Raw genomic sequence first — 144179 nt, forward strand, 5'->3', positions numbered from 1 at the left:
ATACGTGAATCAGAGGCAAAAAGGCCACTTTCCTTGACGACGGTCAAATATGCTTAGCAGCGGACAATTATACAAAAATAATTGACCGCCGAATGTTGGGAAGGCCCATTCAAGTGAATGGAGCATTCTACAGCATTAAGAAGAGCCGTGTAATAAATTAAAATGATACATTTTTTACTTTTGTTACGCCCCTGATTTAGGGGAATCAGAGACATAGCATGATGTGCTGCTCCCCATTCTTCCCACTCCCAAGAAGGCCAGTGTCACAGGAACTTTTAAATTAAAGGTAGCGTTTTATTTTTGCTTCAGAGGGAGTGAAGGCCAAAACAACAAACAAAATCATCCGTCTCCCTACCTTCCCTATACAAAACAAAAGTATTAACCAAAAGACAATCTCTTACGTAACTCCTAAATTAGGGAAAACAGGAGAAAAAAGGGTTAAAAAAAAAGGCTTCTCCCTCCTACTGGCTACCACACACAATTCTCTCTTTTCACAAGTTTACCAAAATACTCAGATCAAAAATTACACTAGGTTTCACAAGATGCAAACACAGAATCCTAATCAAACTAAACACTGGTCCCACTTGGATGTAGGAGAATGGTTGGAGAGGGAGACTGCAGTCAGCCGGTGGTTCAAAAAGGGCTCCTCTCCTGCCTCTGGCCAATCCTGGAGCAGCAATCAAGCGTCTCCAGCCAATCAGCAGGTCCAACCTGCTATCAATCATTCACACACACTCAGAGCAGACTTCTCACCCACTTGAAGGAGGAGGGACAGAGCAGCATCATATATATACACATACACACACACACACAAAATAATAATGTCCCAGGGTCATAACACTTTGAACACAGACTCTCTCCTGAAATATGTTTTCTTTTTCAATAAGGAAATGTTTGTGTTATTCTGGTCAGCTAGTATGGTTTTTATTTTTAATTGATAAAGCAGATGAATGATTTATGCATGTACGGTATAACATTGCTGATAGGCTACCTTTAAAGGAGACATATTATGCAAAACTCACTTTTTCGTTGCTTTAGTGTGTGTATTTGCATATCTGGAGTGCCTCCCCACCCCTTAAGAATGATTTTTGACCACTAAGTCAATGTTTTGTAAACGGACGCAGTCAGAAAATGTGTCTCTAAAGGAGCCAGTTGGATTTCACCCGCGCTGTTACGTAACAGAGCGGGTGATTTGAATACTCCCACCCTCGTGCTGGATATCTCCTCCCACATTACGCCGGCTACCTGAACGATGATCCGCCATTTTCTCGCCTCACTCGTACACGACAGCCTGACCGCTACCATGTACAACCCGAAAGCCAAGCACTCCTGCTATGTCATGAGATGCATGGATACTCATGTTTCCCTTCATCGCTTCCCTACCAAAGAGGATATCAGAGCGAAGTGGCTAAATTTTATTTTTCAGGGAAACGTCCCAGCTTCAGTGAGCAAAAGTGTTTTTGACTGTGCCAGTCACTTCACGCCGGACTGTTTCAGCAACCAGGGTCAGTATAAGGCTGGACTGGCAACGAGATTGTTCCTAGAAGATGGATCCATACCCACTGTCCGTGTAAGTATTTAAAAAAAACAGTTTCGTTTGTGTTACTTTGCCGTTTAGCACATGAGCTAACGCTAACCGTCGATGTAGATATGAGGCTGAACTAACGTTAAGTTGCAACGTTGGGCTTACTGGTCATATGATTCACTGTAATGTTAATCAGCAGTCTTTTAAAACATGGCACTGAATTGAGAAAATGAATTAGGATATTCATATATGATCGCTTCTAATCGGCCGGTGAACAACTGCTCGGCCGTGAACATGCTAGCTAGCTAGCTAGCTGGCTAGCATGTTCTAGGCCGAGCAGCTAGCTAGCTAGCTCACCGTCCGCGAACAACTTCTCCGACGTGAATACGCATGGGAGACCGTCTCCTCCACATGCTCACGGCCGAGCAGACGGTATGAAATGGTCTCAGTTGTTCACGGACGGTGGGCTGCGTTAATTTATTATCATGTTGTGCTAAAGGAGGCTAAAGACTTCCTTTGTGTTAGTATTCATGTAACTACGTGTGTAGTGTTAGCTGCTTGCATGAGAGACCCGATCTGAGAGTACCAAAACGTTACCTGCAGTAAAGCAATCACTACTTAGTTTTGAAGCCGGAGACAGGGGTTACCTGCCTGCTGTGCTACGATTAACGTTAGTTATATGCAGACACGGACACAGAAAAGTTGCTTCGCAAATGTGTACGTTTTTGCTCACGTACTAAAATCTAATGTGAAATGAGGGATTTGCATGGGTTTGTGATTTGCCAGATTCTTCCTCATCAAATTGATTTTTTAATCATCAGCAGAGGACATGAGTCCTACATTTTTCTAAATACAGCTATTTATTTGAAAATAAATCACCATTTTCTGAATATTTTTTGCAATGTGTACAATGTGCTCGCATTCTTATTTAGCATTGTATTATTTTTCCTCCCAAGACTATACCTGGCAGCCCTGCACTACAATGAAAATACAGACCGTCCACAGGCAACAACCTCAGCTGGTGAGCCACTGTTCAGGTTTCATTTCCAAAGTGGAAGAAAGGAGGAGAATACACAGCAAAGCCAGTGAAGGAGCAACCAACCTTTCGTAAGTTTTAAACCTTTTTATTGAAATCACACAGAAAAATGAAACAGACATTAAAAAATACTTGTAAAATAAATAAAATATAAATTAACCAGTGTCTATGGCTTTTTCTAGTTTTGTTTTTAATAAATATACGATAAAACACGATAAAGTACGCACAATATTTCACTTTTTCTAATTGCAGATTAGGTGGATGACATCTTGGACCTGATGTTTGAGAAGGTTTTTCAGGACCCTGGTTCATACGCAGATGACGTTTTGAAGATCTCCATTCCTGAGGCACTCTCTGCGCAGTTAGAAACGCTGGACAAGAAGGAGGTGATGGACCACTATGTGACAAGGTTCAGTCAAGGGCCGGTCTGAACCCCACGTAGATGCCTCGAGTGCCGGGGAACTCCATCCGTATACGCAGCACCACACAGCTGGGCAGTGCCACACAAACTCTTCAGCCCAGAAAGCCCCAACACCAGCTCTCAAAGCTCGTATATGCCAAGTATCTGTAACGGCTGAACAGAGTGGATATATTTAGTTATACATTTATATTTAGACATAGTTTTTGATTTACCTTATATTTTTTTGTAAATATTTACATTACCTACTGTTTAACAACAGGCAATAAAAACTACTTGTACATTCAGTAACTTTTTGAATAGTTGTGTGTTGTTTGCTGTACTTGTATTTATAAAATTATATAAGCTGTTTTCTGTACTTTCAGTGTTTGACATGTAGACATAAGAATTATGATCATCAAGAGACAGGTTCGTAGGAGTGGGATGAGTATCCAAAAGCACAAAACATAAATTCCTGCACAATATCTAATTTGTATTTCCACCATTTATGAGCAGCAAGATTGTCATAGACCTAGGTGTAGATGTTGCTAATAAACTGTGTTCTTGCAAATTGATTTTTTTGCAGAAATGTATCTTTTCTAGTGTTTGATATGTAACATTTTAACAATTGTCAAACTGCCTTTCAAAAAGAAAAATAAGCAATGTAACAAAGTGGAAAATTGAATTTATTTCATTACTCATATTTATATTACAATAACAGAATTTATACCGTATATTACCAAATAATAGCCGGGTCTCAATTAAACGCCTGTCCAAAACAAAGGCCTGGTCTGTTAAGTGGTTGGAACAAACAAATAAACGCCCGGCTATTATTTGATATTTTACGGTATGCAAAAAAAAAACACTTACTGTTCTATTCCCCTCAGACGTAAAGGCTCTGTAGATATTTAGTGCATTCTGAAGTGAGAATGCACACTGGTACGAGGCCAGGGTGGTCTGCCATGCAGGAAGGTGAGTTTTGAAGCTGATTTAGTCTTCTTATAACCTGTAAATGTGAAAGGTTAAGTGACGTTTGATGACTGATAATATGACTGAATAGTTACATTTTCATTCAACAAGCAGACATTCTCAGGCGCTGTAGGCATTGTTATGCATCTAAACATAAGTACACACCTAAACCAGAGGGGAAAAAGGGAACATATCAGTTTAACGGTTTTTTTATTTGAATATGTTGTTAGCAATAACGACTGGTCAGCATGTGCAACGATGTAACGTTATTAATTGGAATTAGTGCATTATGTTGAAACGCAGTACAAACGGATAAACAGACATAACTATGGGGGATACGGAGCTGGCAGACAGTCGCCCCAGCCCGCACTACATCCCTCGTTTCACAACTTGGTTTAAAAATTAGCACACACGTGAAAAGTGTATGGCTGTGAGTTAGATGTCGGACAAAATAATGACGTAACAGTTAACATTATTATGGCGTAGCTGAGAATAAAAGTGCTACATTCCCACTCGTAGCTGCCGAAAAAACATTGCGGACTTGTGAAATTTACTCGTGTAACGGGAATAGCATGCTACTTATGTTTACTCAACACATATCTAGATTTTTATAAGCAGTGAGTTACACATAGAGCGGTCAGCGGTCGACCGTATTTAGTCAGCGACCGTATTTACCGACGTACAAACATACACATTTTTAAGAAAAAAGTAAAATAAAGATCATAACTCACCATTCAGAAACGTCTTGTTGCAGTCTACATTGAGCAACTTATTCGCTAGCTCCTTCTTGTTCAGGGTCTGACTCTGGTTCAAACATGTAAGGTTGGACAGCAAAGTTTCCTCCTGCAGCCATGTTTCTCCCAGGGTTCACGCTCAGTTGTTGTCATGGTAGCATGAGCGTGCCGGCGTCGTCACACCTCCCGGAAGAAGTGGGTGGATTACCTGTGTCTCATTTGCATTTAAAGAGACAGGCACTCAAAACCGACTGTTCTGAACAGGGCTGTTTTGGCAGGGTTATTGAACAGTTATGAACTGCTATTGTGCTTCATCCTTATGGTATTTTGACCAAAGCATGTCACAGACATTTCATTAGGACACCAGGGAACTAGATTAACTTGTAGAAATAGGGTATAATATGACTCCTTTAATGTTCTGTGTCGGCTTTATACGATCAGGATTTCTGGGGCCGCTCACCAATTAGAGAGAGCATAGTGACAGGGCTCAGAACATAAACACCACAAAGACATAAAACACATGTAAAGCAATGAGGTGTGTTTGTTTTGCTTTGTTTGTTAAAAGCAAAACAAACACGTCTTATTGGTTTAAATATGTTCTTTGAATAACGCTAGACAGGGAACAGAGTGATTAGTCAGCTGGCCCATAAGGGCTTGTGGTTCCTCTGGTTTCTGCACATGATTGTCAGTCTGTCACATGCATTTTGCCCCACCACCAAATTTCCCAACCTCCCTTCATGTCTACCACGATGAATTTGGGAAATTTGGTGGTAGGGCAAATTTTGTAAACAGCGCTATAAAAATAAATAAATAAATCTGATTGGTTGATGCTATATTATTGTGCACCACTTTCTCGCGCTTTGGAAAGTCATGTGTGCCTGCCTAGGTTCCCTGTTTCTCCCTGCCAGATGCCAGCAGCCTCAGATTAGCCGCTGTCGGAGGCTCTGGCCCCAGGAAGTAACGTTAAACAGTGGCCGGCGGTGCTAACCTGAATTTACAGGTTATGGAGTCCCCTCTCACTAATGTGTGTTGTTTAATCCTGTCGGCAGGGGTGGATGAGGCTCGTGGGCCAACAGGACTAACAGCGGGACTGGCAAGGGTTGAAAGTTGAAACCCGCTTCACAACCGGTCAGTGCCAGCCCTGAGTAATTTGGTGCCCTTGGCAAAATCTTAGGCGGCGCCCCCTTGTATCGCTCAGTCAATTTCACAATCAATTTTCATACACTCACACAGAAACTGCATGTATATATTCAAGATTGTATTTCTTTTAAGTCAAAAATATCCCACCAAATAAAAACTGAGGAAAGACACAAGTGATAAAGTGCCATCTCTCTCTTATCTATTGTCAGCCGCTTTGCAAAACGACCTCCAATTCCTTCCATGTTGCCATGTGGGTATTGTGCTCCTGGCTATCCTCATGAACCTTCAGCAAGTGGCTTTCATTGTTCCAGTCTTTTAGTCCTTCCTTATTAAGTCTGTATTCTTTTGGAGAAAACATTTAGCAGCAGAAGCAATGCTAGCTATCATTTATGTTTGAGTACATCAGCCAGCTTCTTTTGATTTTTTCAGCAAGACTGTTACAAAAGTCATGTTGACACTCTCCCATCTTTGTTTTTGGGAAATGTGTCACTGCTTTTTTACTTGAACTGGTCCTCTGTGAACTAACTCTCATCTCACTTTGTCAGTTAGAAGAGGTGTCCAGTCAGCAGGTCTGTTGGTGCAGCCTTTAGTCCTGATGCTGTGTCACTCTGCTGTGCTGAGGTAGCGGGACAGGAGCACCTGATACTGTGTCACTGGGCTGCTGGAAATATGTTAAAACTGCATCTGAAGAGAGAAGAGAAGTATATGTGACCACTGCATGTTACATTTTAATAAAAAAAACAAAACAAAACAGATTGGTGTGTGCTATACATAAGACTAATATAGACTAATAAAGAAAATGTGATGAGATTCATTCAACTTTATTATCATTGAAAAGCAATATAGTCTAACCAGAGTACAAGTGCAGTGTTTATATTTCGCCTATGAATGATATGGCAAAGCTAAGGTGTGGAGTATTAACAGTAATACACTTTAACTGCAATTTAACACTGATGTAAACTTCAACAAACATAAACTGTGACACAATAAACCAAAGGCTTACAACGACCCTGTTACAAAGGGGGAAAACTAATGGAAAACTAATAGCATTTTAACTGCCATACTAGCAGGAAAGACACCTGTAAAATAACACCTGAACAGGCCTAAAGTTAACTTTCCAAATGTCCCTGATGAATTTAAGTAGAGTAACATTAACACACGTCGACTTAGCTATTTATTGATTATTAAACAATGCTGCTATCGTCCGAAGTAAGCTAGCAAGCTAACACTCTGCTCCAACAACGATCATTAAACTACTAATTTCATTCACTTCATCACATTGACGTTACTGTACCTCTATCTTCTTCACGTTTTTCTTCCTCTTCTTTCCTTCATTTCTTTCACTGGGTGCCCGATACTTTAATTCTTTTGGACCTTCTGGTTCCGCTACAGTATCAGTAACTCTCTCTCTTGGTCTTGGGGTCTCGGTCTGGTCAGATTCAGGCAGCTGGCCTCTCGCCCCGCCCCCCTCACAGAGGACAGGTACAGTGCACCGAGCCAGGAACCCAGAAAAAAGGCCTCTCCTCTCATTTAATAGTCCTTGCCATGACGTTATATTGCTGTGGGCTTATATAATATTTCGAAATAATAGTAGTAATGGCACTGATAAAAAAAATATATTTTTAAAATTTTGATTACATTTTTTTCCTCCCCCCGTTTTCAGCGCCCCCACGGATGAGGCGCCCCTAGCATTTGCCTATACTGCCTATGCCCAGGGCTGGCTCTGCAACCGGTACGTAGCCTGCCTGTGTGACGCTTCCCAGTGGGACAGATAGAAACCCGGCAGCAGCCGCTGATGGGACTAGGCTACTACTAGCAGTTGCTAGCTGACATGCTAACAACTGACAAGCCTGGAGTGCCCGTAGTATCTAATGTGATGCTAACTGAGAGAAGCTGCTACTGACTGTATACACGGTACAAGAGAGAGAGAGACACCGGCTCTGTTGGCAGAAGAGCCGTGGACTGTGATTACTCTGAGCAGCATTTATGGGAATACGTTATAATATCATATATTTGAATATACTTTTTTTTTTTTTTTTCGGAATGAAGTGGGGTCGGTTTGGTGGGGCAGCCGAAGCATTTGGGGGGTCATTGCCCCCCCGTGCCCATGCCTAGAACCGGGCCCGCTGGCTACACTGTGTTGATGCTATGACCTGTACCCTCTTCTTGTGCACTTCCGTTTGACAGTGTGCCTGCAGTGCATGGCTGCCCTTGTTTGCATAATTAATAGCCGTTTTTATACTGGGCAGCAAGCCGCCAATTTGGCCATCCTTTTTGCGGCCAGGTCCGCGGATTTAGGCAGAGGGCGGTAAATTGGGGGTCTGTTCTGGTCTGCCAATTTGCCACCTCGGAGGGTACACTTTTTTCCAACTCCATTGCGATCTAAATCCGAGATGTTGATATGCCAGAAATTGCATCAGATGGGCAGAGGTGTCGATGACCTGCACTGTTGTGTGACCCACAGCCAGGGAGTTTTAAAACCAGTAAACAGCTGATCACAGCAGTCAGTCCATCACTTCATCTGCGGATGTCAAGATGAGCAACTGGACAGCCACTGAGATCCAAGATGCTAGCGTCTCCTCGGTCTCTGGAGCTGTCTTCGTTGTCCGCTTGTAGTTGTAGCGGCAAGCTATTAACCGTCGTTACTTTCAAATTAAAAGCCCCCCACTAAGAACCCAGTTATAAACTCCAATTGGGTGCAATGTAAAGCTCTTATTTTGAAGACAAATTTGTTGTCTTTCTGACATACTTTACCTTCAGCCTCCAGTCAGTCCCCTCACCTCAGCATCATCCACACGTCTTGAAAATGAGTTGTAGAGATTTTAGAAAAGTTTGTTTTTACAGAATTCAAGGCTCCCTTCAGGCGCGCACATGTTCGCTGTTCACTGATAATCTCTAGTACACGTCCATGTCTCGTCCATACCCCCCCCCCAAAAAAAAACTCTCCCGTTCTACGTGATTCACATGAATGACCCAATTGTCCAAGAAAACGGCGATTGTCGCAGAAAACCTACAAGTTTGCAGGTATGATGCTGCTGCATGCGACTTGCCTGAAGACCCCCGCTGTGTAAAGCCACTTTTGACGGTTGGAGATACGAATGTAACGAGTAATGTAACTAGTAATGTAAGTAATTACTTTCTTCAGGGAGTAATCATGTAATGTAAGGCTTTACTATTTTTGAGAGTAATGTGTAACGTGTACTACATTACTTTTTTGAGTAACGAGCCCCAACACTGGTGGGCACTCATCTCTGTGCTTGTAAAGCTGCTGTTTCTTCCCACTCCGTGGCCATGGTGAAACCTGACACTACACTGTCAGGCTGTGTCTTGGCTCATTTGCATACTGCAACAGTGATTGGATGTTTGCTGAGGGGAGGTGTGTGTGTGTGTGTGTCTGCTGCGCAGCCTGTGAATACACGCACAGCGGAGGGACAGAGAGATGAGAGGGAAGCTGATGCTGTATCGTGTGTGTCCCTTCTTCAGCGGATTTTTCTGCTACTGCAGATAATTTTGCCAACTAATATATTCATTGTGTGACTATATTAAAATGTGCTTTCTCAACTTCTAAAACTTTGATTTGAGGGGGCAAGGCATTTATTTGGAGGGGCGCTGCCCCCTCTTGCCCCTGCGTAGAGACGGCCGGCTGTTATCCTCATGTTCTATTACTTGTGAACTCTGCAGGTAGAAATGTGCATTTGTTGTATTTAAAAAAAAGACAGTGAAAGACACCGGTGTTTGGCAGGATGTGGAGTATGTTCAAGACAAGGGTTGTAAGCCTGCTTAAGAGCTGCATCAATAGTCATGTAATCATAGTGTGTAGCAGAGGTTTTTATGGCCCTGAAGCAAGCGAAGAGTTGAAAGTGCTGCAATGTCACATAGTTCAGGGCCCTTTGAAAGATGCAGTGTCACTCATCTATCCATTGTTATCTGACAGAACAAAACACCACACCACCACACTCATTCAGTGGCCCTGTCATGGGTCTATTTGAGCTACAGGCGTACCTTTGGGTATGGACAGTAGATACATGACCTACCAGTGTCAAGGTTCTGCTGAATTATCCATATCAATATATTGTCATTTAACATTGACATTGTGTTACCAGTAAGGTCCAAACTAAGCTTCCATGTTTGTGTGTTTTTTGCAAAAATGTATATTTTGCTAACACTAAAACACCACCTGAGGATCTGGCAAGGCACTGTTCTCCTCATTGTGGATTAGCTGCGGCACTATCAGCAGTGGTAGTGTCCGTACAGTAATACAGTGGCTTGCAAAAGTATTCACCCCCCCTTGAACTTTTCCACATTTTGTCACGTTACAGCCACAAATGTAAATGTATTTTATTGGGATTTTATGTGATAGACCAACACAAAGTGGTGCTTGATTGTGAAGTGGAAGGAAAATGATACATGATTTTCAAACATTTTTAAAAATAAAAAACTGAGAAGTGTGGTGTGCAAAAGTATTCACCCCCCTTTAATCTGATACGCTTAATAATAAAATAAAATCCAGTGCAACCAGTTGCCTTCAGAAGTCACCTAATTAGTAAATGGAGTCTGACTGTGTGTAATCTAATCTCAGTATAAATACAGCTGTTCTGTGAAAGCCTCAGAGGTTTGCTAGAGAACATTAGTGAACAAACAGCATCATGAAGCCCAAGGAACACACCAGACAGGTCAGGGATAAAGTTGTGAGAACTTTAAAGCATGATTAGGATATGAAAAAATGTCCCAAGCTTTGAACATCTCACAGAGCACTGTTCAATCCATCACCTGAAAATGGAAAGAGTATGGCACAACTGCAAACCTACCAAGACATAGCTGTCCACCTAAACTGACAGGCCGGGTAAGCAGAGCATTGATTAGAGAAGCAGCCAAGAGGCCCATGATAACTCTGGAGGAGCTGCAGAGATCCACAGCTCAGGTGGGAGAATCTGTTCACAGAACAACTATTAGTCATGCACTCCACAAATTGGGCCTTTATGGAAGAGTGGCAAGAAAAAAAAGGGGGGCTGATCAGCTAGCTGATGTTATAACTGACATTTTAACATCTCCCTCTCACAGGAGACTGTTCCCTCCTGCCTCAATATAGCCACCATAATCCCTGCAAGCCAGGAACATTACCAGTATGCTTACAGAATCAACAGATCCACAGAGGATGCCTTATCCACTGTCCTGCACTCAGTCTTGACACACCCGGAGAGCAAGAAAAGGTACATTGTGATGCTGTCGGTTGACTTCAGCTCAGCATTCAACACAATCTCACCCATGGAAGTGATTGGAAAAAACTTACAAACAGACCCCAGAGAGTTCTGATTGGCAGTCACACCTCCTCTATGTTTAGTGAGGAGAGGCCAAGGGCTGTGTGCTCAGTCCCCTCTTGCTCACACTGTACACCCATGAATACGATGTGGAGCTGAGGTGGAGCAGGTGAACAGTTACAGGTTCTCGGGAATCAACATGATAGAGAACCTATCATGGAAAAAAAAGACAGAGAGAAAGAAAGAAAGAAATAAAAAAAGCACAGACTGGGCTCTACTTCTTACAGAATCTTAGAAAGGCTAAATTCTGGAGCCACTTCTCATCAAATTTTAATCATACTGACTGGAAACATCACAAAGTGGAATGGTTCATTACGGCCCAACACAGAAAGGCTCCACAGTGGGTGATTAAAACCACCAGAACATCACTGGTACCATCTATATCTTCACATCAGTGAAGAGAGATGTCTGCAGAAATCATAGTTAACAGTGAATAATGCGTTAACAATCACCCTGGGGACATAAACATGACTCCAAAAGAACACGAATATTGCTCTGTGTGTGCTGGATGTGTAAGTAGGTACAGGTTGTTATGCAGCTATAACAGCTTTGTTGTAGTTATGTTGTAGTTTCAGCATCTTCAGGTTAGCTAGAAGCTGTATTTCTAAGGTCCAGAGTGTTTAGGTTAATTTATTATTTGTTGTTAATGCCTGAAAAAAGTGTATGTGTTTTTTTTCCCTCATCTGCTAATCAACATTCCCAAGCATGACATTATTCTGATGCCCCTTCACTGTTCCCACAGTAAATTAATGACAAGGAGAAATCAATTATTTTTTGTTACAGTTAAACATCCTGTTGTCACCAACGCAGATGAATCTATTCACTGACTACCCCAGCCCACAGATTTCAGAGGGAACAAGTAAACGGATACATGAGACAATAAAGTGTCTTAACATGTTGCCACACCTGGAACAAGCCCCACTAGCCTGAAGGGGAAGGTATCCCCTTCACAATGAAACAAAGTCTGCCTTCTGTTGAAATGGGAGTTCCATCACTGACTAATGCCTCTGTTGTTAGGAAGTTCCTGTTTGCAGTGAGCCTGTCTGGCAATCCTGGACCATTCTGTCAGAGACACAGACTTGTAAACAATCTTCTTTCAACTATTTATTTAAAACAGTGATGAAACAGTACAAAAAAGAATATCAACTGTTGTGGTACAAAAATAAATTACGTACTATTCGATCAGAAAAATCCCCATGAAACTTTCCCCACATATTGTACATTGTTTTCATACTGTAGCCTATCTAAGCACCACTCAATTATATAAAACTAATTTCACATTTGAAACTTTATGAATCATGGTAACATTTCTTTTACATGTTCTATATCCAAAGTCTGTTAAGGCTTTAAATTATCTAATGGATTATTTTATTTTTACATAAAGTCACCTAGGAGACAATGAAACATCATTTCTTACTTATTACAAATAATCCAGCCCTATCTCCTAGAAATCATGTTAATATATGACTATGTTGTATTTGAAATGATTAGGTTTTCTTTTAACATATGCCGTTCTACAACACAGGGTTGTAAAATGGAATGTAAGTTGTAATTCCTTGATGCTGCACAAGAAAAAACAAGCATTGTTTCATGTTGGAGTCTTCAGGAAGAGTTCAGGAGTCTCGCAACCTGCAGAAAGAAGCTGCTCTGTTGTCTGGTGGCACAGCTGTGCATACTACTCAATATTTTGCTAGACGCAGGTGGAACAGGCTGTGAGGAAATGTTGTTAATTAACATATCTGGCAAGGTTAAAAAAAGTTTAAAAACGGATCATATTAATTGTCAATGCATTTAATTTGTATTTTTTTTGCCTTAAAACATCTGCTTGTAGTGACTACAGCATTATCAAAGTCCCATGCTTTGTATGCCTGCCACCTGCCCCAACCACCTCCCTGCAACCCTGCTGTGGTACATAAATGTATGTATAAATGTTTACTATGAAATATATTGGGTGTTAATAAACATCCAGCCACAGATTTCGTTTGTTTTGCTACAAAAACGTACTTGGAAAAATAATTTAGTAATATGCTGTAAATTTATTATTTCTACATGACAGCGCTGAAATGACTCTGGAAGCTCAGTCGGGCCCAAATCCTCCTCCATTCTTGTCTACAGTAAAATTATAATTATACATTCTGCCAATGCCAGAATCCCATTAGTATTTTGAGTATTTTGAATGTGGGTCAGTTTTCTTTAACTTTTATTGCAAAAACCTGGCTGAAAATGTGGAAGTGTGTGCTGCTTTAGATTGTAAAGCTGCCAAGGAGAGAACATCTTTTGAAAATGAGGGTTGCATATGGATTTTTTTCTACCAATACCAATAATTACCTGCCTCTACTGGCCAATACTGATAAAATAACAATAATTACATATTTTCATGTATGAAAAATACATTTCTAACCTGGTGTTTATGCACACCTGTGTGTAAAGGCTCAGATGAAGTGAGCAAAGATGGTAGATTTAATATTCCACAGCTGTGCTAAGATGTGTTGAATAAAGCCTTTTCCCTCCCCTCTGAATGCTTACAGCGATGTCTTCTTCCTGTAAAAAATAACCAAAGAAAATCAACGTCCACACCAGCAATGACATATGTGTCTCGTCTACAATGCGTGGCTCTACACAGGAGCAGCAGTTCGATGTCATGAGCACAACAACAGAGTTTATGTTGTCCTTCTCGGTGTTTATTGCCTGCTCACAAAACAACTTTAAAGGTGCATACCGCCACCTACTGTGTGTAGGTGCTGCACCTGTTAAGTGAACAAAAGGAATTTGTATTTTGTATTTTTATATCTGCTGATTACTGATAACGTACCTTTTCTATTATTGGGCTGATAATTTATCTGTCCCATATATATCGTGCATCCCTAGAAATAAAGGCTTGGTTCTGAAGAAAGTCAGACTTGCACAGTTGATATAAAGTGCCATAACTCATCTGACAATTTTGTTTTCTGATACTGTATTGTCAGGATTGTTTTATACAACTGTTTGCTTTTAAACATGTCGTCAAGTGTCCGCCACTGTCAGATTTGTACACATGCAAGTTAACTGACAGCTAATAGATGCTACTGTTGAAAACTGACTTATTGCATGTAACAATAACAGCTCTTGTACAGTATTTGGATATCGGATTAACACATCCAGGTCCTTCATCTTTACTGAAGGAGTTTCTGTTCTGACTCTGGCCCATAATATAGAATGTTCTTTTAAATTAACATTGCTTTATCAATGGACCATGCTGGCTAGTTAACAGCTGGTTCATGTCAAAGGAATAGTTCAACATTTTAAGTCAGGATGTGGTTAACCTTAGGGAATAAAGAATTAGCCTGGCTCAGTACAAAGTAGCAACAGTTGCAGAACTCACTGATGAAACATGTATGCTGTTTGTTTAATCTGTACACCAACAGAAATTACATTGTGTGGGAGTTGCTGAAACAATCTCTTGACAATAGCAGTACAGTACTGTGTATCACAATAAAGTTGCCTGATTTGGTGTCATCGTGCCTGTACAGAATCAGAAACAAAACCTGTAACCACTGACTGGTTCTGGCAACCTGCACTGTCACAAGTAAGATGCCTCAGAAGTTATGGATGGATAGAAAATGTGTGTTTACCAAGGAATAGCTCCAGCACGTCACTCCCTCTAAAACCAAATTGTTGTTTTTCTGTTCATTTCTATTGGTGCACGGTTATCAAACAGGCCAGGACATGTTAATCATAGAGCTCTAGAGGTTTTGGTATGTCTATGTTTAACTTTAGACAAAACTAGGCTAGCTGTTTCCCCCTGCTTCCAGTCTTTATGCTAAGCTAGGCTAACTGTCCTAAAAATAGGACTGATATCCATTTAAATATCTAACTCTATGAAAGATAGCAAATATGTATATTTCCTAAAACATTGAAATCCTCCACTAACTAAACTGTGCTTTGGTCAAGAGACTAATCTTACAACTGTTTTAAAATCTGGAGACAAATCTATACTACTAACTTTTACTTCTATTTGGCCTGTTTCTTGAATATTTGGATTATATTTGCATATTTATACCATCCATGAATTTCATGATGAAGGCAGGCGTTTCCTCTGTAACTGCAAGATTACAGGGGTTTTAGTTGTCAGACTGCCTCCCGGCTCTCTTCTCAGGGAGTCCTCCCTTCCTCTGATTTTTCCTCTGTTTACCACTGTGGACAGATGTGTCCTTGTGTCCTGAGTCATTCTGGTCTCTGGTGTAGCGCTTGCATTTACAGGATGTCACCACAGTTATCTTGTAGGTCCTGGAACTGCCATCCTGGCACTGCAGTCGGATCCGTTGGGTCCTGGTCCTGTCAATGACACAGCGCCACTCTTGAGCATCGCGGCGGCTCCAGTACCTACCAGTGTAACTCCCACCCCCGATCCAGTTGGGCAGCAGGTGGGCAGGCAGACACTCCCCAGCACACACCAGCTCCTTAATGGGGTTGATGCTGGTACACTGGCCATCAGAGATGTACTTTGTGGACCTCAGCTCCCTGCAGCCCACTTGACTCTGGTCTGGACCTAAGACATGGAAAATGAACTAAATATTTATATGTATGCTCCAGTTCATTCTGATGTGGCACAATCTGTTTATACGACTGTTCATATACTTATGAGAAAATGTAGCAGAGGTAAAGTTTTCCCCTTTTGTAGGTCACAAAACTATTGATATTGAACTTATCAGTGAAGTGTACATTAACAATGTATTTCATTCGTTTCCTGCCAAAATATGGACTTGTGGTGACCACAGCACTGTTAAACTTAAGTCCTGCACTGTGTATGCCCACCATCTGCCCTGACTGCCTCCCTGTAACTCTGGTGTGGCATATAAAAGTAGCTCTTCGTTCACTCAAGTATATTCTTCATTATTATCATGATGATTATGATATATATGCTATCAAGCTGCATCATGGCAAGTGTGGGATCCAACATTGATAAGGGGTCAGTCATACCAGGCACTGAAAGGCAGGATATCTCTGCCTCTGCAGCTTCAGTTCTGAATTTTTTTTTTTATTATCTCTCACAAGCCGCCCAACTCTCTGGGAGGGTAATAGTAAATAACTATAGGGACAACTCTTTACACAAATAATGTGTCTTTCTTCAATCACCTAAAAAATACAGAAAAAAGAGAGAGGATCTCAGCAGGATATTGAAAAGCAGCCCAATGTATTCATCTGGAGCAGGTCGTCCTAATCTCTGGCAACTACAACTACTGTAATTCAGAAAGAAGCTGCCAGAGTTTGGAGAGACACAGAACAATATTAGCATGTAACAGCCATACTCAAGTCTCTCTGTCTGAGACCTAATTATATTCTGATCCTGTTCCATTAAATACAAGCCTACTAGGAATGAGCTCCTAAATGATCTTGTTTCCACTTTGGGTTTTACTGTTCACCATTTCATATAAACGTTGATACTTTCGATAAAAATATTTTGTCTCCTCTGATTCTTCAGTGCATCTTTTCAAGCACTTGGAATTGCTCCTGGGCACACAAAACGGAATAAATACATTTTCTGTGAAGGGCTTGTAGCAGAACTTGTTTATCTGGAGTAAATTGTAAAAATATTTCATTTATTCTAGATGCTTTTTAAAAAATTATATTTAGATTTGACATTTTCAGTCTTTAGGCTTTAAGTTTGGGCAAATCCATCACTCAGTCGTTATATCCACATTACTGATGATTGTGTTAATATTAATAATAATTAATATTAATATTATTTAAATACCAAAAGGCATCCCCATTATTGTAACAATATCGATATCGACGTATTTTAGTCAAAAACATCATGAACTTGATTTTGTTGCACAGTCCCAACAATTATGAAGTGTTTTTGAGGATATATCTATTGTGTATGGCAATGCAGCCTAAAAATATTGTGATATTATTTTACTGCCGAGCCCATCATTATTGAACGGTTTTCTTTTTGGGTGTATGTTTTGTCCCCTATGCTCTGTCTTGTCTGCTCTCTTCAACCAAACGCTTTGTCTGAAAAGTTTGTTTCTCAAAACAACGACATCACATGTCAAGGCAAACGTTGTGAACGCAGCTGCAACACAGGCCACAGTCATCAATTTGAAATTGCACATTTTGTAAGATAAAAAAGTTGCTTGGCACAAAGTGATGTAACTGTACAGTATCTGCGTCATGCGAGACTTTGGACTCACCATTACGTGCAGCGCCAGTCTGCCGTCTCCCGCCGTTGTTCGCCTGGTTCGTGTCTTCATCAGCCGGCTCGTCCTGTGTGTCGGGGGCCAGCTGAGTATGACCGGACTCTGTGGCGTCGTTGTGAACAGCTGAGGTGCTCCTTCTCAGCAACAGTAGGAGCGCGAGCAGTAGAAGGCCACGGGCAGGACGGAGCATGACTGCACCTGACAGAGCTGCTGCTGGTAAGGACACGCTGACACCCGATGAATGACGAAGTTGCTGCAGCTGTGGTTTTTATATCCTCCACTGTGACGCCCCGTGGATGCACATCGCCTGGTCAGGTAAACAAGAAACGTTAATGAGATGAGAATGAGAGAAAATCTTCATTGGCTGATTTTTTGTTCTACCTAAACAAGGTGCATTAACAAACTATCTTTGTTTTCATGACTGAATAAACTGAATAGATAAACTGACCTAAAAGGACAACACAATTTATACTGTTTTACCTTGTTTATATATGGTTCCTAATTCCTAACTGTGTTTTGGGACCTAATTTTTTCCTCCAAGAACAGCTTGTTTATTCATTTATGAAAAACAGTTTGTACTATAACCACACTAATATTGTAAATATTTCTGAGTTTGAATTTCTTCTACAAAACGACACAGTGCTTCTTTATCCATGTGTCAGGAGCTACACAATCAGCCAGTCTTCAATCCCAATGATACAGCTCTCATGTTTCTGTGATGGAATGAGAGGAAAACATACTACTTTGTCACAAAATCATTGCAATTAAGTTTGGATCAGTAATACATTTTTTATAGGTCTTCTGACAATGTGACCAAATCTGCTGCATCAAAAATAGTAATTTTAATATTTGGTTAAATGTATCTTGGCCATTTTCACCTCAGTTAGCTGCTTTTCATAGTCATCCACAAGCTTCTGGTAATCCCGTGGCTGAATTTTTAACCCGTCCTCTGGACACAATCGGTGTAGTTCAACTAAATTTGTTGGCTTCCTGGCTCGGGCTTGTTTCAACAGCACAGTTCACCTATTCTCGATGGGAAGACCTCAATTCTAGCCTCATTCCTTTGTTCCTTTACCACCTCTCTTCCAGCAGTTTCTAATTCATTGCAGACTTGCTTTTTGGTGTTTTTTAGTTGACTCTTGACCATCCTGACCAGTTTTCTCAGAGCAACAGGTGATATTTGTGTTTTCTTCCTGATTGTGGCAATGTACTTGCATTTTATACTTACAAACAGTTGTTTGCTAAGTTGATCTTAGGACCTGTAACTACTTTGAAATGGCTCCAAGTGACTTTCCTGACTTGTTCAAATCAATAATGTAATTCTTCAGATCAATGCTGAGCCTCCTCAGACTTTCCCATTGTAGTGTTTGTGGCTGAGTCTAATGGCTGTATCAAACAACCTCAATTAAAATGGGCCCAGATGATTCATCAGCTGTTATAAATCAGAATCACTCAGAAGAGGTTCAGAGGCCATGCTACAAAGAACATTTGATTCACACATCTTTCTATAATCAACAAAACTGTTCATCCAAGTCACTGTAAGTATAATTTTGATCCAGCAGATCTGGTCACATTGTTAGAAGACCTATAATAAATTAATTACTGAACCAAACCTCATGAATGTACAAAGTCCCAGAGGAAAATTGTACTGCTCAAAGCTTGCTCCTTTACGGCTATTGAGCCATAAAGGAGCTCAATGAGAGTTCTCATTTCATTCTCGTTGCAGTCTTTTTTGGTCTCAAACATATCTCATTTGTTTCTCCTAAAATTCCTTAAGAGCAATAGGTGAGACCTGACAGCTAGCCATAGGAGCCTTACTTGAGACATGGAAGAGCTTTATTTGAGCATTTCGTTGGAGACAAAAATGAGCAATAATGGAGCCATAATTTTACCAGGCCTGGGGAGTCAAAACTGAGATTTCTCATTTGTTTTTCCTAAAATTCCTTAGGAGCAATAGGTGAGACCTGACAGCTAGCAACAGGAGCCTTACTTGAGACATGGCAGAGCTTTATTTGAGCTTTTGTTGGAGACAAAAATGAGCAATACTGGAGCCATAATTTTACCAGCACTGGGGAGACAAAACTGAGATTTCTCATTTGTTTCTCCTAAAATTCCTTAGGAGCAACAGGTGGGTGAGATTTCATAGCTAGCAACAGGAGCCTTACTTGAGACATGACAGAGCTTTATTTGAGCCCTCCTTTGATGACAAAAATTAGCAATACTTGAGCCATAAATTTACTGCTCAAAGCTTGCTCCTTTCCAGCACTGGGGAGACAAAACTGAGATTTCTCGTTTGTTTCTCCTAAAATTCCTTAGGAGCAATAGGTGAGATTTGACAGCTAGCAACAGGAGCCTTGCTTGAGACATGACGGAGCTTTATTTGAGCCTTCCTTTGGAGACAAAAATGAGCAATACACTGAAAAAATTTAAACATTGGCTCAAATTAAAAAAATTGAGGTAATCGATCACACCTAATATTGTAGTTTCATACAATATAAATAATTCATTTGATTTGACCTGAAATATTTAACTTCATGTAAACCCATTTCTGAAGGTTGAACCAAAGCAATTATTTCAGATTTTACTAAATTAAAATAAATACATTGGTTTTATTACTGAATGTAAATAATATACTTGGTTCAACCTGAATATTTTAAATTCATTTAAACAACTTTTGAATATGGGAGCAAACTATTTTTTTAAGTTATCTCAAATAAAATTTTTAAGTCATCATAATTTAATATTTATAGACCTGAATTTAAAAAAACAATATTTTTAATACATTTTTGATTTACACTCAGAAGCCATTCCTTTTCAACACAAAATTTTATTGTTGAATTAAGATTTTTTTTTCAACATCTCAACCATAATGGTTACAAACAGCATTTGAACATTTTTTTCTCACTGAACAGTGACCATTCCATCAAGGAACAATTCCTTGAAATACAAAGTGTAATAAACAAATCAGTGCTCTCCAGGTTTTCATCACAATGCCCACTAGTGCCTGTGAAAACTTAGGCAGATTATTTTGTCAATACTGCAGCAGAAATGCAGTTATGCTAGTGTAAATTTCAAACAACAACCTCAGATAAAAGGGTACATTTTCAGCACAATGCCCTCTAGTGCCTGTGAAAACTTAGGCAGATTCTTTTTACAATAATGCAGCAGAAATGCAGTTATGCTAGTGTAAGTTTCAAACAACAACCTCAGATAAAAAAGGTACAAAGTCTTGGTTGTAGAAATGCCATTAAATCAGGCCAGACAGTGGAACTCAACTGTGCCTACTCTTGGCTGTAAAGCTGGGTATTCAGCCTATGAATTTTTGGGGACATCTTTTTCCCACCAAGCTCCATCAGGACTTTTTGCACAAACTCAAGGGTGTACTGCAGATTTTTTGGATATTTTATGTTGAGAGTGTAGGTGAGTCCGAAGAACATAGCAACAGCCGTTGCTATTGTGGGCACCTCTCTGAGGACCTCTGTTCCGTCAATGACGATTTTAATGTCCTCGTTTCCACTGACGATTGCCATGGCTGCTTCATTTTCCTGCATATCCTGCACACACAAAAAAAAATCAACAAATGAGGACAATTAGAAAGAGCATTTCCTGAAGACAATGCATGTCAATGCTGAACACCATTGTTAAAGCAATGCTGAATCCACTGAAGAAACTGCTGAAGCAATGCTGACAAGGCTGACGCAACAGCTGAAAAGTAGAACTTGTAAGCTACAGTAAAGGATGAATGGTGATGAATAGGGAGTTGAAATGTTAAAAATGCATGTTTAAGTGTAATAGTCGAGTAGTTTGAATAATTGTTTCCAGTGTATAACAGTTGATTTAGATTCTTCAATCATATTTGCTGGAACTGTCACTATATTTTGATTAATTAAATGGGTAATTTAGGACAAAATCTGACTCCTCTGGCTCCACCTACATCCAATCACAATTCTCCACCTTCACCCTCTTCCTTCAATCAGTCTTAAGATGTCATATGTTGTGATGTTCTCTCTCTCTACCCTCATCCAGTACACAACATTTCTCGACCCACCTCCATCCCTTCACCCCCCCAATCAAGATATAGACCATCTCTATCTTCAACCAGAGGTTTCCATGTCAGGAGGCATCATCCCTACCACCACCAGTGTCTAGGCCCGGCGGATATTTTCTCAGAAAGAAGCTTTCTGAGAAAACACACTGCAATGTACCCTTCAAAGTTTTTCCCAGCTTTTCCACAAAAACCCCATGTTGTTCCAATGTTATGAGATCAGCAATCAAAGGCTCCAACACTTTTTTGTAACCATAGACCTTAACATCACTGCTATTGATCAATGCAGCCAAATGGATAGAGGACAATGAGGAGTGACAACCAGGTGGCAGATTGCCTAAAATCCAATACAAGGCACAGATTTTGTGTTTTTTACGGGATGTCCCGAGGGGATTGCAGATTTCAAAGTCGTCAACATACAAAATCACAGAAATTGCACATTCTTTTGATAGAATAGCATTACTTTTCCAGAGGCGTCCATCCCAAAATGATCTGTATACTTGTTTATCACTCTGCACTGGATGTTTTTCCTTCAAATGTATAGCCTTATTTAGTGTTGTTTCACAGTTTAAAAGTTGCTGCAAGGATTTGAGTAGTGGCACATACTGAAAAGTCTTATTATTCTTACGATCTAAAAAATATTCAATGGGCTCCACAACATTAAAGTTTTTTCTATAATATGCCTTCCTTTTCCATGCAGTCGAGAGAGGACCGCCCTTCCCTACTGCAGCTTTAATGGGATTTGTAGTGCAAAGTACAGTCGCCAACTCTTTTACAAGAGATTCATCAACTATGCAATTGTTACTTTTTAAGGAGTCCAGTAGAGTCTTCTGGGCGACAGGGACAGAAGCAGTACCAATTAAATATTGTAACTCATCAAGCAGTTCGGTTACAGCTGCACTTGGCACCAGAAAAGAATTTTCTAACTTAAGCAGGACCGAGGCTAACTTCACTTCAATAGATTGTGTCAAATTTGTTGGTTCTTCATTAGTAAGTTCTTCAGATGTTATATCATCATCAGATTGTACAGTAGCACCGCTTTCAAAAGATTCTTCAACAGCAGAACTACCAACAGGTCCATCAACTATTCCTGGCTTAAAATCATGAATTGTGTGGGGGTTATGTCTTCGCCACTTGTGAGTATTAAAAGCTCCGTAAATATTTGTTTTATATGAACAATCATTAAAAACGCATTCAACAGATTCACGATTTCTTAAATGTGTCCCAATGTGTTTAAAATAATCAGTCTCTGTAGAAAGTTGATTGTTGTTGCAGATGTGGCACTTGAATGCTGAAAAGCTATCTTCCTGTGGGGATTTTTGAGTAGGATGGCATTTGCTTAGATGAGTCAGCAGAGCTTTCCATGTTTTGCAAGTGCATGGGCAATTCTCATAAGTACAGGGGTAAGCACGGCCCCGCCCATAATGATGATGATCAAGTTTATAATGTTTCAGAAGTTCTGATCTTCTTGAATATGAATTCTCAAAGTCTTTACATTTCCACATACATGGACAACTGAGGAAAAATAAAAAGGCAGAAGAGAGGACGGTTTTAGGAGAGTGATCTAATTATCACAAATGCCCTCATGATATTGAACTTACCACTACAATAAGACGAGGGACTTCCAAATTGGTGGTTGCACAGCAGAACACAGTGGATCTTGTGGCTGCTCTCCTTAAATTAAAAGAGAAAAAACCTTTTAATGTTGGATATTCTCAATGTCCCATGAACATGAATCTAATACAGTTTAAAATTGACAAAACATTATTATGCCTTCTGTTCTTTTTAAATCGGATTTACAATGCCTATGAAATAAAATACCTGACAAAACGTAACTTATGTTGCTTCATTATTACTTAGTTCAGTTTAGCTTTACCAAAAAGAGAAAATACAGCACAGTAAGCAACACACAAACACAACACAATAGCACAGTAAGCACCACAGTACCAGTAATATTTATTCCACTAGCTATAAGTCAAACACAAGAACATTTGCTCAAAAATAAAATAGCTTATCTGCCTCTCTTAATCACCATCCTCTCTCCCCCTATCCCACTTTCACCTGCTTATCTGCTCCCACTCACTCACCTCCTGCCCCGGCTGTATCCGCCCTCACACAGCACAACGATAGCAGCCCCCCCCCCCCCCCCCCCCCCCCCCCCGCCCGCCCGCCGTTTTTGAATTATTATTATATTCAACATTTAATTTTAGTCCCTGTTTAATTAATATTCACCGCAAAATATACACCGCAGGTCCGCAGTTCTTGCTGAGCTCATGAGACCGAGCTCAAGCTTCGCTGCTCCCACACACACGCACCATGGCGGCCAGCTTCCTCTCCGGAGCTCCGGTGACCTCCGCTCGGCCTCGCCAACGACAACGGCGAACCCCCTCCCCCCAGCGCAAATCCTAGCAGAACGATTAATTGCCCACAAAAGCACAAACGTAAGACAGACTCTTTGTCTGGGGCTAAAGTTTACGCCCAGTCATCTTTAAAAATCGTAATGATTTACCTTAACGTCGCCACAATGCCGTGGGCCTGATATTTTTCTCTTCGCACGACGTCTTCTGCGATGGAGGACTGAGGCGGAAGTACAATTGCCGCCAGAACTTTTAAAGAATGCGCATGCGCGAATCGCTCAGTCTAATAAAAATGCTTTGATTAAAATAAAAAAAATCAGTTTGGTACATCGCTGTCAGTTTACATTAAAGTAAAGTAAAAAAAATAGATACAACCATAAACATAAATAAGAAAGTTTAGTTTACTTGAGCAAAGTAATTTTTTTTATTCATTGGAATGAAAACAAACACATTAAATGAAAAACAGCTTTGTTTCACTTTTTTCAGTGTACTGGAGCTATTTAAACAACAATAACAAACCCACCCAGAGGAAAATTTTACTGCTCAAAGCTTGCTCCTTTCCAGCATGGGGGAGAAAGAACTAAGATTTATCGTTTATTTCTCCTAAAATTCAGTAGGTGCAATAGGTGAGACATGACAGCTAGCAACAGGAGCCTTACTTGAGACATGGCAGAGCTTTACTTGAGACCTCCTTTGAAAACAAAAATGAGCAATACTGGAGCTATTCTGGAGCATATTTATTGACACTTTTCAAAACATTGAAAAAAGGCCTTTATTCAAATTACCATCTTTAGTATACAACACAGCAGCACCTTATAAAGCACAGTTTGCACAGAATCATGATAACATTTAACATTTCTGACAATAGTCATCTTTTCAGAAAAAAAAATGCAGATTGCCTTAACCAACCTGTAACAACTGACTATTTCAGCTGGTAGTGTAAAGACAGTTTATTAATGTGTCTCTTCTCAGTGAAACTTCTTAAAAGAAGTGTCTAACAGTGTTCCACACAGCTGCACAACAATGCTGAGCATTTCATTACTTTAGTCTTTCAGCAGTATTTGTGTATTAGGACTTATTTGACCATGATCACCTCACCAAATGCCTTCTCAACCGATGCCCATCCATCCCATGTGCCATAGTGCATGATGTACCTGCAAGAATGACAGAAAGTCCAGATTACAAATAAATTCCCTTAACATACCATAATAGCAAACTATCAAATATAAACTTTGCATTGCACTTATTTAACCTTCATGTGGTATTTTATAAGGTTTATATTCATACATTCTTTAAGGTACATTGTTTTCTTTTTATGTAAGTGCGTTGGATTCAGAAATGAATAACAAAATAACATTTCTTTTTGTAATTTTCAAATTTTGGACTCATTACTGAATATGTAAAAGAATGAATGAAACACAGATTGATAGGAGCATGGCAGATCTGCCACCTGCTGACCCAGATCTGAATAGTTGTGTGTATGGGTGAATAGTTAATGATACAGCATTTTAAAACAAAACATGATAAAGTCCTGTGGGGTGAATACACACATGAAAAATAAACATACAACAAAATAAGCAATGTACTTACTTAGACCCAGATTAGACCAAGATATGTCTGTTGGCCAAGTTGTAATCATTAGGGTCCGGGCAGCTAAGCTGCCAGGACACTATTGTATTCCTAGGAATTCTTTCTTTCTTTCTTTCTTTCTTTGTTTCTTCCGAGGAAGTCATACTTCCCAAGGGAGAAAACTCACCAAACTTTACAGAAATGTCCGGCCCCATGCCAGATTTACTTAATTCCAAGGACATGTCAATATTCCTCCTGGGGGGCACAATAAGCGTTTAAATTTTAAAACTTTAAAAATACTTACAAAATCAACAATACATGCCACAGTTTTGAAACTTTCACCAAACTGTAGCTGCAATACTGCTGAAACTTTAGTCCACTTAAACTCATTACAAATTATGAAGTCCATCACTCAGTTTTTTCCAAAACCTGTAAAACTTATAAAACCTATCTCCTCCCACAATTTTTGCTCAATTGTCACCAAACTTGCTAGAGAGCATCTTCAGATCATCCTCCACAAAACTTGTTTCTCAGATTTTTGATTTTTCAAAAATTAAGCCTACAGTGCATCAAAATGTTTGACTGTAAACAGTACCGTAAACATATACTATCAAATTCTTGCTAAATACATTTTTAATCTTCCTGAAAAAAATTGAGAATATTTTCGAGTCATGGTTGATGAAGTTTGGCAAATATCAGAATTTTATCTCAAAAACTGAATTTTTGAGAAAATTTTGAATTCTGCTCTCATGGGAACAACTGGAGTCAATGTAAGAGTGGCATTTTTAAACATCAGATTTTCTCTTATGAAGCAAAACACTTAGAGTTAAAAACAAATCACCAACATTTCCATGCTGTCAAGATGCAATTTATGTATTATCAGATTTTTGTTAAGGTAACCGAATTTCTGACATTTTGACCATTTTTGAAATCTGCCTTGACAACAGGTGCCCGGACAGTGACTCCCTGAGTCGACAAATGAAGCTACACAGCAGGTCTCACTTCCAGCCAATTAGCTCAGTGAGCTAAGAGCTGGTTCTTATCTGGTGTCAGGGGTTGTGGGTTCAAGACCCAGCAAGGGTGATGATGATGATGATGACGACAGATCAAAATGTCAGCTGTCCTCAACATGAAACACAAGACAATTGTCCTGATGGTGGCATCACAGCAAGCCACTAAATTAAATAAAAACAAATAGCTTGGACCGGACCATGGGTGAAAGCTAACCAAATTTTGCACAAACGTCCAGTCTCATGCCAGATTACCTCAGCTGTAAACCCAAGCCAATAGTCCTGATGGTGGCGCTACAGCAAGCATCTAAAGTTCAAAACATTGAAAATTCATAACAAATCAACCTGCTAGAACTTCACACTTTCATCAAACTGTAGCCCCAATATTGAAGAAACTTTTGTACAATTAAACCTATTAAAAATATGAAGTACATCACTCAGTTTTTTTTTCAAAAACTGTAAAACTTCTTAAACCTATTTCCTCTCTCCTCCTTTGAGCCTAAAAAACTGAATTTTTCACAGTATTTTAATTTTTGAGCCTAAAAACTGAATTTTTCACAGTATTTTAATTTTTTTCTTTCATGTGAACAATTGGAGTCAATGCAATAATGACATAGCTAAACATCAGTTATTCACTTATGGAGCAAATCAATCATTTTTAAAGACAAATTACCAACATCTCGATGCTGCAATATGTGTATTTTCAGATTTTTGTCTTGATAACTGAATTTACAGTGGTTTCAAATCTGCCTGCACAACAGTGAATGGCTTAGTCAATTTGTGAAGTTACTGTTGTATTGCCACTTGCCAATTAGCTCAGAGCGATAGATGACAGTCTTTGGTTCCAGAAGTTGTGAGTTCAAGCCTAAAGTGGTCCAAAATGAACATTGTTGTCAACTGTCTTGTCTTCCTATTCTCCTGTTTGTTGCTCAGAATTGCCTAAATTTGCCAAAAATAGCCCGGACCCGACCCATCGCTGCGCAGGAGTTGCATTTGTGTTTGTATTGAGTAGAGTTACATGTTGCTCAGGTGAATTACATGAGGAAAGAAGTATGTGGTGAAGGGATGATGAAATCCATGAAAGTTGGGCCAAAATATCTATTTTTTTAAACCTACCCAATAGGCCTGGGCGATAAACCGAAAATTTACCTATACCGAAATTTACGACGATAACCGACGTCATTTTGGCCATGTCGGTATATTCGGTGTCATAGGCATAACATCCACTAGGGACAGGGGACATGTTAGGTCCACTTGATTAATCTACCCCGGCGTATACCGATGTGCTTATTTTACATTAATTTGATGGCAAACTCCGCCCGCCGATGCGACCCCAGCTATGCCAGGTTAGTAATCAAGTGAACCCACTCTCGCTGTGAGTCGCGGACAGTTTGTGTAATGATGCTGCGTTCAAAGGCTGCAACAGGCCACTGTCTTCGGCCGGGCCGTCCATTGATCAAACATTTGTGTTTTGTTTTTTATTAACTCAAAATAATGACTGTATTTACAGCTAGAAAGCGCGCATCTCTCTCCTCCCTCCATTGTTGTTTGCATTTGTGTCTCTGCGTGGTCTGACACGTGAGTGTCCTCATGCTGGAAAACGTGACTTCTCGTGTACGTGACGTCACTCCCCGAGACGCAAGAAGAAAGCAAAAATATATATTTTTTACTAAGGAAAATTACAAAACTAGTAACACGTTACCTGCATCACTGATTGTGTAGCTTAAGTGCAACATGGAGCATGAAGATGTAAAGAAAAAAATAAAAACAGTAGAATGAAGTTTGAGCAGGTTTGGAGGAAAGTCGGAGGTGTGGACCCATTTTAAACAAGTCGTGGGCCGTGATAATAACATTTGTCGGCTTTGTCGAGTGCATTAAGTGCGGCACTTGTTGCATTATTCATTAAGATTTCTGTAGTTTAAACAACTCGCAATTGTAGTCGAGAACGTCAGTTATAACAGCCCACGTATTAAACTGTTGTCGGGTTTAAATCGGTCTCGGGCTCATAATTACATTCAGTGTGTCGGGCCGGGCTCGGACACAACGTGCACGGGCTCGGGTCGGGCTTGATTCTAAGCTCTACTGGGGTCCAACCGCGACTTTACTGAGGTTCACCCAGTGTGAGCAGCAGGAGGACGGTCAGCTCACCTCCCAGAACATGGCACTGAATCGCTGGAAACTGATTTAGGGACTGTCATCAAATTACTTAGCATAAATATATTAATACAAAATAATTGCAGTTCTTTCAATATCTTCCATGTCATGGGGCCCAGTGACTCCAGCAGCAGATTGTATTAGTAAACTGGACGAATGAGACAGTTATGTTTATTGTACTCTAGTGCTTCCTCTATTTTATATGAATATTAATATGCAGAAATCTTGTTTTTTTCTCTCAATAGCTTCCATGTCATGTGACCCACTGACTTCTGAAACAGATTCTGTGTCTATCAAAAATATATAATAATAAAGAAAATAATGGTAAAAAAAAGTTCTCTAATGCTCAAGAGGTCAACATATTATTAAGCAGCAAAGTCAACTTCTCTACTATTTTGTCTCATGTCTTAGATTATGATTCTGAAGCCCTCAAAATGTTTATTTATTTACATCCACCCTCTTCCACCACCTGCAGTACAACCACATGATTCAATTCGAAGAAATAAAAAAAAGCGAGAAGCTTAGAATTTGTTTATAAGGGACTGTATATTTTATACTTTTAAACCTGTTCAGTTGCTGTTCAATCGTGTGCTTATCAATTGTTCTTAACTACTAAATAAATAATATAAATCTTAACTACAATGTAGTTTTACAGTCCTTTAAAGTGGCATTTCTGTAAATACACAGGATTTTTTTCCCCTTTTTTTGGGTGCGGGGGGGGGGGGGGGGGGGGGGGGGGGGGGGGGGGTTACTTATCGTTCATTTATCGTTATCGAGGTGAGTTGCTCAATATATCGTGATATTGATTTGAGGCCATATCGCCCAGCCCTACTACCCAACCTGAATCTCTCCACAGTGGCAAGCTAGAAAGCTAGCTGCTGATGGCTCTAAGTCAGAGCAGTGGCAGCCAACACTGGTTTTAAAAATGTAAAACTGTGCTTTACCATTTTGGTCATACTTGGGTGAGCCAGGGTCTGGCTGATATCATCTTCAGTGGGTAGCGCAATCTTTTGGCCATGTCTTTTTTTTTGTTCCTGCTGAACATTTCTTTCTGTGAAATACATCAAAGTACAAAACATTTTCTTTTTTTTTTAAATGTGGCTCTTAGTAAACTTCAATTTTACATTATATTTATTAAGTTCTTGCAGCAAATCCTACATTGATACATACTGAGACTACAGTCACTTCACCAAGAATACAATCCCAAATGCCCTACAGGTCTTTATTTCAAGGTTGTTAATGGGCTTACTGTAATTATTTCGTACTATAAACGACTAGTACTGAGAGCTCAGATCTCCATAGATCAATAATATGATTTTCTTTGAATCAACAATAGTCACAGCTTTCTGTTCATACCTATTTTATGTAACACCAAACTATTTAAGGTTCACAGTATGCCAAGATAATCAAATGACTTATTTAAGAAATGGTGAAAAGAGCGATTGGACTGTGTTACCTCATCTATTCAGCTCAACCTCTGCAGACTGAAGAGACCACTCGACGACTTTTCCTTGGGTTCACAGCACAGCAGATTATTTAGCAGCGCAGCACACCTGTTGAATAATTTGAAAAACACAACGTTACTGGTGGTGATCTGCTGTACAGCTCATTGCCCTACACATTAAAAATTAATAAAAATGAACAACTGTAACAGACGCCATATTACATGATTTACATTTTACAACTCAAACAGTACTGCTCGAGGCTCAACGGTTGTCATGACTAATGGACTCAGCAAGCTAGCACAGTTTCACTTAAAGAAAGAAAAGTCAGAAATAATAAACAATAAAACGGTGACACAGTGATAGTAAAAAAAATGTGACAGGACAACTCAAATAACATAACATGAACTTAAACTTATATAAAGGCAGTTTCATAAATTAATATCTGATTAAATCACGGAGCTGTCACAGTACATACCAACGCTGCGGTCATCAATGGCAACAGGGAGAAATTGATGATGTTGCCATAATTAATTACAACAAATGAAAGGGGCCTTGCATGGATAAACACAAAAAATATGAACTTGTTTCACAAGAAAATAATGAGAATGGAAAACAACAAAATACCTTGCTTGCAAAATAAAATAAATACTGAAGGAATATAAAAATACATTTTGAGGAACTTGATTAATCTATAACAACCCTATTACAACTGCATGCAAAAGACATGATGTCTACCCCAAATTGCATGCATTTAACATAAAGTGGGCATATCTGCAAAGGGGAGACCTGCGGTACCTGAAGCATCCATTTTCATACAGTTATACTGAGGGACTCCTTTGAAAATGGCCATGTCAGTTTTTCCCCACAGCAAAATTTTACCTAATTTTAGAGCATTATTTTACCCCCTTGCCCATACCCTAGGATGGCCTGCTTGGTACCAAAGTCACCTTAGGTCGTGCAGTTTCAAATAAAAACAGAGTTTTAACTACAGCTTCAAACCGTGTTAGCTGTAGGCAGAGTTAGCTGGTGTCCTCTGCTCATTTTAAGAGGATAATGTGTAGCTATAACATTAGCTTTAAAACTGAGCCCTCTACACACCGTCTAAACTAATCTATGTTACATATTTCGGCTGAGGTCGCTGAATTTCCAGCGGGTTTAATTCCCCCCTATAACCGGAATACTATAGCTAATGTTGCTAATGCTAACAAGTTCATAGTCATAAGGTGGTTTGATGCTAACGTTAGCTAATGCGCTAACGTTACAATATTCAGACACGTTTTTGCCGAGGGAATCATAACCAGCATGAACACTTGCCCTCTAAATGTTCAATTCACTCAAATAGGGGTGGTGAAAAAAATCAATTATTGATTAATCGTGATTATAATATTGACGATTATGATTATTAAATTTCCAAAAATCGATTAAAAAAAAATATATATATATATATGTGTGTGTGTGTGTGTATATATTTATATATATATATATATATATTATTTATTTATTTTTTATTTTTTTTGAAATAGTAATACAAACTGGAGTCCTCCTCTTACTGGCTTCTGCTACATGGTCCACAGTCTGGAGCCAAGATATGTTATTCCATCCCCGAGCTTTTTCACACTTAAATCGATTCCAAATCTTTACAAGGAGACAAACCTTTCCGTGCAAGTGTCCCTCAACTCTGCTCACAGGGTAGCAATAACCTGCGATGCCTGGACATCCAGAGTTACAGTCTCATATGTAACCATTACAGCTCATTATGTCAGCAGTTAATGGAAGCTAATGTCCTATGTACTTCAGACGAAAGCTATGGATGATAGCCACACAAGCGCAAATATGTGTGAGTTTCTCAAAGCAATGGCAGACGAGTGGGGAATAGAGAAACACGCCCTGGTTCTCGTCACCAACAATGCTTCTAACATGAGTCCGGCTGCTGAGCTTGGCAACTTTCTTTTAACAGTGAAACACTACATTTAAAACAAATTAAAAAATAATAATTTTGATATTACAGTTACACTTAACAATATTGAAGGTGCTGTGAGGTGTTACTCAAAAGATAAGTAAAATAATTCAACAGCTGACTGATGTTAAATGGAAGATCAATAATCGTTAATAATTGAAAATCGAATCGATAATCGCTAATAATCGAAAATCGATTTGTAATCAAATCGAGACTTCAATAATCGGAATCGAATCGAATCGGGAAATTGGGCCGATTAACCACCCCTACACTCAAATTACATTAATGCTGTAGCTTACCTTCTTTTTCCAGGTCCATATGTGTGTTTTGTTTTCACTCCCAGCTGTCTTTCTGTACAGCGAGTCTTGAAAATCAACCAACCAATTACAATGCAGAGTGTGTGATGGACAACGCTGCTGTCCAATGAGATAGTGTGCACATCATCCAGGGTTCACAGGTCACATCTTGTTGCCATGTCTGTTAGTGATGGGAACAGCAGTTCTTTTTACTGTACTGAATCTCTAGAATCCGTTCATTAAAATGAATCGTTCAAAAGATTCGTTCACCGAATCGTTAAGTGCTCTCCAACTCCCTGAACTGATAAACAGCCAAACGATCTGTCATTCAGTTCATGATTCAGCCCTGAGGTTCACGTTCACTTACTGAGGGACGGTGCGTTCACGGACTATAGTCATACCTGTCAACATTGGGATTTGAAAATAAGGGAAATCCTCTGCGAATCATCTGTGGGTGGTAGGACTGCCCGCGTCCGAGACGCTAAATGAAGCCGTTTACACAGATACACTGCAGACAAAGTCCAGACTATAGTTGTTATTTCACACATGTAGCACACAACAGGAGACTCTCCGTGTCAGACGAGTTCTCACATGACGACTAAACTCAAAAACTAATTGATAACGTAGATTCGATTCATTCAATTGCCATTCTAAAAATAGACCTCCAGTCACTTCGCAACCGTGTTTACTTTCGGTTTTAATGAAAAGAAACTTAAGGAATTAACGACTCGAATCCCGCTTGAATCCCGAATCTCACGAATCTTCATGCGTACTTGGGGCGCTACAACTACTGTACTGCCACCTGTTGGGCCGGAGGGGAAACACGGGAGATTTAAGGGAAAATATGTAAACGGGAAGACAGCAGGACAGATGATTAAAATAACGGAAATTCCCGGGGAAAACGGGAGGGTTGACAGGTATGACTATAGTACACAATCATTCGTGGGAGACGCAGCTCTGCTTTGAGTAGTATACATGCACTAAAATTATTACACAGTAAAAGTGTCCTCTGTGCACAGTAAAATCACTTAACATGATGCTACACGGATGTTAGCAACACAGCGCTAATTTTAGCAGTACGGTTACTGAACGTGAATCATCTCCTCTGCCCTGAGTGAGTGAGTGAGTGAGTGACACAGCGCCACTTTCAGCACAGTACGTGAACGAGAATCACGTCCTCAGCGACAGTTCTCTGTGTGCAGTAGGTTCGCGAATCATGAACGAATCACAGCGCGAACGTGAATCTCGTCCTCACAGTTCTCTGTGTGCCGGCGAGTCGCGGCAGTTCCACTCCCGCCCGGCGTGCTCACGGCTGAGCTCAACTGAACTGAGAAAGGAACAAATCAGTTCATGAAGTGATTCCGTTCAGTTCGTTCACTCAAAAGATTTGTTCATTTGAACGATACGTTCGCGACTGACACAACACTAATGTCTGTTGTGATGAGCAACTATATACATTGAGGCATAGTGTTTACAGCTGCCAATGTATGTACCGCTGTTACTGTGATGATAGACGACAGTTAAATATTTAATCTGTGTCTATAATAACCACATCCTGACATGTAAATGTGACATCTCTCTACCATACTGTCAACTTGGTTAACTTTAAATTTCACTGCTTAAAGAAAAGAAAGCAGGCTCACTGCCAGTTGCAGTTTCTTATCTTGATTTGCAGACTTTGTTTATTTTTTGTCTCCATGATTGTTATTATTAGTACTTAGATTATCAAAAAACACTGTATTTATAAAAACGATGGTGCTGGTGCTTTTTATTCCCACAGACGTCACATTTACATGTCAGGATCTGGTTATTATACACAGATTAAATATTTAACTGTCATGTATCATCATAGTAACAGTGTAATATACATTGGCAGCTGTAAACACTGAAAAACATCATAAAAATCCATCCTGTGGTTTGGTGCTGACTTGTACACTGAACATATGAGGAGTAGTTAACGTTTAGAATCATCAGAGAACATGACAGACATTGTTTTTGGCTCCTATCTGTTTCCTGAATTTATTGGTTCGTGTGTGAATGTGTAAATGAGTTACATTAACTAATAGCACTTTGTAGAAGGTGGCTTTATAAAGTTCAATCCATTGACTTGTTCACAGGGCTGAGCTGCCGCCTCCAATATGGCGGCGAAGTCGACGTATCGCAGCAGTTGGCCAACCCACTCAATGAGGCGTCTATGTATATATGTCTATGGTGAGTGTCAGAAACAAAAGTAAAAGTCATCAGGAGATGAAAATATACAAGGGTTTTATGTTGATATTATACTGTGTTGAGATAGTATCTTTATTGTGCTCCAGCCACCAATAGTTTGATTTGACAGTATAAAATAGACCTAATACATGACATTTAAAGGGTTTGTTTTATGAAACAAAGTTGCAATGATACAAAAATAGGCTATTGCAGACCTGAATAATGCACCCATAGAGTGGGGATCCACTGGTATGCATGTTAGGAAAATGGCTAACATTTTAAGTCTGGATGAAACTTCAGTAAGCACTTGCAGAGAGCTCTTTATTTGCTCTGAGGTCGACCTGAGATACATGAATTGAGGAGACTGGGATGAGAGTAAATCGATTTCATAAAGAGACCTCTCTGATGTCTCTGCTTGAGATCAAAAAGAGACACAAGAGTTGAGACATTCTAAAACTTCATTGAGAGCTTGATGAGATCTCCTTTGAAACTTGCAGGGAGCCCAAGTTGAGATTTTATGCACCTGTTTCTCAGGAGAAACAACTGAGAAACAGGAGAAATCAGCCACAGCCTCACTTTGGTCTCACATAGATCTTACAGTTGTCTAGGAGAAATGAATGAGACGCTACTGAGATCTCTTCTCCAACGTTCGTTTCCTCTGGGGTAGTTTGTGTTCCACTCATTTCATCACAGAAACATGAGAGCTGTAGATATCAGTGGAACTGAAGACTGCCATGACATACATGTTCTTAACAAGTAGACGGAAACTAGTGACAATTGCTGTGTCCCAATTCGGGGTCTGCACACTTCAAGGACCTGCCCTTCGGTGCGCCCTGAAGGCCACGTCAACTTTTGTTAAATGGGACAGTCTACCCTTCGCAGCATTTCCTGGTTGCGTCACCAGATGTTCCCGCGCCTACCCGTACATCACTATTTCTGCAGCCCAGGTCCGCGAAAGTGACAAGAAGAGTAAAGTATGACTGTCAGATCTGTTTGAGCTACAGGAATTCCTGATTTCCTTTTTAATCCTCCTGCTTGTGGAGGAAGAGGAGAAGCGGCTCTGGTTTATCTCGGGCTGAGAGGACTATGGAGAGGTAAATCTGTTATTGAACCCACAGTAATGTTTTTACTATTATCATTATTAGCTAGCTAACAGTTTGGGGTCATTGATATACCGATACATTACGTTAATGCTGACATATAAACTGTTGATTGCCACATATGGTTTTATTTTAATTTTAAAGGCATTATTCCTATGTAAAATGTCTGGTAGATAGTTTTGTTTGTTGTAATGATATATTATTATTATAATTTCATCATGAAATTGCCTCTTTCTTAAGAAATTCTTAGTGACATGGCAGCCGTGGATCAAGTCAGAACTGCAGACCCAGTTGATGGAGGATGTGGTGGACAGAGGAGACTGGACCCCCAAACACCCTGAGTACCGACCCAGATGATGTCCCACTGACACCATCCAGCCCAGCAGCACTGCAGGGACTTCTGCTCAGCCTGTTACTGTCCATCATCTGTAACTGTTTTAATATTGTTTTTAATAATAATTGTTTTTGTTAATAGTGAATAATAATCTGTAAATAGTTATTTATGCTGTAATTTTGAAGTAGTTGTAAATGTTAAGACCTTAATAATAAAAGAAAACATTCAATCCCTTGTTGTCCCTGAAAAGAAGCACTTGATGCCGTTTGCTGTTATAAATTGTACTTAAGCTGTAAATACTGAATGGAATAGACACAGTGTAACAATGGAGCAATATTTTATTTCATAAACTATATAAAATGAACAATTATGAACAAATAATTAAAAAAAAAACTCATACATTAACTAAATAACAACAGAAATAATGTAAGGATTGTCCTCTGGAGCAGAGAAGAGCCTCTCCATCCTCTCTGCAGCCTCATGTCCTCCTTCATCCTCCTCCTCCTCTTCCTCCTCTCTGTTTGCTCCCTAAAACACAATGAAATGTAAAAGACGTTTTGTGTTGTGTCAACAGACAAAAGGGTTCTAATACAGCAAAAAAATAATATAATCATCATAAGGATAATCATAAACTTAGCTCTTTATTCAAACGTTTAACTAGACTTTACAGTGTTACAGTCTGGAAATAAAGCAGGGATCACAGCCTGATCAAAATCTTTTCATCTTGGTCCATTCATGTAAAACGAGTCTCTAACATCTCCACAGTCACAATAAGATATAAGATATAGCCTAAGTCAACCTCTGAACGTCTAACGTTTGAAAGTGAAGGCTTTTAAGGCTTTACTTCCAAAGGCATCAAGCTGAGCATAATTGGCGTTGGATGTTCAAAGGAGTAAAAACCGAGTATAGACCCAATAACTACATTTAAATACGAGATCTGCTCCACTTGAGGTTTTTTATTTATTTCTTCTCTTCGGGCGCACAATGAATCTTGGGATATGTGAGACCACGAAGGGTAGTAGCGGTGCACACTCCAAAAACAGGTAAAAGCAGGGCGCATTTGTGGGGTGCATTATGAGAACACTTTGAATTGGGACACCCTTTGCACGGCGTTGTGACGTAATTGCACTTCAAATGCGCACTCAAGTGTGCAGACCCTGAATTGGGACACAGCCACTGACTGTATCTCTGCTAAAGCCCGACAGTTCCTTTAATTCAATCAAGCATAATCCAATATCAAACTCAACAGACCTGCACTGCTCTACATTTCAAACCATCCATAACTGCTTAACCATGATTAAAGATCATCAATTCTCGGGTTCACGTCACATCATAATCACTCATAGATACCAGCCAACGAAATACACCAGGGCCCGTATTCACAAATACTTTTATCTTAACGTTAGGAGTACTCCTAAATCGGACTGAAAGTTTTTATGTAGGAGTCGTTTCTTAAAAGTAATTCACAAAGCTGCTGAGACCTACTTTTAGTTATGAAAACAGTGAACTCCTAAACTAGAAGTAACTCTCTGTTGCTATGGATGACGTCATTTTATAAGGACGCACTTAGAAGCGGTGACAGTGGTGATTGGTTGTTGAGTGACAGGGCAGCCCATTGAAAAGTCATTTAGGCTAAGCAATGCATGAACTGAAAATAAGGAAGTTGCCTACAAGCCCATGACAAAGCCTATGAAAAGATATTGGATAAAAAAATCCAATATCCAATATAACCCTAACCCTAACCCTACCCCCCCCCCCCCCCCCCCCCCCCCCCCCCCCCCCCCTACACACACACACACACACACACACATACACACACACACAAACAAAAATGCTTCGGACAAAAATTACAAATTAGAAGATTGCGATGAAAAACGTGAATTGCCAATAAAAGCGGCATTTGCTCGAAAAGCTGTGTCAAACCACTCTCCATTAAAATTCGGGAATCGTGTGTTGATCCAGGCCATTTCACAACAATGTCCAGTATGTTGTAACATGCATCAAAGACAATTTGTGTATTGATGGAATGCAACTTTTTCCGATTGACAAAAGCCCTGTTCGCACGGGACTAGTATAACCTGGGGACCTCCAGTAATTTGTAATAATTGCGGAGGTCGTCTGTGATCTAAATCCCGTGCGAATCTGCCATGTCCGTAATTTGTAAAGTAAAAATTCCACCGCAAATTTACCATATTTCGACAAACACAGAGGTCATTTGATAATATTAGTCCCATGCGAATCGGCATCTCTGTGATTTGGGGTCGTTTTTTGTTTTTCTTAAGGTTTTTTGTGTTTTCCACAACTTTTTCTGCCTTTTTCCCAGTCGAGAATTATGGAGGCTGCGTTGGGAATTATAAATAAAAGTTTTGACAGCATTTTGGGTGCAAATTCAGAAGACTCATCAGAAGAGCGACATCTCGAAAGATGGTTAGATGGATTACATGCATGGCAGCATGCGGTAAGGAAAATTTTTCCATCTTTCAACAGGCTCACCAGTTATTATATTAAAAAATATCCATATCTAACCGCTGTGCTGCTCCAGAAAGGGCTCCGGTGCGATCGACCCGGGGGATAATGTCAGTAAATTCAAGTTAAAACACAGACTTCGCATATTATGGCGTTGTATTTGTGTCAAAAGTCGCGCGAGCGAAAACACATCTGCACGCGCGCAGATCTCTCTCACGCGTAAACTATTCCGTGTCACGCGCGCAGATTTCAACTGCCGCGCACACTAGTTTGATCTTCGCGTACATATTCAGTAACAGAGTGAAGCAGAGACAGGTGCGCGCGAGTAAAAAGCAACAACCACACGCACAACAAGGCTGTGCAGCTGCTTTGTGCACGCTCTCTCTCTCCTCTGTGCTCGCTCGCGTTGGAGTTCTGCTCGCTCGAAGCAAAGACTTTTGACATTTTGGGGACGGAGACCAAGGCTGACCCCGGCCCTCTTATGATTGGTCATTTTCCAGCCCCCCCACGTGGGTGCCATTTCAGTTTCCTGCTGATGACAGCTTCCGTCACAGACATGAAGCTCAGTGGCAGATTAACAGGTGACTGACAAATCTGGACTCCCAGCAGCATTATAATGACAACTGTGTTTTAATTAGAAAGCCATGGCAAATAAATTAAATTTTGATATGAATTCATTGCAAATAAATGGAATTCTATCACCATTTGTTAACTATTCTTATCAATATATATGCAATGTTAATTGCTTTGAACTCTGAACTTTACTAAACCTGTACAGTCATTGTTTTTTAACTTTCAGACTTGAGGGAGGCAGACTAACAGGTGACTGACAATGATTTGCCAATTGACTGCACAATAAGTCTTGACTCACAACAGCATTGACTCACAACAGCATTATGATGATGATAATATGATGATGATATCAGATGTTGATAACTGTGTTCTAATAGGATATCCATGGCGAGAAAAAATTAATTTGGGTTTGAATTCATTGCAAGTAAATGGAATACTAATAGTATTGGACTGGGACAAAAAATCGGCCCTGGCATTTTTGGCTTAGACCGGCCCCTCATAATTAGCGGAGCACAACCGGAAAAAAAACCCCATAACTTTTTGCCTTTAGGCTTATTAGAAATCTACAGTTTATTAATTACTTTAGAAGTCTATCAAATAACCATTGTGGAAAGCAAATAAGTACATTTACTCAACACATAGTTGAGTAAAGGTATATTCTATTTCAAGCAGTATCTCAGAAGTTTAGCATCTATTGTTAACTCTACCACTTTTGTCTGCTCTGTGTAGTTCAATTGATTATTTTATCCTTTTTATTGAAATCATCTCTAATATGTATTTTCTGAATTTCCCTGATATAGCAGCTCAATTCTAATTCTTCAGGTTAAAAGGTGCTCCCTTTAAAAAGCTATAAAATTGTTATATCAGGCTAAAAACAGGGCTGCTTTATGAACTCATGCAAAGCAACTTGTCTTAAAAGCATTTGACAGATCTACTCTTGTTCAATGTGGGCAAACCTTTTGCTAATAATACTTTTATACTTTTTTTACACTTACTTTAGTAATGCTTAAATTGCAAAGCTTTTACTAATCATTTAGCAGTTTAAAAATCTGTAAAAAACATGTTTAACCACAGCATAGAGGGTTGCTACACATTCAAATTACTATGCAGCCTTTCAACACACCTTTAACCTAAATATCTAAAATGCTATGATGGAGCCTAAAATAGACACTTAATGCTCATCCGACACTTCTCAGCCTTGACCGTTTGCTGTTTTATCAGAATAAGGTGCCGTGGCTGCCAGATTTTGAGAAGTAGCCTATGCAATACCAATTAATATCGATACTAATCAATCGCCATTGCTCATCATTATCATGTAATTAGAGTTCTCAACGGGCCTGAAAATTACAGTCCGAACCCGACACAGCGCTACACACCCGCATGAATTGTCTGCCGCCCCCACGTTAACTCAGCCAGAGCCCGCGGGTCCGGTCGGGTTTGTCGGGCCGGCCCGACCCGTTGAGAGCTCTTCATGTAATAGAGCAACAAGTCAACAAGTTATAGAGCTAACGTTCCCTCCATCACCTCACAGTCCCTGTATTAACGTTACTACCTGCTTACCGGCTGTACTACACTGTCCCTGTCAGTCAGCATCATCTCTGGCTGCTCCTCTGCTGCCCGCTGCTGCTGTCTTCACCTTCAACCTGCTGTTACTGGAGCATTGCTGTCTCAGAGGACGTGGAGGCTACAGCAGCCCCTCCAGCGAACATGTCTGTGATTTTAGTACATTTTGCAGCATCTACAGTGAGATTCTTCTCTTAGCACGCAACTTCTCCGCACCCAATTTCTTTCTCTTTGGTTGCTCCCTGTTGTCAGTCCTCGCGCTCAACCCTTTGAAACTAGCAGAAGTTACAGGAGACAGCGCAGGGAGGGGTGGGGCCGCCTTCGTACTATATTCTGATTGGCTCAGTTTACTGTCGATATTGAAGACGGACCAATAGACCGCCCCCTCTAAATTGTGCACTTAGAAAAAAAAAAGGAGGGCTGAGAGAGATTGGATTAGCCCAATGTCCTTCAAGAAAATCAACCAATGGGCCATCGTGGTCGATAGAAATGATTTATGATAAAACTTTTGGATTAAAATATGAAAGCCCGGTCCATAAATGTGCGTCGGCCCACCGGGCATTGCCCGGTATGCCAGTTGGCCAGTCCATGCCTGAATACTATCACTATTTGTTAACTATTCTTACTTATCCTAAACTTACTCATTGATGCATAATAAATCACACACTGTCTTGTTTTTCCCAATGCACTTAATACCACAATGAATTCCTTAAAAACAGTATCTAAAGAAGTCAAACAGATCAGCAGGTCAAGCTGTTTGAGTCCTTTCTGGTATGCTATCCTTGAATACAGTCTTCACCAGGTGTGCTGTGCTGCATGGGGATGCTCTGATCGCTTAGAGAAAGAAAACAAAAAAAATTGAAGGTAATATTCAAACAATGCATTTGTAATTTTGCACACTTAAATACCACACCAATTGGAACTTTAAGATTTCTTTAATCAAAAATAGAACACAGAACAGGAAAAACAATGCAAAAAGCAAGGGAAGTTGCAATTTGCTACCCCTCCCAAGAAGCCTCTGATATCATTCACCACATCGAGGAACCAGGGCCGGCCCAAGGCATAAGCGGACTAAGCAGCTGCTTAGGGCCCCGTGACCACTAGAGGGCCCCCAAGAGCAATTAACTTAAAAAAGAAAAAAGTAATTAATTATTTTTTTTCCATGTGTGAGCAATGATGATTCATATTTATATGTATGTACATTTGATAAATGTACATACTTGTACAAAAACAAACAAACAAAAAACCCCAACAACAAAGAGTGTAGTTTCCTACTGCCTCTATGCTCCAAATGTCAGAGCTCCGCTAGTGACATGTGCAGTGCAGCCAACCGTGCAGTGCGCACTCAGCATCCAGGAGCTAGGGGCAGGTGAAAGATGTCGCAAAAAAGGACTTACCCTTCAGGGGCAGAAAAAAGAAAAAGGAAGAAAGATAAAAACGACAAGATAAAGGTATGTCTTAGTAATGTAACATTTGTTGATATTTTGTTCCAAATACGTTAGCCTATAATAGCAAATTTCCTAGCTAACATTAGTTCAAAACGTCTGACTAAGTTAGATAGCTTACTATTCAAGCTAATGTTTTTGTGTTTATGTAATACTTTGAATAAGTTGATTTTCAGTGTATAAACATTATTCTGGGTCGCTCTTTGGCATCAAAACAATGTTTTTGATAACAGTATTTGATAGCAAATGTTTAATAACTTACGTTAATTACAAACGCGGTGACGTTTGCTAGCAATATGGTTTTGCATTAAATAATTAATTTAGTTAACAAACTAGTTTGAGGTATGTTGTTTGCGATTGTTTGCTCTAGAGCACAGTAAATTATGTGAGGAAATAAACATATTCCTTTTACATCATCCCCCTAATATGCTCATACCTTATATGAAACTTCCCAAGGAGCACTGTTAAAATATTTTGGAGGCACTGACTCAGCCCAGGGGCAATCCACCTCCTTAGGAGCAGCCAAGGCTGATGAATGAGGTGATCAAAAACTGTTACCATATATATCTAATTTCTAGTCAAATTATCTCATTAAGATATACTAATATAAGATATAATCATATGACAAGGGATATGTTTTTCATCTCAGGTCCATCTCTATCCTCTGCTCCCACTGTGCCCACTGTCCTCTCTGCAACCTCAGCTGTACCTGGTAAGTTAACAACAAAACAGCCTTTAATTGCTCAGTGCACTGCAGAACATACTGAGATGAATATTTTTTTTTAATATAAGATATAATCATATGACAAGGGACATGATTTGACACAAATCCATATTAATTCAAAACTTCTCAAACAATTTTCAGTTGTTCCACAGTTTGTTTTCTTATTACAAGCTATAGCTGTACTTTTTTTATTTAGAAAATAAGCTGCATCATTTTCAAGTGTAAATATGACTATAACATGGCTAGCTTGTTTTTCATCTTAGGTCCATCTCTATCCTCTGTGCCCACTGTCCCTTTTGTGTCTTCTGCAACCTCAGCTGTACCTGGTAAGTTAACAACAGAACAGCCTTTATAATTGCTCAGTGTACTGCAGAATATTCTGAGATTAATAATTTTGTCCAAAAATATTATTTTAATTTCCCTATAGGTCCTTCATCTTTGGTCATCGAGATTGATTTGTCGTCATAAGCATCCAGTTTGGAGCAGGGATCAGCAGCTCCGCCAGTTGACCCAGCTGAGTGGCCCTCTTTCCTGTCAGACTCAGAAAGGACTGAACAGGTATTAAGAGGGCCACTGTCTATAGAGGACACATTCATATTCCCAAAAACACACGATGGCCGAAGCCCCCCCATTTTACCAAAGATTTTGCACATTTTTACATAGTTGTCAGACCTAGTTCATCTTAAATTTTTATTTATAAACCATTTGTGTTACCTTTTACCTAGTATTTGTCAGATTTTTTAAAAATTTATTTTATTTAATACTGTCGGTTTTCGTACATTTGGTGTTGCAGTTTATTTAAAAAAATAATAATAAAGCAGATTGTGTTTGCAGTAAACAATTAGTTTATTTTGTTATCTTTTAATTGGCCTAGATGACATTCGGTATCCAACTTAGTACTATATCACTTTGAATATTAAGTGTTAATCAACCTCAGGCTGCTCTTATAGCTGAATTTGCAACCATTTTAGATTAAAAACCATAGATGGGTAAAACATGTTGGGCTGCTCTTTAAGGTTCTATGTATTGACTACTACTGTGTCGCCAGTAGGGGGAGTTGCTGACTTTGCCAAATATTAATTGAAAGATTTTTCTGTAAATTTGCAAATCTGGTGTCTGCTTCCATGGCATTAATCACTGTGGATTACAATCTAACTACAACAAAAAGTTCTCACATTTAGTTTTACAAGTGTATTCGTAATGATTATAATGACAATAATCATTGTTATTGGCAGTAATAGGGGGCCCCAAAATCAAATTTTGCTTAGGGCCCCATGGAGGCTTGGGCCGGCCCTGCGAGGAACTGTCTAGGACAAAGACTGGTTCCTCCCTCATGGAGCTTCCAAACACAGAGGGTGAAGCTCTGGCACTCTCCAGCAGGTTTCCATCATGCTGTGGAGTAAAAGATCATTAGGAGATTTATTAGGCTGAGGTTGCAGATTGAAGCAAGAAAAATACAAAATGAGGAAAAAAACAAAACTTAAAAAGACGGCCATCTTGGAAGCATGAGCCAATCCAAGAAGGTGAAAAAGAACAGTGGCCTAGGTTCAACATCAAGCAACCCCAGAACAGCTGAAAGTGTGTCAGGATAAAGTCAGCATCACTGCCCCTCCACCAACTACCAGAAGGCTACAACCATTAACAAGAGACATGTAACATCTCGTCATCGTCACTCCTGAGCTATAAGATCTTTGGTCCTTACTCTTCATGTCTCCTGATGTGCAGCATGCAGCATCAATGCCGTATGATTTATTAAATAACCATATATTCATTACAGTCACTAATATACATAGACTCATCACCTATGTCATTAGGTGCACTTGTGCAATCTAAGATAATCCAGTTCAACTGCTGTGCCATACATTCTTACATTTATAAAACTTATACATTTCTATTTTTAGCTGACATTGTCAAAAAGCTGATCATTCTGGTTGCTTTTTATTACAGGAGCCATAGTGGATGCTGCTGTGCTGCACTGCATTATATTCATCAGTGTTCCTGATGTTTTGCCCTCTTCATTACAATACTTGAAGGCAAAATATAAGCAACAATTGTTGAGATAATGCAGTCCAGCACAGCACCACCCCCCACTATGACCTCAACAAATAACAAAGTAGAATGAACAGCTTTCTGATAATGTCAACAAAAACTGAACATGTATAAGATTTAAAAAAGTAGAATTTATGGCACAGCCTTTTTACTGCACTGTATGATGTTACACAGGTGTATTAAATAATATGACTAATAGCAATGGTTATGTGTAGTATTATTCCTTTAATTATATTGCAAGGTAATACCCATTTAGCAGGATTTATTGTGCCTGACCCACCTTACTATGTTTCCAGTCTCACTGTGGTCCACTCAGTACTCCTGGCCTGCAGCATCACTGACGCTCCACAACAAAGTGCTCCTATACTGTAGGTCCCCAAATATACGCAAGATGATATCACCTGTTAGGGACATTTGTTTAGTATGACTGCTTGAAAAACATGGCATTCATTATGTCTTTTCAGTCTCACCATTTTCTACTCAGCCCTCCTGGCCTGCATCATGCAAAATAAAGTTGTGAAGTGGCATCACTGCACCTTTATTCGAATATCAAATAAAAACTGACAGCCCTAATATAGTTGGCTATTGTATAAGTGTATGGGCTGCAATATTTCACAAAATAGCTCCCTTTCTAGCTAGCAATATATAAAAAGTCAGTGCAATGCGTTGGTGAGAGACATTATGAGCTCGCAGTTCATAATCAGTGTAATCAGTGTATCCTCATATCAAAGCTTCACCCATCATTTCGCAGCCTCAATGATATTAAACTGATGTTTAACTACAATCACACTCCCTGTACATTAACCTCGCCACTAGTATAAATTGACAGCATTGGATTAAGTTGTATTTAGAGAACAGAATTGACATTTATCAGCCTGTTGTAAGTGTTGCTATCGTTATCCAGTGTGCTAGCCTAAACTTTTAGCTGTTAATATTCTCTAAATCTTCTAATCTAGACGGGAAGAATCCGCCAACATACTTAATTACTCATGTCAATTTAATTCAGATGCACTACTGACATGAAATTGTCATTCTTTAAACATTTTACCTTGAACAAGTGTTGCTCCGGCCGTGTGCTCCATAGGAATTACATTGAGCGGCGGTTAGCTTGTGCTAACTTCCGGGACTTTTGAGGGGCTCCATGATCCACCATTGCTGTGAAAAAACTCAATGCAGTGAATGGAGGTGGCGCTACGCTCTCTCTTGAGGCTCTCTACCCACATGGGGGGGCTGGAAAATGACCAATCATAAGAGGGCCGGGGTCAGCCTTGGTCTCCGCCCCAAAATGTCAAAAGTCTTTGCTTCTAGCGAGCAGAACTCCACCGCGAGTGAGCACAGAGGAGAGAGAGCGTGCGCACAAAGCAGCTGCACAGCCTTGTTGTGCGTGTGGTTGTTGCATTTTACTCGCGCGCACCTGCCTCTGCTTCACTCTGTTACTGAATATGTGCGCGAAGATCAAACTAGTGCGTGCGGCAGTTGAAATCTGCGCGCGTGACACGGAATAGTTTACGCGCGAGAGAGAGATCTGCGCGTGTGCAGATGTGTTTTCGCTCGCGCGACTTTTGACACAAATATAACGCCATAGCTTATCCTGTGCGAATGCGCCGCACGAAACACAGATGTGGTGGGATAATTTCTAAATCACTTGAGGTCCCCAGTTAATACTAGTCCCGTGTGAAGAGCTGCATTTTCCCCGTAGCCAAATACCGGAGTGTTGCCAAACATTTTAACTCCGGCATTATTGGATTGTTTCGGTTGATTGGGAAGGTTATTGTGTCCCTCACCAACTCAACCACAACTTCAATCCCTTCACCCGACATCGTTTTAATAATTCCCTGTTATTTAGCGTCTCTAAAACATTCGGCTGTGACTAGGTCTTAGTGAGTGAGGAGTCCTCTGGACTACTTCTAAGGTCTCCCAGACATAGGTGCTACTTTTATGCTTAAAATGTTTTGTGAATAACTCTTATTTTCAAAAATTGGGAGTCCTAAAGTTACGACTGACACGCCCATTATTTTTAGGAGTTGCTCCTAAATTCACCTGTTAGGAGCTACTTTTAGCCTTAAGATTCTTTGTGAATACGGGCCCTGTTCAGTAGTTTTTGTGTAATCCTGATGACAAACCACCAGTGTTGGGCACTTTACTTTAAAAAAAATAATTAGTGATAGTTACTAGTTACTTCTTCCAAAAAGTAACTAAGTTAGTCACGGAATTACTCCTCTATAAAAGTAACTAGTTACCAGGAAAAGTAACTATTGCGTTACTTTTAATTATTCCCCCTTTTGAGCTCGGCATTCATTTTAGCATACTCGGCATCCATGTATTTAGAAAATGTCTTTCTGCATGGCGAACACCTGTTCCTGTTCTGATATTTTTGCCAGTGAGTGCTCTGAAGGAGTCTGAGTCAGCTGTTGATAACAGGAGCATGTTCTCAACAACATACATGCCTATCATTGCATTCAGTTCAGTCTGTGTCAAGTTTTTGTGAAGCTGGAGCAGAAAAATCCAGCTGTAGCTGCTTGGACAGCTCCGTGTCCTTCTTTGTTAGCGGAGCTCACGTTGGCCACACCTGGGGGGTATTCCAGAAAGCAGGTTTTGTGAAAACTCTGAGTTTGTTAACTCTGAGATGAGAGAAACTCTGAGTTTTCAGTTCCAGAAAGAGAGGTAACTTAAACTCTGGCTCTGTTACTGCGGTAACTTACTCTGTGAACAAAACCTGCTCAGTGGCAGGTTTACCTGAAGAAACCCTGAGTCTGACGGAGCTGTCTGACAGCAGCTGTCCTTTCCTTCTCAGTCCGATCATGTTGAAGCAGAAATAATTCACATAGTTTTACACCAGGAGGAGAATTTAGATTCATTTAGATGAGCTCTCGCTCCCTGACTTATATTCTCCGGCTGCACAGCGAATATCAGGCTACACGTCATCGCTGACGGGCTCTCAGAGCTGAACAATCCTCTTCGGTTTTTGTTTTGTTTTTTTAAATCACTTCACAGGTTAATAAATCACCTTCCAGCAGCCAGAAAAAGAGAAATAACTCACATTTCATTTGGCTTTCTTTATTTCCCACAAATAACTACAAAAGTAACCATCAGTATAGCCTATTGTATTTTTTCCAACAACGTAATTTCAAAGTCCGTGTTTCTAGTTTGCTGCCGCATTGAGTATAAGATTAAATGACTTCTAGTTCAATCTGTAGACGGTAAGTGTGTATCTGCCTCTAATGTTGGGTCCTGGGGGTGAGTGACGCCCTCAGCCTCTGGTCACCCAGCGACCTGACTCAGGACCAGCTCCTCTGCCTCTGTCGGACGTGCTAGAGGTGGAGGTGAGCACCACTTCATGTTCATCTACTCAGCAGGATGTTAGGACACAGATGCGTGTTAAACAGCATCTGTTGGTAGTAAAAGCTATGTTAAAATATCCACTGAATAAAGTTTTACTTTGTTTAATATGTGAAATAAAACCAAAGTGAGGAGCCATCGTGTGACTTTTTATATTTCATTTCCAGCCGATTGAAATTAAATAAAATAGCCTAAAATAAAATAAAATAAAACACTGAACAACATTCAACCACTTCCTCAAAGGCTAATATAAAAGAAAGTGATGTTAAATTCAAAATAAAAGGAGACCGCATCTAAAACTCTGTCAGTGATTTTTTTTTTTTTTTTCCCCAGAAAATGTCTGCTTCCTGTTTTCTCCCCTGTTGCCAGGGGCGCTGCCAGGGATTTTGGGCCCCATGAAAAGAAATATTACCGGGCTCCTGTGAAAATTTGTTACACTGTTTACATAAAACTGTGCATTTTAATGATATGTTTGACTATAATTTCCTATATGTGTGAAAAGAACAACATGACAATTACTTGGTAGGGGTAGCACTGAACACTCAGAATACAATGGAATTTAGATTCATTGTCTGCAAGTCTGCAACTTTAATGGTTAAAATATAAAATTCTCTTAAATTAAATTACCTGAAAAATACAAATGCATGACATACATGAATTATATATCATATATATTCCTGTAATACCATTTGAAATAGCATCACCATCACCAGATTCAGGTTTCCTCCCACCATTCTGTTTTACTGTCAGTGATTTGATCAAAAATAACAAAAGAAAATGTGATTTTCACAACCAGTACCCCGCTGCTCACTGTCTCCATCTTGTAGCCCTGCATTTAGGTCTAATTTATCTCCAAAATTACTATTATAGCAATAACACACAATTTCTCTTTCAAACATGCACATCACCCCCCACACACACACTTGCTGCTATCTGTATGCTGTCTCACATCATGTTTTTGTTGTTGTTTTTATTAAGTTTGTTATATATGTTTATATTTTGTTAATAAAAATCTATTAAAATAATTATTATTATTTATCTCCAAAACTGTACGTGGTGGAATTAGAGTTGGGGTGGAAAAAAATACATAAACGAGGCTCTATGGTCGTTGCGATTTAATATTGTTAACGTTTCTCTGATTGGATTGAGAGCAGTCACTTAGTCTGCAAGCACCAGATTATTCTCCTCTTTTCCTACTGCAAAGCAAGGAGTGAGAGTCCCAAACTACTGACCAAACATAGTATTTCAATGAGTTTATAGTTCAGTTTCAGTGATAGCTAAATTTCAACAAAACAAAATAAAGTTATAGGCAATATGCTTTTTAAACCATTTAAATCATTCTGAAATAAATACAGACTATGTGTTTTTATTTCAGAATGATCTTTATTCATTCATTTCAATTTATCTTTTTTTCCATAATAATAGATTAATTCAACACAGAGCTGCACAGGGGCGTTGCCAGACACTTTTTACCGGGGCACGTGCCCCGGTAAACATGCGCTGTGCCCCCCTGTAAAATTCCAGATGAAATTTCACATTGAGTCTATTTTTCATCACAGACAGTTTATGATCACAGAATGTAATAGTTGACAGCTCCTGTGACAGGTGAAAGCAGGAGAAGATGCAGGTGGACAGTCTGAGGGAACAGATTCCATAGAAACAGATATATCTGTTGAGGGGACACTGGTCAGACACAAGACTGACTCGGGGGGGGGGGGGGGGGGGGCTGCCCCTGTAAAGCTGCGGGCCTAGCAACTCCCCTGGAGCTGCACACCTCCTTCCTCAGTTGTACTGGGGCTGGTTCAGGGGTAGGTGGGGGTACTGGGGCTGGTTCAGGGGTAGGTGGGGGTCCTGGGGCTGGTTCAGGGGTAGGTGGGGGTCCTGGGGCTGGTTCAGGGGTAGGGGGCTCACGGGGCTCACAGACAGCTGCGGCTGCTGCTGCTGCACTTGACGTGTTTGTTCAAACATGCATAATTTTTGACAGGAGGGGCGGTCAACTGATTAAATATGGGCAGCTTGCTAAACGTGAACAGTGAACTAGCTTAAAGATAAACAACAGACTAATGTGTTCCAGAACTTTCCACCATATGAACCAAACCCACCTTGTTTTTGGAAAAACTGGGTGACATACTTGACGCCGCTTTGCTTCTCTCTACTGCCTAATCTTTTTATCTTTCCTTTTTTGGCTACCCGACTTCTGGGGCACTTTGCCTTCTCTCGGTCTCCTTACTGACTGAATACACCGCACTACTTGGCACCACGCAGCAGTTCAGTTGATTTGATGGGAGGACTGTCAGTGCATTAAGTGATGCATATTTATGATTATAAACTAACAAATTAGTGTCATATTATTTTTGTCAGTATTATAATTTTATTAGGGGCCTCTCTGGGCCCCTATCAATGATGGGCCCCTAGAATCCTTCCCCCTTTCCCCCCCTTTTCGGCGCCCCAGCCTGTTGCCATGGTGAATCAGTGTATAGGAGCTCCATTGATGATGGCTTTTTACTAGTCGGCAGGCACGAGCTCAACTCAGAGTTAACATACTCAGAGTCAACTTACCTAACTCAGATCAGCTGTTCTGGAACTGAAAACACAGAGTTTCACTTCACAGGGTAAGTCAACTCAGAGTTCAGGGTTAGGCTCAGAGTTTGTTGAACCTCCTTTCTGGAATACCCCCTTGGCCTGCTGTCATCATCAACAGTGTCAACAACGGTGTTTTTGGCCACCAGTTTTGTAGAAGTGTGTGCCGTTGAGAGATGATTCATTAGATTAGAGTTGCTTACAACGGACGTAGACAAAATAGATTCCACTTTGAAAACGCCAACTTTCCCCCCGGACTCACCATTGCTGCAGCTGAACTCTGCTCGTTTGTGTGTGCGAGGCTGCTATGTGTGTGTGTGGTTTGTGTGTAAACTGAACACTGCCTCTGATTGGCTTACGAACTCTCACTCAACCTTAGAGAGCCAATCACCATGACTTATGCGGTTGTCCCGCCCCTCCCTGCCAAGCTAAAAAAAATTATAAAATAAAACAGCTTTGCAGCTCCTGTGGCTGAGAGCCGAGTCGGATGACAACAGTTTCAATGAGCAGCTTTAGTTTGAAACGCGCCACATTTAATAGTCGGTAACGGTAACGGTTTTGTAACAATGGAAATAGAAATTAGTTAGATTACACATTACTGAAAAAAAGTAACGTCGTTAGTAACGCTGTTTATTGTAACGCTGTTATTCCCGACACAGCAAACCACCTACCCAACAAATGGACAGAGATAGAGGTAGTCAATAGTTATGCAAATTAAGAGAACATCTTTTCTATCTTGTTACATCCTATGCCAAGACATGTTTCATATGCAGCAACATTTAACTTGACTTTCTCATTCTTGCATGAAAAGGGGATCCTCAAGGGGGTTCCTGACATGTTGTTCATTTATTGTTGCTGTCTGTGCTCAGTCCTTCAATTATAATACCATACAGTCTCTCACAATACAATAGTTTGGACAGATACAAAATGCAGACTCTCTTAATTCACAATTGTTGGAATGTCCACAGTGCATGTAGCCTAGCATTCTTATCTTCCCTACATTTCCAGCAGGCTACAGACACTGACACAACTGGTTTTATGTGACCTATTGGAAATAAACCGTATGTCTCTCACTCTAGCTTTGTTGGCGCCGTTGGTAGCTGATACATTTGTGTGATGGGTTTAAAAGTCTACAAAACAGGTTCTTCATCTCCACCTGGTGGCTGAATATGTTTCCATAGGGAATATGGGTAATGGTGAAAGATTAATTTAATGCCAGAAAAGATTCAAAGAGGTTGGGGACAAAAGACTGGGATGGTTGTGGTGTTCTTAAAAACACCTATGCATTAATAAAGGTTGTTAAATCTTGCCTAGCTGATAATTTGTGGCAGCATTAGACGTCCAACTTTGTGTGGTATGTTGGCAAATTCACAGGGTGATAACAGTTACAAAGCAAACTCACCAAATTATTCCACACAGCCACACTTGTATGGTGACGACAGCCTAACTGTCCTGGCCCATCATACTGTAATTAAAGTGATGTTTGTACAGCTGTATGCTGGCAGTTGTTTCCAATAGTGGTTATTACATTCAAATTGTCCTCCATGACACAGAAAAGCCAGGTCATCGTACCGAGGAGAAGTTAGTTCTAGGTTGGATATTGGACAGACTCTGGAGACACCCAGCAGCGTCTTTTCCTCAGTGTCATCCAATATTGGCAGCAGGAGGACAGTTAGCAGACTTAGATACCATCAATAAATCAATAGTAGTATATATAGTGTTCTATTGCGCGTGCATGTGAAAATATGACTGCGCGTGCACAATTTATGATATAGTTTATGACTGTTTATATAATTTATGACTGTTTATGGTCTATTTTAGGACTGTTTATGTCCGGTTTTATGTCTGGATTTATGTCCAGTCAAATGGTTCTTATATTGTTGATGTTTACTCAACCTCCTCTGACCCATCCTCTGACCCCCATCCTCTGAGCTTCACACCTGTGAACTGCATGTCATGTGTGTGGGGTGTGTGTGTGTGTGTGTGTGTGTGTGTGTGTGTGTGTGTGTGTGTGTGTGTGGGGGGGGGGGATGTGGGTTGCAGACTCCTCTGCAACCACCCATTCACTGTGATCTTGGGAGAGTGTGTGTGTTTAATTTGTATTTCTTAGATGTTTGCCATCTTTATGGCCATCTTTATGGCAAACAGGTGAAATAATTTCAGAGTGGCCAGAAACAAAATATGGGAAAGAAATGGGTGCAGACAACGGCTGTGATGGTGGGGAGTGTGTGGTTAACTTGTATTGATCAGAGGTTTGTCAACTTTATGGCAAACAGGTGAAATAATTTCAGAGTGGCTATGAACAAAATGTGGGAAGGAAATGGGTACAGACAACAGCTGTGATGGTCTTTGAAGGCAGACAACTGGTGGAGGAAATGATCTTGAGACAGTAAGTTTTGACACGTATACAGCAGACCCCTGCTAAAGTCGTGATACAGGAAAAAATCTCTTTCCCGTGATGGCACCTAATGTGTGATGGTGAGGAGTGGTTAACTGTGTTTGAATATAGTTGTCTGTAGAGAATAACTAACTCTCTCCTGCTCTTCAGCCGTCTAGTAGTTATACCAGCTATTCTCGGCTGTTCCCCCCCCCCCCCCACATTTAAATTCATTTGGACAAGACAATTTTCATCCGAAGGACCAATGGAGTCTCTAAATGGTGAGTTATTATTTCATTATCCTATTTCTAATAAGGTGGTTTTAATGGTTCTGTTGATCTCAGGATAATGTTTTGCATACTGTTTTAAAGGTTTTGTTTATTAGGTCACTTGGTGGGTGCTGTGTTGGATGTTGAGGAAAACCCTGATGCTGACAACCAAGGTTAGTCTTTAATATCACTCATTTATGTTAGAATTTATTCAATTTACAATTTGTTTTTAATTGATTTCTTTACCTTCTTTTGTACAGTTTTCCAGGGAGAAACACGGTGCCCTGGTGACATCATTAGGGCAGAGCGAAAAAAACTTGATGATCAGATAGCTGTTTGGAAACAGAGAACTATTGGGGAGGATCAAAAAGGCCTTGATGGTAAAACAGTATTTTGTTTTATGCTTAAATAGAAATTGTCAATATGTCGTCAGTTTATATTAATTATTTATAAAAAAGTTTCTGCTAATATGTATAGATTGCCCTCCCCCTCATAAAAAAAATCAAAAGTCTGGATTGTGCTAAAACCTCTGGCAAGAAGTCATTATTGAGCCGAAAACGTCGCGGGATTAAGAGCCGTCAGACTGATAATGATGCAATGTATGTAACAACTATTTGTTAGTAGCATGAATTAACAGTCATCACGGGTGTTATTATAATTATTAATATACTTGAAATAAATGTTATCGTTGTTTCTATTTTTTTTTCCTAACTTTATCGCGTTATCACAGGTCGGGGAACGGTGTATGGCAACCGTTAGACATTCCTCAGAAGTCGCAGATCTTTCCCCCGAGAGAAGTGGATGAGGCAGTGCAGGCACTCGTGCAGCTAAACACAACGCCGAGGGACGAGCCCCAGTTACCCGCTGGATATGTGGTTGCCTCTTCCCAAACAGGTGTTATAGAAAATTATGTGTATGACAATGATATTTTTATTGTAAGCCCTCGGTCCAGTACACCTGATGAACATATATCAACAGATGTATTGTCGCTACTGGCCGCTACAGTTAGCAATATACAATCATCCCCGGCAGGGTGTCCTAATAGCAGTGTGATCAGTGTGGGCAACACGCCTTTGACGTGTCTACAATTTAATGATTCTATGGATTTATCAGACGTGTCTCATAGTAATACTAATCAGGTTGGCTCGTTAGAGCATTTTGTTTCCCTGCAGGGAACTGAACTGCCTGATTTAAGCAGCCATTATGGCCTCGATCTTTTCGGTCTAGGAATAGCTAAACAACTTGACAAAACACATGATGAGATTAACAAACATACCGTCTGGTTATACTTACGGGATAATCACTATTATTTAATAGAAAACCCGGCAGGGTTCTTTGGCTCCGCATACGTGTGTAATTATTGTTATGAAACATATGAAGCAGTCTTGAGTCATAGCTGTAAACTCAGGTGCAATGTCTGTTTTACAAACGCATGTCACAGACATCCAACCAGAACTGTGAAATGTGGTGACTGTAAACGCATATGCAAATCTAATTTTTGTCACAAGCAACACAAAATGGTGGAGAAAACTCATAAAACAATACCATGTGACAGACTAAGGTACTGTGAGGCATGCGGCAGTGTCTACACAGTAGGAAAAGGAGGTAAAACACACAAATGTCGCCCTCTTAAGTGTCGTCACTGCGATGAAGAAATAATGGATGTCAAGGCACCCCACCAGTGTTATATTCAGCCTCTGAAGAAGAAAAAGCCAACAGATAAATACCTGGTATATTATTTTGAGACTCGGTATCACAATGGCAGGCATGAAGCAAATTTTTGCTGTGTAAAAGACCTTGACGGTAAAAACATGTTTTGTTTCCCTGGCCTAAATTGTGTGGAAACATTTGTTGAATGCTATCGAAAACCCAAATATATTGAATACACATTCATTGCGCACAACGCGTCAGGGTTTGACAACTATATTTTGCTTGAATATATGGTAAAAAATAAAATCGCGCCTGAACTGACCATGCGAGGTAGCAGAGTCATTTTGATGTACGACCGAGCGTACAAGCAGCGGTGGATAGATTCTTTCAGCTTTCTACCTATGCGTTTGTCAAAAATACCAGCAGCATTAGGGTTTGAGGACATGATGAAAGGTTATTTTCCTCATAAGTTCAACACGGCGGGGAACGAGAAGTATGTGGGTCCCTATCCAGAACCGTATTACTATGGTTATGATAATATGAGTGACAGTGAAAAATTAACATTCGTGGCTTGGTATAATACTGTCTGCGGAGAAACGACTTTGAGAAAGAGATTCAGCGGTATTGTGTCAATGATGTGGATGTGTTGCTCAGAGGATGTATTATCTATCAGGATACTTTTCTGAAATGCACAGAACTTGACCCCTTCGTCTTTACCACATTGGCATCCAGTTGTATGGGTGTGTTTAAAACATTGTTTCTGAAGAAAGACACACTCGCTCTCACGCATGACAGTGCATACGTTGGCCAGTATAAGACATATTTAGATGTGTCTATACAATGGCTTGAATATCTGAGTCACACTCAAAAGATTGAGATAAAACATGCAGTCAACCATGGCGAACATCAGATAGGACCATACTTTGTGGATGGCTATCAACCTAATACAAAAAAGTGTTACGAGTTTGCCGGCTGTTTTTACCACGGGTGCGTGAGGTGCTATGCTCAAGCTGGTTTAAATCCCGTGGTCAAAGAGACTTACGGTGTGCTTTATGGTCAGTTTATGTCAAAGGTAAACGAATTGGAGGTTAGATATAGTCATGAAGTTGAAGTGATGTGGGAGTGTGAATGGCTCCAACGTAGAAAGAATGATTTAAGCGTTCAAACGTTTCTACAGAGTTACAGGAAACCAGAACATCTGGACCCTCGAGAGGCTCTTTTTGGAGGCCGTACAAATGCAATGAAGCTGTATCACAAGGTGTCAGAGGGTGAGAAGGTACGATATTACGACTTCAGCAGTTTGTACCCGGCTGTGAACTCACAAAAACAGTATCCGTTTGGACACCCGCAGATTATCTATAGGGATTTTGGTTCCCTTGATAAGTATTTCGGCTTTGTTAAGTGTGATGTGCTCCCTCCGAGAGGGTTATTCCATCCTGTCCTGCCCTATAGGTGTCACAATAAACTAATGTTCCCATTATGACGAACATGTGACAAGGAGCTGAACCAGACCAGTAACTGTGCACACAGTGACAAAGACAGACAGTTGTCAGGTGTGTGGGTCTCGTTTGAGCTTCAAAAAGCGGTTGAAAAAGGATATAAGATTGTGAACCCTGACGAGGTATGGCATTTTCCTAACAAAACAGACACACTGTTCAAAGACTATGTTAAGACATTTCTCAAATGTAAGCAAGAGGCCTCTGGCCATCCAGGACATGTCAAAATGCCTGAGGATAAGGAGAGATACATTGAGGAGTATTTCAAAAAGGAGGGTATCCGGCTAGACCCAGACAAAATCTGTGTCAACAAGGCAGTGAGGAGTTGCAACAAGCTTCTTCTGAACTCGTTATGGGGCCGTTTTAGCATGAGGAATAATTTGCCAACATGTGAGTTGATAACAAAATCAGACCGCTTTACACAGCTGATGTTCGGCGATCAATATGATGTGCGGCAGTTTTGTTTCATATCAGATGATGTTGCTATAGTACAGTGGTGTCATGCTGACATTAAAGCGGCCAGAACAAAAGATGTAAATATCTTTATTGGTGCCTTTACCACTGCTTTATGATGTGATGGAGAAGTTAGATCGACGTGTGTTGTATTGTGACACGGACAGTGTTGTTTTTACTTCCCAGCCGGGGGAGTGGATCCCTCCCTTAGGCGAATACCTGGGTAATTTGACGGATGAGTTAAATGATGGAAATTTGTGTGACCTTCCTGAAGAAGATTATATCACCGAGTTCGTGTCGGGGGGTCCAAAGTGTTATGCTTATCATACAGCTCACGGCAAAACAATGGTTAAATGCAAGGGTGTGACACTAAATTCCAAAAATACATCTGTGGTCACCCACAAGTCTCTGGTGGGTTTGGTTCAAGCCTTTGTTGCCAATCAGAATACAGACGCACACGTGATGACTGTTTCTGAAACCATTAAAAGAGACAAAAAGCGCTTCCATCTCAAGAATGACACAGTTACAAAAAAATTCACGTTGTCTACAACAAACGCAGAATATTAAGTGATTACACTACCCTACCTTATGGCTATCAGACCAGATCAAGAATTTGATGCAAGACTACAACATCCGTTTAGTCTGGTGGTGAGCGGGCCTTCAAATTGTGGGAAGACATATTTTGTTAAAAATGTTATCGAAAAAGCATCGTCAATTATCACACATAATATTGACAATATCGTGTACATATACTCTTGTTGGCAACCTTTATATAATCAGCTACTACAGATAAGAGAAATTAATTTTGTGAATGGTCTACCCGAATCTCTGTGTGATGATGTGTTGTTACCCCCAGAGAAAAACAATTTGCTCATTATAGATGATTTGATGAATGACGCCAGCAACAATTTAGAAGTGCAAAATGTTTTTACGAAATACGTTCATCATAGGAACTTGAGTTGTATATATTTAGTCCAAAATTTGTTTATTCAAGGCAAGGCTAGCCGGACTATTAGTTTGAACACCAGTTACCTTGTTTTGTTTAAAAACCCCAGAGATAAATACCAGATAACTTTAATAGGCAGACAAATGTTTCCTGGTAACTCTAAAAAAAATTTGGAGGCTTTTAATGATGCCACCAGTACAACTTAAGGTTATCTTCTTATTGATTATAAAGCCAAGACACCTGATTATTTAAGACTTAGAACAGCTTTGCTGTCCGACCGTCCGGTTGTATACATCTCTAAAAAGTAGAAGGGGTAACCATGTCGTCACGCATGCAGAGGAATTTGGCCCTGTTGGAACTGTTATATAAATCAACGCCGAATATGCGCAGGGTCATAGTGGGGAAAGCTAGCTCGGACTTTATCAATGCTCTGTGTGAAATAGCCCTCAATGTGCTGAGTGGTAACATCCCTTTGACTGATAAACAGTACAAACAGCTGAAAAAAAGGAAAGCCGTCATCAGATTAGTAGCCGACAAAAAAGTCAGACTTTTAAAAAAGAAAAAGAGTATCAATCAGTCTAGAGGTTTTTTATTGCCCCTATTAGGAGCAGCCATACCATTTATAACCAGTCTTTTTAACAGAGGGTGATATGGAGCATACGCAGAAAATGTTCCTGGTACCACAGCATCAGTTGGATGCCTTAAAACAACCGCAACAGTACGAGCAGAACAGATCCATAAGACAAACGGCACAAAATGAATTGGATAAAGCCATGACTGATGTTCTAAACCTACCAGACACTGATGTATATGAAAAGGCCAAAAAATATGCAGGTATTCTACAGAGATACCTAGTGATGACAAAACAGAATGAGCTTGAAAAAAACCTTTTGACTCTATCGATACCGAACACTTCAGACCTTGTGGCACCTATCAATGACCAAGATAAAAAGGATTTAATCGCTGATGAGGTACTAAAACACATGCCTAAAAGAAGCAGGAAAAATGCCGAACACATTTTGGAAGCTGCAGCCCGGGCAAAAAATGTGATCTCGTGGACAGATCAGGGCGAGATTGTCATTGACAACCGTCCTGTCCGAGGTTCGCATTTATATGATCTGGTAAAAAGTGTCACTGCAACGCATAATGTTTTAGATGATTCAAGACCTGTAGGTTGGAATGCTTTTTTAAAAACCATGGCCCGTTTAAATATTCCTTTATCTGCCATCCCAAACACCCTGGTACGACGGGCTATTACTGAATATAAAGTGATCGATGACACGTTTGATAATGAGAGTTTAGTCATAAGAGAAAAAAGCTAAGTCTTGGTAGAACACACAGATCCAGCACACCTCTTAGGACACCTAGGTGGGAACCAGACAGCCGGAATACCTCTTGGGTAAATTTCTAATTTCTGTTTTCTATTTTACTACGTTTTATTATTAACATTATTTTATTTTAACTACTAATATTGACTATATACGTTTTTGTCATTTTATGTATGTTGTAATTTGTATAATAATATTAACTTCTATTTTATTTTTTAATTTTATTTTTCTCATATTTTTTGATCATTTTATGTACGATGTAATTTGTATTATGAAATTCTTGTTTGCTGTGCAAATGTTTTGATGACTAGACCCGTGTAATCTCTCTTCTTACTCTAAAATGGTACATTTGTTTTTTGTTTTGTTTTTTCCTCCTTAACTTTATATTACCAAATGTTTTGTGTTAATAAATTACTGTTTTGTTTTTTATATACATTTTTATACAACAATGATTTTTACAGTATGAATAAAAAATGACAACATCTTAAAATAAAATTGTGTTCAATATTTATTTGATGTGACATGTTTTACACAGCATTTATTATTTAAATACACATTTGTTTTCCATACTGTACACATGTAAAATTATATCCACGACATCTGGAAGGACGTATTTTGTTAACAAATCGACATACCATGTTATCATTACATACAAGATTGGGTCCATACATATTTAACAGTCGTGTATACGGCACCCCTTTTTGCACATGACAAAGAAAAAAGACACAATGCGGCCCACACGTTACAGCCAGGTTATTTTGAACCTGTTTTCTAGAATAAGATACATATGTACAATTTTTCACCAGAAAACTGTTTATCTCCTTAGGAAATTTGTCAGGCGGATTACCAAAACTGTCAAAGAAATAGCCCTGTCTGTCTTTTGTGATATAAATTGCCAGCCAGTGTTCACCAGACATGTTAGAGAGCTGGGTGTTTACAATCAACATAGCAGGGCATCTATAAACACGGTTCTTAGGGAGCTGATCGCATGCTAAAACCCCCAGGAAGTTTGTATCGCTGATAATTATTTTTCTAACAACACCAGTTAATTCAATTGTATTCATTATGTTTAGTAGTAGTCCATCAGTACTTGTCTCCTGTTTGATATTTCGATAACTGAATCGAAGACAGAATAGCAAATCAAATTAACCGTCCGGGGCAAGGGAACTCTAAATCGGGCTTCCAGCCGTACGTTGCCTGTTTTGATTAGCGATACATTTCCTGCACTCCCTTCATCAGGTTCCAGGTTGAAACAGAATAATGAATAACCGGCGCCGAAATCACTGCGTGATATGGCCAGTGATCTGTCTTTTAGGTGTCTTCCTGTGGTCTGTATCAGCTGATAATACTCTCTTGTGTAATGGCCTCTTTGAAAAAGCGGTTGAAAGGGTTTTGCTGGAAAAGACTGGCCATCGGCATACAGACTTATAAACTCTGTGTCATAGTTTCCAAAATTAAAGGGGTTGCAAGTATAACTTCCTGTATATCCTTCGTTATCGACAAATGCTACAATAACAAATTTAGGGATCTGACCAATATATAGATTTTCCTGGTTGCACACTCTAGTTCCAGCAGGGATGGAGAAAGTCTTCAAAGCGACTCTGTCTATAGCATATTTAGCATTAGTATGCTGTAGAGCTCTGCTGTGAGCTAAGCGCACAGTGGGGGCAACAGACACCTTTTTTACAAACACGCTGGCTGACATAATCTTAACATGGAATTGTGCATTTACAGCAGTCATAAGAGAGAATTCATCTTTTGATCGTATAAATTTCAGAGAAATATCAACACCATTTAGCAACAGTTTTTCTTGAAAAAACAAATCGGCGTGTATTGGGACTATTAACTCCACAATCCGACTGTTTTCAGTATATGTACCTCTAGTCGCTAATCCTGTGTTGACTCCAGCTATAGATGCATCATCCATATGACCACTGGTGTCCTTACAAAACAAACCCGGGCTGAACTGTGTGTCCAAAGTGTCCTTTCCATAGTTAATTAAACACTCAATTATGCCTCGATACGGGTACGTGTTGGAAGATTGTGTTATAAGCCTTGTGTTATAAATCTCCCAGCATGATATCAACCTGTGAGAATAAGGTACATCCTGGGTAGTTTATATATCCAACGTTTGCTGCTGGTGCCAGATTTGTACCGTCTGCATTTGTAATTCTCACACGTGTATAAAGATACGAGTCGTTCAGGTCTAGGTAGTCCTCCCCACTAGCCGATATGTAAAATTCCAGAGGACCTGTGTCCGTAATCGCGGAAACCGGAGGGATTTCAACATAAGTAGATTTTTCAATAGATGTCTGGGTGTAAGGAATGGTAAACAGATCCAACTCGGTCTTCACACATTCTTCAGACTGATTATGAATGAGTGCCATGGTTGTCTTTTTAGAATTTTAGCTTAGAATATGTCTTTAGACAATGTCCTGGAGCGTCTGTTCGGCACTCTGTAACTCCTGGTGACGGACTTCTTTTTGACTGCTTTGCGTTTCTTAACAACAGTTTTACGTTTTTTAACCACACTACGGCTACGCCCACGTCTGGAAGGAGGTCTTTTCAAAGGTCTTCTACTGTACACCAGCATGCCACTCCCATCCTGATGTTTTGACAGTGTATTTCTGGCAATATTCGATACAATATCTCCTGCTATATTTGTAGCCGCAGTCCTTAAATGGGGTTTAGCCAGGCTGAACCCACTTTACCTTACCAAATGCAAAGGCGATATACTGATTTTGATCGTTTTTTAGTGAGATCTCAATATCATCTATCACTGTTTTAGAGAGCGATGTGTAGTGTGGCTTGTCATAAGTCAGAGTGGGCATACGCCTGGGCTCATCTGACACATTTATACAGCGGAGAAGCGGTACATAACTATCCCCCACTAGTTGATCATTTACAATATCGCTGTAGATAAATATATTATACATTCCTGCGTGTATATCCGCAGGATGTGGAGCAGTGTGTTGTTTTTTTAAATTTAGGGTGGCAGGTATATTGACCGCCTCCCCCGGATTGAAACCTAACATCACAGCTAAACGGCCTTTAAATGTTAAACTGTAGCCTTCGGCACCTGAATAACTCTATTTGTGATGTTTTTGTACACTAGACTCATGCGTGATACTTGTGGGGTTACTATACATTTTGCATTAAATTCCTTAAGTATTCTAGGTATAGTATCATAAAATCCAACCGCCAGAGATATGATGTATATTTTCTTTGTTTTAGAGTCATAGATGTCCACATCAGCATCTTCTTCCGGGAAACTTTTCCAAACACGGGGATACTGGACTTCGATAACACCGACTTCATATGGCTCTTTTAAAACTATTGGTTTAGCTAATTTAGTCCGATATTGCCATATCTTGTTATTTGGGTATATATGTGATGAAGCATTACTGGGGAGGGTGATGTAAAAACCGTTCTTCTCCATAGCTCTGATGTATATGAACACCTATTCAAAATGCGTGCTGGTCAGCATTTGAGCACGTCTTTTATCACACATTAACAATATCTTTTTCAGGAATCCACGAGTTAAATTTCTCAGGCCAGCCCAGCCATTTAACAAGAACCATGTTTATGCGGCCTAATTTTTTTCTCATCAATATTTTTTCTATTTTGAAAGTTTTGTTTTTATCAATAATTACTAATTGCAGCTCTGGCTCATAGAATGTGCCTTTCACGGCCTCACCCCCACAATCTCATAACCTGTACACAGGCGGATCTCTTGCTACACGTTCAGCTATTGTAAAATATTCATCTGTGAAGATTTGCTCGTAACCTTTTCTAAACACCCCGCGAAGTTTTGAAATTCTCACTTTATCGCCCAAACTGTATTTGAAGGCTACCGATCTCTGAGGTTTTAACTTATATAAATTGTTAAAGACCGTTTTCTCATTGTGTCTATTAACAGCATTAGGGGCCATTTTTATCGATCTGTGATGAGATTTGTTGTAGGAAGCGGTCAGGTCCTGAATCACATCCACATATCACATATCACACAGCCTGATGAAGATCATCTCAAGCAGGCGGCAGCAATCTGGCCACTGGGCAATTGGGGCAGGTGTGGTAAGAGCATGCCTCTTCACACTCTCCACCCCTGGAGTGAACTCCTGTCTCTTTTTAGGAGAACGGAACCTCCCTGTGTCCAGCCTGCTCTGATGTCTGGCAGCGAACACCACCCTCTGTTTGTCATATTCCAGCAGGTTCTGCCAAAGAGCAACAATACTGCTCACCTAAACAGAGGGAACAAAATAGCACATTAGAAGATAAAAACATGCAAGTGTGAACATGCATGACAAGACATAGAAGAAATGTAGCAAAACAATAAAAGCTCCTGACCTGCTGGTTTGTGAGGACAAGTGAATTTTGGTTCCTCAGCCCAACTAGATATTCTGCCAAGCTGTCAACCCTGTCCAGGCCTGGCACACCAGAGTCATCCACAGCCTTGCAATACAAAACAAGACAAAAAAATAAAATGAGCAATACAATCTGAGGACAGTAAAATGGGATACAGTGATTTTATTTTTTTACACTTTATCATGTATTGACATACCCCGGACTGGTCAGGTGATGCTAGATCCTTGGAGGAGGCAGCAACCAGGGAGGAGGTGGCAGGCTGCTGTGTGCCAGCAACCAGGGAGGAGATGGCAGGCTGCTGGGTGGCAGCAACTGTAGTGGCAAATATAACTGGGTCATGATCATGCATATAAATCTTATTTGAGAAATACACCTTCTAACAGTGAATATGAGCCTGATGTAAGACCAAGGTCAGATACTCCCTTTATAATAACAGGGCTGGAGTTAGGAGGCAACAGGTGACGCTGCAGCCCACTCAAGGCCAAGATAGAGGCCTGGGTGAGACACTTTGCAGCCATTAGGGAAGATATTAAATAATATTAAGATGATAGTCTCGCGTGATCATGACGAGGGGGGTGGTCCAAGAAGGGGCGTTGGTGACACTGACCCCAGGTATAAAAGGGGGTGATCCGGGGAGATTTCTCAGTTGTTCGGGGATACCTAATGGATTTATAACTTCTCTTGGAATAAACACCTTTTTGACTGAAGACCTGCTGCCTCGCCTCTGATTTGGACTTAGGCTCTGGAGTAAATTTTGGGACTTAGTCTCTGGAGTGATTTTTGGACTTAGGTTCTGAGCAGTTTCACCTCTGCTCTGAACTCTGAGTGGATTTCTCCTCTGAGTTGGATCTAAAATCTGGGCTGTTTTTCCTTTAATTTGGATTTTAACCTTCAAGTGGATTTACTGGGCCTGATTGTGGAATAATTTGACGGATAAGGATGGTGGTCTCCCACTACACAACCAGAGAGGAGGTAGCAGGCTGCTGGGTGGCAGCAACGTGGGAGGAGGTAGCAGCCAGGGAGAATGCAGGAGGTACCAAGGAGGGACAAGGACAGGAGGAGAAACTTGGGTCATTAAGGAGACCTGACACAACAAGGTCATGTGTTTGATCCTCTTCAAAGCCCTCGTCTTCTTCTTCGCCCTCACCCACATCCTCCAGCATGTCTTCTGTTTCCTCAGAGTCAGGGTGTAACTTCAGGGGCTGTCCAGTCTGATTTAGGAGGTAATCAACACCAAGCAGCTCTCCTATGAAAAAGAACAGAAAAATGTGCACTCGCATTAAGTTTGTACTATGTATTATATAAATACTATTTCATTTTAAAATCAGAGTTGTATCTCCGTATTTTTTATGAGTTTATGTTTTGCAAATAAAGCCTTGTTCTACTTAAAGACACTTAAAACCCAGAAACTAAAACTATTATGTTGCCAGATTACAATAAGACATACCAGTGTATTTAGCAGGTGGCCTGAAGGTTGGCACAAATGCACGGCCAAACACCTTCAGGCTGTTGGTGTTGACACAGTGGCTCACATCCCCGGCATATGTGAGGAGAGATGATGACCTGGTGGTCACCGCCAGCAGTACCCCGATCCTGGTTCCACCTGTTCAGGCCTTCCAGGAGGTACAGCTGGAAGTTCAGTGTGTTTGCACTGGTTCCTGATAAATCATCAAAATATTTATGCCAATGAAAAAAGGGTTTTGCTTTTCAATCTGAATAATGAATCAATTCAAAAAAACATTAATTATTTAAAATATCATACATAGAAGAGACACCAACCTGGAATGAACCTGTTAAGGTGGAGGTGAAAGGATTCCAGGGATGTGGACCCTCTGGCACAGCGGTAACTGGTCAAAATGATCCCTCCCTTTGTGGTAGTGCCAGTCTCGGTGTACAACTGCACACCTGGCACGTCCTGGATGCACTTGACGTGGTGTTTCTGCACACACCAGATGTGCTCCATTCGGACCTGGTCCAGCAGCGGCACCCCCATGAGGTCTCCCACCCAGTGTTTGGAGCAGTCGCTCGATGAGGATGATGGTAGTTTCCTTGCCCCGTGTCGTTCGGCGACAGTACTGGCTCAGCTCTTCCTTTCTGATCCGCGTGTCCACCAGGTGATCAATGATATCAGGCACACCCTCCTGCCTGAGCTGCTGTCGCTTTGCCTGCCGCAACAGAGTGAGGTCCCCAGCATCCCACTCGAAAATGCATGCAGACAGACCGCCCATGAAGGAGGGGTAGAGGGCATGAGCATCTGTGGTGCAGCCAACAGCCAGCCTCCTCATAAAGTGCCAGATGTCAAGTCTTATGTTGAGGTCTTGCCACTCTGCAAACGTGGTCTGCAGCTTGCTCATCCCGTCACTCACACAGCAGCCACAGTCCACATATAGCAGCACAGGGGGTGGAACTGCTGCCTGGTGGTACCGCTGCATGATCCCAGACGCCATGGTGCTCAGTCCAGGTCCCTCCAGCACGGACAGGACACTGATCAGGATCTGGCCAACCTCATTGCCAAGCGAGGTCACCCAGAGAGCTGTCCCCTTGCCGTGGCCGGCCAACTTCTTTGTGATCTGGAATTAGACAACAGGAATGTTTAAAATTACACATTTCTTTTAACTGTCTAAAGGCAGGGAGTGTAGATAGATTTATTACCTAGCACACAATAATAATAGCTGCTAATGTCTGTTACACTAGTATTCATTACCTTTTTGGTTGAGTCCATCTTTAAGATGGAGCCAAATGTGGAGGTGATGCTGGCCTTAATGTGCTCCAGGCGGGAGAAGATGTCCCTGTTATACACAGTAAGCAGCCAGCGACTGGTAGGGATTTCGATGGGCTCTGGAGGCTCCAGGCAGACCACTGGGAAGAGACTCGGTTGATCCACAAAGTCAGCACACTCCCCGAGATAGTGTGCCAACCGGTTCAGCCATTCCTCCCCATGGTTCTCCTTCAGCTGCTTCACCAGTCGTGCTGGACTATTGCCCAGGGTCCGGTCCCGAAGCAGCCGAATGACACAAATGTCACAAGCATACCTGAAATTAATATTTCATATCATTAATGTGTATATGTAAAAAAAAAAAGTGACAGTGTACAATGAATGTATTGGACCAGATAAAGCACAATGTAAATTGCTATATTTTTCCTGGGCATGCACATTTAAAAATATAAAAAGATAATTCCATATATTACTCATAAATATACTTGGCCAGTAATTATCAGACATTGGCAACATGACTCTCAACTTTCAACAACTTTTTCACATAGTAGTTTAAAAGTAATTAGGGAAAGCCTTGATGATCTTGTTTGTCCTATTTCACCATGAGCTGTTAGAATAAATTGTTTATGGGGTAGGGGAGCTAAGCCATACAATATCTTATGTCTTATTTCAAACATTGATCATACGAAAAAAATTCAAAGCTCAGTTAAATGTGTGTTTATAATAAATATAAATTTCAAAATAGTGTCATGTGTTTAAACAGTTACAAGGTGATTGTATTATTGTTGAATAGGCATGTGAGCAGGTGCTGGCACAAGACAGATGTGGTAATATCATAGTGCATGTATATCATAGCTACACCTGCATTTAAGTTATTCTGAATGATGTAGAATTTATTTATGTAAATAAGTTTGATTTTGTCTTAAAATGTAATTTGTTTTTATTGTTGCACTCATTCGTTACATGTTTATTGGAGGGTAATTTCAGTGGTGTATGAGGTTTTAAAATCTACTTTACTCACTTGCGGGTCAGGATCAGCCGGAACAGCTTCTGGTGCGGCAAATCAAGCTGGTCACGGACAGTCTGACTTGTTGACAGATAGTTCAGAGAACACACAGTGCACCTCAGTGTCTCTGTCACCATCAGGTAGTACCTGTCGACGTCAAGGACCTTCCGAGCCCTTTTGTGGACACCGTAGCCTGTCAGCTGCTTTCCACAAACTGGGCAGGACACCCTCACCTTCCACAGGTGATATGGCATCCATACCATCAGCCGATGTGTAAAGAAGCGGTCGGGTGTCGGTGTATGGTGGTAGATAAGGGCAGGGACAGGGGGCTCATACCACAGCTTCAAATCTGTCCGTAGTTTGCCAGTCTGAAACAGTGTGTTAGCAATCCATCTCTGGTCCTGCACAGGGATGGTCTTGCTCATTTCATACGGCAACCAGAATGAAGCTGCCTGAGCTCCTCCAGACTCATCCTGTTAAAAACACATAAGAATGCCATTGTTGCATAAATAAAGGACACACAAAATGACAACAGCATAGGCAAACCAATGAATAAAGGCTAAACTCACAGAGGCTGCTGCCTGGCTGGTGGGAGCAGCAGGGCTGGGTGTCGTCATGGAGGCCGTAGAGGGGGTCATCACAGAGAATGGAGCAGGGCTGGGGGTCCTCATGGAGGCCGCAGAGGGGGTCATCACAGAGGATGGAGCAGGGCTGGGGGTCCTCATGGAGGCCGTAGAGGGGGTCATCACAGAGGATGAAGTTTGGCTCTGGGTCTTCACGGTGGATGGAGGAGAAGGAGAAGGGCTGGGAGTCTTTCTACATACTAAATTTGGCTTTACTGAGGCTGACTGTGCTCCACCAAATCGTGATTTAACGAACTGGAAGGAGATACAATAACAACGAATTAATTTCAGAATGCAAAGCATAAGACAATTCATACAAGACATTAATAACTGCAACAATATTCACCATAGCTAAACTTGGAGGGGGGCGCAGGAAAGACCGCTGGGCTAAATGATCACCACCGGCTGAGACTGAGGCCACAGGCTGAACATCAGCAGGGGACTGAGTGGCAGGCTGCTAAAACAAGAGGATTATGACATGTGCTGTGCTGTGCAACAGCATAACAGCAATGTAAACAGACATGCAATATTTTTCTAATGCTGACCTTAACAGTGTGAAAGCCACAATTACAGGTCGTGGATCCTCCAAAGAGAGTGGTCTGTCCACGGGCCTGCAAGGGGCATTTCTCAATCAGAATTGTATTCAGCCTAGACTGAGACACTTTCTGCACCAACAGAATGACTATTTCTCATCTAGTGATATGCATGGTCATGAGTAATAGGTGGATATTTTGCTGCACTTTACTTACCTTCTGGTAGAGGTCAAAGGCTTTGCGCTGCCTTGGGAATGGTCTGTTGCCTCCTCCAGCAGGCCAAACCCCAGAGCTGGCGAATGATTTCAGCCTCACCATCCACTCCCCCTCTCCCATTGCCTTGTGGCTCTTTGGTTTAGTGCTCATCTGAAGACAACATGGAAAAAATCACAGTGGTTACATCTATGAATCACAGCATAAACGTAGTGTGCTGAACAAGTGTGCAAGCAAGTCCTGTGAAATTCCAGTCAACATTTACAGACTGTATTTTTAGATGACTGCTAAACACCTTTATACACATTTATCTATACAATGATATGCTCACATGTCCTGTGCAATTATCCAACCATGATATCTATCAGTGAGAGGTGTATATCATGCATACATTTCTTCATTTTGATTTTACTTCTAAATTAATCAATCACTTATTTCCTCTCATTTTGACTCCTGAGCTGCTATTACAAGTTACTGGTGTAGGATCAATAGAAGTCACGTTATCTTTTCATGTTTGCATTCAGGTAATGTTACGGTAATGACATGACTATAAGAACTGTCATACTTGGGCTTCAGGTTGGCTGATAAGGTCCGTTATTTCTTGAAAGTAGTTTAAATGAATTCACAAACTAAGCTCGAGGGAACAACACCGCCCCCAAACACCAGGGGCGCTGTGCCGCTCGGATACTTCCTTAAGTCCGCTTCGGTACACGTCATGCATACAGCAGCTTTAAGGTTTTGAGCATGCGCCGTTATAGCTCCTTCTATCTGCGGTTCGAAGAGCACAGCTGAACAGCAACGGTATGTTCTTGTATTTCATCCCTTTAACTACGGAAACCCCTCTGTTTTGCTAACCTGTTATTTTAGAATGAGAAATATAAACACGTTTCCATTTCTGTGAAACAAATGCCGACAATGAGCGCTTGCCTTCAGTTTCACAGAGAGCTTTAGTATTTGGTGTCTAGTTTGGTCCACGTAAGCGTGTGTCACAGTCAGTGTTCAGATCTTTGACTTTGAGGCAAGCTAAAATATAAAACCATTTACTCCATATGTTCTTTCAAGCTCTCAACTATTTTAGCAGAAATGCTGCTGCTGTTGTTTTAGTCGATACAGCTCAGTTGAAATGGCTTTAACACTAGCTCCCATCGTAGCACACTGTAGCCATGAACATATTTATGTTAAATCATCGTCGGGTTGATCTAATCTGACGTTTCTCTGCAAATAATACGACGCTTTGACATACCTAAGTAATTTTCCACAGACATTTCCCTATATATTGGGATTAGATTATGTAGGCTATTTCATGATTAGCTCGCTAACGTCCGGACAGAGCCTTTTATCGGTGAACAATTTAAAGCATTTTCCTGCTTCGTCTGGACAATAAAGTTCTTTCTTCTAACGTTACAGACCCAAATGTATGTGGCACCTGAACATCAGCCATATGAAGTCGTCCTTCATAAACCATGGGCATCATATCCCAACAGAGAATATGTCTTTAAAGTGAATATCTCTAGTAGTTAGTCAGATTTGTATTTGGCTCACTGTGGCCTGATTTTCTTCCAGATGACGAAGATGCTGCATGTGTTTCTGGTCCTGGCTCTGCTCGGTCTGGGCTCAGGAGACGAGGGAGCCCGTTTGCTGGCCTCTAAATCCCTGCTGAACCGCTATGCTGTGGAGGGCCGAGACCTCACCCTGCAGTACAACATCTACAATGTGGGCTCCAGGTCAGGAGAATTTTACTAAATGCGATAAAATACTCTCACATAGCCACTAAAATTTTTTGACTGTGTTAGACAAACTCTTGAAATGTCCAATTGCTTGTGAGCTGTGAATAAGCTCTTGTGGAATTAAAGAGAAGCTAAGCCCCAGAGTTTAAGCTGATGTTCCTCTACCATGGAAATTTTTTAAAAAGCCTATAGAATGTGGAAACAAAAGGTAATCAACATGGACAGGGCTGGGTGAGTATCTAAAACACGCCCATTAACTCGTTGTGCTGCCTCCTGCAGGGCAGCCTCCCCAGCCCCCCAACACACCAACACGCGCTTAAATACATACACACAGGCACTGACATACTATATTGTTTAGCAAATTAGCAAAGCTTTTCATTTATGTAGTTTGGTTATGTGGCTATTAGGGGTGGTGAAAAAAGTCGATTATTGATTAATCGCGATTATGATATTGACGATTATGATTCGATTATTACATTTCCAAAAATCGATTTAAAAAAAAAAAAAAATTTTTTTTTTTTTTTTTTTTTTTTTTAAATAGTAATACAAACTGGAGTCCTCCTCTTACTGGCTTCGCTACATGGTCCACAGTCTGGAGCCAAGATATGTTATTCCATCCTGGAGTTTTTTCACACTAAATCGATTCCAAATCTTTACAAGGGGACAAACCTTTCCGTGCAAGAGTCCCTCAACTCTGCTCACAGGGTAGCAATAACGTGCGATGCCTGGACATCCAGAGCTACACTCTCATATGTGACCGTTACAGCTCATTATGTCAGCAGTTAATGGAAGCTAATGTCCTACGTACTTCAGACAAAAGCTATGGATGATAGCCACACAAGCACAAATATGTGCGAGTTTCCCAAAGCAATGGCAGGCGAGTGGGGAATAGAGAAACACGCCCTGGTTCTCGTCACCAACAATGCTTCTAACATGAGTCCGGCTGCTGAGCTTGGCAGCTTTCTTTTAACAGTGAAACACTACATTTAACACAAATTAAAAAATAATAATTTTGATATTACAGTTACACTATACAATATTGAAGGTGCTGTGAGGTGTTACTCAAAAGATAAGTAAAATAATTCAGCAGCTGACTGATGTTAAATGGAAGATCAATAATCGTTAATAATTGAAAATCGAATCGATAATCGTTAATAATCAAAAATCGATTTGTAATCGAATCGAGACTTCAATAATCGGAATCAAATCGAATCGGGAAATTGGGCCGATTAACCACCCCTAGTGGCTATAAGCAGCAGATCTCTTGAATATTTGTGCTTATTTCTTTTTTGGCCTATATGACATTAACCCTTTGACCCTGACACTGAACATGTCATGTCAACAAACACGTATAAGAAATTGTGAAAACTTCCATCATAAGTATTGCATAAAGTCCTTTTGTACTAATTTAATTTAGTGTAAACAGCTTGGGCTACATTCAGATCAAATCAGGTGATGTGTGAAAAGTCATGTCTCTTATGCTGTTAATAAGGGAAGTCCGTTTTGGCTGCAGTGGTGCTGGGGCTGCAGGGGGTTCTGGAAAAAAAACAACAAAAAACAAATGCAACCGGCTGCAACAAAAGGATTAAAACCAGCCTAACCTTTGGAGCCATGCAGCCCAATGTCACCTGTCTCCAATCACATAAGCTGGTGATCAGACTGGCAGCATGAAAGACTAAAACCACAGTGGAGTGTAGGGATGTAACGGTTACCGGTGTCACGGTAAACCATGGTAAAATTCCCTACGGTGAAGGTTACCGTTTAAGTTTTAATTACCATCGTAACCACCGCGGTCGATAACCACGGTGTAGAAAACTTGCGTGATACGCATGCGCAGCGCGCAATGTGCGCTTGTTATGTAGTGAAGAAGACATGGTGGAGGGAGGACATTATAGTAGCGACCCTCAAGGCAATTTTCCGCCTTCAAAGAGAACCAAATCTGAAGTCTGGGCGTACAGGGACAGCTGGTCGAGGATGGCAGCCCTATCTGCAGCAGCTGCGAGATGAAAGTTGCTGCGAGGGGCAGCAACACATCCAATTTACACGACAATCACCCTCAACTGTTCAACGAATGCAAGGTAAGCAAACGTCAAGCTCGGGTGCATGATGTATGTGTATGTTTAGTTTTCTCTGTCTAATTTGCTGTTGACACTGATAACTGACCAGATAGTGGTATAACTGAACGAAGTTGATCCGTGATTTGGCTCGTTATCTGAACCGCTTATTTGTAGATTTCACTTTTTAAAGTCGACCTAATAATTCTCCAAATATTGATGCAGAGCTGCAGTGAGGAGGTTTTGAGACAAACACGTACTGGCTGGACTGAGTTGGTGAACACAAACTGACTGAGATGACTGACTTTCATCTCAGTTCTGTTCACCTAAGCAGTGTCTACCTGTGGCTCAGCAGCCATCTGACCAATCAGATTGACCGAGTCCATTGACAACAGATGAGCGAGCAGACAGAGAGAGAGACAGACAGCCAATGTATATAAGTAATGTCAGAAAAATACAATACTAGTGGATTATTTGTAGAATAGACTATATATAAAGAATGATATAAAATGGTGAATAGAACAAGTGTCTAGATGGAGATAAGAGCCAAAATAGAGCATCATTTAACAATAATCCTTTTTGGTTTGATCTAAAAAATAATCCAACCTGTTTCTCACAAAAGTGATGATCTAAATTGTGAGTTTTGTGATCTGTTGGTTGCTCCCTTAGTATTAAGTAACAATGACAGTAATAATTAATAATGACATGTTCTACTCATTTTTTTTCACAGAGAGGGTCTGCTGGCCAATCGAGTGCTGCTGCCACTACATCTCATTCTTCTGTATTTAAGATTTATTTTTGCACAGTTTTGATACTTTTATACTAATTTAATGTTGATTTTGCAGTGTTTTGTTAAGGTTTTGGATTTGGACTATTTTGATATATAATAAATGCAATTAAATATAAATCTTGGTGAAATTATTTCAATTTATCAGTGGATCAGTGTTTTTCCAACATTTCGAAGACATTTGAAAAATACCGCTGTATACCGATAACCGTGATAATTGTTGTCACTATTACCGCGGTGTGAAATTTTCATACCATTACATCCCTAGTGGAGTGTAACGTGATGTGTTATGTGTCTTCATTCACCTCTGCATTATACACCAGTTTAAAACAATTTGCTTCTCCTACTGTGTCAGAAACATGACAGCAGATCAGAGGCAGAGCAGCTCAGTGGCTAAATGCCACAGAGGAAACACAACAGACATTTCTCTGTGGAACGTTCCAGTTCATTTGTGATTACTTAGTCTGGTCTTGTGCCCCAGTTTAAACAACACACAGTAATTATCTGCCTCACATCCTGGATGTTGCTGTCATTTTAAATCTGTTGATGAGGCCTCAGATAACAGGTAGGACCAGAATGCTAGTAGCTTAACAACATGGCAGATTCACCTTTTAGCAAACTAATGAGCAGGAGTTGTCAACACACATGGACAACAGAGTGACACTTCCACACTACCGCCCAAGCCTGCAGTATTTCGCAGAACCACCTGATTGGGTCTGAATGTAGCCTTAACAGCATTACTGCTGACTAGCCAGTCTGATCCGCGGCTGACTCTGTAGTAGTCACAGGTGCATATTGACTTCAGCACCTACTGGCTGTAATGAAAACACCCAGGTGAAAATGTATGATTATTACTCCATGGAAATGAAATCAAAGTTCATATGTGTCTTGCCTACCAGTTTATAACAGTTATTATCGAGAGCTGACAGGGAAAAGAATGGAATTGAGCATTTCTAATTGCAGCTTTTCTTCTAACTTCCAACTTTTCTGAGGTTGCTAAAACTACATAAGTTCGTGGTCGGCAAACTTGATCTCTCGGGGGGGTCGGGTCTAATTCGGTGTCACATGTGTTAGACCATGGATTAAATTTATGCCGGAGTATCCCTTTAAGGACTTAAAAAAAGAAATGTGTTTAAAGCCTTCTTAATATACTTAAATACTTAAAATACTTAAAAATACTTAAAATATTCCCTGTTTTTCTGGTGTTTTCATAATGCCCCTGGTAAATGCAACTTTTTCTCCTAGCAATTAGGTGAGTTTCCCATTGAAGAACACATACACACTCTATTAGGAGCAGGCAAACATTTTGAATCTGTCAATTAAAGCACTGTACTGGAAACTTTGTCCCAGCGGGGCGACAATAGCTCAGTCCGTAGGGACTTGGCTGCGGGACTCGAAGGTGGCTGGTTCAAGTTCCACTCAGACCAAATAAAGTATGATGTGGACTAGTAGTTGGAGAATGCTGGTTCACATCCTGGGCATTGCCGACCCCTAACACTGCTCGTTGGGTGCCGTAGCATGTGTGGCAGCCCCTTCTCTCATCTCCTCTATAGTGTGTGTGTGTGTGTGTGTGTGTGTGTGTGTGTGTGTGTGTGTGTGTGTGTGTGTGTGTGTGTGTGTGTGTGTGTGTGTAAATTTAATAAATAAAATGAATGACACACAGTTCTCTTATGTCCTCTCCCTTTTTGTCTTTACAGTGCTGCTCTCGAAGTGGAGCTGTCGGATGATTCTTTCCCTCCTGAAGACTTTGGAATCGTTTCAGGAATGTTGAATGTTAAATGGGACCGGATTGCACCGTATCCTTGAACATAAATGTCCTATAGAGCTCAACAGTGACCACCCACTTTTTTAACGGCTCCGGTTCCGGAAGTGAATTTGCCATTCATTCACTCCATTGATGTTTTATAAAATCCTTATATGAAGAGTTTTAAGTCTGGAACCAAGCCAATAAACTACGAGATGAATCGTGACCATAAAACATTTAATTTGGTGCAAAAAAAACCTTTGGAAAACGGAGAAAAAAAGCAAAGGTACAAGACTGTACATAATTATCTTAAGAGTAATCCCATAATCCATCGCAATGTAACAGCAAGGTCTCTGATTGGTGGAGCTTGCTGTTACCATGGAAATGTTTGCAATTAACACGCAAATTGCTAGTTACTGCTACCACTGAACTCTACGATCGTTTATCACAGAGCTACCATGATTTCATTTTCTTACCTACTGCGTTTTTATGGAGATGAGGAGAAGGGTGTCGAAAGGGGTTAAAATCACAAAAGTCTCAGTCAGGGGCGTTGCTAGGCCTGAAGCTTTACAGGGGCACAGGCCCCCACCAGTAGCGTAACATCATGGTGATAGGCCGGTGCAAATATTTTTTTTGTGCCCCTAAACCCAAGCGCATGCTCGTGCGCACTGCACGCACGCACATGCGTGCATACACACACTCACACACACACTTGGACAACAGGCACAGCCACTCGAGAGAACTGCTATTGCAAGGGTGGACTGGTCATCAGGTGGGATTTGTCCTGGTGGGCCGATCAATAATGGGCCGATGGACGGCCGTTTTTTATTTAATTCAATTTTATTTTATTTTTTTCTGCTGTGCCTTGCCTTGGTAACTACCTTTATATTACCAAATAATAGCCGGGTTTCAATTAACCGCAGGGTGCAGGTGTTTATTTTGGTAAATAACCGCTGGTTCCAAATAAATGCCGGGTCTAATTTATTTATTTTTTTAAATCAAGGAGAAGACTCGACCACTGACACTGCAAGTTTTTCTTCTTCGCCTTTTTCACATATTGTGCTTGCTTTATGTCAGTCAATATCACATTGATGATAGCCATGTCTCCGGTGCAGCAAAAAAATAAAAAGTATGACTTGAAATTCAGACTTTCTGTCGTAAAATATGCAGAGGAAAACTCGGGAGAAGCAGCCGCTAGACGTTCCACTGTCGACCCGAAAAGAGTGAGAGATTGGTGAAAAAATAAAACTGAGCTTCAGCGTCTGTCCGAGGAGGACAGCAACAGGGCCAGGCTGCCTGGTGGAGGGAGGAAGAAGGCTAGCGAGGAGCTTGTGATAAACATGCGGGAATGAGTTATCAGCAAACGAGCATGCCACGAGAGTGTGTCCCGCAAAATGATCAGGGCGATGGAGAAACAAATGTACGCCACCGTGAGTGACAGCAGAGATGAGGGGTTGGCCACGAGTGCTGGTTGGCGAAATCGTTTACTCCGCCGCAACGACTTCACTTGCAGAAGGATGCCAGAGAATTCACAGAGAAGCTGGCGAAGTTTGTGACATTTTCATCCCGGATTTTTGAGAGGAAGGAGTCAAACGCCTGTCCCAAATAAACGCCTGGTCTGTTAAGTGGTTGAAACAAATAAACGCCCCAGCTATTATTTGGTATTTTATGTTATGATAACTCTCCCGGCCGGGGAGAGAGACATGCATCACAGTGCTCAGCTGCAGACACAGCAGAGAGGTGACGAGACGCGACTCATCATGACTGACAGGCATCAAGGCCACTCAGCGTTACCTTACCGACCCGCCCCCAGATATTTCATTCACCAAAGCGGGGCCTGTGGCAATTCTGGACAGCTGCACCGGTTGCACCGCCGATACTTACGCCACTGGCCCCCACCCAGACCCAGCCCCAGACCCCCCCGACACACACACACACACACACACTCATACACATCCTCACCAAGAATCATCCTCTCTAACTGAGCTAATTGGCAAATGATTTCACATGTGGCTTCACAAATTGACTAAGCCAGTGTTCAGTCGGTAGGACAGCAGCTGTGCATGAATGGAAAAGCAAATTTCAAACAGCTGTCGAAAATTCAGTTATGTTCCTCACTCTGACTTGACTTTCCACCTGCATCTTCTCCTGCTCCTCCTCCACCTCTCTGCTCCTCAATCTCTGTAACAGCATCATAAATACAACATTATTAAAGGAGTCATCACCCGGAAATCGCAATTTCGCTTGTTAAATCATGCATATTGGTGTTGGACCTCTGTTGAAACTTGCCTGAAAAGCTGGAGTTTGAAAGTGGCTCATTTTTTTTCGCATTGACTCTTTTTCCAAACAGGAATAGTGCACAACAGTGCGCATTCCTAAAGCAGGAGGCTACTTGCATAAGCATCGGCTCACAGCCGTCCTCAGTCAGACTTTCTGAGTGAGCACGCCCAATCTGCCTATTTCTCTGTCATTTTCACGCCATACATCGTGACCGCCAGCATTAAAACTCAGGTCTTACATGTAAAACATGAGTGTGAAAAGTAAGAAGGGAAAAAAAAAGAATTTACCATTCAGAGACGTCCTGCTGTAAACGTCTCTCTTCCACCGTCTCTGCCTCTTCACTCTCCCATTCGGACTCCGGCTCGTACATAATGCCTGAATTCCGTAAGGTTCGTCATTTAGTGTGTGCGCCATGACAGGGGGCTGTTTATGTTTTGGAGTCTGTGTGCATGCAGGCTAGCCCCCGATTCCGGCTCTGTCCTTCCTGCGGCCAATCAACGTGCGCCTCATTACATATTAATACAATGCACATCCGGACCGGTCAAAACCTCACGCATAATCTTGCGTGAGAAAGTCGCGGTATGAAAAAGTGTCAGAACAAGCTCTGTTTGATTTTTTTTTTTTCTAATAAGTTTTAGGAATTGATCCAAAGCGATCCAAGAGGGACTGGATATGTAAAAAAACCAGGTGATGACTCCTTTAAAACAAAACAAAACAGGTTTTGCCTAGGCTTAGCCTCATTCACTCTCACAGTCTCACCTAAGGGAGTTTTCCTGTTTGTGTTCACTCGTGGTAATACCACCATGAATGTACATTATTCCTATTTTCACTCACAATTTGGTTAATTAGATAATGCAAATACTGTAGAATAATTTCATTATCTGGTATAGGCCGTTTTGTTCATTGTTCTGGTTTGATGTTAAAAGACAGGAGGAAGTATTCAAAAACTCTGTGTTAAATTATTGGTGAGAAAAAGGGGTGGGATTAAATAAATTATCTTACTCCCACTCCTTTTCGAGTGTTAATGAATTCATTTGAATATCGAACCTGCATGTCCTAACCCTCTGGGACTGTCACCTGTCACAGAAGCTGTCGACTACTCCTAGACGCGTCAGTCATAGCGCAGGGGTACGGATATTATTCTGTGATCATAAACTGTCTGTGATGAAAAATTGACTCAATCGTGAAATTTCATCTGAAATTTTACAGGGGGGCACAGTGCACATTACCGGGGCACGTACCCCGGTAAAAAGTGTCTGGCGACGCGCATGGTCTCAGTGGTAGCAATAACTAGCAGACATGAAATTTGAGGGTTCGGTGAATATTTCCATGGTAACAGCGAGCTCCACCAATCAGACATCGCTGTTACACTATAGGATTGTAGGTAGTGTAGTACTTTTCCATGACATCGCGAATAAAACGTGTTTTTCTTAAAACAAGGTTGATATCAAACGGATGCAAGCATACGCATTTCCAAGGACCAGCGGTGCTAGGAACCCTATTGTAATTGTAAAGATTTTTATTTTTATTTTTCTCCGGCTAAAAGTGGTGCTGCAGGCTAAACCGTGCAAGGGAGGGCGCTGCAATTTGGAGGGTTGGTCCAGACTCCTGCGAATATCTCAGACACAAAAAACTACATATATCCGCCTGCAGGGGGCGCTATAACTTAGGCCAACACGTTTTTGCCTATAACTCCCGAACCGTATGTCGTACATTCAAAAACCTGGTATCCCCAGGAGCTGAATCACTTTGCGATTGGCCACAGCCACTTCCGGTTAGAAAGTTTTTTCGCAAAATTGCAAAAACCGGAAAACCTACTTTTTCGAACTCCTCCTTGGGATTTTGTCCGATCTGCGTGAAACTTGGCACATACACTCTTCAGCTGCATCTGATCTAAAGTTATCAAAAGAATTTTGCTTGGTCAAAAAATGCGCAAATTATTCACGAACAAATTTTTGTAGCTAGCTATAAAAATGTAAACTGTTTGATATCTCGGTCAAACTGAATGCTGTGAACACAAAATTTGAGATCCTTTGTTGCCATGTCACTGGGAAGGGATGAGCCCAATTTGGCGAATTTTGGCCACTAGGGGGCGCTAAAAATATGGGAAGTTTATATCTCTTGAACAGCTACACCGATTTTTACGAAATTTGGTCGGTATGATGTAGGGCCAATCCTGAGGCCATATCTTGAAGGTGGTCATGACTGCTTAATGTGGGCGTGGCTTATTACAACATAAACAACAAACATTAATTTCAGCCAAACTATTATGCTGACAGCTTTGAAATTTATATGGTACAGATAGAATAGGACACAGTTCTTCCATACCAAAATTGCACATGTACTCCAGTAGGTGGCGCTATAATGGATGCAATCGCGTTTTTGCCCGTAACTTCCACATTTTAAATAACACATTCGCCAACCTTATATCAATATGTTCCCTGCATAGAGCTGGGTTTTCTGACATAGGACACGCCCACTTCTGCTGCACATTTCATTCGCTAAATCGCCACATATGCAAAACCTACTTTTTCGAACTCCTCCTTGGGATTTTGTCTGATCTGCATGAAACTTGGCACATACACTCTTCAGCTGGACCTGATCTAAAGTTATCAAAAGAATTTTGCTCGGTCAAAAAACCTAAATTATTAACGAACACATTTCTGTAGCTAGCTGTAAAAATGTAAACTGTTTGATATCTTGGTCAAACTAAATGCTATTAACACCAAATTTGAGATCCTTGGATACCATGAGACTGGGAAGGGATGAGCCGAATTTTAGCCACTAGGGGGCGCTAAAAATATGGGAAGTTTATATCTCTTGAACGGCTACACCGATTTTTACGAAATTTGGTCAGTATGATGTAGGGCCAATCCTGAGGCCATATCTTGAAGGTGGTCATGACTGGTCAATGTGGGCGTGGCTTATTATAATAATTCCAGATCGGCACACATTCAGCCTTATGCACTTCGGGTGCACTTCCCATTACAGCGAATACCACGGCTCAGACGTTGGCCTGTGTCCTCACTTTTGCCCCGAGACGTCATCCTTTGGGGCCAACTTCCGTGGGCTCTGCGGGGTCCGAGTCGCGCGGGGGGCCAAGCCCCCCCGTTCATAACTGCTTGCAGTTCTAGTTGTAGTTAAATTGGGAAAAAAAACTTTAAATTTCCACACAGTTCATCAAACACATCTCTGTATTTCAGGTCACTCAGGGCTCACTGACACTGATTTGGTTCACTGTTTATTGTATAACCTCTGGTTGCATCTGTTTGCAGCTACTTTACACACCACAAACAGCAGAACTACAAAACAACTGAACAGATAGTGAGACATTATAGAAGTCAAAGCTTGATCAGGTAAAGTACCATGGTGTCTTAGAGTGATGAGAACAGGTTATCACTGTGACAATGAGTTTATTTGTTTGAGGCAGAGATTAGGGAGAAGTTGCCCACCAGCACTGGAATATGAACACAATAAATCACTTTCAAGTGTATGTTGGGGTCTAAAATTTCTAATGTATCTCTCTGATCTAACACAACTTAAAAACTAAGGAGAGGGTCAGACTGTATACTGTATCATCAATGCATCAATGGACTCTTCATCCTTTTTCAAAGTTGTCAGCTTTAACCCTGGAACATTAAGAGCCAGCAATGTGTCTCACACAGTGGTGTTGCGACCCCTGAAGGCTGGATATTTCAACTTCACCTCTGCTTCTGTCAGCTACCTGGCCCAGGAGGGAGGACAAGTTGTGGTAAAAACCAGTTGATTATCTTGATGGATCAAATCAGTTAAAGTGTTTAGTGAAGTGAAGGAAGCTGATGTCTTTTCTCCCTGCAGGTTGGCTACACCAGTGCCCCTGGCCAGGGAGGCATCCTGGCTCAGAGGGAGTTCGACCGGCGCTTCTCCCCACACTATGTGAGTAGTATTCAATTCAAAATTTGTTTTTTCACTCGCTCACTCTGGCTTGCACTGACCTGCAGGGAGTGCCATAGACCTACGGTGTTCTTGGTTTGCAATAGTGTATCGGTGGGTGCCCAGCAAACACTTGAAATATTAAGTGACTGTTGTTTGCACGTTGATCATGGCGTCCCAATCAAAAATGGTTCCCTGCTGGAAGTTGTGATGTCGTCCAAATGTAACCAGCTTGTCAGCTGAACATCCTCCCTGAATGTCCTAACAATGTTGAAATATGACATTATTCCAATTATGGCTCATTCAGCAATTCTGCTTATGCTTTTGTATGCAGTGTGCCTTCGGTAGCTTCATACATCCTAAAAGTAAGGGTTTGGTTTAAGAAAATCCTGTAATATATTCCTTTTACTGCTGATTTTTCTTTTGAACAACAATAATAATAATAGTACATGCAATTTTTATAGCGCCTTTCAGGGTACCCAAGGACACTAAACAAAGTGGAACAAACAAAACAAAGAATAAATGGATAAACAAAAAGAAAAAAAACAAACAAAAAAAATACATATAAGATAAAGAAATAGAAAAGTTCATTGATGTGGCTAGATCTAGACCTGATAGGCCTTATTAAAAAGATGGGTTTTTAAGTCTCTTAAGAAAGTCTCCAGAGAGGTCAGATTGCGGATTTCAGCTGGGAGAGTGTTCCAGAGAGTGGGGGCTGTCGCACAGAAGGCTCTGTCACCGAGGGTTAGTAGTTTGGTGTGAGGTGTCGAGGGGATCAGAGTCCAGGTGGGTTTCCAGGATATTGGTCAGGGCCAGAGTGTTCACTGTCTTGATGTTCCTGTATGTGATGTTTCGACTTATGCGCTGCTTGGGGACAGGGACAGTGAAAAGGGCGGCATAGTGGTCAGAAACAGCGAGGTCCAGGCACTGTAGATGGGAGGGAGCTGTGCAGTGGAGCACACCAGATCCAATGTGTGGCCTTTGACATGGGTGGGACCTTTAACATGCTGTGTGATGTTGAAGCAATCCAGGAGTGATAGGAATTCAGAGGCAAAGGGGCAGCTGGTGGAGTCCACATGGATGTTGAAATCACCAAGCAGAAATGTAGATGTAGACATAGAGCAGATGGAGGTGAGTAGCTCAGACAGGAAGGTGGAGGAGGCTTTTGGAGGGCGGTAGATGAGGACAACCTGTAGCTATGTATGCCCAGCCAGAGAGAAGGCTGCACATTCAAATGAGGTGACATTCAGCACTGGAAGTTGTTTAACCAGGATGTCGGCTCGATGTATGACTGCCAGCCCACCGCCACGGCCCTCAGAGCGGGGCTTCTGGATGTAAACATAGCCTGGGGGAGTGGCTTGATTCAGAGTAAAGAGGTCCTGTTGATGCTGCCATGTCTGAGTTAGGCAAAGAAAGTCAATTTTCCTGTCTGTGATGATTTCATGGATGAGTAGTCCTTTGTTGTTTAGTGAACATGGATTTAGCAGCATGAAAGCGGCAGTGTTGTTCACAGATGCTGATGCAGTGGATGTGGAGGAAACAGCACCATTCACACAAGCCAAGGGTCTCAGATAGCTTGGTGTGCGCACCTGTGGTTGGTTTAGATGACGTTGAGCCGGTGCGACAGAGCGCCTGTCAGTCAGCATGGAGGGAATGGCAGCACCGCTGCCAGCGCTGCAGGGAATAGCATTGTCCGTAATAAACTTGCATATAGCGGGGGTGATGAAGGAGACCAAGAGATTTAATCCTAGTGATGGAGTTTGGGGTGAAGTTACATCAAAGGTCCAGGAGCTCCAGCGCTGAGTATTTAAAGACCCCGTCAGCAGCAGCGGAGCAGCGACCAACCAACATCGTCGTAAGTCAGGGGAGACCACAGTGGCAGAGGAGAGTGGTACAGGAGCCAGGCGGTGAATAATCCTGAGGTTGTAGTGGAAACAGGACCAACGGTGTAATGCTGGATAGCCCACAGAGAATTGAGAACGCCGGTTTGGAAGTTAGCGTTGCTAATGGTTGATCAACGGGGCTAACAGCGGGGCTAACAGCTGACCGGCAGAGAAAGGTGAGTCCACCGGAGCCAACCGTTCAGGTGTGCAGCCTTCAAAGTTTGTAGCGCAGCCATAGAGCTTGTAAAAACAGTTTGGCTTTCATATTTTCAGCAGAAAAAGTAGTTTTGTTGTGGATGGAGAAGTGGCGATATTCACGCCAGCGTCCTCTCGCATCCGGTTGCCATGGTAAATGGCAGTAAATAGTGGTAGTAAAAATGGTAGTAAATCTTTGAAGCCTGAAGTCAAACTTCTCCCATATGCACAGATGGCTTGCATAAAAACTTTTCACTTACACACACCACTATCCCAAAACGATGACAAAGGAATCACATTTCCTTGTTTATATACACAAATGCAATAAACATGCTTTTTAAAAAAAATTCTTAAAAAGATGGGTTCAATCCTTGAACTCGGAATGGACATCAGTTTGGCCTTTGGATCATAACCAAATTGTCAATATGTTTTATATAACGAAACTTAAAGACAAATTATTTTTAGAATTTTAAATTCATAGAGCTCGTAACAAAGGATTTCTTTTTTTAATGCCAATTCTGACATTCAAGAATGATCAAGGAACCTGTAAAAGACTTGGTCCCAGATTTTGGTGCAAGTTCTATTGTAGGCTACTCTATGCAAGAAGCTTGAACAAATGGACTAAAACCAAAATATAAAATAGGAAAGAGACGAGGCTTGGGAATAAAAGTCATAGTGCAGTTCACACCTTTTAAAATTGCTTTAGTGAAAAGCAGTGGCAAAAAGAAAGGTCTTCAGAGTTTGTTCCAGATATTTGGTGCATAATAACTAGGGGTGTAACAATACATGTATTTGTATTGAACTGTTTCGGTACAGGACATTCGGTTCGGGACAGGGCTGTGCACGGGTGAGTTCCAGGAAAGGAAGTTGCGTGTGTTTATTTTCCACCTGCAGCTACACGAGCAGCCCGTTTACATCATGGCTAATGCTAGCGAGAAAACAGAGCTTGAATACCCTCCCTTGTCGCTAAAGTCTCCTGCTTGTGAACACTGCGGCGTCCTGGTTAAATATTGCAATGGAGAAAGACATGTTTCCGGTGTGACAGTTTAACTGGTGTTCATTTTACTGGTGAGGGTCCCAGGTGTGCTGGAGGTGTGGTTTGAGAATCCTGTCTCGAGAGGGGTCCTCGGCCATGTCCGCTAACCAGGAAAAACATTCCCAACGCCCTGCTCATCAATCCAAGTCATGTGTATGTATATTCATTGGGACGTGGCTTGAACACTACTATTCCGGACAAAGATGCTGGGGGCTGCGACCTGCAAACCACTGTTGGACAAGCACTACAGAGCACACAGTGACAGTGTAGGTGACTGTGTAGATGCCTGTCCAAAAACACGCGACTGTCAATAAATCCTCCAAAAATGCATATTTTCGTCCATACATCTTCATAATGAAAGCCTTCACAAATGACTCATGGGTGTAGTCAGTGTGGACAAGTTGATCTTTCTGGCAAAAAAAAAAAAACAGGGCTACATGCTGGAACTGTTAGTGCTGCACTTGTGGAAAAGTTTTGTTAAAAGCCTTTAACAAGCTGTGAGGAATTTATTTTTTGAGTAATTCATGCAATTTTTGTTTGAGAATATTTTATTCATTGGAAAGCTTATTTTATATTTTGTTTATTTGAGAATAATCTATTAACTTATCACCAGGCAGCGCTTTACACCAGTATTCAATGTTTTATTTTATTTTCATATTTTGTATGTTGCATACAAAAGGAGGGCAGGTTTACAAAGGTTCTGAATACACAACAAGCAAATGTATGTTTTGCATTTTGTTCCCATACTGTATCGAAAATTAACCGAACCGTGACCTCATACGAGGTACGTATCGAACCGATTTTTGTGTATCGTTACACCCCTAATAATAACTGAACGCTGGCCCGAAACCATTTAGTGATTTAGAAACCAACAGCACAATTTTTGAATCTATTCTTTGACAGTCAGGAAGCCAGTGTAAAGATCTAAGAACTAGGGTGATGTGATCTACTTTTTTGGTTCTTGGACTCGAGCAGCAGCGTTCTGAATCAGCTGCAGCTGTCTGATGGATTTTTTTAGAGAGTCCTGTAAAGACACCGTTACAGTAGTGGAGTCTGCTAAAGATAACTGCTTGGACAAGTTTTTCCTGGATACCTGTCCTTTTATCCTGGATATATTCTTAAGGTGACAGTAAGCTGACTTTGTTGTTGATGGTGAAGTTGCGGGACGGGTAGTTAATTTAAGATATTACGGGAGTAATTTTTAACACTAACAAGGCCCTAACCGAAATTCTCTTTAAGCTTAAAAGATTGCGATCAAAGCTTACAGACACCAACTCATTTTCATGTGTGTAAATCCAGCTGTGTGCAGGAGGTTCAGCCTACTTTGTTTGTAGATGGATGAAGTCCACGGCTTTGGTTTCCTCCGGTCCTCTTAGCTTGGCTGCGGGTGCGCAGCAATGGTCCAACAGCCAGAGGGAAGTTGTGTCTCGTCTCTGATGACGAAACTCTCGGTCAACAGGCCCAGCAGGATGTCCGCTTGAGTGTGCTGGGGGGGGGGGTTTTGGCTGGATAATAATGTCTCTGTTCAGCTGGAAACGTTGGCACGGCTTCTTGAGCTGTCAACTACTGCACCGGCATTCTTTGAGCGGTGGTTCTTCAGCTTTGATTGTAAACTAATTCAACTTCTTGTCTAAAAATTACTGGAGGATGAATCTTCCGTCGTTACTAAATACAAGAATTAGATTAAATTTACTCTCTATGAATCGGGCGACGATACTTGGCAATATATAACAAAAAGGATAAAAGAAATAGGTTTCATTCTATTCAAGCTTTTCAAAATAAAAGTACTTGGAGAAAGTACTTCGATGCCGCAATTTACTTGAGAAAAATTCAACACGTGGTTGAAATTTGAAGAGATCGCTAGTCTTGGAGTGTGTCGCCAAAACAAAGTACGAAAATTAAAAGTAGAAACAAAGAGTAAAAGTTTCAGAAGGTAAGTTTCAAGAGTAAGATCAAAAATTTTAAGAGGGAGAGAGGAAGAGAACGGAGTCTCCCCTTTTGTGTTTTAGGGGCCGTCCAGACGGGCAAAAACTTTTTTTTTTCTTCCTCGGCATCGTTTCAAGAATATTTGCGTCCACACGGATCCACTGAAAACGACCGAAAACACTGTATTTCATATTCCAGGCCTATAGGTGGCGCTTGACATTCACCAAAAACGGAGAACAAGACACGGAGCATGCGCAGAAAGCTTGCGCGGTGTAAACAAACAGACAGTAGATGGAGAAACCGGACACAACAAGAAGAAGATGGAAATGGCTAGTGCAAGGAAACCAGAATCGTTCGTGTTGACCGTTGATGAGGTCGAACTGCTGCTGCGACTCACACTCAACTACAAGGCGAGTAAGTTACAAGAAAGGCTCAATATCTTCTGCGGCACGAACACGAGCATGTAGTCCGCCGACGAGTCGTCGCGGGGTCCAGAGGCAAGAGGTCGAGGGGTGGGGCGATGGTGTCATCGTTTTGGAAAGTATGCGCATTCGCTGTCCACATGAAAACGGGAGGGCTGCGTTTTTGGATTTCTCCACCCGGTTTAAAAAAAGTGCGTTTTCAGGTGCTGCGTTTTCAGGATCCGTATGGACGATCGGCCAAAACGTGCAATACGTGTGCGTTTTCGCAAAAGAGCGTTGTCGTCTGGACAGGGCCTTAGTCTGGAAGGCGGAACTGAAGGGGCGCTTAAGGTCACTTCTTCTGGCAATATCATAGTCTAAAACTCACGAGATTTAATTAAACCATTCTTATCGTCTTTAAAGTTTCGAGATCATGATTCACCATTCCCAGAAGTTCACCATGGCTTAGCAGACTTTGTTTACAAGATTAAACGTGACATAACCGAAATAATTTCATATAAAAAGGAAAAGTAAAACTTAAAAAATATCAAACACACACATGCATATATAGCAGCACTGATGACTCATACATATTTCATATAGTACTAGCTTAATCCTTGATACAAAAATATATGTCAGATATTTACTATTTAAGATCTAGATAAAAAAGAATAAAATTAAGTTTGTTTAGAAGTCTCGTTCCAATTATACAAGAACTTACCAAAAGGTGGCACTGTGGTTCCACCCAACATCAGACATATTAACCCAAAATCTTGAGCTAATCTTATGCTAGAAAAATGTGGAAAACATCAAATTTGTGACCTTCTTATGCTGGTTGAGAATCTGCCATTTTTGAAAAGATGAAGTTCTATCTTAATACTCATCCAGGATTAAACTGAAATATGGGTTGACTTCTGCAGTAGATTGGAATGTAACAGCTTTTAAGAACAACATGTCGTAAATTACACCTTGGAAAGAGGAAATGGAACACCAGATGTTGATTCCAGAGTGCTGTTTTCTCTGGAGGGGACGTCTGTCAGAACAAAGGGAATATAAACAAAATCCAGCACCATCCTTCCCTAATTTACAATCAAAAAGGCACTCAATTATGAACACATCTTTTGTGGAACAACAACTGTTTGCAAATCCAGATGCTCAGGTCCTGAGCTTCTGAGTGTGTGAGTGGGCAAACAAAGCAAATGGTGACTTCATTTGTGAGTTAGGAGAAGGTGCCCTTCCTGCAGAGCACTGTTTATGGCACGGTAGGGACGTGTACATGATTATAGAGGGGCAAGGGCTCAAATTCAGAAAGGGGCAGTATGTGTGCGCGCACCAATTTTTTTTTCAGGCCTTAATAACACAATATGTAGATAAAATAACGTAAAATTAATAAACAAAGTATTTAAAGAAAGTTAACTTCTTAGCTGTGTATCCTGTGTAGCTGTGAGTGATATGCAATTGCCATTTCTTTTGTGTCAACAAATTATTGTCAACGTGAGTTTATTCTCATTATCATAATACTGAGGTTTGGAAGACATGCAATTCAGCTGCAGTTCTTAAAAAGCAATGAAACACTGGTTTATTATTAGGCTATTTATTGGAGGGCAAGTGCAAACTAGAAATACAGGCTACACATCTAAAAATGTGACTGTTAGTTGGAACAGTAATGTTTACAACAGCAAAGTCAAAATAAGCTCAATATCTGGAAGAAGCTGAAGATTTGTGGCAAGATAAACAGCCGACACAGACAGCTGTCAGATTATTCTTAACTCTCATTAAGAAGCAGTTAGTTTAACAAGGACAAATTGGCGCTCTTCTGAAATGTGACTCATATTCAAGCACGTCGAATAAGTGGAAGGTGACTTGTTAGCCCACACAAAGAAGTTATGTTAATGGATTTAACTGACAGAGGTTCAAGTCGCTCCACTGTCACGTCTCATCTATGTGTGTGGTGGAGTTCAAAATGAGGCAGGGGCGCCTCTCTCTGCACGTGCACGTGGCACGGCTAAAGTCTCATATCCCTGCCAGGTCAAGAGGTGAGAGAGGGGCTTCCAGGCCTATATGCTGGAAAAACAGTCAAAGTAGATGAAAGGTGAATCAGAGACTAATACAGGGTCTCTTGTGATGAGGAGACGAGAGGACATGTTCCTACACCATGATTACGCCAAGGTTTGTGGCTTGGTTTGTAGTTTTCAACATTACAGACTGAAGCTGAGCAGAGACTGTTAGTAGTTCTTCCTTAGCTCCAAAGAAAATTATCTCAGTCTTATCTTTAAGTGAAGAAAACTGTGACGCATCCAATCATTGACTTTGTTCAATGCATCTACTCAGCGTTTGTATTGGATTATAGTCCCCTTGTGCTATGGTTATATAAATGTGTGTATCATCTGCATAACTATGGTAATATATTTTGTTGTGTTCCATTATCTGAGCTAGAACAGCATGTAAATGTTAAATAGTAAAGGCCTCAGAATGGAGCACTGGGGTACTCTGCTTGACATTTTCATTTGCTCAGATGTGTTATTACCAATAGACACAAAGTAGTCTTAAACCAATTCAGTACTGTAGCAGACAGTCGCACGCAGTTTTCCAGTCGGTCCAGTAGTATATTATGGTCGACTGTGTCAAATGCTGCTCTGAGATCCAGTAATACTAAGACTGACATATTTTCACTGTCTCTGTTTAAGTTGATGCTATTGAGGACCTTGACAAGAGCGGTCTCAGTGCTGTGATCAAAATCCTGATTGGAAGACATCAAAACAACAATTTATTTAAAGTAATTGTTCAGCTGTTACAAAAACAGCTTTTTCAATTATTTTACTTAAAATTGGGAGCTTTGATATGAGCCAATAATTATTAATTACTGATGTGCCTAGATTTTTCTTCTTTAGGAGCAGTTTAATGACTGTTGTTTTCATGGCTTGGGGGAAGATGCCTGAAAGAAGAGACTTGTTGACAGTCTGTAGCAGATCTTGAGTCATGCACTCAGATTTCTTACAAAATTACAATTCATTACTTTCAGATGATCAAATCTATCTATAAATACATGGAACCTCTGTCTGTGTGTGTGTGTGTGTATGTGTGTGTTCCTCAAATATCTCTGTGGATCAGGATCAGACTGACCTGAGAGTTTCAACATGGCTGCTGCGTGGTTCAATGGTGTGATATTTCGCATTTGTTTGGACTGCAATGATACCGTTAATAAATTATTTCATAAATGCTTTACAAATTCCACGAGCATTGTCCACCGGAGCCACTACAGTCACGCGCGCACCAGAGCCGATCACTGCAGAGCCCCCACCTTAAGAAACAAGTAGATTTATACCTGCAGCAGCGCGAGCTGGACCGGGATTTTGCCAGCGGTTCGGTTCGGTCCGTTCTGTTCTGTTCTGTGCATCTAAACTGACTGTTGTGGATTAATGAGATTAAACGAGTCCGGACCGAGTCTGTTCGGGTCTGAGGAGATCCGGAGACGCGCGGACAACGAAGTGGAATCGGAATCTGTGGATGTTCGTGTGTAGCTAGCTGCTAGCTAGCAGCTAGCGGCTAGCTACACGGCCCACCTCCCGAGGCGACGGACCGGAAGCATCGGCACGTCCAAAACCGGACCTAGGGTAAATAATGTCCGCCACGCTTTTTCGCGAACATCGCCGTCACGTTTGCTTTGTTTCTGGTGCAGGAAGAAACGGTAAAAATGGGCTTTTGTCACGAAAGTGTCCAAGCAGCAAGTTTGGTTGTCGAGGAACAGGAAGTTGTGGGAGGGACCTAGGCGGATGATTGACATGCAATGACGGTCGGTGTGTGTGAGAGTTGAGAGATTTGTGACATTTAGCGTGTTTGGAGTGTGTAGTTAGTGTGTTATGTAGTGTTTGGTGTAGTGTGTTTAGTGAGTAGTGGAGTCGTTTTTTTGTTTAATGAGGAGAAGCTGAATGTGGAGCAGGCAGTGCAGCTCTTCATTCAGCTGGAAGGAGCACAGGCAGACCTGAGCATTGCCTGCATTTAAATGTAAATAGTTACATATAACTTTGTACATTTTTTTTAATGTATGCACACATTAAGATAAACAACAATTTATATTTGCATTATAAGTTAAAAAAAAAAAATGGATTGTTAAACATATTTGTGGTTAAAAAAATAACTTTTTCTACTCGGATTTCATGTTTTTTTTGTGATTTTAGGTCCATTGTGTTAATACAATAAAAAAAATAACTGTACAGTCACACATGTGAGGTTGTGCTGAAAATAATGACACCAAGTAAATAGCTTTTAAGATGAAATATAATGGCAAAATCAAAAATAGTCAAAAACAGCCAATTATACCCTGGAATATCAGACGTCACAACAAACCTGAATATCCCTGACGCCCCACCTTCAAACACAGCTTCATTTGGCCATCCATGAAAAAGCTCCTTAACCTCCCACTTTTTATAGGAATACACTTTTCTTACGGGCACTGCACTAGTTTCTAGTAATGAATTGTAATTTTGTAAGATAACAATCTGCCTAATACAGTGTCTGTGGCTATTACAGAACATCTGCTCACCCAGTTAGTGGTTACTAACTTCAGTCTGTTAATTATTGAATTAACACATCACACGTGAAATGCCAAATTACTGGTTCCTCCATCACACAGACTGATGACGCTTGAAACTGAGAGGGCAGAGACGAAGAACTGGTCTGCTTATTCTCCATTACGATAACTGCACCAAGGGCAGTCTTGCACACTGACGGAATGACCATTACTTCTTTGATGGGTTCTTTGATAATGACAAGGAAATGCATGTCTTTGAATTTTTCACTTTCCCTTGACCCCCTATTCCTTTTCCAATCTCTTCCTTTTCTAGCTGGACTGGGCTGCATTTGGTGTAATGACTCTGCCCTCCATTGGCATCCCTCTGCTCCTCTGGTACTCCAGCAAAAGGAAGTACGACTCGCCAAAGGCAAAGAAGAACTGAGAAGGCACAGCTTGGGGGAGGGGTGGGGGTGGAAGTCAAAGGGTTATGTGGGCAAAGGATCTCTGAATAGCTTAATAACCCATATTGGGGGTGAAAGTTAATGGAAAGTACAGTGACCCAGGAACATGATTGCAATTTCATTAAACAAGCAGCATGATTAAAACATCTTTTAGTCATGGAGTAGAAAAACAGCTTTAGTGTGATTGCAAAACAATGAGCTTCACCAGCTGCCTGTCATTCCTTCATATTTGCTAATGGGTTCATGTGACAACTTACATTACAATTACAATGGCGGTTACAACTGTAACAGGTTTTTGTACTTTTGTAATTATGTGTGTGTGTAATGAACTGAATTTGAAGTTTAGAGCTAGTTTTTGAACTTCTAAATAAAATAAAGAAAACGGGTTGTGTTTTTTCTAAAGCTGTATTTGATTTAGGAGATTTCAATATGCAATATTTTTCTCAGCAAATATATGATTAAACAAATACTTTTGTTTTAAATGTTACTCCTTATCCTAGTTAAAGCTCATGTTCAAAGAGAAATGCAACAGGAAGTCTTCTGCACTGCTGAATGGGTAATAATACACCTTAAGCGGAAAGTCAAGTCATTTTATTAGACCCCCAGCAGCCTCTGCAAACGCATTCATTTGCCAGTGGTCTTATCTCATGAAAGGTGGCGCTAGTGTATTTAAAAGCTATTTTATTGCATCTGCTGTTGCCTTTAAAGTACACTTTGAAAACATCAGATCTCAATGTGAAAAAAAATTGTTGGATATCCATCCAGATATGGACAGGGCAATGTCTTAGGAAAGAAAGGATGCCACATCTTTTAATGGAAATAGAAGTTTTCAGCCTACAGAGGGTTTAATTGTAGGGATGCTCGATATCGGCTTTTCTGCCGATATCCAATATTTCGATATTGTCCAGCTCTTAATTTCCGATACTGATATCACCCAATAGAGGTCGACAGATTAATCGTTTTGGCCAATTAATCCGCGCCGATAGGACGTTTTACAAATTGGTTCCGATAGTGGCTGATGGCTGCAGTTTCTTTCCACAGCGCCAGTTTTATTTTTAGATGCGGAGAGGGGTGGAATTTCGCTCCGGCGCTGATCCGCCTCTGGAGGTAGTATCAGGGCCGCATTATTGGTGAGCCGTCCCAGTGTGAACGTATAATCCGGAGGCGCGGAGCGAGGGCGTGTCTGTCTGACAGTCTGACAGATAACTACACAGGTCCCTCACTCAACTAAATACAGAGAAATGCCCCACAAAGCAACGTTACAAGACAGAACAAAAGTAACGTAGTAACTGTAACTGTCTTTGGCAACTTATATGAGGAAAACAAATACAACAGCTGTATGTGGAGAAGCGTCTGTCCTCCTGTCCGTCCTCCGCCTGTCCTCCCGACTCTTCCTCACATTTCTGCTCAAAAAACAGCGTTTGTCACCGGCAAAAAACTTTAACTCACCGAGTGTTTGTGATGAAAATAAATCACCGCGACCGTCAGCTCTCCTGACCGAGACTTCAGGGGTCCGTTTCACAAAGCAGGTTCAACAAACTCTGAGTTGATCTACTCTGAGATAGGAAACTCTGAGTTTTCGGTTCCAGAACAGCTGATTTGAGTTAGTTTGATCAACTTGGAGTAGTTTCACCTGGAGTTAAGTGCGTGCACCACAAGTATAAAAAGACAGCATCAATGGAGCCCCGATTCGATGAGTCACCATGGCAACGGGGAAGAGGAGGGCTACGTTTTTCACCCCACTGGAATTGGAAATATTAATGCGCTCATACGGTGAGTTTGAGCACGTTTTTAGAAGGAAGTGTAACACCGCTGCAGCAGCAAAAGAGAGGGAGACGGCGTGGGAGAACATTGGTGCTCGGGTCAATGCGTAAGTTTAAATGTAGTCCTTTGCAATCACAATAATATTACAGGGGGAAATTGCTCGAGTGGTAGCCTATTAATTTATTTCATTTAGGTGCAATCCCGCGGGGGAGAAGCGCACTTGGCTGCAGCTTAAGATGAAACATAAAAACATTGTTCAAACAGGTAAGACCTCGGCATAATCTCATGGGGGTACCTCATTTTGATCATGTTTTACATTGTAAAGTAAATATTAAGTGGCTGTTTGACTGTACAGTTGTTTTATCCCCAACATAATGCTGTTTTCACACACATAAATGTCTTCTCATCTATATCATGTTCTGTTAAATAATTAAGCCTATTTAAACTAACACAGACTTCTACTCAGCCAACAGAAAGAAAGCAGATGCCCGTAAAATGGGTGGTGGCCCAGCACCGCCACCTCTAACGCAGAGGAGCTGGTCCTAAGCCAGAATTTAGGAAGGCCAGTGTCTGAGGGAATCCCTGGAGGGAGCTCATCCTCTGAGCTCACCCCCCAAGACACAAGTGCTTTTATAAAATGTAATATGCCTAGACCTATATATATATATTTTTAAGCCTATTCATAAAAATATTTATTTCCCTTTCATGACTTTTCTTTTACTTTTGTCCCAACAGATTCTCATGGTGCTATCTGCCTGGTGGAGCCCCCTCATGCCACAACAGACCTTGTAACTGTAAGTAGGCAATACTCCAAAGATTTTGTCAAACGGTAGTTTAAATATACTGAAACGTATCACTCATCTAGGATGAAGAGTACGAGGAAACTTTATCTGCTGCCTTTACAGAGGGGGATCCAGAAAGGCCTATAGAGGTAACATCTTGATGATAGTTCTCTTCCCATTTACATTTCTTAACATTCTGGTGGAATATAGAGTGACATTTAGCCTACACTGATGTATTAACACATTCTTATCCTTTTTTAACAGGGCATGGCTGGGCAGCAGCAGGAGGGTCCCTCAACTTCCACTGCACAGATTGACACAGTGAGATAGATGTTCAGTAAACAACAGAGATTCATTCTGTGGAATTCATGTGCAACTGTATAATGTCCTCCTTGTATGTATTCCCAGTTACCAGTCAAAGAGATTTACAAAATTCACCTGCTGAAAAAAATAAAAAAAACTGACAAAGAAATGCAGTACTTGGACCGCCAGATTAGGAGGGCAGACCTAGAAATTGAGATACTGGAGCACAAGTTAGAGGTAGGTGCATGGTCACAGGTGAATTATGTTAATTATGTTAACTATTGGAACATTAACTAAACTAGCTCTTGTATTTGCAGGAAATAAAGAAGACTAAATGAAATGTGTATTATGTCTTTATTTGACTGCTGTGGTGGTGGTGGTGGTGACTCAATCACTAAAGTGATGATGGCATATGGTGTCTCTGACTGCTCTGCCGTCCTGCATAGCTGACAGGTGGATGGGGTCATCATCAGGGTCTTCAATTTGTAGGGCAGGGTGTTGCTCTCCTCTAATAGTGGCAATATTATGAAGAACAACACATGCCACAATAATATCACAGGCCCTCTCAGGTGTCACCCTGAGGTGACGTAGGCACTGGAAACGGGCTTTCAGCAGGCCTATGGTCATCTCAACCCAGGCTCTCGTCCTGCAGTGAGCCCGGTGGAAGTTCTGTTGGGGGCCTGGTTCAGGGTCAGGGTAAGGGGTCAGCAGCCTAGGTTGGTATGGGTAACCCCTGTCACCCAACAGATGGCCATCAAACTCTCCTGTAATGTATAGTGGATACATTAGAGTATATTAAAAGGAGGGAGACAAGTGAATTATACAGTATTGTGCAAATCTTTAGGTTGCTTACCACGTTGCAGTCTGTTGCTCAGGTTAGACTCCCGATAAATCCTTGAGTCATGAACAGACCCAGACCACTTGGCCTCCACATTCGAAATTATGTATGCAGCATCACATACGATCTTGACAGTGCAGAGAATGACAGATGTTGAACTATGATGCAGTCTTTAACATTTTGAAACAGTAGTCAATCCACATGTACCTGCACATTTATGCTGTGAATGGACTTCCTATTCACATAATCTGCTTCATTATGTGATGGAGCCGTGATGGGATGTGTGTGCCATCTATGCAGCCAATCAAACTGGGAAATCCTGAAAGAAATTAAAATTAATAATCCCAGTCTGAGGTTGCAGCACAATGTCATTAACAGAATATTATTTAATATTCATTTAATGGATGCAATCCTGTGGAACTCCTCCTTGATGGCTCTGACAGGTTTATGTCCAGGGAAAATGATAAAGATGGGTGGTAGCCGTTTCAGGGCGAGGCACACTTTTCTGACCGCTCTGCATACAGTTGCTTTGCTCAAGTGCTCTGTATCTCCGACGTTATATAAAAAACTCCCATTTGCAAAAAAACGCACAATATCTGCTGGGATGTGAGAGCATGACTTCGGTTGGTAATGTTGGAAATGTAAGGACGGATTAGGTTGTGTATGTAAATGATGGACTGTGACGTGAAACGGTGCCGCTCAAAAAGATAATTGTCTGGAAATGCAAGAACATCTATGCGCGGTCTGATAATCATCTCCCGACGAATATGTGATTCTTTGCGCAGTAATGCTGCACCTTCATCCACGGGATCATATCATATGTTCATATGCTCATATGTTACTGTGATGCGTGTGCGTCCCACTGAGTGAGACGCACACACCCGCACACAAACTTCTGTTTGGTAGCTGACGCCAAGGCCGCTTTAATGCACGGGCTTACCTGGGCTGAAGCCCAGGTGCCTCACACGTTCAGGGGCCTCCGAAGTTCAGGTTCACAATGAGCTGAAAAGATCATATTGTTTTGTAACTTGTCAGGTTTTCTGTCAATCACTCTAATCGCACATTACGTGGCTGCTGATTGATCCAAATTAGGAGTTACCCACGTGGCCCCATAGCCTCTGGCCTGTAGGCTGACCTATCAGAATGTCTATAGTTAGTTTTGAGGTGTGTCCCTATGATTGAGTGACATTTAGTGGAAAATGTCGGGGAGGACGTTTGAGAGTGGTGCCCAGAAAAGTAATAAACTTATTAAGAAAGAGTTGGGCGAAAAAGAATTACTGAAGAGGATCCCGAAGGTTTTTTTAAACCACCTGCTGCTGAAGATGGACCCAGCACCAGGGGAAGCTCGCTATCTCACACACCGGAGGGAGCGGAGGAGGCGCAGGCCGCGCAGGTGGATGTAGCCGGAGAGGAGCAGGAGACCACCCGCAGCAGTGGAGAGGAGGAGGAGGGGGAGCACACGAGCCCCAGAGAGAGGACCAGGCTGCAAAGCAGTCAGGGGGAGACCCATGTAACAGTGACCCAGGCCGCAGGGGAAACAATACTGATGCAAAAGTGCGCGCTTATTGGGCGAAAATGGGACCGGAGTCCTGTCAAAGTAAAGATGCTAACATGATGGATCACACCCCATGCAAACATGTTCTATCCTTTTTAATTAATAGAGAGGCGTTAGTGGAGCCTGTTCCATATGTCCACGCTTGCTCTCCATGACTTCTCCACACCGGAGCGCACAACAAGGATGCGCTCCGACTCGGACTGCCCTTCCACCAGTATGGACACCGCATACCTCGACCCCGTACTCGGCCAGAGTTTACCCTACACACGGTTCTCGTATTTCTCCTTTCACGGACTCCTCGGCGTGTGTGATTAATCCTTCAGCCTGAGTTCAGCCGCAACAGGAGCGGCTCGAGTGCGCTGCGTAAATGAAGGCCACGCGCAGCTCAGAAAGCATCTGCCGCAGGAGCTGGAAGACAAACGACTCAGCAAGGTGGAGACACTGCGGGTAGCTATTTACTATATCAATGTGGAGCCTGCTGGACTTGTATCGGGATGGAGGTGTCACTTGGATACGCGCCTAACTGCGCCGCTGCAGCAGAGGTCAGAGTGCAGCAATGATGGCGAATACTCGCTCAAGTTGGCACAGCCATATAAATGTGCCACAAAGTCAACCCAGTGGGAGACTTGGAGATCAGACGCTAAATTCAGATTAGCTGTTGTTAACGTAGTGCTAACTTGAGCCAGTGTGCAGGCGAAGTTGAGCGCACAGAAGGAGAGATTGAGAGCAAGAGTGAGCGGTCTGCAGCGCAGCCAGCAAGAGTCTGTGAGAGCGCAGAGGTGATTATTGCACCTTAAAATGCATACAAGCAAACATGCAAATACATTTATTGAGCACAGAATATATTTCTGTTTCCGCAAATTAAATTATGTTTATAGATTATACTGCAAACCTCCTATAAATGTTGCTCAGTTTCATCTTTTTGGCACCTGGCATTAGGCCACGTTGCTATCCATGGGGCTGAATGGAGTGTGTCCGTGCAGGTGCATGTGATTGGTTCACAGGGCCCGCTGAGGCCGGAGAACAGGCTTCCACTTTGATCTGTTGCTGTTCTTTGCTTATGCTGTTATTAGTTATTATCAGTGTTTGTGCAGACAGGTGATAGTTGGTGTTGTTTTTCATAATATCGTTTGAAATCATATTTGCACACATTTTGGTTTTATTATCACCATAAGTTGCTGTGTGTGGTTCTTAAATAAAGTGTATTGTGTTTCTGCTCAAGTGGGCTCAGTGATATGTTAATAACAATATTATGGTGTTTTCTGGCTCAAAGAGGGAAAATTCACTGTTGTATGTCTCGAAAGAAACTAATGCATTTTGTGATGTAGATTACCTAGATATTATACTTTTTTTAAAATGAGAATCGAGGGGATGGAGGGCCTACAAAACCTCTCAGCCCCGGGGCCTAACATTAGCTTAAGGCGGCCCTGGCTGACGCTGACTGAAAAACTTAACCACCTGGATTGCTAATGCTAACGTGTGCCACTGGCTCTAAACACTAGTAAGGCCATCACAGTGCACTTGTCTGGTACATGATAAACGTTAACACGAATTAATATTCAACTACGTATAAAACATATCTCTCATCATTAAAGCTCTTCTTGAGGGGGGGGGGGGGGGGGGGGTTGCACTATGACACCACCGCGATGGCAAGGGAACTCCGCCCCGCTCCAAGTAGGGAGAGAGGGAGAAGGAAAAACACACACACCCTGCTCCAAGTAGGGAGAGGAAGAGAGAAACACACACGCGTTCAAACCTCCAGCCAGGTGGTCGCTAAATAAAACTGCTACAACACCACGCAACGTCAGCATTACTTAAAGCTAGGGTCTACAATCCTGGAGAGCTAGCAAGAGAGCTAGCAAGATTTGAAAGTGGCACCTCCTCTTAAGTTCCACCCCCTCCATCCCGTCAGTGCTCCGTCCAAAGCCACTCCCCCACAAACTTGAACGCGCATCTGTTAGTGGGACCAGAGACGTTCTACCTAGAAGGACTTTGGTGGGACTCAGCAGTGAGAGGGAGATGCCGGAGCAAGACGCAGCAATTCAGCTGAATTTAGCACGGAGCAGACAGGAAGTCAAGCGCCAAAATAACAAACTACATCCGGTTACTTTTCAAAATAAAACACTCCGTGTTGACACCAGCACACATCGTGAGGCGCCGTGGCGGACTGGAGCAAGATGGAGTGACAGCGGGGACGGCCAATCACACAAGGGACGGCAGAGCCAATCGAGGAGCTTGTGGGCGGGTCTAAACTCAGGGAAACACAAGTACTAACGACTGCGGCCGGCTGCAACATAGACATATATACATATATACATGTATATATGTCTATATATACATGTATATATGTCTATGGGCTGCAATACTAACGTCTGCGGCTGGACGGTCAAGCCCCGCCCATGACACGCACGTCACACGCCAAGATCTGCCTAGAGTGCACTACGTCATCGTGGTTAGTTCAGGGACAGTTTTCGGAAACTCGGTAGAATCAGCGCCTGGATGGAGGATTTTTCCCTACTGCTGTACATTTACTAAACGACTATTTGACTGAGGATTGATCTAAAATTTTAATAAAACTTTAGTGAACATAAAAACTTCTTTGCAATGTCTTTTGCAGCGACATATTGTGTTTTTGCTATTAACAAATAGGTTTGTCATTGTTTATGTCATTAACGGAAACCCATGAACAGCAAAATGCAGAGAAGTGAGTGATTATTTTATAGGCTACATAAATTCATGTAGGCATCATCAATCAGCAGACTGTACAACAATCAAAGAAAGCATTATATAATTGTCCTATCTTCCAATGATGTAGGTCTGCATCAGTATAAAAAAACATACCTTGGGAAACTTTTTTTAACCACTTCTCACCTATACAGCGTCATGTCCTGTATTGATGTGTCATAGCCTTTGTTACTGTATGTGCCCGTTTGTGTGGAGTGTATTTTGGGACTTGTTCAGCTAATCAAGGGCAGTGGTTCTCAGCTGACTGGTCAAGTAAGTAAAAAAGTGCTACCCTTTTCATGGAATATCATGATGATAGATGATTGAAAAAAAACCAGTGATAGAAAATAATGCAAATCATTACCAAAGGAATGTTTCTATTATTTTGCAACAATGAACAGACACTTCAGATCAAACTATGAAATCTGTTAGCAGTAGGTCAGGCAAAAAAATATATATATGTACACACACATATATAATATGGGTGCAGCATTCATGCAGACCAAGCTATTTCCCTGTAAAAAAAAATTTTTTTTAAAAAAAGTAAAATTATTATCTATCCTGCAGTGAAGAAAGGGGAGATGTCCATCACTGCCTTTTTTTCTTGATCCATAAAGATGTTATGAAGTGGATGATCCTGGTGGTTGTTCTGAATGGCCTCCCACATCTTCAGTGTACATCTCTCCACCACCAAGTAGTTTACCCTGCTGCCTTGCATGCTTGTGTCTGATGCCACCTCGCCAGCAGAATGGAAAAAAAACGACAATCTTGCCACCACAGACTGATAAATCATCTGCAGCATCTTACTACAGATAAAATGAATCAAGGACTCAAGAAAATTGTTTTCATTTATTAACCTTTCTCTTGTGTTCCACATATAGAGGCTTTTGCACACATGCCCATAACTTTCACACATCCCCCAAAATCCTTCTTCTCATTAGCACGAACACACCACATTCAGGGGTTGTTCCTTGTGCTGGGACATTCTGAAAAAAAAAAAATATATATATATTTACAATAATTTGATTACATATAAATTACATCATTTAAATAAATTAAATAGTAAAATTTAAATACATAGCACATTTCACAGGGCATATCAAATTTAAAAACAGCCCTAACCTTTTTATTAACAAATGCCCATGGTCCAGGTAGTAGTTGTGCTGCAATTGATCTACGAAAAAACATAAAGCAACACACAACACACCATGAAATAAAAAAAAACTAGGAAACACTATTCAAGACCTTATGTTAGGATGTGACATGATATTTGTGGGCAATATTTTAAACACAGGACTCCAAACTTGGTCTTCCATTTATAATTTTGGAACAAGATAAGATAACAGTGATAACAGAAATTCAGTTGTCTTGCAGCTCATCTACCATTTGCGAGGGAATTAAAAAGCCTGATGGCTTTGGGTATGACAGATCTATGAATCTCTATGTCATGCAACAAAGACAGAGGAGCCACCCACAGCTGTTTTTTTTGTCAATCAAGATGTTTGTTATGAAATGGTTGATCTAAGATGTAAGAGTTGCTTCTACCATCCTCAGTGTACATCTCCACTGCATTACCAGTGAATCCATCACAGACAATTGATGGACTGCTCCAGTTATTATTGTAAGTGCCTCAGGATTTTTGTCTGTATCCTAGCAATAACTTAATAGAGTACATGGAACCTCAGCATTACATATGGATAGATATTTACAGGTTTTGAATAAATTAGCATCTGCAATGACTATTGAAAAACATATGACCTCTACCTGTTTAAAACATCACGTTTCATGCCGAGAAATCAGCAGTTTGTCGTGAAGCAGCAACGGAAGAATGTATTTTGTGTGAAGACCGCTCTACGGACTACAAATCGGGTGTCCCACAAAAAATACATCACCAACTGACATGGGAAAGGGCGGCATTGGGTGTGTGAGGTCACCTACGCGACATGTAGTCTTTCTGGTTACGGATTCTTCTAAATTTTATTTTACAATAGTTTTACAACAAACTGCTGATTTCTCGGCGTGAAACATGATGTTTTAAACAGGTAGAGGTCATATTTTTTTCTCATGGCACAATTCAATCGGATCACGAAATAAAACTTTGACTCCCGTTCACTTACATGGAGCCTTTTTCCGAGTTAAGGTCCCATAGTGACAGTTACTTCCTGCTTATGCTAAGGCTAAAATGCAAACACTACCGTCGCGTAGGATATCTCTCTCTCTCTCTCTCACACACACACACACACACACACACACACAGCTATATAAATTACAACAACGCTAATGCTAACGCTACCGTCGCATAGGATATCACACGTGCTGAATGCTGACCATTAAAATGCCAAAATACCCAAACGTTAAACAACAATATACACCAACAAAAGCGCTGTGAGATGTGAATAAAGTTGTTCATTCATTGCATTTATTGTAGCAACGTAATTTCACTCACCGACATCACTTTCCAACAGAATTTCTTCTTTCTCCAGTTTCGCCGGGGTGGACTAACTTGGGGGGTGATTCCGTGAGGGCGGGGCTTGACCGTCCAGCCGGTCTAGCCCCGCCTCCCGCCGCAGACGTTGGTATTGCAGCCGGCCGCAGCCGTTACCCACTCGGGAAACAGGCTCCGGCTTGAGTGGCCATTTTCCGCTTGGTCCTAGTGCTTGACGTGTCTTTGTAAATATAGCGTAACATGTTTTTTGGACAGTAAAAACTGCAGGGGACCAAAACGGCCTTTTGAAAAAGTGCAGGGGACATGTCCCCTGTGTCCCCCCAAAAAATTACGTCCGTGGGCCGATGTATCAGTCGATCACTACAGACTACTATAATAAATGCCGAACCGGCCGGTGGTCGGAACGTTTTTTTACCCCATAAAACGGCCACAGGTGGCGCAGAGTGGAATGCCAGACTGGGTCAATCTCATATTTAGCATATTAACGGGTGATACGAGCGGCCCCTCCCAACTTGAGCTGATCCTTGTTTCTATTGAAATGTGATTGGCTCAGCCGCTCAGTCAGTCATTAAACCGTTATGTTCCTGTTTAATAAAAGAACAATAAGAAAGAGGAGCGGGATAAATTCAAATTAGCAAACATGTTAAAAAGAAATAAGCCATAGAAAGAGATGGGTGGAGCAGAAAAATGAAGGGCAAGAAGGAAAAAAAGGTTAATACAGGATGCAGACTAATGCTCCATATTAACAGAGCTGTTAGTGGTGGAGGGGTGAAGGTCAGCACGGCTTCAGTCAGCCAGGCCAGTGACGACACGGAACCAGCAGCAGACCCAATGCCGGTATGTCGGGCTGCTCCGGGTCAGTTTGTAATTTCCGGCCCGTTGAGAACTCTGGTTTGTGTTTTTGGATGTGTTCAGGGCACACAGAACTAGGCTGTCCGCAGATCGTATCGGACGATATTTTGCATTTTGAGCAGTTTGTGAGATCACCAATCCGATCAATGACGTCATTATGGATTACAGATGGTGTGTTTTATCTGTCTCATTTACTCTGAAGACGTTCCACAGCACCGACATGTTTGTTTGCTAGTGATGATGTTGCTAGCTAATGATTCAAGATTCAAATAACTTTATTGTCCGTCATATAGTGACAGGGCTCAAAACATAAACGCCACAGAAACATAAAACACACATTTAAACCAATGAGACGTGTTTGTTTTGCTTTATTTGTTTGTTAAAAGCAAAACAAACAGGTCTCATTGCTCCGCAGAATTCTCCAGTCCTTAACCCTAGGTGCAAAGACTGCCAAGAGATCCAGTTTCAAGCCACTATTGGCCAGGCTTACAGCCCCTGTTCAAAACTCCAGCACCTTCGTTTGCCATCTCTCTTCTCCAGCTCTTCTCCCACGCAGGCTGCAGTTCCAGCAGGAGCCTTTTCCTACAGCAAGGATGCAAGGTCCTGCTAATACCCCAGCTCATTTAGCACCAGCAGCTGTTGCACAAAGCTTACCAGCTAAAGCCACAATCAGAGGAACAAATCATTTAGTATAGAGCTGCTAAGAAGGACAACAGGAGAGAGCAGTTTCCTCCAATGTTCCATCAGACTGTACACAGCAATAACATCACTGTTCAACACTGGGATTACAATGTTCTCCTGCTAGGCTCAGCTAACTGTACGTTCAGACCAAAGGCGCATAAAGAGGAAAATTATCCCGGAAGTCATTCATTGTGTATTGGGAGCCAGGCGGACAAGGAGGAAAGGTGGAAAAGGTGGAGGCGGGTGGAATAGGCGGATTAGGAGGGGAAAAAAAGTTAAAAATTCTCCAACTTTATGTAATGAGCTATGGCACGTCTAGGTGGAAAAGGTGGAAAAGCCATGCGATAACCAATGGGGATGTCTTGTTCTGCAGTCGTCCCTCGGTCAGGTCAGGTCCCAGAGAACCCCCCGTGTAATTTTGGTTCCTACTGAGATGGCGCTGGAAATCTTGATCGCTGCTGTAGCAGAACACCCGGTCCTGTACGATTGGCCCTATTCGCTTACAGGGATCAATTAAAGATGGCCGATGCATGAAAAAAGGTTGCTCTAGTTGTTGGTTTGCCTGGTAAGCTTTTAATTGTGTAATATGTTTGTAAGAAAGGAGAGAAATTATAGCTTGCTAGCATGCTACGTTGCAACGTAGCATGCTAGCAAGCTACATCTAGTATGCAGTAATTTCTCTCCTTTCTTACAAACATATTACCATAAAAGGTAACATATTACCATAAAAGTTGTCTCCAGTTTCGTTCATTCGTCCCGGCGTATGGCATGCATATTGTACAGTATAATATTTAATGTGTTGTGACCAGGGCTGCCAAGTTTCAGAAAATGACAAGAGTGAGACTTTAGCCATGCGATGTGTTCAGCGAAAAAAATTTGGCCTTTTTTAACATCGATTTGTTCCTTAAGATTGATGTCCTCACCTCCATGCCAGCGGCTCTCCCTGCACTGTGGCCTCCTAATGCTAGCCTTAATTAACCAGAAATTAGAAATGAAAATTATAACAAGAATTTTGACAAAATACATTTATCAGGGTTCTAGCAGTTTTCAGTAAGTCAAATTTAAGACCTTTTTAAGACATTTTAAGACCATACAAATTAAAATTTAAGACCTTCACGATGCATTACCAAAAAAATTTAAAATCAAATAAATTCTGAAAGAATCATTTTATTACAATGAGTTCAGTGACATAAACAGGCAAAAAACAAACTTGCCTTCAAATAGAGTATATTTAATTTCATATTAATTAAGAAGCACACACTCACACTCTCTCTCTCACACACGCACACACACTCACCCATGCTCTCTTTCTCTCACACACACACAAACTCACCCGCGCTCTCTCTCTCTCACACACACACTCACCCGCACCCTCTTTCTCTCACACACACACTCACCCGCGCTCTCTCTCTCACACACACTGGAGAACGTCGAGTGGGTTTTAAATGTCGGCGCTGTTGCGTGTGAAAGATAGTTAGAGACGCCAAGACCCGCCTTACGTTGCTTCTGATTGGTTTATATTGCGTGGTGCCTTCCATGGTTGGTTAGATTTAGGCACAAAGGACTGATGGATTGGTCTGGGATTGGTTATCTCAGTCAGTCAATCAGAGTTACTCTAACTACGGCAATCCGCGAGGACCAAAGTTTATTATCATACAAAAATAAATATAGAATGGGGAAATATAAGCGTGAGAAATGTCAAGTGTGGCGTGTGGTGTGAGAATTGGTCAAATTGCGTGACTGTCATGCTCAAAGCGTGACGCTTGGCAGCTCTGGTTGTGACTGCTTGAAGCTTAACAATTATAATGCAATTGTAGTAGGTCTACCATTTGTCTGGTTTCAGAAAATAATCTAACGTGTGCAACCTGCAATTTCATGTATTGATATTCACATTCCATTTTTGTGAGTTGTGTGTTGTCTATTCAATAGATAGCGAATGCAAGAAAAAGTGGAATTATCTTAGAGGGCAGTTGAAAAAAGAGAGCAAGAAGGAGAAAGAGAGGAGAAAGAGTGGTGCAGCTGCGAGCAGGGTGAAGCCATAGTGTTATGCCGCAGTCATGAGCTTTCTAAATCCCTTCCTAGAGGACCGCTCCACCTCCAGCAACATGGAGGGGGAGGATTTTGAGAGTGAGGAGGAGGACGATGATGATGATCAGGACAGTTCAGTCAATCAAGATGAGGGCTCAGAACAGCAACAGAAGGATGATTAGCCTCCAGCCTTGACATCAGCAGCAGAAAAGAACAGTGCAGAGCAGTCACGCAGTAAGAGAAGGAGGATGACCGGGAATGGGGAGTTTGAGGAGTGAATGCCGACAGCCTTAGAGGCGGTAAAGCAATAGGCCACCGCCACCCCCGTCCCCTTTCTGCCCCCTCCTCCGCCTCCAGAGGAGGACAATGATAGTCTTTTTTTAAAAAGCCTTCTATTGGACTTCCATACACTTTCATTCCAGACAAGGGAGCACTTATAATTTGATTTTTATCGTCAGGTGTATGAGGCCAAGCTGAGGGAGGGAACATGTGTTCAGGGCAACAAGATGCACCTGGAACCACTGTGATGACACCTGACACTGACACTCACACACATATGCACACACAATCTAATTGATTTGTTATTGTTCAGTTCATTGTCTTCAATTTTTATCACACCATGTGAATGTGCCCAAGCAATCTTGTTCTCACACATGTATTAGTGTTTTCTGTATATTGGTTGTCATGTATGCATCCCATGCTTGCACGCACACACACACACACACACACACACACACACTTTCTGACTAATTGATTTGTTATTGTTCTGTTATCTGTTGCATTCATGTTTTGAAGGCTATCAGTTATCAGTGTTTGCTGAGTTAATACCAGTTAATTTAATAAAATGTCTAATATATCCAACAGTTACAGGTATATGTTTCATATTCATTTCAAATATGCCATGCAATTTCCCATTTTAACTTCATAGGGCACATTCATGAGCAGTTTGTGAGAATTACCCTTAATTAAAAAGAACAACTGTTCTTGGTAAAGTGAAGTGCAATTGGTTAAGTTGATGTCATTGTTAAGACTAGGTGTTTAAGGATTTTAATCAGTGTTTTTTGACAGGACATTAAATGATAGCTATGGAATTATGCTTTTTTTATTGCATTTGATGGCTCTTAAAAAAGCTGTTTTAATTTTTTTTTTTAAATACATTTTCAGGGCTGACCCCAATGACTCCCCTGTACATATGCCACTGGGATGTGAGAATACCAAAGGTGTTTTCAACAATCAGCCTTGCATGTGACAACCTGAAGTTAAACAACCTGTGACTGCCTGACTGGTGCCCTGGAAAAGACCGCATGAGGTTGCGGTGCAGCGGGAAGGCCTCATCCGCCACAAAAACATATGGCTGTCGTCCCATATGATCAGCTCCTGGCAGCAGAGCATCCAGTGGCAGGTCAAGGGTCCCATCCAGCAGCTTCTGGCCAAAGTCGGAGTTTGCCAGGACACCGCCGTCACTGTCCCTCCCATAGCTGCCCACATCCACCACTCAAAAGCAGTACTGTGAGTCTACCACTGCAAGGAGCACGATGGAGTAGGTCCCCTTGTAGTTGTAGAAGAGAGACCCGGAGTTATCTGGGGCTCTGGTGACTACATGCTTCCCATCAATGGACCCAAGGCAGTTGGGGAAGGCCCACTGGCAACGGAAGCCCTCTGCAATGCTCCTCCAGTCCTCTGTGGTGGGCACTGGCATGAACTCCAGTACCAAGGCATCCCATATTACCCTGGTGACCTGGGTCACGATGCTTGCCACGGTGCTCATGCCCACACTATAGCTGCACGCTATTGTGCGGTACGAGTCCCCCGTGGCCAGGAACTGCAGACAAATCACCAAGTGCTCAGCGGGAGATATCGGACGCCGGTAATTGGTTGTAGTCATGGTAATGACAGGCCCAATCTTTGACAGCAAGCTGTCAAATTGTTCCCTGTCCAGACAGAAGAAGTGCTGGAATTGCTCGCCATCCAGCCGCAGCTCCTGCACCAGCCTGTGAAATTTGCCGTGCAGCCAAATCCAGCGACGAGGAAGGCGTCTCCGTAGGTACAACAGGGCAACACCAAACGCAACTATCTCCCTATCATCCATATCGATAACAATAAGCAACTGAGTTTAAGTGCAGCTATTTATAGAACATGTTTTTGTTCTAGAAGCGGGAATGCAATTCATTTGCTCACATTATCGGCGATCTAACCAATTGCGCTACACTTCACAACTAGAATGAAATGTAGGCTACACAACATTGACAGTAGGCTAGAATAAATTACTAGGACTACGGCTACTTCCCATCAAACAAAAACGCAGTTCTAAAAACTTTTGCTAAGCTAGTTGTGTTTTCATTTAGCTACCCTGTCCATTTCTTCATACATTCGGCAAAATCAGTGTTTATTTGGGATGATCATTCCATAAATATGCTTGTGGAGTAATTCTGTTTTTGATGACTTTATCAAGTATCTTTCTGTGATCAACGATATTGGTAAATGGATGGGCTGTGCTACAGCAGTAGTTGCGTTGTGGTGTGGCGTGCGGGCCCTTTAAATTTAGAAGCAAGAATGAACAGGGTGACAAAAGCGACTCAAGCGACTTAGGTGGAGTGGACAAGGTGGACAAGGCGGATTTTCCTCTTTGTGCGCTTTTGGTTCGAACGCACAGTAAGGAACTACCAGCACCTTTTCTTCAAAGACTGGTAACATTGAACTGGTCCTACACACAGCACAGCATGTCACGGCTAAGCACTGGACTGTTTAACTTTAACTGGCTGATGTAATGCACATGTGCTCAATCTATAGCCCTTTTCACACAGAAATTCTGCATTATCGCTGCAGTGAAGGCTCGCATTTACGCCACCTTTGTTTGTTCACACTAGAGGTGCATGAATCTTGACTCATCCGGATCTTTAACCCGGTTCATTAAAATAACCCATGAGTCGCGAATCTCTAGTATCATTAACTTGAAGCACTTGAGTCCTACTATAATAAAATCTAAAATGATTAATAGCGTTGCGCAGAGCCATATACATAGCAAGCAGAGGAGGCTCGTCCATAGAGGCAGAGGAGGTTGGTCCTCCTCTATTTTTGAGAGGCAAGAGGAAGATAATTTTTTTTTATAAGAAAGAGTAACTGGTTGAAATAAATCATTACCAAATCTCAGTATCATTTATAGAATATTATATATATATATATTATATCATAAAAAAAGTTTATTCTTTGGAAGAAAATCCACTTAAAACGGTTGAACAGCGACAGCTGCAGACGGAGGAGACAGAGCAGTCTGTGAGAGGAGCAGGGAGCAGGAAGGTGGGGGCTAGAGGAGGACGGAGGGCTTCTGTCCTCCGTGGGAGGGATCTCCTTCCATTCACTCAATGCATTCAGGATTTTTTCATGCTGATCTATGATTGGCTAAGACACGTAAAATGACGCGCTAAGGGAGGACGTCCTCCCTTACCAATCAGCAACCACAATACAAGATTGACAGCAGGTTGGTCCAATAACAGTTCCCAAATTTCATTCTCAAATTTATACAACCGTAAACAAAAAATACTTTTATGTATTTTACAGCTTTCACTGCCAGCCATGCTCAGACAAGAAATATGGAGTTTTCAGCGATATTGGAATCGGTTTCAAAGGAAATATAAGCACATTTCTGAAAGAAAAAAAACTGTCTGAGAAATCAGAGAGAAGCAGTCAGAAAGATAATTCATAGGTTTCGTTTCGTTCGTCCCGATAGAGGACATAATGTTTTTTTTCACTTCAGTTTTTAATGTTGTTTTCATTTACAAACACTGAAAGAACAACACTGACAATAATCACCCCCCCACCCCCCCAAAAAACAAAACAAAACAAACAGTAAAGGGAGTCACTTTATTGAATATTTCAGTCTTCATTTCCCAGGTCCTCGTGTCTATCGCTGTTTGAGTTCTTGTATATAGTCCATTTCTCCCATTTTTGTTCACCCTGCACCTCTTGTAGTCTCATACAAAATGTCATCTTCTCCATTATGTATATTTCCTCGACAATTGCCATCCACTGATCCTGGTTAGGTGGGTCTACCTTACACCAATTTCTAGTTATAGCTTTCTTATTCGCAATCAATAGTATCTTTACCAAATATCTATCTCCAATATGTATATGTCCTTCATTCAGGTTACACATGTACAGAGTCTCACAGTTCATGGGGATATTATATCCCAGTATCTTCTGCATGACATTGTGTACCATTCCCCAAAACCTTACAATTTTATTACATTTCCAAAAGATATGAGCATGGCCTGCTTCTAATTCGCCACATTCTCTCCAACACAAGTAATTGGTTTTTGAATATTTATTTTTTATTTTAGGCGTGATAAAGAATCGTATCAGGTTTTTCCACGAGAATTCCCTCCATGACTGTGAGCTGGTGGTGGTTTGATGTGTTTTCCACATCTCTTGCCATTGTTGATCCGTAATGTCTATGCTGAGTTCCGATTCCCATTTTTCTTTTACATATTTTGTTGAATTTTTATTTACTGTCAATGCTTTATATAATGCCGATATAATTCTAAAAGAAATTCCTGCATATGATTTGATTAGAAGTTGAGTTACACCCCACACTTCCATGGAGGGATCCCTTCTGATTTTCTTCTTGTAATAATCCCTTAGTTGTAGATATCTATGAAAGTCATGTTTCCCCAGATCGTATTTATCCTTCACATTTTGAAAACTCTCCAGCTCCCCTTTCTCCTCTAAAGTGCACCATGCCGTGATTCCCTTAGTTAACCATGTTTTGAATGCCCTGTCATATTCGTTTGGTTTGAAACTACTATCAAATGCCAGCCATTTTAGTTGGTTGATATCCTTTGCCTCAATTCGTGAGCTGAAATCTAATGGTAAAGTAGGCCATCTTTCTATGTCTCTTTGAATATCCCGATTAATATTGTTATAATTTGCCTTATATAGTTTAGTTACACTCGTAGTAATGCAGACCCCCAAGTATTTGATTGTTTTCTGCTTCCAATTGAAATTGTAAGATTCTTGTATCAACCTTGATGGGGTATAGTGTAATGTTAAAACCTGTGTTTTCAATATATTAATCTTGTAACCTGAGAGATGTCCATATGTTTCGAATAGTCTCATTAGTGTAGGGAGAGAGTCATCCGGCCGACTGAGGTAGGCCATGATGTCATCAGCAAAGAGCCCTATCTTGTGCTCCACACCATTTATAATCACTCCTTTAATTCCTTCATTCTGTCGGACTGCTTGAGCTAGTGGTTCGATAAAGAGAGCAAATAGAGTCGGCGATAAGCAGCGACCTTGTCTAGTTGATCTTTGAAGATTTATCGGTCAGGCTGCCATTGATTTTGATTCTGGCACTGGGTTGATGATAGAGTGTTTTTATACATTGCACTCATTTACTATCAAATCCGAGTCTTTCTATTACTTTGTATAAAAATTTCCAATTTACAGAATCAAACGCTTTTTCGGCATCCACACTTAATAACAACATATTCTGCTTTTCCTTTTGAGCTTGCTCAACAATATGTATAGTTCTCCTAATGTTATCATGTTTGTCTATTTCTTATGAATCCCGTTTGATCTTCTTCTACGATGTCTGTTACAAATGTATTGATTCTGTTTGACATAATTGATGTGTATATCTTATAATCTACATTCAATAGTGAGATTGGTCTATAATTTCCACATTGCTCTTTATCCTTACCAGGTTTTGGGAGTATAGAAATTATCGCTTCATCCCATGAGGGAGGTATTTTGTTTTCCTTAAGTGTCCAATTGAATGATGCCAAAAGTAACGGTGCCAGTTCTTCCCTGAGTACCTTATATCATTCAACAGGATAACCGTCACTGCCCGGGCTCTTTTTATTTTTCAACTTTTTAATTGCATCTGTCACCTCCTCCATTGTAATTTCAGTTGTTTATATTTCATTTTGTGAGGAGCCAATTGAAGGCAAGTCCAAAGAATTCAGAAATTCCTCCATCTCATCTTCTCCTGCTGATATAGGTTGAGTATACAGTTTACTATAATACTCCCGGAAGACTTTCTCTATATCTTCTGGTGTGCAAAACAGCTCTTGTGTGTGGGGATCTCTTATTTTATGGATGCTATTAATTGTTTGCTGCTTTTTTATGCGCTTTGCCAGTAATTTAGTAGCTCTTGGTCCTATTTCATAATAATTCTGTTTCAGAAACCTATTTCTTTTCTCTACTTCGTCTGTTAAAATGTCATTTATTTTTGTCTTTAAAGCCTTAATTTCTCTGTATATATTTTGGTCTTTTGAACTCTGAAAGTTTCTCTCTAGTACTCTTAACTTTTTAGTGTATTTCTTGTATGTTTCTAGTCTAGTCTTTTTTAATAGTGCTGTTTCTGCTATCAATTTTCCCCTTAATAACCACCTTCATGGCGTCCCAAAGTATTGTTGGGTCTACTTCACCATCGTCGTTTTCCTCAATATATGTGTTGATTTCCTTTCTAATCCTTTCCTTTCTCTGTTCATTATTCAGTAGGCTCGTGCTGTTTGCCGTTTTCTATTACTAAGGCCAATTTTTAAATATAGTGGGTTATGGTCTGACACTACTGCCCCCCCAATACTACACTCCTCTACAAGATGACACTCTCCCACACCAATAAAGAAGTAATCTATCCTTGAATGTATTTTATGGGCAGCTGAATAACATGTATATTCCCTTTCCAGTGGATGTAAATTTCTCCACACATCGATTAGGCCCATCTCTTCCAGTGATGTATTGATAAACCTTGATAATTGTTTTCTATTTCTTTTAAGACTCGTTGTATCACTTCTGTGGAATAACGCCACATTTATATCACCTCCACAAATTGTAATTCTCTCTGATTCCTTAGCTATGACATCAAATAGGTACTTGAAAAAGTGCTTATCACTTTCGGGGGGCGCATATACATTAATCAATGTTATTTGTTCGTTCGCTATCTTCCCTTTTATTACAACAAACCTTCCTTCTTTGTCTTTAAGTTCCTTCTCACAATCAAACTGGATTGAGTTTGCCAGCAATATTATTACACCTCTTTTACGGCCACCTTTATATGTGCTATAATATATATTCTTATAACCAAACTTCCTGAGTTTTTCATGTTCTATCTGTGATAAGTGAGTCTCTTGCATCAGTATAATTTGTGCCTTTTCTTTTCTTAGTTTTGCCATGACCTTCCCTCTTTTTGCCGGTGTACATTCAGCGATATTAATTTAATGCTATCTGCCATTTATGCATTTCTTTAATGTTTTCAGGTGTACTCCCCACCAAGTATAGACTAAATAACTAAGAACTAAATAACTATGTACATATGACACAAAAACATAAACAAAACCCAAAAACAGGGAGGTTTTCAAACTCCGGGGCGGTTTTCCATGTGTCCCAGCGCCCCTGTTGCTGGGTGGAGAGGAAGTCCTCTGGTAAGAGGGCCTCTCCCTAGACCTACGCTATATTGCCTATTTGGTCTAGGCATATGGCTGAACTGCCCAATTAACCCATCCTCCCCTTATGACGGCCACTGTTGCCTTGGCTATTCCAAATGGTTTGAAATATTAACACTGGACCCACTGTGGATTGAAAAGGAGGAAAATAGCCCTTCTTATTTTACTTTCCTCCACTATTATTCTAACTTAACATCATTCCTGGATTTCAAGTAGTCCACAGTTTTACCTCTTATTCTGAGAGTCTTACATTCTTTTAAACTCTTGCAGTCTCTCCTTTATTCGCCTTGCTGTCTGCAGTCGGTCTCTCCTGCCGCCAGCTCGCTGCCACCCCGTTGCACCCGCTGCTCCATCAGCTCCTCGGGGTTGAGTCGAGTCTCGCTCCAGAGCCGGTGCGCTGTTGCTCCTCCTCGGTACCGGTGCTTCTCTCTCCCCGCCTGGATCTTCCATCGTATAGCCCCTCGCTCTCATATCCAGCGCTGCCTCTCTGGCATCTTCATATATTTTCACTCCGTCATCCCAGTATATTCTTATTTTAGCAAGCGGAGTCTGGAACCGGATTCCTTCTTGTTTCAGTCTCTTTTTGATACTTCCATATGTTTTTCGCTTCTGGATGACTTCGGTCACGTAGTCATGATCAAAGAAAACTTGTTTGTTTGCTATCTTTATCGTTTTCTTCTCTTTGCCCCATACCTTTTGCAGGATCATTTCTTTAGTGTCATATTGCAGAAAGTTGGTGACTATTGATCTGGGAGTCGCGTCTGGACCAGGTTTTTTCACGAGGGCTCGGTGACAGCGCTGAATGTGGAGCTCGGTTCCTTCTGGCAGCCCGAGTTCAGTAGTCAACAAGTGCTCCACATATTTGCTCAACGACTCGGAGTCCTTTTCTGCGTCTTCCGGGACTCCATAAATACGGAGGTTATTTCTCCGGGATCTGCCTTCTAAGTCCGTTAACTTTCTTGGAGCCGGCGTGTCCGCTCCGACATCTCCCACATCAGTGTGCCCGAGTCTGCCTGCCACTCCTCAAGTTCCACTATGCGTGTCTGTGCTTCCTCCATGCTAGCTGCTTGAACCTGCAGCTCTTTTTGGTTTTCCGAGCATTTGCGGTCGATCTCTGCTCGCATTGCCCTTATCTCACCCTTTATCTCTCCTTTGAATGTGGCCAGGTCACTGTGGAACTCACTTCTGAGCTCTTTTATTTCGTCCTTGATAGCAGTTAGCCCAGCTCTTAGCTCCTCCGTGTACTTCGCCATTTCAGTTTTCTCGTTAGCTTCTTCGTCTGTGTTGACGTTTCTAACTTGCTCGGGGTCCATTTCAGATTTTCCCTCTTGTTTGTTTCTACTCTTTTGCCTTCTTAGTACTGTTGCCTTATTCATATCTATCTTGGCTATCGAGTTACATATATTATACCTATTTTTCCTGCCGACTCGAGGGAGCTGGTCAAGTGCACATCCACTCACTTGTGAGTGGATGTGCACTTCCATCTTGAAGAACCCCCCAGAGGACATAATGTTAGCGCAGTGGATAGAGCAGTTACCTGCAACGCAGGTGACCGGGGAATGAATCCTGGTAGGGGAACATATTGATATTTTTTTTGTCTTGTATATTAGCCATTTAATAAAATGTTTTTTTAAGAAATCTTGTAAGTCATTGTTTTATTGCTTAATTTTCATTGAATATAAGAAAGTAGGCATAAGTAGTTGACTTGTATGAAATAACATGACACCGTGGACTGGTTTTCCTCCTGTCCTCCCCAATTTTTTCAGTCACCAGCCGCCACTGATAGCAAGCGTGTGGCCCACTAGCCCCGGGCTTGCTACAAGCTACGAGCTACAAGTGTTTCCCTCATCAGCTTGCGGGCTAGCTTGCGAGCCTCGATGCCGGAAACACAGCCGACTCGTCGTAGCACTAGCTCTCAAGCCTGCGGCATCGAGGCTCGCGGGCGTTTCCGACATCGCAACTCGCAAGCTACGAGTCGGCTGCGTTTCCGGCATCGGGGCTTGCAAGTTAAGAGTAGGCTCGGTTTCTGGCATCAGGGCTCGCAAGCTACGAGTCGACTGCGTTACCGGCATCGGGGCTCGCAAGATATGAGTCGGCTGTGCTTCTGGCACTGAGGCTCGCAAGCTACGAATCGGCTGTGTTTCCGGCACCGAAGCTCACAAGCTAGCCCGCAAGCCAATGCAGGAAACACTCGTAGCAAGCTCTTAGCCAGTAGCTCGTAGCAAGCTCGTAGCCAGTAGCTCATAGCCAGTAGCTCGTAACCAGTAGCTCATAGCCAGTAGCTCGTAGCAAGCTTGTAGCTCATAGCTCGTAGCTATTAGCTCGTAGCTAGTAGCTTGTAGCTAGTAGCTTGTAGCTCGTAGCACACAGCCAGAAACACAGCCGACTCGTCACCATTCGTGGAGGAATGGCTTCTGTTGTAGGCAGTGGTTAAATTGGCTTTTGTAAGGAGGGGGAGCCCTTCTTCACTCAGTGGCCATTATCTCTCAAAATATTTTTTTTTACCTTGCACACATACATATTTTTTTCAACGGTGGCATCGGTGGGGGGGTCGTGATGTAACTTTTTTTTTTTTTCTGTGAGAGACTGTAGCGGAATGACTTCATTAATGGGAAACACTAACATAGCATTAGCTCGTCTACGTTTAGCTAATGAGGAGGGCGGTTAATCAAATGAAAACTACTCGGCCTCCTCATCTTTTCACAATTTGCTAACGTAGTATTAGCTATGTAGAGACTTCATCACAGAAACAAAAAGGTGAAAAATACAGACATTTAGTTTCAGTAAATTAACAAAGTTAACAATTTGCTGTGACAGTTACTTCACCCACCTTCTGCGCGTCAGCAGCACTGTGTGTGTGTGTGCGTGCACTTGCGAGGTATGCGAGACGATGCCGGTAGCAGTGAACACATGGATTGGAGTTTCATTGGTTCAGGTTTTATCTCAATAAATGAGTGGAACGGATTCAGTAATGAAGCTCTGACACAGCGTTCTGAAAACAGGCTGATGTATTGATGGGGATCCAAATTAATGATTTTAAAAAACGCCCCGTTTTAGAAACAGTGACATGTAAGACTACTCTATATAGTTTACCCAAAAATCTGTCAGTAGTATTTGCTTATTGTCACATCATTCCTGCTGCTTGATCTCAGGGAGGAAGGATTATGAATTTACTAAACCAATACTGGCCCAGAGACTAGCGAGAGACAACTTTGCATTTTGTGTGAACTATTCCTTATTCCTTAGCTCTCCTTTGTCCTGACTCCTGGACTTCCCTTCCTCATAAACATCCGACATAAAGAACTCAATGTTAATATTCCTGAACATAGAAGTGTTGAAATATTTAATGTAAACTTAGACCAAACCTCTACAGCCTTGATTTGATTAGAAAACATAACTTTCTTTTGTTCTTTTATCTGCTTTTTATTAATTGCTTTACATATATTTTGTTGTTCTAATCTTTTTTAACTAATCTTTCATCCTAGCCTTTATTGTACTCTATATCATTTTATTCCTCTTATTTAATATTTTAATAGTTTTATTGCATTTATTTATCTTCATTTATATTCTTTTCTAGTTTCTGAGAGCAGTAACAGGGATGAGTTGATGTAGATTTTCTTAATTGAAAAGGTTTTAAGCTCCAACAAATAGCTTTAAGATTCGTAAATGAACACCTACATGGTATTAATGCAATAACATGAATGTACTACTATAAACTTTAAGTAGTGCATTTAAGGACTGAAAGCTAGCTTTCTCTTTCCCTCCTGTCACATAACTCCACTCAGGGGCGGTTCCAAGGGGGGGCCAACAGGGGCCAGTGCCCCCTTAACTCTGAGTCTGGACCCCCCTGTGGCCCCCCTGACAGGGAGTCTGCATTACTAATACTATGACAGATTTCTTGCAATGATTTTGTACTGAAGGGAAAGGCAGGAATAAAGTGTCTCGGCAGTTTACTACCCAATCAAAATCGCTGAAATTGTAAACACTGTTTTGTCTGAATGAGGGATTTATCCTTTTTCCTGGGTTGTATGTGCCCCCTTACAAAAAAGCCGGCCCCAACCTGGCCCCCCTATTAAAACTGGTCTAGAACCGCCACTGACTCCACTTATTGTCAGAAGCCAGTTCCTTTTTGGCATTCCTAACATAAAGAGTAATGATAATGTTGAATAATGTCAAAATCAGTGGATGTCTCTAGAAAACTCTGTCAGTTACCATTAACTTTAACTGGCTTGCTTTAACTTTGTTTGCCACCTGGCTTGCTTAATATTGGCTGACATGCCACAAAACAAGACATAGTTTAGTTATTTACAGACAAAATTTTACATTATTAAATAGTTAAATAGCCGTTTAATATATTGCATGAAAAGTAAAATTTTCATGACTGAGCAGCACTATAGATTGTTGTGGAAGTTCAGGTTTACGACTGCACACGGCAATTTGCAGGCAACACCAAAAACTGCCGTGAATTGTCGGAAATTGACGTGGGCCTTGCTTGGCAGTTGTCCCCCCATGACCCCCCTCCCCCTGATTCTAGGGGAGGCTTTAACATGTAAATGAAAATGCTGTGAGCTAAACAAATGCAAAACAGGGTAGCAGGGTGAGTTTTACCTCAGGTGACATTTTTCTAAAAGGTATTAACTTCATTTTAAGAAAATCTCTGGTATAAATAGATCAGGCTTAGTATAGCCTGATTATAGACTCTTAAATTTGAGCTTGAATTTATGTATTTAAGTATGCTAGATTAATTACTGTGTATGTCCTCAGCAATGGCCAATGTTGTGTAAAAAAACACACAAAATGTATTTATTTTTTCTCTCAAGTTAACAAGTTATGTATGTGTGTGTGTGTGTGTGTATGTATGTACACAATAATTTATAATGACCCAGGGTGACCAATAGTGACAGATCACCAGTGACTTTTCTTGTTTGACCAAACCTGGTCCTTCTATGGACCCTCCTCTTCCACCAGGCCCAGGCCCAGGCTCCAGCAGCAGCCAGCTCCACCAGGCCCAGGCTCCAGCAACAGCCAGCTTCCACCAGGCCCAGGCCCAGGCTCCAGCAGCAGCCAGCTCCACCAGGCCCAGGCTCCAGCAGCAGCCAGCTCCACCAGGCCCAGGCCCAGGCTCCAGCAGCAGCCAGCTCCACCAGGCCCAGGCTCCAGCAGCAGCCAGCTTCCACCAGGCCCAGGCCCAGGCTCCAGCAGCAGCCAGCTCCACCAGGCCCAGGCCCAGGCCCAGGCTCCAGCAGCAGCCAGCTCCACCAGGCCCAGGCCCAGGCCCAGGCTCCAGCAGCAGCCAGCCTCAAACAGGCCCAGGCTCCAGCAGCAGCCAGCTCCACCAGGCCCAGGCTCCAGCAGCAGCCAGCTTCCACCAGGCCCAGGCCCAGGCTCCAGCAGCAGCCAGCTCCACCAGGCCCAGGCTCCAGCAGCAGCCAGCTTCCACCAGGCCCAGGCCCAGGCTCCAGCAGCAGCCAGCTTCCACCAGGCCCAGGCTCCAGCAGCAGCCAGCTCCACCAGGCCCAGGCCCAGGCTCCAGCAGCAGCCAGCTCCACCAGGCCCAGGCTCCAGCAGCAGCCAGCTTCCACCAGGCCCAGGCCCAGGCTCCAGCAGCAGCCAGCTCCACCAGGCCCAGGCTCCAGCAGCAGCCAGCTTTCACCAGGCCCAGGCCCAGGCTCCAGCAGCAGCCAGCTCCACCAGGCCCAGGCTCCAGCAGCAGCCAGCTTCCACCAGGCCCAGGCTCCAGCAGCAGCCAGCTCTCCATCAGGCTAGGCTCAGGCCCAGGCCTAGGATACAGTAGCAGCCAGCTCTCCACCTGGCCAGGCCAGGCCCACCAGCCAGTCTTCCATCACCCTGCTACCAGCTGGCCCAGGTAACTGCTTTAGTGGAAGGCTTACTATTTATTTGTCTATTTTTACAACAAAATGCCACCTAAGAAAAGTGAAGAAGACCTCATTTCTCTCTCAGTTGTACGTGAGCTCTTGGACCAGCAGAAGTCATATTACAAGGACCTTATCACACAACAAGAGAATAGCTTCAAGGGTTTTGTACAAATGATAAATGACTCAAACAATAAGCGTTATGATGATTTGTCTAGAGAAATGCAGGAGGTCAAAAGGAGCCTTGAATTTTCTCAAAGGGAAGTGGACGAATTGAAGGCCACACTCAAATATGTAACCACTGATGCTGTTAAACATCTTCAATCCAACATTGAGGCTCTTCAAGCTGATAACAAACACTGGTTGGACAAAATGGAGTATCTAGAAAATCAGTCTAGAAGAAACAACATTGTCATTGATGGTATCCCAGAATCACCTGACGAAAGCTGGGCTGACTCTGAAAAGAAATTTAGAGGAATTTTAAGTGAAAAAATGAAAATCGACCAAAAACTTATTGAAATAGAAAGAGCACACCGTATTGGAAGGCCATCAAATGATGTCGAGGGCAAAAGGCCAAGATCCATGATAGTGAAGTTATGTAGGTACAAAGATAGGCAAGTAATCCTCTCAAAAGCAAACCATCTAAAAGGTACTAACATCTATGTGAATGAAGACTTCACGGATGCTGTGCGCCAAAAACGCAAAGAACTGCTACCTGAGATGAGAGCTGCAAGAGCAAGAGGAGAATGGGCCTATCTTAAATATGACAGACTCATTGTACAGCCCAGGAGAGAAAAGCCAAATAATTAGTGGTAGTAATACGTCACCTAAGGTTTTTGTAAACCATGTATCCACCTGTTTTAAATAATTTATGGCTAAACAAGCCCAGTGTTCATATGATGAAAGGGGAAATAATTCAAATTATGCCCTGGCTAATGTCCTAACTAATCATGATCTTAATTTACAGCAGCTTCAAAATGATGATAAGGTCTACAATGATTTATTTAATCCTGATTCATTTTTGCCTTTAAATAATGTATCCATAAATGCTGATTCGTATGATACAGCTTATTGCTCATCTTCATGTGATTATTTCTCGGAAAAACATTTTAATTCTTTTATTTCAACCTACAGAGAATCCAACATCTTTTCTACTCTACATCTGAATATAAGAAGTCTCCCTAAAAATTATGACAATTTCTATCATTATCTTTCATCATTAAATCACGTCTTCTCAATTATTGCATTAACCGAAACATGGCTCACAGAGGATATTAACTCCCTATTTGAAATTGCTGGCTATTCAGCCACACACAGATGTAGAGGAAGTAGAGGTGGTGGAGTTTCTCTATATGTTCGTAAGGGTCTTGATTTTAAACAAAGAACTGATCTTGAAGTGAAGTTTCAAGACTGCAACAGTGAAGCTGTTTTTCTAGAGGTTCAAACTGTTGTCCTGAAAGAGAAAAAAAAAGTGATTATAGGTTGTATATATCGTCCTCCAAATACCAACATCAACGAGTTCAAAGAAGGTCTGCTAGAGGTATTGGAACATGTTGACAAGGAGAATAAACCTTGTTATTTACTAGGTGATTTTAATATCAACCTTCTGAATGAGGAAATCAAACAACACATTGATGATTTTATGAACTTACTGTCCTCCAATTATTTCTACCCTTTAATTAACAAGCCCACAAGAATAACTAGTAAATCCTCTACACTGATTGATAACATTTTTACTAATGCATTTTCTAATGTTACTAAATCTGGTATTCTTTATACAGATATCTCAGATCATATGCCGGTTTTTCAGCTTTCTGTCTTGTGTGGTAAATCAAATATGTCTGAACCAAAGAAGATTCCATCTCGCAGGTTCAATGAAAAGAATATCAACACCTTCAGAGAAATGTTGGCAAAATTGTCATGGGAAGCTGTATATGAGGCTCTGAATGTAAATATAGCTTATGATTATTTTTTTACCAAGTTTTATTCTGTTTTTGACCAATGTTTTCCTCATATAAATAACAGTAAAAAAAACACTGCAGGCATGAACAAACCATGGTTTACTACTGACCTTAGAAAATCTGCCTTGAAGAAAAATAAATTGTATAAAAAATACATACAAAGTCCTACTCCTCTAAACTATGCTGCATACAAATCATTTAGGAATAAGTACAATCATTTTCTTAGAAATGCTAAACGGGAGTATTATAGTGACCAATTTAGAAGTTCTATAAATAACATTAGATCTACATGGGACAATCTGAAAGAATTGCTCAATATGAAACATGCATCTTCTCCATCCCCAGCTGAATTCCAGGATGGTGAAGTAAAGATAACAGAGCCACCCCAAATTGCAAATAAATTTAATGACTTTTTTGTGAATGTGGGACCATGTCTTGCAAAACATATTGGTGACACTATTGGTTCTCCCACTGATTTCATAAGTAAAGAGTATGTTTCCATAAATGTTTTTGAGCCTGTAAAGACCACGGAAGTACTTGATATTATTATGAGTCTCAAAAACACCTCTGCTGGCCATGACGAGATTCCTGCCTCATTGATCAAAAAGGTAGCCTCTCTAATCATTGATCCCCTAACATTAATTTTTTCCATGTCCCTTGAATCAGGTATTATCCCTCAAGCCTTCAAAATTGCCAAGGTTATTCCGCTCTTTAAATCAGATGATCCAACTGTATTCTCTAACTATCGTCCCATATCAATATTGCCTTGTTTTTCTAAAATTCTTGAAAAGTTGGTATACAGCAGAATTATGAAACATCTAACTACTAATGATATTTTGTTTGAACATCAGTTTGGGTTTAGGAAAAACTATTCTACGTATATGGCTCTTTTGTTCCTCAGAGAAAAAATCACTGCTGCACTGGAAAAAAATGAATACACTTTAGGCATTTTCTTAGATTTATCAAAGGCTTTTGATACGGTAAATTACGAAATTTTGTTATCAAAAATGTCATGCTATGGTTTTAGAAAACATGTTTTACAATGGATTGCAAATTACCTACACAATAGAGAGCAATTTGTTGTCTTCAGTGGTGTCCAATCACAGCGGGCTGTACTAAAGTGTGGTGTCCCACAAGGGTCCATATTGGGACCCCTGTTGTTTTTGATATATGTTAATGATCTTGTAAATGCATCAAGTTTATTGTCGCCTATTGTTTTCGCTGATGATACAAACCTCCTTGTCACTGACAAGAATTTTGATTCCCTTATTGCTAAAGCTAATACTGGACTTTTCCATTTTTCTTACTGGTTTAAGTTAAATAAGTTATCATTGAATGTCAAAAAGTCAAACTTCATTATTTTCAGAAATAAAAACAAGAATTACAATGCAGATAAAGCTAAAATCTATATCAATGATAGTGTACTTGCGCAAGTTTCATCAGCGAAGTTCTTGGGCATCTACATTGATGAAAAACTTTGCTTTAAGAATCATTGTGAATTTGTTTGTAAAAAGGTTTCAAAATCTTTAGGCATTATAAAAAGGGTAAAACAACATTTGAAAAAAAGTACACTTCTAACCTTGTATTACAGTTTAATCTATTCTCATATCTCATACTGCAATATAATTTGGGCCAGCACCTACTCTTCTTATTTACAAGCAATTCATAGATGTCAGAAATCCTTTGTAAGAATTGCCACCAACTCTTCTTATCTAGCCCCAACAAAACCACTATTTAAACAATTACAACTTCTTACAATTTATGAGGTGAACAAGTACCAAACAGGGGTTCTTATGTATAAAGTAATCTGCCTTCCTGCATCTCTACCTAATTTTTTTCCAAGCTATTTTGAGTTTAACTCACATTATCATACACATTCTACAAGAAGAAAGAATGATTTACATATTCCTTTCTGTAGGACCTCTGTTGCTAAATTCTCATTTGTCTATCAAGGTGCAGTGTTGTGGAATGATATAAAACATTTTTTAGAATCTAGTTTCTCTATAAATACATTTAAAACCAAGTTCAAACAATACCTACAGACCTAGTCACATCTTTACATCATTGGGTTTTAATTGAAATGAATCTGCAATTTTATGGATATTTTCTGTTTGTTGTTTTTTTTTTTTTTTTTTTTTTTTTTTTGTTTGTTTGTTTTCCCCTTTTTTCTTTTTCTTTTCTTTTCTTTTTCTATTGATTGATCTGTTTTAGTGATTTTGTATTGAGGGGGAGGATCTTATATAAGCCCTTTGGGTTTCTTTTCCTCTCCTGCACAATTATTTGTCTTTGTATTATTAAACAGAATTCTTGTTTTATCATTGTGCATATAAATAAATAAATAAATAAAAAGTAGTGGTTTCATCCAATACTGAGTATTGAGGATATTCCAGTCAGCCCACACATCCTCTGGCCAGGCGTAGTTTCGCTGCTATTCACATGCTAATTGGAGCCATTAGCACCTCCGCGAGCTCCACATACGTCATAGTTCGTTTCCGTCAAACTGTGGCACAGACGAACGCGACGTTCACAGGCTGTAAATTGTCGTTAACTGCCGAAAATTAGGGAGATTTCCGGGCGTTTACGGGGACGAAAATCCCACTTCTCACGCAGTGACAGCTCTGCTCTGCTCGCTGTCGGCAGCAGCGAGTGACGGCAATTCTCGGGCGGCCGGGACTAGGGGGTTTGGTCAAATGGCTGTGATTGGCTTGATGGCTGTCAATCAATCTAACTTGACCAATGGGTTTTCATGTATACTCACCGTACTGAGGTGCGCTCCATTTCAGTACGCTGGTACACCGCGAGGGAGGGCAAGCAGTTTAATACCATAGGAATAAGTGGGAGGGATGAAATCACCTTGTTGCTCACCGGTGTGACACTTCTGCGTGCGCATCAGGGGAGATTTAGAAGTGGATATGCGCAATGCTGACTGAAAAATAAGTGGGTATACTATGGAGCAGTGTTGGGGAGTAACGAATTACATGTAACGACGTTACGTAATTTAATTACAAAATGTACGTAATTGTAATCCGTTACATTACTGTGAGAAAATATGTAATTAAATTACAGTTGCTTTTGGAAATTTCAATGATTACAACTTAAGTTACATTTGAAAAATCCCCGCAAAAGCTCGGATTCATCAAATAGTTTTTCGCCCCCCTGGATTCATGTTTGTTTTTAGTTATTTTCATATCAACATCCTTCTGCCAAAACTGACGCTTGTGATTGGCTCTGTCTGGTCATGTGCCATTCGACTCAACCGACAAACCGTACGGCGGCAGTCAGACTCAGCAGCAACAGTGTCAGCGGCGCACAAGATGTTCCTGGGCTGGAAATACAAAAAACACTTCATACAGACAGAAGCCAGGCTTCCCTGTATTACAAAGGTGGCTCTCTTTTAACCCAGCTAGATCACCATGGTAACTTGTGCTTAGCTCATGACCTGGTCCCGACCAGGTTCTGTTCAGAGTTTAATCATAAAATCGGCTATAAAAGCGCCGCTGTTTCACTATTTAACTCATTTACAGCTGGCGTCACCTTTACTTTGAAAGTCCAGTGGAGCTGGATCAGAAGGGAGCATTTATACGGAGGGAGAGATCGCGCTGACCCGCTGCTGTTTACTTTCTCTCTGAGGTCTCCGCCTACAGATGTTCAGCTGAGGGGATACGCTGCTCAGCTAATGATCCGACTCGAGTCAGGAGGTCATTTATTAGGCTATAGCTTATAGCTTACTTTTATATACAGTCAGTCACCACTGAAAGAAGTTGTGCGCTCGCAGCAGGACAGATCATTTAACTTAATGTGGCCATGAATACATTAATTGTTTCGCCTGTTATGTGTTGCCCAAAAGCAAATCTTGAGTAGTCTACTCTGTTTTCTCACATTTAAAAAGGTCTTTGTACAGAGACAACATGAGATTTGCTTGTAGCTACAGCACCTAAAAAACCCACTGTAACCTATTTTCATACGCACACCCAGCCTCGCTTTCAATAAAACACACACTGGCATTTTATAATTGCGATCAGTGAAATATATTAAAACAATATAAAACACAGTTTAAAACAACAGTTGTTGTTGCTCTAAAGCTTCATATTTAAAAGCAGCTCAATGTAGAGCTGTCAGAAATTAAAATCAGCCTTCTCTTGTCATATTTGCAGCAACACTGTTGCTTCAGGCTGTGATCAGGCTTTTTTGTATCGCTCATACTCTCTCCATTAAAACAACCTGCTCCTCTTGGCTGAAATCAGCCCGTTGTCGCTCCGTTTAGTGAGGAAGTGAGCCTCCTTTGCAGCACAGGCCTAAGGTCAGACTCATAATATATGGTTAAACCTTTGAACTGAAAGGTTAATCACACTATAGGTCTTAAAATGTGAAAATGGTTAGCAGTTGAGAGATTTCATTCAAAATAAAGAAAAGTAATCATAATGTAATCAAATGTAATCAGTTACATTACTTTGAGAAAGTAATTGAAATAGTTACACTACTATTACATTTTCAACAGGGTAACTTGTAATTGTAACCAACTACATTTCAAGTAATCTTCCCAACACTGCTATGGAGTTAGAATCATGCCAAAACCTCACACACACTCACGCCCACACACTTACTCACGCCCAAGCCCAACGATTCACAAACAAACTCAGTGTGGTCTGCAAATGCAAAACATCATTCCCAAACTAATGCATTTTGTTTTGCAAATAAGAAATGTACCAATCAAACAAATACATCATGCTTCAGAAACAAATACAGCATGTTTTACACATACAAAGAAACATATTTCTTCAAGTACAAAAAAGTATCCTTCAAGTACAAATTAAAATCCTTCAAGTACAAAAAACAATTCCACAAGTACGAAAAAAAACTGTCGTGACTTTTGGCACTACTTTTCCGCCTTGCTGATCCACACACAAATGTCTTCAGATCCACACACAAATGCCAGTAAACTTTCCAACAAATGTCCTGTAATTCGCACTCCACAACAACAGGTGGCGCTGTTAAGTCATTTTAAGGCCAGCAGGACGATTTTTTTCCCCCTAAATTTTTATTTTTTATTGTTCTATGTTACTCAAGGCCGCAACAGGATTTATCATAGACACATATACATAGACGCCTCATTGAGCGCTGGACCGTACGTTGACGTCCCCATCATATTGGAGAAGGCAGCTCCGCCCCGTGAACTGTCATGTATCATCACAGTAATAGCGTTACATACATTGGCAGCTGTAAACATTAGTGATGTGTCGGTCGCGAACGAAACGGCTCTTAGAGCCGGCTCTTTGAAGCGAACGATCGGAGCCGGCTCTTGTCTGGGAGCCGGAGCCGCTGTTTTTTTTTTCTTTTCCTCTTTTTTTCTGTTCAAGCCGCACGTGATTGGTCAACTACACGATGTGTGGTGCCGTCTGTGTGTCCGAACTGAGCAGGAGGGGCGGGGCTTAGAGAGAGAGAGAGAGAGAGAGAGAGAGAGAGAGAGAGAGAGAGAGAGAGAGCACACACTGGAAAGGTGAGAAAATGAGTGACGGCAGGAAACGCAGTAAGTGTGAGTGTGGAGATTGAAGGTTACAATCCCATATGTAGCAGGCTCTACAGATAACCTGCACAGGCACATTAGAACTGTACATCCATCAGTGCAGTTGGAAGAAAAAAGACAACCAAGTGAACCTGCTGCTAATGAAAGTGTTAGTTTGTCTGCTGCAACTGTTGCTGCTGCTACTGCAGCCTCTACAGTACACCACCACAACCACCTCCAACTACAACCAGAGCTCTATGACACAGTTTGTGCAAAAGGCTATGTACTTTAAATTTATTTTTTGTAGCGCTCTGTTCCATGTTGACTATACTATGCCATATAAATAATAAACATTTGATATAATATATGTTTTGTACAATAGTAATTCATTTTACACACGTGTTTCATTATTTTTGGTAATAAATTAATTAAAGCACCAAATATTCTGAGGAGCCAGTTGGGAGCCGAAAGAGCCGGCTCTTTTTAGTGAGCCGAGCCATAAGAACCGGCTCTCTTAAAAGAGCCGGAATTCCCATTACTAGTAAAAATCCCTAAAAACATTATAATAATCCATCCTGTGGTTTGGTGCTGACCTGTATACTGAACATATAAGGAGACGTTATGTGGCTGGCTTGATGGGGAAAAGTCTCATGAGTATGCATATCTCGTACCATTTACACAGCAACGATTCCAGGCCACAAGTTCATTTTCATCTGGCTTGCTAAGGCCTTTGATGAAAGTCACCACCCGCCCTATCATCCTCGGCCATGGTGGCACACTGCAAAATCTATGTCTATGTCAATTCAATAGTATCCTCAGGACACAACAGGACACAACAACAACACCCAGAAGATGTACAGAAAGCAACCAAACGAAACATATTCGAACAACAACAGTCTCATGAGCACTTGAGAATTCACTCCCATGAGTCTTTGCGCCATCAGCGCTCACCGTCCGCATTCGGTACCCCTCCAGTGACTACATTTATAATCATCAGAGAACGTCACAGACGTTGTTTTTGGTTCCCATCTGTTTCCTGAATATATCCGTACATCTGTGAATGTGTAAATGGGAGGCATTGACTTATAGCACTTTGTAGAACAAGCTTTATAAAGTTCACTCCATTGACTTGTATTAGTTCACGGGGCAGAGCTGCCTCCTCCAATATGATGGTGCCGTCGACGTACATGTGTCTATGGTAAATCCTGTTGCAGTCTTGAATAAGATAGAACAAGAAAAAATAAAGATTTAGGGGGAAAAAAATCGTCCTGCTGGCCTTAAAATGACTCAACAGCGCCACCTGTTGTTGTGGAGTGCAAATTACAGGACATTTGTTGGAAAGTTTACTGGCATTTGTGTGTGGATCTGAAGACATTTGTGTGTGGATCAGCAAGGCGGAAAAGTAGTGCCAAAAGTCACGTGACAGTGGTAAGATAGTGCCAAAAGTCACGTGACAGTTTTTTTTCGTACTTGTAGAATTGTTTTTTGTACTTGAAGGATTTTAGTTTGTACTTGAAGGAAATTCTTTTGTACTTGAAAGATTTTAATTTGTACTTGAAGGATACTTTTTTGTACTTGAAGAAATATGTTTCTTTGTATGTGTAAAACATGCTGTATTTGTTTCTGAAGCATGATGTATTTGTTTGATTGGTACATTTCTTGTTTGCAAAACAAAATGCATTAGTTTGTGAATGATGTTTTGCATTTGCAGACCACACTGAGTTTGTTTGTGAATCGTTGGGCGTGAGCAAAACACGTTTTGTGTGTGTGTGAGGTTTTGGCATGATTCTAACTCCATAAAGATCGTTCATAGTTGGACTAACCCAGCAATTCGGTTTTCTTGAGTGTCATGTAAACGCACTGTGTGTGTCCGCACTGAGCAGGAGGGGCGGGGCTTACAGACAGAGAGAGAGAGAGAGATCAGTGCAGTTGAAAGTAAAAAGACAAGCAAGTGAACCTGCTGCTAATGAAGGTACCAGTTTGTCTACTGCAACTGTTGCTGCTGCTGCAGCGTACACCACCACAACCACCTGGACCTACAACCCAGAGCTCTATGACACAGTTTGTACAAAACAAAATACTTTAAAATTCATTTTGATAATCATTTGATATAATGTATAGTAATTCATTTTACACATCATTTTTCAGTATTTTTGGTAATAAATTAATTTAAGCAACAAAAACATCTGAGGAGCCAGTTGGGAGCCGAAAGAGCCGTCTCTTTTTAGTGAGCTGAGCCATAAGAACCGGCTCTCTTAAAAGAGCCGGAATTCCCATCACTAGATATTTGGTATTTTATGGTATGATGACTCTCCCGGGCGGGGAGAGAGACATGCACCGGCTCGGCCCACAGTGCTCAGCTGCAGACACAGCAGAGGGGTGACGAGACGCGACTCATCATGACTGACAGGCATCAAGGCCACTCAGCGTTTCCTTACCGACCCGCCCCCAGCTATTTCATTCACAAAAACAGCGGCCTGTGGCAATTCTGGTGTTCAGCTGTTTTGTTTTTGTTTTTCTTCCTTCATGGGCCCCTGACGGCGTCTGGGCAGCTGCACCGGTTGCACTGCCGATACTTACGCCACTGATACAGCCTCATATGTATTTTTTTCACCCCAAATCCAAAGCCACCACCTGTGAGTCTACAGTTGTGGAGATAAATTAGACCTGCATGCAGTACTACAAGGTTCTTTTAACAAATATGGGAATGATAGTCAAAAATATCATTAAAATGCATAGTTTTATATAAAACAGCACCAAATATTTTCGCTGGCCTGTACAAGGGCCCAATTAGATTTCTTTTCATGGGGCCCATGAGTCAGAAGCATTTACACTGGCCGACTCCAAAAGAAGTCCAGCTGTATTTTTAAGGACCCCAATCACCCCGGACATTACCTGCTCTTCACCCTGCCCTCTGGGAAGATATATAGATCTATCAGATCTGAAACAAACCAACTGAAGAACAGTTTCTTTCCACAGGCAGATTAAGGGATTCTGAAACATGAATCCTCTTCCACTCCATGTTGGGTGCTCTGAGATATTTTATTCTGGTCAGTCATATTATATATCTGATATTAATTTGTCAAACAAAGAGCTGCTATCTGTATTACATTGTTTTTGAAACAATGACAATAAACTATTCTATTCTATATGGAGATTGTAAAGCTAAAATATGATTTTTTTTCCCCCATCAATATCACATCAATTCTGTCGGTTCGTACGTTTTGAAAAAACCTGGAAAAGTCATGGAATTTGAAAATGTCATTTTCCAGGCCTGGAAAAGTCTTGGAAACATAAATTCACCCCAAAAGTTTTGGAAAAGTCATGGATTTTTTTTTAAATGATAACATTTAGTAGTCTATAATGTTGATTTTAAAATTGATCAATAAATATTTCATATCGAAAAGTCTTGCGCATTGATCTGATCAGCCTCTGTTTTTTCCGAACAACCCCCCAGACGGCCACTGTGACACCGCCGGCTGTTTGCAGCAGCAGTACCGTCACCTCCTCATTGAAACAAGGGACTCTTGTTTCTGTTGTCACCAGAAATGAAATGCTAACTTCAGAAGTTTTATGGCCGCTAAAGGTAGCTAATGCTCACTTTTCATACAAGTCATGTGAAGACTAAGCCAGCTTTTCCAGGCTATTTTTCCAGATAGCCAAATAGCAACGGAATTTGCTTGTGGCGAACGCAAATGTGCATATCTGTGTACATTTGGACTGGCGCCCTACTTTAAAGGACTCACTTTACGTCGAGTGTCAGAGCAAAGACATGTCATGTTATTTGATGAAAGCCTGAATCACTACATGCAGTCTAAACAGGTAGACATGCATGTGAGGGCATGGGACGGGCCCGAGGTGAAAACGATGTACATCAGCTCGGAGTTTCTGGTTCATGCAACAGCTATAGACATTGTTGAGAAACTGAACAACTTGCTTTCAGAGATCGGAGCTCGGAATCTGGTCCAAATCTCTATGGACGGGCCGAACGTAAACTGGAAAGTGATACTCCAGAAGCAAGTGGAGACTGATGCGGGAAAGAAGCTCATCAACATCGGCTCGTGCGGTTTGCACATACTGCACAATGCATTCAGAGATGGATGTAAATCCACCGAATGGGAAGTTGAACACGGGCTCTCAAGTTTATACTGGCTGTTTCATGATAGCCCAGCCCGACATTTTGTGAAAGCAACTGGATGTAACGCAGCCATGCTTAAATTTTGCAAGCACCGGTGGGTGGAGAATGTCAACGTTTCAGAGAGAGGATTGCAGCTCTGGCCCCAGGCGAGCTTCCCAATCCAAAAGTTAAAGGTCCCATATTATGCTAATTTCTGCTTCTTAACATGGTTCCTTGAAGTCTAAATGGAATGTTAGTAACATGCTTTGGTCGAAATAAGCTGAAGGATTGAGCACAGCAGGGTTCTTGAAACACCAGTTTCACAGCCCTGCTCCAGGTGGCCTGTTTCAGTGCCTTTCCCTTTAAATGCTAATGAGTTACTGCGCGCCGCCTACGGTGCCGCCCACTTCTTCCTGCCTGCGGAAGACGTGAGGACGGCATCATGTGACCATGGCAACGGCGGAGTTTCTGGAAGTAATGGCCGCCGGACAACAAGAGGCTCCAGAAGAAAGTAAGAACGAACATTGATTCTTCTCATTGGTTAGTAGTTAAGTTTGTTACCTCGACGTTACTTTTATGTTACTGCAGACTAACGAAAGTTGTACGAGCTTACTGGCCGTCTGCCCCGTGTTGTTTCAAATAACAGCCCCCTTCTCCTGCCTCAAGTGTTTACATCATAAAGCTTAGCCAAACCTCGGCTGGTGTTTACTGCTGTCCAGTTAAAGTAACGCGGATGCAATTTAGCAATAGCAGTTACAAGAGAAAAGCGTGACCGTATATTATTATTTACCTTTATGTAGCCAGGTACGTTGCTTGAGAACCTGTTTATTTGTAGTGACGACCTGTAATTAGCTACTGCCAGCAATTTTCAAGTTTTCAGTAAGCCACAGTTGCCTCCCATCACCTCTCTACCAGCAGAATTGTTTTTTTTTTACCAGTTACAACGGTTTATAAACTTTAGATATATTATCAAAGAAAAAATGCGACGTGATTAGCGATTATAGTTTCCAGTGAATAATAAAAATTCTGCATAAAAGCAGGTGTTCCTGTGGCAATTGTGTACAAATGCCTACATAACCTGAGAATATCTGCTGTATGGAAATACCACAATTAAGTGTGAACACTGGGCAAACATGGTTGTCATTTTTCTGTCTCTCTTTTCTCTAATCTATCGTCACTCACTTACCTTTCATAATTTCTAGGTTACACGAAGACTACAGCAGCTTCCTGAGCCACCATCGTGCATGGTGGACCCTCCTGGCCTGTAACCTGTCTGCCTGAATGTATCTGCACTGCAGAATGCACTGAACATTTATCAGACAGACTATGGACCTTTACGTCTGAGGGGAATAGTGCAGTAAGCTTTTAGTCACATAAATACTATTAATTTATCGCAAAAGTGTTATGATGAAAAGTACATAACTGATTCCTCTATCTTACATTGCTTGTGGTTCATCTTTTACTTATTACCATAAAAATTACATATCAAACAATGAAAACACAGAACAGTCAGGAAAGATGTTTTATTGTAAGAAACATATGTAAACATGTGTTGACATGAATGAAATAATAATAAGAAAATAAATATCTGAAGTGAAACAGTTTGACTTTATATATTAACTTCAATATCAATATGAAAATAATAACAAAAAAAAGTATCTAGTTGCCATGGGTGTAAACATTCAGTGCTGACTTTATATTGAATTGTGTTCAGCCAATATAGCCTACAGAAGCTTTGTAAGCTGGTGCTGGGGCTCTCTGGGGTGGAGAGTGAGAGTTGTGCTGCCTGTCTGTGTGGTCCAAGAGGTCTTCAGGGATTATTAGTTTCAGCACCTCTTTCACATATGGGGCAGGGTCCTGGAAAACCTTCACGAGAGCAGGTCCAACAGTGCATCACCTCAGTCTGCAATGCAATAAACAAATATGTATGTTTACAGGAAAATTGCAGTAGAACCAAAAAGCCTTGTGCTGCAGTGTTGTAAAGTTTCTCTTATTTCTCCTAATTACTTCTTATTTATACATTCTCCTTATTTATTTTGAAAACCATCTTAAAATAATTCAGATTTTAAGTTTTAAGTGTTTGTGTTCAACCTTTTGTGTGATGCCTGTGTGTCCATGTTTATTTTAATTTGAGAGGTTCAAATAAAAGATTGTAAAACTTACTGAATGTCGCCACTGTCTACACGGGTTTGGCTCTGCACTCTCCCTTCCTTCCTGGACTTTGGAAAGCTCAGTTTGAAAAGAGGATCTCCTGATGATGTGGTAGCTTGTCCTCTATCAGCCTTCTCACTGTAATGCAGTGCAGCCAGGTAGAGTCTTAAACAGTAAAAAGACAATAAAACATGAAAACAATTGCAAGAAATGGGCAAACAATTTAAAATGTTCTCAACAAGTAATCACAGTTTAATTATCCTGCACAGAATTCCCAGATATGGATAGGAGTAACACATGACAGCACTGTTACAGTATAATTCAAGCACTAAAGGCTGCAACGCGTTACGTTACTCTAACCTGACCTCTTTATTTCAGTAACGAGTAATCTAATGCGTTAACATTAACAAACAAGTGATCAGATTAAAGTTATTTATTCAAGTCACTGTGCATTAGAATTATTTTGGTCATTTTCCTTAGTGAAAATATATATTCTTGCTTTCTTCTTGCGTCTCGGGGAGTGATGTCACGTACGTCTCAAGTCACGTTTTTACCATGAGGATAACTCACGTGTAACACCACGCAGCAACACAAAAATGGAGGGAGGAGAGAGATGCGCGTGTTTCTAGCTGTTATTAAAAACAAAAAAGCACAAATACTTGGTCAAGGGCCCGGTCCGGCCCGGCCCGTCCGAGGATAGCGGCGGGCTCGGGCAGAGAATCTAAACTCTGTGTAGCACTCAGCAGTACACTCGTTTTGCCCTGGCCTATGCCAACATATTCCAGCTTAGAAAACGTTTTCAAATGCATTATTTCACAAAATCCTTAAAATTTAGACCCGGTGGAGGGTGTGTGTATGTACCGCTTGACCGACCGGGTCTCTGGGTCTGCGTGTGGAGACCGTGTTGATCGCGAACTAGCTCGCGGTTAGCATTAGCTTGGAAGATCGCGGTTAGCGTTAGCTGGTACTATGTGACACTGCTTGGTTAGTTTGTGTAAAATTGCTAAATAAAAACAGCTACATGCACATGCAGACATTTCCCTAGGACACGCATTACATAATGTGCAAGATCAGAAATGTAATACACAGAGTGATTCTGCTGTAGCACTAACTTGTGTGGTCAGAGAAGCTAACGTTAGCGGTTAGCCGCTAACCATACCTTGTTCTCAATGGTAAAACACAGTACATCAGGCACGAGTTCAGCCTTATCTACAGGAACACAGAGCACATTATTTGTATACTTACATGTCACTGGTCTGCAAGTATTCCTTTGAGTACAAGTCTGCCGACTACTCCTGCCTTGTACTGGCCCAAGTTGGTGAAACAGTCAGGTCAAAGTGGTTCACACACACCTACAGTTTTTTGCCAAAATCAGCTGGGACATTGCTCTCAAAAATAAATTCAATCCATGCTGCTCTTTTGTCCTCTGCAGCTGGGAGACGATGAAGTGTTTTGTGCTGGTCCTTGCAACCAACAACAGCGCACTTCTCCTTGAGCTTGGACATGGTGATTTCAATAGCGTAATGGCGGATCTCCGAGACGGTAGCTGTACCTGGTGGGTGGAGACACCGTGCGGTGAAGGGAGGGGCAGTGGGGTAGCCATATGCAAATGAGTGGCCGTCGACGTCGACAGCCGCAGCAAATTTGACTGGTGTATCTGGAAACTGCAGGCAGGACCCCTTTAGAAATCTGTATCTCACTCAAAAAGCACGGATAGTCTTTTTTCAAAGTTTCTAGGTGTGTGGCAGCACCATGGACCCACAATAACACCCCAAATACCAGAAAAAGTCAGTTTTTCATAATATGGGACCTTTAATCTTACCTTTGATCAGTTTATTCATATCCTCGCAGAGGAAGGGCAGCATTGGTTCGTCCGTCTGATACAAGACGAGAAAGGGCTCGATTTCTCTTGCAACGCTGTTAAACGTCGCCACTTTCACGGTGAAAAGAGGGTCAGCACAACGGTTCTTCACCTCCTCGAATGACTTAAAGGTCCCATATTATGAAAAACTGACTTTTTCTGGTATTTGGGGTGTTATTGTGGGTCCATGGTGCTGCCACACACCTAGAAACTTTGAAAAAAGACTATCCGTGCTTTTTGAGTGAGATACAGATTTCTAAAGGGGTCCTGCCTGCAGTTTCCAGATACACCAGTCAAATTTGCTGCGGCTGTCGACGTCGACGGCCACTCATTTGCATATGGCTACCCCACTGCCCCTCCCTTCACCGCACGGTGTCTCCACCCACCAGGTACAGCTACCGTCTCGGAGATCCGCCATTACGCTATTGAAATCACCATGTCCAAGCTCAAGGAGAAGTGCGCTGTTGTTGGTTGCAAGGACCAGCACAAAACACTTCATCGTCTCCCAGCTGCAGAGGACAAAAGAGCAGCATGGATTGAATTTATTTTTGAGAGCAATGTCCCAGCTGATTTTGGCAAAAAACTGTAGGTGTGTGTGAACCACTTTGACCTGACTGTTTCACCAACTTGGGCCAGTACAAGGCAGGAGTAGTCGGCAGACTTGTACTCAAAGGAATACTTGCAGACCAGTGACATGTAAGTATACAAATAATGTGCTCTGTGTTCCTGTAGATAAGGCTGAACTCGTGCCTGATGTACTGTGTTTTACCATTGAGAACAAGGTATGGTTAGCGGCTAACCGCTAACGTTAGCTTCTCTGACCACACAAGTTAGTGCTACAGCAGAATCACTCTGTGTATTACATTTCTGATCTTGCACATTATGTAATGCGTGTCCTAGGGAAATGTCTGCATGTGCATGTAGCTGTTTTTATTTAGCAATTTTACACAAACTAACCAAGCAGTGTCACATAGTACCAGCTAACGCTAACCGCGATCTTCCAAGCTAATGCTAACCGCGAGCTAGTTCGCGATCAACACGGTCTCCACACGCAGACCCAGAGACCCGGTCGGTCAAGCGGTACATACACACACCCTCCACCGGGTCTAAATTTTAAGGATTTTGTGAAATAATGCATTTGAAAACGTTTTCTAAGCTGGAATATGTTGGCATAGGCCAGGGCAAAACGAGTGTACTGCTGAGTGCTACACAGAGTTTAGATTCTCTGCCCGAGCCCGCCGCTATCCTCGGACGGGCCGGGCCGGACCGGGCCCTTGACCAAGTATTTGTGCTTTTTTGTTTTTAATAACAGCTAGAAACACGCGCATCTCTCTCCTCCCTCCATTTTTGTGTTGCTGCGTGGTGTTACACGTGAGTTATCCTCATGGTAAAAACGTGACTTGAGACGTACGTGACATCACTCCCCGAGACGCAAGAAGAAAGCAAGAATATATATTTTCACTAAGGAAAATGACCAAAATAATTCTAATGCACAGTGACTTGAATAAATAACTTTAATCTGATCACTTGTTTGTTAATGTTAACGCATTAGATTACTCGTTACTGAAATAAAGAGGTCAGGTTAGAGTAACGTAACGCGTTGCAGCCTTTAGTGCTTGAATTATACTGTAACAGTGCTGTCATGTGTTACTCCTATCCATATCTGGGAATTCTGTGCAGGATAATTAAACTGTGATTACTTGTTGAGAACATTTTAAATTGTTTGCCCATTTCTTGCAATTGTTTTCATGTTTTATTGTCTTTTTACTGTTTAAGACTCTACCTGGCTGCACTGCATTACAGTGAGAAGGCTGATAGAGGACAAGCTACCACATCATCAGGAGATCCTCTTTTCAAACTGAGCTTTCCAAAGTCCAGGAAGGAAGGGAGAGTGCAGAGCCAAACCCGTGTAGACAGTGGCGACATTCAGTAAGTTTTACAATCTTTTATTTGAACCTCTCAAATTAAAATAAACATGGACACACAGGCATCACACAAAAGGTTGAACACAAACACTTAAAACTTAAAATCTGAATTATTTTAAGATGGTTTTCAAAATAAATAAGGAAAATGTATAAATAAGAAGTAATTAGGAGAAATAAGAGAAACTTTACAACACTGCAGCACAAGGCTTTTTGGTTCTACTGCAATTTTCCTGTAAACATACATATTTGTTTATTGCATTGCAGACTGAGGTGATGCACTGTTGGACCTGCTCTCGTGAAGGTTTTCCAGGACCCTGCCCCATATGTGAATGAGGTGCTGAAACTAATAATCCCTGAAGACCTCTTGGACCACACAGACAGGCAGCACAACTCTCACTCTCCACCCCAGAGAGCCCCAGCACCAGCTTACAAAGCTTCTGTAGGCTATATTGGCTGAACACAATTCAATATAAAGTCAGCACTGAATGTTTACACCCATGGCAACTAGATACTTTTTTTTGTTATTATTTTCATATTGATATTGAAGTTAATATATAAAGTCAAACTGTTTCACTTCAGATATTTATTTTCTTATTATTATTTCATTCATGTCAACACATGTTTACATATGTTTCTTACAATAAAACATCTTTCCTGACTGTTCTGTGTTTTCATTGTTTGATATGTAATTTTTATGGTAATAAGTAAAAGATGAACCACAAGCAATGTAAGATAGAGGAATCAGTTATGTACTTTTCATCATAACACTTTTGCGATAAATTAATAGTATTTATGTGACTAAAAGCTTACTGCACTATTCCCCTCAGACGTAAAGGTCCATAGTCTGTCTGATAAATGTTCAGTGCATTCTGCAGTGCAGATACATTCAGGCAGACAGGTTACAGGCCAGGAGGGTCCACCATGCACGATGGTGGCTCAGGAAGCTGCTGTAGTCTTCGTGTAACCTAGAAATTATGAAAGGTAAGTGAGTGACGATAGATTAGAGAAAAGAGAGACAGAAAAATGACAACCATGTTTGCCCAGTGTTCACACTTAATTGTGGTATTTCCATACAGCAGATATTCTCAGGTTATGTAGGCATTTGTACACAATTGCCACAGGAACACCTGCTTTTATGCAGAATTTTTATTATTCACTGGAAACTATAATCGCTAATCACGTCGCATTTTTTCTTTGATAATATATCTAAAGTTTATAAACCGTTGTAACTGGTAAAAAAAAACCAATTCTGCTGGTAGAGAGGTGATGGGAGGCAACTGTGGCTTACTGAAAACTTGAAAATTGCTGGCAGTAGCTAATTACAGGTCGTCACTACAAATAAACAGGTTCTCAAGCAACGTACCTGGCTACATAAAGGTAAATGATAATATACGGTCACGCTTTTCTCTTGTAACTGCTATTGCTAAATTGCATCCGCGTTACTTTAACTGGACAGCAGTAAACACCAGCCGAGGTTTGGCTAAGCTTTATGATGTAAACACTTGAGGCAGGAGAAGGGGGCTGTTATTTGAAACAACACGGGGCAGACGGCCAGTAAGCTCGTACAACTTTCGTTAGTCTGCAGTAACATAAAAGTAACGTCGAGGTAACAAACTTAACTACTAACCAATGAGAAGAATCAATGTTCGTTCTTACTTTCTTCTGGAGCCTCTTGTTGTCCGGCGGCCATTACTTCCAGAAACTCCGCCGTTGCCATGGTCACATGATGCCGTCCTCACGTCTTCCGCAGGCAGGAAGAAGTGGGCGGCACCGTAGGCGGCGCGCAGTAACTCATTAGCATTTAAAGGGAAAGGCACTGAAACAGGCCACCTGGAGCAGGGCTGTGAAACTGGTGTTTCAAGAACCCTGCTGTGCTCAATCCTTCAGCTTATTTCGACCAAAGCATGTTACTAACATTCCATTTAGACTTCAAGGAACCATGTTAAGAAGCAGAAATGAGCATAATATGGGACCTTTAAACATATTTATTATGTAATTGCTGTACATTTTACTCAGTCTTTTGTCAGGGTTTCCGCTACATGTAATTGATCATGGCGCACGGCAAAATAAAAGCCTCTTTTTTAATGTAAAGCAAGGTTTTCACTATCAGTTATCATTACTTTGCACCCCTTTCCACTACACATTTACAGCTCTACTCGACTTGGTTTAGGTGCGTTTCCATCACAGCTGAGTTCTTAATAGTTTCTCCTCAGCGGGGGCGGGGTTGTCATGTCACAGTCGTATCGTCTCGCTCTCTTTTTTCGATCCTCTGGTCAGCTCCAAACTCGCTCACTAAAGTTACACATCCTTAACGGGCCACAGCACAGCAGTCATTTAACTCAGGTGAAAGAACAACAACAGTCTCAGTCCAGAGTCTCACCGCCACTACTTTAAAAAAAAATCCTAGCGGAAACACTGATTATGATTAGAAACACACAACACTTTGAAATTGAACCTATGTATTTTGCACTCCGTTTCCATTTTAGTCATGATCAGAGCCTACCAGTAATTAAGCCTAGTGCAGAATTATGAGTTGAAACATCATAACATGTTAAAACTAACAACCTGTTAAATGATTGTGCATTACCAAAATGTGTGTGTCTTAATACAGTTAATGTTCCTATCCATCACCAACACCAGAAATTGCCCTCATAATGCTCATTACATTGTTAGATGTAAGCTACCTTTCTCAAGGCATCATCTACGCTATTATTGATAATAATTAAAAGCCAGAATGAGATAAATGGTAATTACATGCAGACAATGCAATTGGCTAGCACACAGCATATGTTCAACATAAATGAAAGTATATTACTGTGTTATGATTTAGGCCCATAATTTGCTACTGAAGAGTCAAGAGTTATGGAGAAGGGGTGGAATATGAGTTTAGCTTCAGCCCACTCCTATTCAGACATGTGAACAAAAGTCTGCAAAGTGCAGCTACTTGCTTACATTGTTTTCTTTAATTGTTTACTACTCTACTTTACATGATCAAAATAAATATTTTATTCTTTCATTCAAACTAAACATTCTGTTTATTTGAATTGTTTGCAGGGCTCATGGGGCGATTTGTGGTGGACAAGCACCTGCATGATGCAACATCCACACTCAAACTTCTGGCGGTGCCTTTCCAGGACAACCGGCTACATAAGGATGCCTCACAAATTGACATTGGATTTACAGCAGACACCACCCTGAAGCAACTCAGATCCTCAAAACAGGTGTCAGAGAGGCAGGCGATCGAGGTGAGATTGGACTGCAAGAGACTTTTGATCGCCCTCCTTGAGAAGCTGCTGAAAAAGGCTCCACTGCAGTACACATTAGTGAGAAGCATGCAGTGCCTTGACCCTAGATGAATGGCTAAATCCAAGGAACAATGTGTAAAACAAATGACAAGAATGTTACACATACTTGTTGAATGTAAACATATAGATGATGCAGTGTGTGATGATACCCTCAGAGAGTTTAGTTTAGAGTTTAGGTTTGCGACATGGCTCGTTGTCACACTGCGTTCAGGGAGTTTGATCCCAACACAGATAGAGTTGACAGCCTTCTCTACGAGACAGTGGGGAGTAAGCCATCTTTTTGCAGAGTGTGGGATCTGATGAAGCTTGTACTTGTCCTATCTCATGGACAGGCCAGCGTAGAATGAGGATTTTCAATCATAAAAGGAATGGTTATTGAGAATCAGAAAGAACTCTCTTTGGTGGCGCAGAGACTGATAGTCGACCATGTCCGATCTGTTGGGGGTGTGACAAAAGTTAACATCACAAAAGAGCTGCTCATGTCAGCAGCAGGTGCTCGGCAGAAGTATCATGCCTACTTGGATGAACAGAAAAGAGTCACAGAAAAAAAAACTGTTGATCTGAAGCGGAAGGCCCTCAATGATGAACTCCATGATTTGAAGAAGAAGAGGGCTACAATTGAAGCTGATATTTGTGCCCTTGAAAAGTCAGCTGATGAATATGCTGAGAAAGCAGAGACCACAAACAAACTGACATTTATCGCCAAATCCAACAGTTTCTGGCGTACTGCAAAAGAAAAGAAAGAGTCTCTGCTGAAGATTGAAAAGCAAATTGATGAGAAGCTGGCAGAAATGAAAAAATGAATGGTGTATGGATTGTTTCTGTGGGAGGGGGCTATAGCTTGACGTTGATGTAAAGCTTTCACTTTCATGTAAAGTTTGTGCACTTTGATGTAAGGTTTGCACTATGATGTAAGGTTTTGATATCTGATGTAAAGGTTTGGCACTTTTATGTAAAGTGTGTGCACTTTAATGTAAAGTTTGTGCACTTTGATGCAACGTTTGTGCACTTTGATGCAAAGTTTGCACTCGGATGTAAAGTATGTGCACTTTGATGTAAAGTTTGTGCACTTTGATGCAAAGTTTGTGCACTTTGATGTAAAGTTTGTGCACTTTGATGTAAAGTATGTGCACTTTGATGCAACGTTTGTGCACTTTGATGTAAAGTATGTGCACTTTGATGCAACGTTTGTGCACTTTGATGCAACGTTTGTGCACTTTGATGTAAAGTATGTGCACTTTGATGCAACGTTTGTGCACTTAGATGTAAAGTATGTGCACTTTGATGTAAAGTTTGTGCACTTTGATGTACAGTTTATCTGTTACCTCCTGATGTGATACCAGCGTTTACTGGATAATGTTTTATTACTAAGGTATTATTGGGTACCTTCATTTGCTTATTCATTTTTCAGACCCTGTTACCTCCAAAACATTTCTGCCCCGTGAATTTATTCCAGAACACAATAACATATACCTTACCTTATGTAAACTGGTATATCAATGTTAGTATAAACAAATGTTTATTTTGTATAAAACCATAATGGGCTTGATGCACAGCTCCACTACTTCCTGAACTTCAGCCAGCTCCTCTATTTCCTGTCTTACATTATTAGACAAACTGATTAATCCAGGTGTGTCTGACCATTGTTGTGAGGTCAGACACACCTGGATTAATCAGTTTGTCTAATAATGTAAGACAGGAAATAAAGAAAGGAGCTGGCTTGAGCTCAGGAAGTAGTGGAGCTGTGCATCAAGCCCATTGTCATTAGATCTATTTTTTTGACATTTCCACGGTGGTATTTTTATTATTTTTTTTACATAGTTTTCATACATTTCATGCATACATTGATGTTTTAGAGGTCTTGTATTGTCATGGAAACTTGTTGCCAAGTCATGGGAAAGTCATGGAAAAGTCATGGAAATTTGTTGGTTAAAATGTGTATGAACCCTGTAGATAATTAGGTTCTGTCTGGATGTTAATGTAGACTCTTTTTCATAATGATAACACTTAAACTAAACGTTTTACTCTTCATATGTCATGACATGGAAACCTTAAAATAGATTAGATTAGAATATTCTGTTAAGGTAAATGTTGTGTTGTTTAAAATAAGCAGTCCTTTAGTTCAGTTTTATGCTTACTTTATTGACATGTTTCTTAACACGTATCTGTTCAGCGGCCATGTTCCTTTTTGTTCCGTTCCTTGTATTCTCGTTCTGGCTGCTCTCGCGATATCTCAGTATTAACTATACTACAGTAAAAATGCCTTAAGATAATTCATTGTTGTGTAGGCTGTACTGTCCCATATTTTAGCCTACCTTTCCCCTCATATTCATTTTATAGGATGTGGTTGTTTGCATTATTTCCTGTAGACGTTTGATAGGCTGATAGGCTAGGATACAGTCCGTATGTTTTCATTGAGATATTGAATAAAAAAAAATAATATTTTGTTGTCCAGATTGAGAAAACTTTTCCGCAAACAGGAAGTTTGATTTATCACATCAGTCCGGCGTATCCTTGGCATAAATGAATGAAGAAGAGACGAAGCGGCTTCTTAAGGTGTCGTGAACGCCCCTTCAGGTCGCTAAACGCATATTTACGGTAAAACGGACATGACATCAAACTGTGAATGTTGGTGTTTTCCGCATTCTTCCACCGCCGGTGAGCTTCAGGGCCGATCGGACCACGCAGCTCATTTAGTCGAAGGCATCAGGAGCGGAGCGGGGACACATCCATGGGACAGACGCTTCACGGGAACAACCGACCGAGGAGCCGAGCTGTCAGAGCGGTGCGTAGCCTACGTCCCCTTCTCAGCTCTGTGGGTGAGGCTGCTGTTACACTCTCAGCAGCTCAGTGAGATCATTAGGCTATATCTCTCTTGATTTTTCCGTGTTAAGACTGAATCCGTATTTATGTTTGTAATGTTGTTTTTGCCAGCTTCACTTTAAACCTTGTCATTTGGGATTTGAAAGTTCAGTACTGTTGCACTCAGTTAAAGCTAAGGATTTGAGCGTTTTTGTTTCTCGACATTAGCTATGTCTCAACATGTAGAGAAAAAGAGAGAGAAAAAACAACTAAACGCTGGAGGCTGATTGTGACGAACATGGAGCACATAGTGAGAGTCCAAACCATGTTTACACACTGATTTATTACCAGGAAAGCATATTAGACAGGTCTCGCGTATTTCCAGTGTGGGAGGTTGTTAAAACCATATATGTTTATGGTGTCCGCCAGGGCTGGAAGTAACTAATTGAAACTACTCACATTACTGCACTGAGTACAATTTGAATTAAAGGAGCACTGTGTAGTTTTGTAGAAGAAATTCAAAGTGAGAATGTTAACATGTACAATATTAATCAGGCAATAATACAAAAAAAAAAAAAAAAAAATCCACAAGTGATTAAGTAAGCTTTCTGAGGAAAATAAGGTCCCAGAACACTGTTTGAATGAAGAAAGGTGGCTGGGTCCACCACATAGAAACAAAGAAAAATCATATGAAATTGTGTTGTCATTGTGAGGTCACACAGCGATCTAGATATTTTCATAGCTGAGAAATAAAGCTTTTTTGGCTTCAAGACACCACTGAGCAGCTTTCATAGTAATGAACAGGGCTCCACCTCCAACACTGTGTCCAGTAATTAAACCCCAATTAATAGACTGCACCCCAAATTTCTTCCTTATTTTCACAGCACCACCATGTTGACACCTGAGTCTTACTTTTTAATCAAAGCTGAGCAGAGCCAAGGTGATTAAAAACCCAGTTCTACTGCAGAGTCAACTGACCCGGGTGTAATTGCAGAGTCTACACATTCCTATTGCACAAAAACGCCTGATCTTAGTGAGTTTAAGTGGTATTTTTGACCATTGCAAAAGGGGTATAACACTGAAGATTTGGAGAAACAGAAACTACTTTGATTGAATAAGTGCTGTTAATAATATATTTAACATCAAACACTTAAAAAGGAACTTATACTCTGAGTACTTTTCAAGAAGAATACTTTATACTTTTACTTAAACATTATTTTAATATCTGGAGTTTTACTGGTAATTGAGAAATATTGCTGTAAAATAATAACTGTGCATAAAATGCTTTTCTGTTCAGTGTTGGATGCCCAACAGTTAGTTGGTTCTTACTGTGCTATCACGTCATTACAAAGTGGAAAAGAGCTTGGTCGATACACAGTCCGTTCAAGTTGATTAAATTAAATTATTTATATAATATGAGTGATGGATTAACTGAGAGTATACATCTCCTTTCTCACCTGTGGCTTATTACATTTTGAGGTATTCTGCAGATACTCTGTTTAGCTAATAGAGACAGGTATGATAAGATTTCAGCAGTAGCCAACAGCCACTCTTACTGATAGTAGCTGGGACAGGCAGGGTTCAGACAACATGTTTGATGATGTCTGTTAGGTTAGTTTATCTATGTGCAAAGAATAGAGTATTTCCATGATAATCCAAACTGTACATCTCTGTAATCAGGGTAGGATGCAACCATAGCAACAGACAACTTCACTGCTTTTTCTGTGCTCTGTTCACATTAACAGCCACTCTCAGCCGCTTTTGCCTTGTCACTTGCTAAACCACACATACATACACACACACACACACGCAAACACACGCACACACACACACACCTTTTTATTTTGTCCATTTCATCAA

The 144179-nt window shown here is 41.1% G+C and overlaps 5 protein-coding genes and 5 long non-coding RNA genes across 15 annotated transcripts in view; 5 read left to right on the plus strand and 5 right to left on the minus strand.

The window, feature by feature from the left end:
• Positions 1–970: 970 nt before the first annotated feature.
• Positions 971–3533, plus strand: LOC115578365 (uncharacterized). The gene is made up of 3 exons (XR_003983429.1): positions 971–1570; positions 2482–2632; positions 2814–3533. It is a non-coding gene; the product is annotated as an uncharacterized LOC115578365 (long non-coding RNA).
• On the minus strand, positions 2997–5069 carry LOC115578366 (uncharacterized). The gene is made up of 3 exons (XR_003983430.1): positions 4659–5069; positions 3829–3964; positions 2997–3135 (listed from the first exon to the last, which is right to left on the minus strand). It is a non-coding gene; the product is annotated as an uncharacterized LOC115578366 (long non-coding RNA).
• Positions 5070–14447: 9378 nt separating this feature from the next.
• sostdc1b (sclerostin domain containing 1b) lies at positions 14448–17601 on the minus strand. Its single transcript, XM_030411403.1, has 2 exons — positions 17293–17601; positions 14448–15647 (listed from the first exon to the last, which is right to left on the minus strand). Exons 1-2 carry the CDS (start codon positions 17486–17488, stop codon positions 15220–15222), a joined length of 624 nt encoding a protein of 207 aa, XP_030267263.1. The 5' UTR covers positions 17489–17601; the 3' UTR covers positions 14448–15219.
• Positions 17602–43863: 26262 nt separating this feature from the next.
• LOC115579176 (uncharacterized) lies at positions 43864–45940 on the minus strand. Its single transcript, XR_003983620.1, has 3 exons — positions 45642–45940; positions 44874–44994; positions 43864–43936 (listed from the first exon to the last, which is right to left on the minus strand). It is a non-coding gene; the product is annotated as an uncharacterized LOC115579176 (long non-coding RNA).
• A 7219-nt stretch (positions 45941–53159) lies between these two features.
• On the plus strand, positions 53160–54036 carry LOC115579472 (uncharacterized). Of its 2 annotated transcripts, none has more exons than XR_003983657.1 (3): positions 53160–53331; positions 53419–53538; positions 53889–54036. It is a non-coding gene; the product is annotated as an uncharacterized LOC115579472 (long non-coding RNA). The 2 variants fall into 2 exon arrangements; XR_003983658.1 differs by lacking the exon at positions 53889–54036 and adding an exon at positions 53636–53734.
• Positions 54037–59526: 5490 nt separating this feature from the next.
• LOC115579081 (uncharacterized) lies at positions 59527–92886 on the minus strand. The gene is made up of 12 exons (XM_030412563.1): positions 92856–92886; positions 68491–68640; positions 68287–68352; positions 68088–68198; positions 67688–67996; positions 67134–67591; positions 66101–66428; positions 65176–65966; positions 64844–65054; positions 63593–64642; positions 63379–63483; positions 59527–63272 (listed from the first exon to the last, which is right to left on the minus strand). The coding sequence occupies exons 2-8, from the start codon at positions 68638–68640 to the stop codon at positions 65190–65192; spliced, it is 2199 nt and encodes a 732-aa protein (XP_030268423.1). The 5' UTR covers positions 92856–92886; the 3' UTR covers positions 59527–63272; positions 63379–63483; positions 63593–64642; positions 64844–65054; positions 65176–65189.
• ssr2 (signal sequence receptor, beta) lies at positions 69187–91804 on the plus strand. The gene is made up of 6 exons (XM_030412564.1): positions 69187–69288; positions 70051–70211; positions 74753–74851; positions 80722–80830; positions 80917–80994; positions 91277–91804. The coding sequence occupies exons 2-6, from the start codon at positions 70051–70053 to the stop codon at positions 91385–91387; spliced, it is 558 nt and encodes a 185-aa protein (XP_030268424.1). The 5' UTR covers positions 69187–69288; the 3' UTR covers positions 91388–91804.
• Positions 92887–93626: 740 nt separating the features above from the next.
• Positions 93627–94595, plus strand: LOC115578357 (uncharacterized). 3 transcript variants are annotated; one of them, XR_003983426.1, is made up of 5 exons: positions 93627–93809; positions 93906–93964; positions 94036–94101; positions 94217–94492; positions 94573–94595. It is a non-coding gene; the product is annotated as an uncharacterized LOC115578357 (long non-coding RNA). The 3 variants fall into 3 exon arrangements; XR_003983427.1 differs by lacking the exon at positions 94573–94595 and having other exon boundaries at positions 94217–94273; positions 94361–94493; XR_003983425.1 differs by lacking the exon at positions 94573–94595 and having other exon boundaries at positions 94217–94493.
• LOC115578355 (putative nuclease HARBI1) lies at positions 94591–98737 on the minus strand. 2 transcript variants are annotated; one of them, XM_030411273.1, is made up of 4 exons: positions 98527–98737; positions 95301–95412; positions 95109–95220; positions 94591–95019 (listed from the first exon to the last, which is right to left on the minus strand). In XM_030411273.1, the coding sequence occupies exons 1-4, from the start codon at positions 98550–98552 to the stop codon at positions 94643–94645; spliced, it is 627 nt and encodes a 208-aa protein (XP_030267133.1). In that variant the 5' UTR covers positions 98553–98737; the 3' UTR covers positions 94591–94642. The 2 variants fall into 2 exon arrangements, with proteins under 2 accessions (XP_030267133.1, XP_030267132.1); XM_030411272.1 differs by lacking the exon at positions 98527–98737 and adding an exon at positions 97541–97783.
• A 43436-nt stretch (positions 98738–142173) lies between these two features.
• Positions 142174–144179, plus strand: part of LOC115578948 (death-associated protein kinase 2) — a 69094-nt gene continuing 67088 nt past the window's right edge. Inside the window, exon 1 of one of the 2 annotated variants that reach the window (XM_030412319.1) lies at positions 142174–142302. The gene's annotated coding sequence lies outside the window, so the exon portion shown is untranslated. Of the gene's footprint in view, positions 142337–144179 lie in introns of both variants that reach the window. The other variant, XM_030412320.1, reaches the window with a different exon arrangement.

Source organism: Sparus aurata, chromosome 3 (genome assembly GCF_900880675.1).
Source record: "Sparus aurata chromosome 3, fSpaAur1.1, whole genome shotgun sequence".
Lineage (NCBI taxonomy): Eukaryota > Metazoa > Chordata > Actinopteri > Spariformes > Sparidae > Sparus > Sparus aurata.

Excerpts from the sequence above, each read along its gene's own strand:
- sostdc1b (XM_030411403.1), bottom strand. The coding sequence starts at position 17,488 with ATGCTCCGTCCTGCCCGTGGCCTTCTACTGCTCGCGCTCCTACTGTTG. Across the intron at positions 15,648-17,292 it reads GACTGGCGCTGCACGTAATG|GTCCAGACCAGAGTCAAGTG; the intron begins GTGAGTCCAAAG and ends TCCATGTCTTAG.
- LOC115579081 (XM_030412563.1), bottom strand. The coding sequence starts at position 68,640 with ATGAGCACTAAACCAAAGAGCCACAAGGCAATGGGAGAGGGGGAGTGG. Across the intron at positions 68,353-68,490 it reads CCTTTGACCTCTACCAGAAG|GCCCGTGGACAGACCACTCT; the intron begins GTAAGTAAAGTG and ends TGCCCCTTGCAG. Across the intron at positions 65,967-66,100 it reads AGATGGACTCAACCAAAAAG|ATCACAAAGAAGTTGGCCGG; the intron begins GTAATGAATACT and ends GTCTAATTCCAG.
- ssr2 (XM_030412564.1), top strand. The coding sequence starts at position 70,051 with ATGACGAAGATGCTGCATGTGTTTCTGGTCCTGGCTCTGCTCGGTCTG. Across the intron at positions 74,852-80,721 it reads AAATGGGACCGGATTGCACC|AGCCAGCAATGTGTCTCACA; the intron begins GTATCCTTGAAC and ends TGGAACATTAAG. Across the intron at positions 80,995-91,276 it reads GGCGCTTCTCCCCACACTAT|CTGGACTGGGCTGCATTTGG; the intron begins GTGAGTAGTATT and ends TTCCTTTTCTAG.
- LOC115578355 (XM_030411272.1), bottom strand. The coding sequence starts at position 97,584 with ATGCCAGGTGCCAAAAAGATGAAACTGAGCAACATTTATAGGAG. Across the intron at positions 95,221-95,300 it reads TTCACAGCATAAATGTGCAG|ATCGTATGTGATGCTGCATA; the intron begins GTACATGTGGAT and ends TGCACTGTCAAG. Across the intron at positions 95,020-95,108 it reads GAGCAACAGACTGCAACGTG|GAGAGTTTGATGGCCATCTG; the intron begins GTAAGCAACCTA and ends TATACATTACAG.